The sequence below is a fragment of the Agelaius tricolor genome, unplaced genomic scaffold (genome assembly GCF_023055355.1).
Source record: "Agelaius tricolor isolate 1412-34295 unplaced genomic scaffold, bAgeTri1.0.p SCAF_29, whole genome shotgun sequence".
NCBI lineage: Eukaryota > Metazoa > Chordata > Aves > Passeriformes > Icteridae > Agelaius > Agelaius tricolor.
In genome coordinates, this window is record NW_027269289.1 from 7,689,172 (window position 1) to 7,811,067 (window position 121,896).

The window sequence follows — 121,896 nt, forward strand, 5'->3', positions numbered from 1 at the left end:
TGGCCACTCCAGGTCTGGTTTTCTGCCAGATGCTGCTGGATGCAGGGCAGCACCATGTCCTGGGTGTGCCTGAAACTGAGCCAGGCCAGGCTGGAAGTGGCCCTGCTGCCCATCCTGACCTGAGACTGGCTGAGTGATGTGACTGCAGCCCTGTGAGCCGGGCTCCCTGGCCTGGCATCCCTTTCCCAGCTCTCGGGAGGCAGCAGGACAGCAGGGGCTCTGTGCCGTGTTTGCAACCATCTGGGTGTGTTTTCTGAGCTCCCAGGCTGTTCCTGGCTCCCCCCACACCAGGAGCACAGCCCAGGGCAGAGTGCAGGCTGCTGGGCTGTGGGAAGGGAGGTTTCACAGCCAGCTGAGCGTTCCCCTCCACACCTGCACCCTGCAGTGACTTCTGTAGAGCCACTGAATGCTCCGGGCTGGAAGGGATCTTCGAGGCCATCAAGTTCGAAATCCCTGACACACCTTGCACCATCCCAGCTTGCTCCAAGCCCCATCCAACTTGGCCTTGGACACTTGCAGGGACGGGGCAGCCACAGCTCCTCTGAGCACCCTGTGCCAGAGCGTCACTGCCCACACAGGGAAGAATTTCCTCCCCATATCCCATTTAACCCTGTCCTCTGGCAGTGGAAGCCATTCCCTCTGTCTCTCCAATCCATTTCTTGTCCAAAGTCCCTCTCCAGCTCTCCCGGAGCCCCTTTAGGCGCTGGACGGGGCTCTGAGCTCTCCCTGGAGCTTCTCTCCTGCAGGCTGGACACCCCAGCAGTGTCCGGAGCAGAGGCGCCCCATCCCCCTGAGCATCCCCGTGCCTTCCTCTGGGGGGATCTGGGAGCCGCCGGGGGCCGGGCCGTGCTGGCCGCGCCCCCGCCGCTGCCCGCGCCCCCCGCCCCGCAGGCGCCGCCCCCGCCCCGCCCGCCCGCTCCCCTTTGTGCGGCAGCCCCGCTCCGCTCCGCGCTCCGCTCCGCTCCCCCGGCACCGCCCGGAGCCGCGGGGCCAGCCCGGCCCGGCCCGGCTCCGCCCGGCCCTGCTCAGGTGGGTGCGGCCGCCGAGGGGTCTGGGGGAGGTGGGGAGGGAACGGGGGGCTCGGGGTGCGCCCGGCAGCGCCGCTCGGGGTGCCCGCTCGGGGGTGCGAGCCCCGGTACCGGCGTGCGGGACCGAGCCCCAGCCCGCTGCCAGCGACCCCGCCCCGCTGCCCCGGGGCATCGCCCCTCGCCGCCCGCATCCTGGCCCCGGCGGCTGCCATGGCAACGCCGGGTACCGCGCTTTCCCTCATCCCACCGTTGCCCTGGTTACCAGCCCCCCGTGCTGGGGAGGGGATGCCCCGGCGGACCCCGCCCGCGACCACCGCGGGGAGAGCCGGGCACGGGCGGTGCTCCGCAGGGCTGGGGGGAACCGGGGATCCCGGGGAGATCCCGGGGAGCGGGGGGATCCCGGGGAGCCGGGGGATCCCGCTCTCGCAGCCCTTGGCAGCGCTCCGGCTCCTGTTGTTCCGTGTTGTAGTAACACCGTGCGTAAACAGCCGAGCGCTCAGCCCGGGGAGGCGTACGGAGGGAGGAAGGGAAGAGCAGCGTGGCGTGTCTCTCAGGGTGTGTAATTAATGCTTCCAAAGAAACGGATTTTGGAGTCCATGTGGTGGAACTTGGATCTTGCAGGGATATTTCTGTGGGAGGGAAAGTGACAGGTGGTTTGTGTGGATGTGAACGAGCAGCGTGAAGGAGCAGCCTCTCCTCTCGGGGAAAGCCGTGTGTGGATTGGAATGGAGCACCCATTTTGGCAAGCCCGCAGCGCTCCGAGACGCTGGTGGGTCCCGCTGGGATTTTCAGTCCAGCTGGGCGGTTTTGCTCCCAGTTTGAAACAAAGACGAACCTGGAGAATCCCTGCACAACCGGCCCACGGTTCCAAGGCGGAGTGAAGAGTTGAGCTGCCAGCATGGAGTGCCATGGCTGCCAAGCCAGGCCACCTGTGGAACCTGCTGGAGAATATCCTGTGAGTCTGCCTGCACCTGCCCCCCAGCAGCCTCATGGCTCACGCTCACCTGGAAATTTTATCTGCTTTGTCTCAACGTGCCCGTTCAGGTAAAACATGGTGGGGAGCCACAGCTGTGCTGGGTGTGGAGGGCACTCCCTGGCACAGCAAACCAGCAGCTCTGTGTCCAGCTGCTCCCCCGTGTTTGCCTTTCAGGCTGGTTGTGTGTTTGCAAGGTGTAACAAGGCTGCTGAGCTCTGCAGCTGTTGTGTCCCTGAGCATGGAGGTGTCCTGTCCTGTCCCAGCCAGGGGCTGTGCCAGCTGCCCACCACTCTGTGCTGGGGCAGTGCTGCTGGGCACTGCTGCCTGCCTTGTGCTCACGGTGGTGACAGCAGAGGAGAGAAGGGAGAAAATGTCTGCTCTGATGTGCTGCAGAGCGTGGCCCTGCTGTGGTACCCAGCACACCCAGGAGCCTCAGACAGCTTCTTGCTGCTCTGCTAGGCTGTTGTGATGGTCTGGGGCACTCCCACCACCAGGATCCTCCAGGGAATCCTTCCTTTGTCTCATCTGTGGGATTCTTGTGGCTGATGCCCCTGCAGAGCTGGGCTCATTCAGCTGGTGTGTGGCCAAACAAGGGTGTGGTGGGTCCAGGCAGGTGCACGGTCAGGTTTACAGCCCTTGGTTATCTGCAAATCAAATAAGGAGGGATCAGGAGTAGCAGACTCTTGTGGGAGGTGATGCTTTGTACCTGCTGGGTTCCCTGGCCAGGCAGCCTGGAGCTCAGCAGGGTTTGCCCCAGCGAAGGATTGGCCTCGCTGCCTCATTGGGGTGTCCTTGGGGGGCTGGGGACTGTGCTGAGCCCCACATGGCCAGGCAGCCTTGCCTGAGGCTCCTCAATGGTTTAGGGTCAGTTCCATGAGGCTGGAAGAAGCCCTGCAGGAGGCCAGAGGAGTTCTGGGGTACAGGTGAGGGTGGTGTGCTCAGAGGCACCCCAAACCAGCAGAAGAGACAATCAGACTGCAGTAAAGCGTGTCTCCCAGCCAGGCAGCCTCTGAATCAGCACCAGATTTGGGAAGGGCCATCCACACTGGAATGGCGAGGGCTGGAAATCTCCTCTCCTCTCTCATTTAGCAGCACGAGGCACAACAACAGGCACATTAATAGGCAGATTGATGCTGACGTGAAATGGCAGAAGAGCCCATCTATGCAGAGCTGGAAATGTCCATTCACACATGCACGCTCTTAAACGCCCCGGGCAACGGAGCGCTGCTGTCACGGTCTGGGGGGCTTTGCACAGAAACCAGAGATTTTAACTGGCTCTGATCTTCGGGAGATGCCCTGAGGACTCCTGACGGAAGGCGGAGGCTGTGCTGTGATGGCTGAGACTTGACAGGGCAGAGCCACGCAAAACAATGGAAAGGAAAAGGGGACTTGGAGATCCAACGGCGGCGTTACAAATTCACCTGCCTTGCTCTGGCAAGATTTGCTGCGCTGCAGAGAGCTGGGCCGGGCAGGAGAGACTGGGTCTGTCTGCCTGGATTTGCTGCTCCTCTCCCTGGCCCGGGCTCCGTGCACGCACACCCACCAAGCCAGCGGGGCTGGGACGGAGGGATCCTGCAGAGGAGGAGGCCGAGGAGGAGCCGTGGCTGTGCTCAGCACAGAGGGAGCGGTGGCTGTGCGTGTGGCAGGGCTGTGAATCATCCGCCGGCTCGCGTGGGCGCGGGCGGCTCCCTGCTCCTGGTGCCAGGGTGTCACCCTGCCCTGTCACCCTGCCCTGGTGCCACTGCTGGCTGACCTGGCAGGGGGAACTCACCCCTACCGTGGGGCAGGCCCAGCCCTGGCTGCCTCTGGCAGCACTGGGTTAATGCCCCAATGTGACGGTGTTCACAGGGGCGCCAGGATGAGGGAAGAGATGAGAATGTTGACTCCGTGTTTCAGAAGGCTGATTTATTATTTTATGATATATATTATATTAAAACTGTAGTAAAAGAATAAAAGAAATGATTTCATCTGAAGGCTGGCTAAGAATAGAAAAAGAAAGAATGAAAAACAAAGGTTTGTATCTCGGACAGAGTCCGAGCTAGCTGGACTGTGATTGGCCATTAATTAGAAACAACCACACGAGCCCAATCCCAGATGCACCTGTTGCATTCCACAGCAGCAGATAACCATTGTTTGCATTTCATTTCTGAGGCCTCTCAGCTTCTCAGGAGGAAAAATCCTAAGGAAAGGATTTTTCAGAAAATGTGTCTGTGACACCCCAACCCACCCTCACGCACATCCTCCGTGTACTTCCTCACTCTGTGGGGCTGCTTCCTGCCCCCTGAGCCTCCCACAAGTTCCTGCTGCCTCCTCCTGCCACCGGCCCTTGTGTGGGGATAAGGATGGTGGGAAGGTTTCTGGTATCCCTCAGGAAGCAGCAGGCTGAGCCGGGATGAGAGGGAAGGCGAGTTCTGGACGCTGCTGCTCGGCTCCGGCGCTGCTCCGCCTCTCTCCGTGTTTCACCGGATCTCGCAGTTTTAACAGGAAACCCCCTTGTTTTGGTTGAGTCACAGGCATTGCCACTGCCCGTGCTGACTCCAAACTTTGTGTCACCACTGGGGAGGAAACAAGGAGAGATCTGGGCTGTGGGACGTGGCAGCTGCTGTTTTCCTCTCCTTTCCTGTGCCAAGGCGCAGCTGGAGTCAGCATGAGGCGAGGCAGGAGCGGGGAGAGCGGCAAACCCTCGGCACTGCTCGCTCTTCTCACTTTATTTCAGCTTCAGGAAGAGGTGGGTGGGCCAGCTTGGAGCAACCCAAAAAACCTGTGGCTCTTTGCAAGGCATATGCTCCCTTGGAGGCGAGCTGGGCTCGTTTGCGCTGCGCGGCGCCGTGTTTGCCTTCGGAGCAGGGACACTGCCAACCCTGGCGGCTCCCTCGTGCAGAGATAAGGCTGAGCGCAGGCAAGTGTGTGAATTCTAGGAACTGAGAGGGAAAAACAAAGAACATATGTGTGCTGCGTGCTTGGCTCGGCCCCGCAGCGAACTCCGCCGCGCTGCGTGCGAGGAGCCAAACGCTGAGCAAAGGGCTGGGGAGGGTGTGCATGGCTGGGCAGGGCCCGGTGCCACGTGGAGGGGCTCAGGGCAGGAAATAACACAAAATTCCCCCAGTGCGTTCTTCAGGGAACGAGCCAGTAGCAGGCAAATAGCAGCAAAACAGTAAAAATCTGGTGAATGATTTGTTTGAGAAATACGGGAGCCAATTAATATTGATCACAGCACGAGAGCTGGGTCACAGCCCCTGTGCACACACAGAGCCCTCGTAGGGTAAAGTGAGTGATTTTGCAGCTTCCAACGCGAGAGAAGGGGCATGTGCAGCTCGCAGTGACTGTGTCACCAGCTGCGGGCTCTTTGTGTGCGTTCCTCAGAGCTGGTAATTACCCCGAAATCTGCATCTCAGCAAACGAGGGGGTTTGTCTGCCCCGCGCTCACAATGGCCCGGCAGCTGCAGCAGAGGGGGATGAAACCCTGCAGTGTTCGGGTAAACACTTCGCCTTGGGAATGCACAACGTGGGAGGGAGGGACGGGAGTTACCCTGGGCTGCCGCTGGCTCTGATGAGCACGGCGGGGTCTGGGGGGGTCGCTGGGACTCCCAGCCCTGCGGGCGCTCTGGGAGCTGCTGGGGCCGGCTCTGGTGGGCCCTGCCGAGCCTGCTCCGTGCCAGTGCGGGAGCGTGGAGCACAAACTGCGGGAAGGGGCCGTGGCAGGGTCTGGGGGACCCCGGCCGGGCTGGGCTGGGCTGGAGCTTGCAGCGGAATCAGGTCAGGCTCCGCAGGGGCTGCGAGGAGCGGGACTCTGCCTCGTCAGCGAGCTGAATTCCTGCCGTGCAGGGCCCCTTCCTTATCGGCACTAATCCAGCGCGGCAGCTGCGGCAGCTCCGGAGCACTCAGGGCTCCCGATAACCTCCCTGGCAGTCCCGAGCCCTTTCCGTGCTCCCGACCATGTATGGGCACCCAGCCCGGCACGGGGCACGGGGTGAGCGCCTGGCACCGCAGGCAGAGCCCCGGGGAGCCGTGGGGACACGGAGACAGCGGCCAGCCTGGCACCATCCCGCTCCGAGGGGCTGCATCACCCCAGCCCTCTCCTGCCGGGTGTCCCCCCGCAGAAAACCGGGTCTGCAGCGCCCCGTGCCAGCGGCAGGACCGGGAGCAGCTCTCCCCTGTCCCCTGGGGCTGCAGGAGGGATGCTGCGGCCGGCTGCGGGTAGCGATGCCCACCCTGCCCATCCCAGGTGCAGCTGGGGACATTGGGGACGTGTCCCCCTGCCCGAGCTGGCACGGAGCGTCACAGCCCGGCCACAGCGTCCTCAGAGCCTGGGAGAAAGGTCCGAGCTCCGGCCGGGTGTCCCCGGTGAAGGGACAGACACAGGAGGGGACACCGAGATTATTTAGATTATTTATGGCCTCTCCTTGCTGCTGCGGGGAGCCCGGGGGGCGAGCGTGTCTTTGAGCTCAGTCCCACCAGGGCCACTGGCCTCATTGCGGGGCTGTAATTGCTCTGCTAATTGGGACAGATCATCACCAGGGGCCGGCTCGGGGCTGACGGCCGGGTGCCGTGCCCAGAGGAGCCCTGGGATGCTCCAAAGCAATGAAGTTTTAAGAGCAGATGTAGGAAGAGCAAACTAAAATTGTTCTTCTTGCCTCTTCGTCCGTGGTGTCTCTTAAGTCTTCTTGAGAAAGTTTTTAATTGAAGCGAAAACCACATTAAAAAAATAATAATCCCAAGTGCGAATGGAGCCTGTCCCAGTTTAGAGGCTGGAAATATTCAGCAAACTGGTTAAGTGATGCCAACTTCTCCCAAAGACAGCGGGATTTAGGCTTGAGTGTTTCGGCAAACTAGGGTAACTGTAAATCCAGCCTCTTTTTTTTTAATATCTTTGTCTCTGCGGAGGTTTAGGTTGAATATTAGGAAAAGGTTCTTCCCCCAGAGGGTGCTGGCACTGCCCAGGCTCCCCAGGGAATGGGCACAAAGGCTGCCAGAACTCCAGGAGCATTTGGACAGTGCTGCCAGGGATGCCCAGGGGGGAATTGTTGGGCTGTTGGCCCCATTGCCTGCAGAGCAAACTTGAGACCGCACTGAGATTTATGCCAAGTGGAAATGGTCGAAAATGCATCCAAAAAAAGTCTGTCTGGCTGCTCGAGCCCTTCCCTGCCTGCCTTTGAACTGCTGGGCTGGCACGGCGCTGGCACCCTGGGTGTTTCCTAGCACCAGCCTGGCTCTCCCCATGGCACGGGCTGGCCCTGCCTGCCCACACAGCCAGCCTTGGGCCTTGGGCTGTCTGCAGCTCCCCCGTGCTCCCTGGCCTTGTCCCAGCGGCCTCCTGAGGCCTCTGGTGCTGACGCCCTCTCTCCCCTCTCTCGCAGCAGCCATGGAGGCAGTGCTCATCTTCCTGTGCTCCCTGCTGGTGCCCGCAGCCCTGGCGGACGGTAGGTGCCCGTGCTGCCCCCCACACCTCAGGAACGGGCTGGGGAAGCCCTGGAGCAGCATCCACACGGACCCAAGGGGCTGGAGGGGGTGTGGGCAGCAGCCATGGGAGCCCAGAGTTTGTGAGGAGCTGTCAGGGCTCAGCCAGGGGCTCACTCACCTCACCCCCCCTTGTCTGCTCATTTCCAGTGGCCACCCAGGAGAAGGAGGAGGAGGATCCCTTCAACTATGGTGAGTGAGTGTGGCTGAGCCTGGGGGTGGCTGTGGGTGTGCCGTGGGCAGCAGAGAGCTGTCCCCTCCCTGAAGGCAGCAGGAATGAGCCCTGTGTGTCCCCTCCAGACTACCAGAGCCTGAGGATCGGGGGGCTGGTGTTCGCCGTGGTCCTGTTCACCGTGGGCATTCTCCTCATCCTCAGTGAGTCGGGGAGGTGGTGGGTGCTGGGCTGGCAGGTGGGGCTGCAGGGGCTGTTCCTGTGGTGGGAAAGGCCCCATCCCATTCCCCCTTGGGCCACGCTCACCTGGCTTCTCTCCCCTTGCAGGCAGGAGGTGCAGGTGCAGTTTCAAGCAGAAGCCCAGGTGAGTGAGGGCAGCCTGGTGGGGAACACCTCCCTTGGAAAGCCCCTCTGGATCCTCCTGGGCTCTGTCTCACAGCTGGCAGAGGGGCTGCACTCTCTGGGTGTCCCTTTGGGGTGCCCAAACTGGGGGAGCAGCTCTGCCTGCTCCTCCTGCACCTTCCTGGCCACCCCAGCCCCGGGTGGGGCTCAGGTCCCAGCTGCCCTCATTGTGCTCCTCTCCTTGCAGGGCTCCAGGGGACGAGGAGGCTCAGGCAGAGAACCTGATCACCTCGAACGGTAAGGTCACTGTCCTGTGGTCACTGTGCCACCTCCCCCTGCCACAGCCTCCTCCCAGTGCTGGGCAGGCACCACAAACCCCTCTGCTCTTGCCCTTGCAGCAACGGCGGCACAGAAGGCAGAGAACTGAGCAGGAGCCAATGCTGTGAGTCCAGGCCAGGCTGGGTGGGGAGTCGGGATGGGAGGGACAGCTGGGGCTGCCTGTGGGGTGACTGTGGGGCTCTGAGCAGACCAGTGGGACTGGGCAGCTCTGCATCCCTGGGATGGGCTGGGGGTGAGCACTGGTGGGGTCCACAGCAGGGAAACTCAGTGCTGGTGAGGTCCTGAGAGTCCACAGGCAGCCCAGCAGGAAAAGGAAGCATCTGTCCGGATTTTCCCTTGTGTTACACTTCCTTTTCTGCTGCTTCTCCACCCCTGAGTGGTTTTGGTTTTAGGGTGTTGGGAAAGCTGGGTGTGAACTCCTCACCCTGAGCTCCCTGACCTCCTGGGCTGTGTCCTGCTGTGGAGAGGGGGGAGGCTGGAGCCTGACCATGGCAGCAGCGTGGGGAAAGCCTGACCATGGCAGCAGCGTGGGGAAAGCCTGACCCCTGCTCTGCTCCCCACGCAGAGCCAGAGACCCCAGGAGGGACACCCAGAGCGCAGATGCCCGCAGCCTGTGAGGAGACTGAAATCCCAGCAGCAGGAACCTCTCAGGAGACGCGGGGCTGCCGTGTCCGTGTCCCCCTCTGTGCTCCAGCACCGGCTCTCTGTCCCTAACCCCACTAAACTCTGCTCACCGTCCTCTCTGCCTCCCGTGGTGTGCAACGTTGCTGTGAGATGATCCTTACCTCTAGGGCTAGTTGTTGCTGGTGTTGTAATCGTGACTTTCTCCTCACCCTTCTCGTGCTGTGGTGTGGTTCAGGCTCTGTGGGACTGGCAGGTAGCTGCCCTTTGGGGTGCCCTCCACGCCTGGGGACAGGGAGCTGTGGCTCAGGGACCCCCGTTCCCTGCCCGGGGCCAGCAGCACAGCCCCCCTGGCTTCGGGCAGGGCCTGGGGACCTGCAGTGCCCTGGGGACCTGCCCAGCCATTTCAGGGCCACCCGTCCCCATTTCAGCAATAACCCCCTGCATGCCCCAGCCTAAAAACAGCCATGGTGGGGGCTGAGCCAGGCAGGGACCTCCCATGGCTCAGCCCTCCTCGCTGGGGTCACTGGGTGCTGGATTCAGGGCTGAAGGGAGCTCTCCTGCCTCTCCTGCTTGGCACTCCCTGCCAAGGTGTTGTTTCTGTCCCTGGTCAGACCTGTGGCACACTGATTTAAGTGTGAGGCAAGGCCATGAGGGCAGAGGAGCCCGGGAGGTCCCCAGCACGGTGACACCGTGGGTGAGGGCAGCAGCACAGCAGTGACCTCCCTGACCAGCACAAAGCAGCTCCTGCCCGTGAGCCAGGGCTGGGTGGGTGGCACAGTCTGAGGGCTAAAGGGAACCAGAGATCCTGTCTGTGCTTGTCCCTGGCACAGAAGGGGCAGTGGCGTCTCCTCCTGGTGCTCCCTGCCCCTGCTGGCGCCTTGTCACCCCCCGTGCCACCCGTGTCAGTGCTGTGTGTTGTCCCGTGGTGGTTCCGTGTCACCCCCGTGCCAGCTGTCCCCTCTCCCCATGGAGCAGCAGCGAGTGGCACTCAGTGATCCTCGGGGCTTTTGCACACCTGAGCTTGCACTGTGACAACGTGCTGAGCCCAGAGGTCATTGTCACCCTGTGTCCTCTCATGGGTCAGAGGCAAACCTGTGATTTTTGGCTCCTCCCCATGTCCATGGGCAGGTTAAACCTCGGCTGGGGCTGGGGACTGCCAGCTTGGGTGGGGCAGCAGTGGGGGGGTCCCCAGGGCCTCACTGAAACCCCTCAGGGTGCCATCCCCACACTGGGAAGGGGGTCCTGTCCCCCAGGACGGTTTTGGGAGGAGTTTCTGCTGTGCCCATCCCACTGTGGTGGCCCTGCCTCCAGCGTGCTCTGTGTCCCTGCATGCTTGGCATCACTTGGTGGCACCGGGAAGCTCTGTCCCATCTGTGCCAGGCAGAGGGGCCGTGTCTCTCGTGTTGTGTCCCTTCCCTCCGTCCTGGCTGTTGCAGAGAGCTCCCGGGCAGGGCAGACCCCGGCCCAGCCCCCGAGTGTCACGGTGTGTGTCCCGGTGCTGTCCCTAGTGTGCCGTCGGTGTTACCACGAAACAAAGAGCTCCCTGTGGTGTGTAAAATGGCCAAACCCTGACTGTTGTAAAATAAACTGAGCTATTGTGTCTCCTTTTAAATAGGCGAGTGTGCTGCTGTGCTGGAGGGCTGGTGTGCTCTGTGCTGTGACCTAAGGGGAAAGGAATAAAATATCGTTTCTATCGGTGCCTGCCTGCCTTGTCTCGAGGGCCGTGGCGTTCCCAGGGCAGCCTGGCAGCTTCCCACGCCGTCCCAGGGTCAGGGGAGCAGGGGCAGCGCCCTGGGCAGCACAGCCGGGCTTGGTGCCGGCCGAGCCCCCTCCTGCTCCCTCTGCGGCTCAGCAGAGCCGGAGCCCGTGGGAAGGGAGCGCGGGGGCGCGGCCGCGGACGCTTTTGTCCCTGGGCTTTTGGGAGCCGCCGTGTCCGGCTGCTGCTGGCGTGGCCACCGACACATTTGTCCCTCGGTTTTTTGGGAGCCGCCGTGTCGGGCTGCTAGAGGGGCAGCTACAGACACTTTTGTCCCTCGGTTTTTTGAGAGCCGCTGTGTCAGACTGCTGGGGTGCGGCTACGGACACTTTTGTCCCTCGGTTTTTTGGAGCCGCCGTGTCGGGCTGCTAGAGGGGCAGCTACAGACACATTTGTCCCTCGGTTTTTTGAGAGCCGCTGTGTTCAGCTGCTGGGGGCACGGCCGCGGACACTTTTGTCCCTCGGTTTTTTGGGAGCCGCCGTGTCCAGCTGCTGGGGGCACGGCCGTGGACACTTCGGCTGCGGACACTTTTGTCCCTCGGTTTTTGGGAGCCGCCGTGTCGCGCTGCTGGCGCGCCGCTCCGGCGGATGCTGAGCGCTGCCAGGGCACGGTGACAGCGGTGACAGCGGTGACAGCGGAGCCGCTGTGACGGCCCCACCTGGGCCAGCGCCCTCCTGGGGCTTGGCTGCGCCCCGTGGCACCGGGGCCGGGCTGCCGGGGGCTCCGGGGCTCTGCCAGCCCTGCCGAGGGGAGCGTCCCTCGGGGCCGGCTCCCCCCCGGCCGGGTTAATCGGCTTGTGCGCGTGACTCCCGCTCGCCGATGGCGAGATTAGAGCAAACTGGATTGCACAGCCCTGCTGGCAGCCGGCCACGCCGGGCCCGGGGCTGGCACCGCCCGGGGAGGGGCGCGGCATCCCGGTGCCCACCGCCCGCAGGGATGCGCCACGGCCATCGCGGGGCTGCGGTGCTGCCAGGCCCGGGAGGGCTCGGAGCTGGCACGGAGGGGCTGGCCCGGCCGAGGGGGGACACCCTCGGTGCCAGGCTGGCGAGACGGGCCGCGCTGCCCGCTCCTGCCCAGCAAAAGGCGGTCGCAGCCTGTGCTTGAGCCCATCCCTCGGCCGGTCCCCGCGGCAGGAGGTGAAGCCCGGCAGGGCGGACAATGGGAACGGGAGGCAGGGCCGCGACAAGGACGCGCAGCTCGGGGCGCCCAGCCCTCCCCACGGCTGGCACGGTGGGTGCTGCCCCTGCCCTTCCCTCCCCTCCCTCTTTGCCAAAGGCGGGCGGGAGCCCTGTGCCTCCCCTCGTGACTGCGATAAACATTACACCGAGGCCATTAATGTTTAATGAGGTTTGTCTCCCAATTAATGCGCGTTCCCGTGGGTGCCCACTCGCAGAGCGAGGCGCCCGCCGGAGCGACGACACGCCGAGGCCATGGGTGACGGTAAGGACAGCCACCTCCGCGGGGACACCTCCCTGCAGCAGCAGCAGCGCCCGTCCCTCCCACCGAGAGCGGGGGAAGCTCTCGGTGAGCATTTGGGGTGGGGTTGGATGCTCAGAGCTCCACAGCCCCGTGGCACATCAGGGACAGCCGGCGTTTGGCTTCTCCGGGGGTGATTTCTCCTTGCAGCTGCTCCCGGCAGAGGGCTGAGCAGTCAGGTAAGGCGGCAGGAGCGGTGACACGGTGACGAGCTCGGTGACACCGAGGGGTTGTTGGGGCGCATCTGGTGCGAGGTGTGAGCCCCAGGGCTTGTTCAGTCTGAGCTCTGAGGGGACAGAGCCGTGGCTGGAGTCCTGCAGGCAGCGGCACTTCCCGAGGGCAGTGGAGCTGGGTCCCTGCCTGCAGCTGCACCTGGAGCATCCTAAAAGTGCAGCCTGCAGTGCATCCCGTGAATCTGCCCAGGATCCTGCAATTTGTCCAGTATCCTGCAAGTGCAGCCTGCAGTGCATCCCGTGAATCTGCCCAGGATCCTGCAATTTGTCCAGTATCCTGCAAGTGCATCCCGTGAATTTGCCCAGGATGTGAAAGCTCCCGGGGTGAGACCCAGGCGTTTCCTGGCTCAGCTGCGTGCCAAGGAGGTCACAGCACTGTCACTTGCAGTCCTCGGTCCTGGTCTCTCCCATCTCCTCTCTGTGAGGACGTGGCTCTCACTGGAGTTTCTCCTCTTTTCAGAGCACGTGCCCGAGCAGGGCCAGGACAGGTTCAGCTACGGTGAGTGTGTGCCCGGGGCTGGGGCAGGGGCACGGGCAGCTCCTGCCGCTCCGCCGTGGGCTCTGCCAGAGGCTCAGGCTGGCCTGACACCTCCTGGCCGTGCTCCTCCCCAGACTATGACACCATCCGCAACGGGGGGCTCATCTTCGCCGTCGTGGCTTTTGTGATCGGGCTCCTCATCATCCTCAGTAAGTGCCTGGGCGGGTCGGACACCCCTGGGCTCTGCTCCGTGCTCCACTCAGCCCCTGCTGTGGCCGGGAGGGGGCTGGGGGTCACCAGCCCTGCCCCACAGCAGCAGGGTGGGCACAGCCTGCCCCCGGCGCTGCCTGGGAACTTTCCATCCAGGCACGCTCCCAGCACAGGGCGAGTTGGGAGGGAGACCACGTAAATATTTTGTGTTTCCCTGCCAGCACCCGGGCTTCAGAGGGAAGGTCACTCATTAAAAATAGCAGAGAAAACTCTGACATTTCCAGAGAGGGGAGCCAGCTTTCCCAGAGCCCTCCAACCTCAGCAGCTCCCAGACTGAGCCGGTGCTCAGTGTCAGCACTGTGGCCCTGCCAGGGTGCTCTGGCACCGCTTTGTGCAGGGCAGCCATGGTCACAGCTGCTGCAGGGATGGTACTCACTCATTTTAGGGCAAAAAACCATGGAAACCAGCAGCACTTGCAATCATGGGGCAGCCTGGGGAGCCTGTGGGCAGTGCCAGGGCTGCAGGGGTGGCTGTGATGGGTGGGGGGAGGCTCAGCCTCAGTCGCTCCTCTCACCCCCAGGCCAGCGGTTCCACTGCGGAGGGAGGAAGAAGAGGAGGTGGGTACTGGGGTTTCCTCTCTGCTGCCTGTTCCAGTCCTGCCAGCTGACAGGGCCGGGGTCCAGCCCCTGTTCCCCCCTCTCTCAGCCACGTTGCCCAGTGTAACACTTCTCCCTTTGGTTTTTGCTCCACAGACAAGGGAACGAGGACGAGCTGTAGGTGCAGGTAGGAGCTCCCTGTGCTGGGCAGCGATGCTCTGGGGTACTCGTGCTCCAGGGAGCTGCTCCTGGGGAGTCTGTCCCGGGAGGAGAGGGGCTGGGGCACGCTGGCCATGTCGCCCTCCCTCTCTCCAGCCCCAGAGCTGCAATGCCCCCATGGAAGCAGAGCTCCAGCCGAAGCCCAGCAGTCCTGGCCACCCCGCTCCAGTGGATCCATTACCCCGCAGGGCCAGAAGGCAAATTACCCTCGTGCTTCCCCCTCTCTTAGACCCAGCGAGAGTTTCTTGGCTAATAAAGTTCAAGCTCTGAGAGGTTCAACTGCGTGCCCGAGGCGTTTGAATCGCCCACTCTCCTGGCCCTGCTCCAATCCCTTTTCTGCCCTGCAGACACAGGAAAAGCTCCCGCAGCCCGAGGCACGGGGCAGCCGCCTCCGCCCTGGCTCTGCTCCCGATGTTTCTTCTCCCAGCTGCGGGTCCTGGATCCTGCGGCACCTCCCTTTCCCTTGGGATGCCCAGGCAGCAGCTGGCAGCACCGCGGGGCTCTTTGTGTGCTCCTGTCTGGCCGGGATGGGGTTAATCCTCTCCCTGGCAGCCCTGGCGGTGCTGGGCTCTGTGCTGGGAGCTGGGGAGGTGTTGGGAGCGCTCCAGTGCTGGCTCCTGCTGCTCCCACAGCAGCGCTGTCCCTGGGATGGGCAGGGTCCCGGCAGGGGCAGGGCCGCACAGCCCCAAAGTGACCAAAGGGACATTGCAGAGCAGGGATGTGACACCTGCGCAGGTGGAGAAGAAAAGGGAAAGGAGGAGGAAGGGGGATGCTCGGGAGTTACGTTTGCCTCACAGAACAATCCCGACTCCCCAGCAAGGGTTGGGCATCGCCTGCAGAGGGCAAGCGGAGAATTTCAGCTTCTGCGTTTCCTCTTTTTCCCTTTTCTCTGCTTTCACTTTATAAACTGCCTTTACCTTGACCCGCGCGTTTGGGGGATTTTCCCTGTTTTTAATCCCTGCCTGCCCTGCCGGGGAGGGGAGTGGTGGAGCAGCTCAGGGTGTCCAGGCAAGGTCAGCCCAGCCCAGCTGCACAGAGCGGGATCCTTCTGGGTCAGGAACGGGGCTCGCATGAACCACGGAGCTCTGTGGGAGCTCTCGGCCTCTCTCAGCTTCGGATTCAGCCAGAAACGCCTCTTTCAAAAAAAAAAAGGGAAAAAAAAAGAGCAAAACTCTCGCGCAATTGGGCGGCGAGTGAGGAGGAGGAGGGAGGTTCGCTCTGAGTGCCAGAGCTGGCCCGACACAGACACCTAGTGACAGCAGGGCACAGCACTGCCTGTCCCCAGCGCCCGCAGGCCTGGGGCAAAGGGGACCGGGGCACCCCGGACAGCAGAGAAGGAGGGAGCAGGGAGGGATGCAGCGGGGAGCGCACTCCCAGCCTGGGGCACTATTTATGGATATGCATTTGCCAGGAATAAAATATAGAGTGAAACCCCAACTCCCTCAGGAGGACTGAGAGAATAAGAAAAACCCACAAACGCAAAGACACCAAATATGTTTTAAACGTCATTTTAGCTGCAGCATATAAATAACAAGAATTACTAAAATTCAGCAAAATGACAGCTGCTTATTTGCAGCAAGTGGAATGCAGAAATATATGCATTTGACTCCTCCCCTGAAAACACCATCAGCCCTTTAAGAGCTTTTAGTAAGTAGTCATACATAATCCTAATATTTCACCTTGCTTTTCTTCTCTGTTCAGTCCCATCCCATTACTTTCTTACTGTGTGTTACTGAATCTTTGTCAGTCTGGGGGCTGCTTGACCAGGGAATGGTTTGGATGAGAAACCCCAGCTCAGGGGGTGTCCTCCCCTCACCTGGAGCCACTGTGGTTGTTCAGGTGTGCAAGGGGCCGCCCTCAGTGACCCCGACCGTCCCAGCACAACCGGGATGGGGAAATCAATCCCGGGGTTGGTGTGGGCTTCGCTGGAGGTCAGACATTGACAGAAAAATAGGATTAGCTGGGGGAAGGTTATTAGGCAAAATCCGTGCAATTTGTCTAATCTGAGGTGCTTATTTAACACAGTAAGGAGATTATTTTGGAATATAATTTTGACTTGACAGTGACCCACTAATAAAGACTCATTGCAGCTCTGCACAGCTCAAGCAGAACAGGAGTCCTTCGACCGAGGAAGAAAATGGTTAATGGTTAAACTCGATCCGTCTTAGAGGTGTTTGTATAACTAAACGATGCTGAGATTCTATGCAAAGTGCCTTTTTAACAGCACCGAAGGGTTTGGCCACACCAGAACTGCCCTGCCCGTGCCTGACCGGGCCTGGTGGTTTCTGTGCCCCCAAAAGCAGCAGCCGAGGCTCCCAGCAGGCAGGGAGGCAGCAGGGGGAGAAGCGAGCCCGTCCCCAGGCAGGGCTCCCCTCCTGCCCTTCCCTCGCCAGGACCCCGCAGACAGAACCCCCGTGGCTCTGGGGCCGCGGATTAGGGGAGGGAAAAGCCGTGTCTGGAGCTCTGTCTCGGCACCAGATGGCATTAATGGCATTATTCTGCACGGCTTGGGGACAGCCACGTGTGCCCGTACCTGCACGGCCCCACGCCCCAAACGGGGATGGGGTGTTGAGAGGTCTCTAGGGCGAGGTGAGAGATGAGAATTTGACTGCATGTTTCCAGAAGGCTGATTTATTATTTTGTGATATTATATTAAATTATATTATACATCTATATAATTTTATAATATATAATTATATAATATATTATATATTACTAATAATATATATTATATATAATTTTATAATATATAATTATATTACATTATACCACGTTATACTACATTATATTATATTATATTATATTATATTATATTATATTATATTATATTATATTATATTATATTATATTATATTATATTATATTATATTATATTATATTATATTATATTATATTATAGGAAGGATATATCAGAAGGTTAAACAAGAATGCTAATGAAAGCGCCTGCCTGACTCCTCAGAGTCCAACACAGCTGATGGTGATTGGTCACTAATTAAAAACAGTTCACATGGAACCAATCAAAGATGCACCTGTTGGTAAACGATCTCCAGACCACATTCTGAAGCAAACAGATAATTATTGATTTCATTGTTTTCTGAGGCCTCTCAGCTTCCTAGGAGAAGATCCTGGGCAAAGAGGATTGTTCAGAAAATGTTATGGGGACACTGACAGGGGACAGGGGCAGGGCAGGGCACACCCAGCACCCAAACCTGTGGGCAAGGCCAGGCCCTCGGGCCTTTCCCTGCTCTCCCTTGGTGAGGAGGTGTTGGCCTTCTCCCCTGAACCAGGCAATCTCGGGGGATTTCTCTCACAGCCCCCTGAGCCATTAATCTTCTCAGAGCAAATCTTTTCTGCGGCACAAAGGGGATTGGGTAAATAATACAGTGGACAACTGGAGTGCCCTTTTCCTCTGGGAAGGCTTCCAGAGCCCAACAGCTTCCCCTTGGAGCTGGTTATTTATTCCCTGTTTGCTCTGCTGGGCTCTGGGTGGACAGGTAGGAGGGAGAGGGGCTCTGGCAGGCTGTGGCCTGTGCTTCATCCCTGACTGGAAGCGAGGGGATGAGGCAGCAGGGCCAGACCTGGAGCAGCAGCAGCAGCCAGGGAGGAGCTGCCAGCCCTGCCCGTGGTGCCAGGGACGCATTTCGCCCGTGAGGAAACGCAAATGCAAAATGTCTCCTCGTTAGTTTAAAGAGGAGAGCAGCAAATGGTGACTCAGGGAGCCAGAGAGGAGCACTGGAGAGAGGAGAGATGGGCTGGGCTGGCGGGGAGCCAGCCACATGCCTCAGCCTCCCTCTGCTCTGCTCTGCTCCCGAAAAGGCAGCGCATCCAGCAGCAGCACCTCTGCAAGGACAGCAGCGCTGCAGGGGCTGGAATTACCCTCCAGTCCCAGGAAATGGGATTTCTGCCCCAGGAAAAGGCATTCCAGCCCCAGGAAAAGGCATTCCAGCCCCAGGAAATGGCATTCCAGCCCCAGGAAATGGCATTTCAGCCCCAGGAAAAGGCATTCCAGCCCCAGGAAAAGGCATTTCAGCCCCAGGAAATGGCATTACAGCCCCAGGAAATGGCATTTCAGCCCCAGGAAATGTCATTCCAGCCCCCATTTCCCTGTCACACTACCCCAAAGAGGAGGTGACTGGGAGTGAGTGCTCAAGGCAGCAGCGCTGTGGGAGTGCAGCCCAGGATGGGCAGGCTGGCTCGTCCCGGTGGGATTTGCAGTGGGATGCACTGCAGGACGTGGCTGGAAGCAAAGGAAGGTCCCCGTGAACCCAGCCCATGTCTCAGGACCGTGCCTTGCAATCACAGAGGTTGGAAAACCCCTCTAAGACCATCCAAGTCCATTAACCGATGCTGCCAGCACTAAACCAGAGGTTTAGTGGTCCCCAGAGGTCACATCTGTACACATCTGTCTTTTAAATCCCTGCATTAAATCCCTCCACGGCTGTCCTGGGCAGGCTGTTTAGCCCCTGGAGTTTGCTAAAACCGTGCAAAGCCCCTGGAGCCGGTGAGGACCCGGAGCCCGCTCTCCTCGAAGCCCCCCGGCCCTGTTCCCGCTGCCCCGGTCCCGCTCAGCCGCGGAGCTCGGCGACACTAGGGGGAACCAAATCCCAGCTTCTTGCCGGGAAAGAGCTTTTCCTCGGGAATCCGAGCATCCCGGCTGCCCGGCAAGGGATTCGGGCACGGGGACACGGAGCCCTTGGCAGAGAACAGAACCGCAGGATGGTTTGGGCTGGGAGTTTTAAACTGTTCCCCGTTTTCGTGGCGTTGTCTGCTCACAGTCACGAGTGCCAGGGTTCCTTATGGAAACGCAGCTGCTCCTGCAGTGCACACCCAAAGGGCTCAAGCAGGATGTCATTTCTGGGGGCACTGACCTGCTTGTGCACCTGTTTGTGCAGGGGTTTTACTGAGGCACAGCCCCTGGCCACCTTCAGGGTGTTTATCCCCCACCACTCCATGTGGCAGCCGCCTGCTCCCCTCTGCCACCGGGGAAACTGAGGCACGGGGGGGCTGCAGCGACAGCCCAGGGGGGTCCTTCCCCCCTCAGCATCCACACTGGGCCAGCCTTGGGGTTGGGGACGGCAGGGAAGGAGGGGCACGGCGTTCCAGGACAGGTTTGGCCGGAAGGAACCCTACCCAGGCGTGCCCAGCGCTCTTCCACACAGGTGTACCCAATAATCAGCTGAACCCCATCCTGCAATTACCCCACAGGCTGTCCACCTGTTCCTGGTGAGACTGGGCTGGCACGGGCTGTGCAGGACGCAGCTCTTTGTCCCTGAGGGGTCACAGCGGGCTGGCCCTGCCCGCAGAGGGGCGGCGAGGGTAAGCAGGGACGCGTGGGAAGCGCTTTGTGCCAATCGGCTCCAGACAGATAAGTAGCCCTGTTGTTTTAATGACCGCTTCCTCTGGGGATTTGGCTGCGAGGGCGGCCGAGGCCACGGGGCTGGGGCCGGAGGGAGGTGGGGTGTGCCCGGCCGGATGCAGGGTGTGCCCGGCCGGGGGATGCGGGGTGCCCAGCACGGGGCACAGCCTGCATCTGGGGCTGGCCCTGGGGGCTGAGGGGGTGCTGTGCCCACCCTCCTCTCGGCCGTTCTCCTCTGAGAGCGGGTTTTCTGAGTATTAGTGGAAGAATTGCCTTCAGGGGGAAATAGCTCACTGGCTAACAGGGACACTGCTGTAATCCCCAGAGCTCTGGGGCAGCCTGGAGCTGACTGCAATTCTGCCCAGAGGCAGAAGAAATGCCTGGCAAGGGGGAGATTGAAGGGAGGGCTGTTTTCAAAGGGCTGCAGCATGCCCCGTGCCCCCAGGAGAGGCAGCAGGACCCATCCTGTGCAATTCCTGCCGTGGTGAAGGAAGGGTCCCCCCTCCCCGATCCTGCTGGGGCATGGACTGTGTGTGGGCATGCGTTGCCATCGTTTCTCCTGTGCCTCGTGCAGAGTTTGGGCCAGGGAATGAATTCCTCAGTGGGAGCTTCACCTCTGAACCGTGCAGCTGGGCTGGCTGCTGGCTCTGGCAGGCTGCTGGCTGCCTGGGAGCAGGGCAGCGGCCACAGGGAGCCTGGGACGGGCTTCTCCTCACCAGCCACTGCTGGCCTGGCTGCCTGCGAGCCGCCTGCGCTGCCCAAATAATTACCCTGGAGATTTCCTGCCTTTCCTCATCACACCACACGAAGCACACGCTGCAGCTCTGCTTGCGAGCAGGACACCAGCTTTGCGGGCAAAGGCAGCACACAAACGCTTCCTGTGCACACCAAACACGGGGCTGTGGGCAGGCTGATGTCCCCAAATGGTGGCTGCCTGCTGGGCCAGAGCTGAGCCCCGGTGTGGGCTGGCAGGAGCTCCTGCTCCAGGAGCTCTGGCTGCCTGCCCAGTGCTGCCAGCCCTGCACGTGTGCCCGGGCTCAGCGAGCTGGCAGAGGGCCTGGGCTGAGCCATCCATGGAGGAGCAAACAGGGCTGGAGGGAACGGCACAGGCAGCTCAGGGACTCACCAGGGCTCCCCCACTATGAGCTGGGCTGAGCACTCGCCCTGCCAGCCTCAGGTTTGAACTCTGGTGCTGCTCCTGTCCTGGAGGAAGGAGCTCTTGCTGGGGCGGGTCAGGGTGCTGGGCTGATCCCCTGAGCTGGGCACGGTGAGGAAGCTCACGAGAGCTGCTGAGCAGCCACGGGAGCTAAAAATGAGCAGCGTTTACTCCCCCTGCTCACATGGCTCACACAGAGACGTGGGGCCCCGTGGGTGCTGTGCCAGTGAGTGCCCTGCCAGCCCACGCAGCCCCGTTCATCCACTCCCCAGTGGAGGAGGGTACCAATCCCACCTGAGGCCGAGGCGTTGTGTGCTGCTTTGCAGAGTGCTGAGGCAGGTTCCAGGCTGGCAGCTCGCTGTGAGCAGGCTGGGCCGGGCTGTGCTGCCATCCTGCAGCAGCTGCCGGCGAGGGAAGGGGGCAGATGCCTGGCATGTGCCTGGGGCTCCCCAGAGCCCGGGCTTTGCCGCTTGCCTGGGTATGGGCCTGCATACCAATTTCCCTGCCGAGCACCGGCGAACATCTGCACGGCCACGTAGGTGGCGATGGGAGCGCACCTCGGCTCCTGGGGCTGTGTGGGCACCGCGTGCGCATCAGCTGCTGCCTCGCCACCCCGGGGACGCCGGCCAGGGGTGCCAGCGTGGGGCTGGCACGTGCCCGCGTGGGAGGGCTGTGACACCCACGAGCCGCTGAGGTGGCCTGGGAACGGGCTGGGGAGGGGGTGGTGATGGCGCTGCCGAGCTCGGCAGCACCGTGGAGGAAGGGGAAGCACATCCTTGGGGAGGAGGAGGAGGAGGAGGAGGGAAGGCTGTGGTGTGGCAGCACGGGCACAGTGTTTGCCCCTGTTTCTGCTGCTGGCACTGATCCGGTGGCAGTGGCCTCGCTGTGCTCATCACTAAGATGACAGCAGGGAGGGGACAGGGGACACGGGGTGGGCACGGAGGACCCTGCGTCCTGGCAGCTTCTCCATGTCCTTTGGCAGCATCCCCGCTGTGAAATGGGAGCCTCCCACCCACAGGTACCCCCTCGGTGAGCTCTTCAGGAGACTTCTAGGTGTGAATGCTTGCAGTGAATCCACGAGGGCTGGAAATGGCCACGGAGCTGTTGTTTTCCCAATTTCCATGATCATAGTTGCATTTTCAATTAAATCTAAACAGCGCTTTTTAAAAAATCCGAACGTAATGTTTTTCCTGCTGGTTGTTTTGTTTGAAATCTGAATGCTTTAATCTTTCTTTCTGTTTATTTTCCAACAAATTGGGCTTGTAAAGGCTGTTTTGGAAAGCAAAGAAAACCTGCTATAATCACTTCAAGAAAAGACACTCTGAATGCTCTAACGGTCCAGACAAATTGGCTTTGGTGTGACTAAGTCTTGGGGAGTACAAGCTTCGGCTTGAGCTAAGCCTTGGATAAATACACCCCAAAGTAAAGCATTAGCTGGTATTTGTTTGTTATTTGCTGGCTGGAGGGATGAATGTGTAATGAATCTGCTGGCCCTGTCTCGCTTGTGTCCCCTCTCCTGGGAGCAGCACGGGCTGCCGGAGCCCTGCTCCCCCACCCTCACAAATGTCCAGACCACGCTGGACAAAGCTTGGAGCCACCTGAAAGGTGTCCCTGTGGTCTGCAAGGTCCCTTCCGACCCAAACCGCTGTATTGTTTTTGTCCTCCGGATGCTGGAGCAGCGGACGGGAGGCCCGGGGAGCAGGAGCAGTGGCGGTGCGAGGCCCCGGTGTCCCAGCCCTGCGGCCAGGACGGGGCTCACCTGGGGCAGGGCTGCAGGGCACGGGGCTCACCTGGGGCAGGGCTGCAGGGCACGGGGCTCACCTGTGCCGCTTTGCGGGGATGGGGCAGCGCCAACCGGGGCTGGCTGCCCGGGGGCGGCCGGGGCCTCTGCCAGCCCTGGCGCACGCCGAGGAGGAGGAGGAGGAAGGGGCTCGGCCGGCGGGGGCCGCGGCCGCCCCCAGCCCTGCGCGGCGCGGGGGGGGCGGGCGCGGGCGGGAGCCCGGCCCACGGGCGGGAGCGGAGCGGGGCGGAGCGGGAGCGGCGCTGGGCACCTCAGCCGGGCTGGCAGCGGCGGCAGGAGCGCGGCACGCCGGGGCACCGCACCTCCGCAATTGCGCCGCAGCCCGGGGCCAGAGCTGCTCTGTATGGCATGTGGCTGGTAACTTTTCTCCTGCTGTACTCTTTGCCGAAAGGTACGTGCGCACCGCGGCGGGGGCGGCGGGGGTCCCCGGCAGCGGCACCGGGCGGGTGGCACCGGCTGCTCCCTTCCCGGGGCTCTCGGGGCTCCGTTTCTTGGTCCCGCATCTCTCGGTGCGCCCTCCCCGGCGTCCCGGGGCTCTCGGTGCGCTTTCCTGCGCTCTCGGTGCGCTCTCCCCGGGGTCCCGAGGGTCTCGGTGAGCCCTGTTGGGATCTCGATGCGCCCTCCCCGGGGTCCCCGCGCGCTCGGTGAGAGGTCCTGGGGCTGTTGCTGCGCCTTCCTGAGCTCTCGGTGCGCCCTCCCCGGGGTTCCGCGGCTCTCGGTGCCGCGCTCTCGCTGCGCCCTCCCGAGTGCCCGGGATTGTCGGTGCGCTCTCCGGGAGCGCTCGGCCCGGACGGCGAGGCGGGGAGCGGGGCTCGGAGCGGGGCCGGTCGGTACCGGCGCTGCGCGGGGCTCGGAGCGCGGAGCTCGGGGCGCGGAGCGGGGCCGGTCGGTACCGGAGCATCCCGGAGCGGCTCCGAGGCGCAGCCCCCGGGGCGGCGGTGGCAGCCGCGGCCGGGACCCCGCACCGACGGGCGCAGCATCCTCCGGCGGGGCCTCGGCGGGACCGAGCGCTCCGCGTCTCCGGAGCGCTTCTCAGTGTGATCCCGTCAGCCGGCGAAAGCCAGCCGTGCCTTAAAATTCGCATCCTTCCCCCTAGGAATGCTGTGTGAAGTGTAACCCAACGGCTTGACATCAGTCAGATTATAGATAAATCATAAATGGGGGTGGGGGGGGATGGGGAGAACCGTGGAATAAGCGTGTCAAGGAGACACACGCTGCAAGATTACGGATTAATTTAAAGTTGGGCATTAAGTGGATGCTGCCCACATCCAGCGAGGTGATACTCTAAGCCAGTCTCTGCTCTAGATGCAATTAAAGAGAGGCAGGAGCTGCGTGGAGCACGGGCACTTAAATCCCACTGTGTTTGTTACAACAATCGATCCGTGTTACATAAAGGAATTGCCCATTTCCGGATCTGCGGGAATTTTTAATTATGTTTCTGTAATAAATTACCTCTTTGCCCACTACCCGACCTGCGGATGCGGGTGCTGGAAGCGCCCACCTCTTGGAAAATCGTCTGCTCGGAGGATGTCAAATGACATTTGCCCTAATTATCGTCTCTGACATTTGAGAACAGCGAGGGGGAAATTTTAGGAAATGAGGAAAGTGAAAGAAAGGGGACGGAGCTGCCTCCTTGCATGAGACCTCTCTTGCTGCCCATTACCCTGTTAGCTGAATGTTAATCCAATGAAAAATATTTACTGAGCTTTAATAGGGCACCCTCTCCAGTTGTGCGGTGATGATCAATTATTCCATCAATTATTAATTATGGAATAGCTGCTTTATTCGAGCTGGGGTGAAGCTGCTTTTGGGAGCTTTACCCAAAATCGCTATTGTGCTTCAGATCTGCTGAGCTGAACGTGCCAGCGTCTGCTTTGCTTACATTTGCATTTTTTACCGTGCTAAAAGGAAAAAAACAAACCTGGAAACAAATAACCGTCGAGGATGCCATGATTCCTTTCGACCCCCAGTAGTCAAAATAATAAAGAGCTGCACTGGTTTATTGCTTTTTGCATCTTTTCAGCCCCAGCTTCTTGGAAAAGGGATCCCTTCCCACAGAGCTATCTCTTCGGAGAGGAGCAAATTAAAAGCCTCCATTAGCACAACTCCTCGTGGCCTCATTTTACATTTTATTTCTTAAAAAAAAAAAAAAAATTAAAAAAAGGAGAAATCTTCAGCATTGAACAGTCCTGGTGATGCAAAGTGTTAACGTGAAGCGGTTCCAGAGAGAGGACAGCAATACAATGGAAGTTTCATTAGAATAATAGGATAAAAAAAATGAATTGCTTAATGCATGATAAACCTTTCAGATACTTAATATTTCTGGGCATCGAAGCACATCCTTTTAACGTGCTCCTGCTGTAGAACAAGAGCTCAAGTAGAAACCGAAAGCAGATAAACATTTGATCCGAGGGACCCCTGAAGTTTAGAAATCCCTTGATGGGCTGTAGCTGCTTATTTCTGCCCCTGTTTATGAAATAAACAGAAATGGGTGCTTGGCAAGCGGAGAGTTGAGCAGCGAGATGCTCTGGCAGGCAGAGGGGAGGCGAGTGGTGTGATGAGGAACGGACTGGCCACAACTGAGAGGCTGGGAGCCAGGGAAGCGTCTCCCTGCATGGTGTTGCTGGATGGCTCTGCCGCCTGATTTATATTGGCATTATATTTACATGATGTTCCCGCGCTGGGCGCAGCGAACGGTGCAGCTCGCGGCTTCTAATCTCTCCCATCTCGGCCCCCCAGTGTGGCACAGCGCTCGTTTGTCTCTGAAATGAAACATGGAAACCTCATTAAATGCACGGAGGAGAAGCCTGCAGTGCTCAGCTCCTCGCCGTGCCCGGCGCTTGTTTATCCTGCCAAAATTTCCCAGCACCAGGAGCTGCCGTGGCGGCTCGCCCGGAGCCTTCACCTGGCGTGGGCTTTGGGCAGCTCCTGCCTTGGCATGGGCAGTGGGCAAAGGCGCCCTGGTGCTCCTGGGTGTTTGTCCTCTGCAGGAGGAGGCCGTGCCTTGTGCGAGGGGCGAGTGCCAGGGGTGTGCTGTGGAACAGCCCCTGTGGAGCCGGGGCTGCCTGGGAGCTCGGGGCCCACCTCGGGGCAGCCGTGGCTCCAGCACCGCGGTGTTGGGGTGCCGGGATCTCTGCCGGATCTGTGCCCCGTGTGCCAGGGGGATGGATGGGCAGCGCTCCGTCCTCCTCTGGAGCAGCTGGCGAGCCGAGGGCGAGGATGGAGCTGGAAGTCTTTGTGGCAGGAATCCTGACATGGCAGCAGGCGAGGCTGAGCCGCGCCTCGGGTGGCACGGAGGCACCTCAGAGCCGAGCAGGCAGCAGCCACACGGTGCCACTTCCACGGTGGCACCAAGGACGAAGGCGTTGGGTCAGCGCAGCCGCTGCCATGCTGCTGCTCGGGGAGGATGTGCAGGGGCAGCTCGGGGTGCAGGGCGTTCCTTGCCTCTGGAATCTCGGTCACAGCCAGCTCTTGGTCTTTACATAACCACGGTTTGGGAGTCACCCTCTCCCTGCTCCTGGATCCCGCAGAAATATCCCCCAGCACGCGCAGGCTGCCGCCATCATCCGCCAGCAGAGCCCTACCCAACGCTCAGGAATTCCATTTCCAGGCTCCTGCTCCTGCTGCTCCCAGCTGCGCCTGGGAACGGCTGCAGCAGCAGCTCCTGGCCCTGACAGGGGAGCCAGCACGGCTTGGAGGGGATGGGGAGGAGGTGAGGGGCTGGCAGGGCTTGCCCAGGTGTGTTCTGCGTTGGCTGCCTGGTGGCAATCCTGGTCTCCACCTTGCAAAGCCACCGAGTGGGTCGTGATGCCCTGGGAGCGTGGCCTGGCCATTGTGGAGGGAGCCCAAGGCCAGGTGTGTGTGGCCTCTGCTGTGTCCCCTGCCCACCCCTCGTGCCCGCTCCTTTGACCTCCCTGGGGACACGGTGCTGCCCCTCTGGCTGGGCAATGTCACCAGATGTCCCCTTGGGACCTCAGGCGTTGTGCTCAGCATGGCCCAGGTGTGGAGGGGCTCTGGAAGGGGAGGGAGAGGCCCTCACCTGTGTCCCCTGGGCTGGGGATGTCCAGCTCTGGGTCAGCCCCTATGTGGACGGTGTGGTGGGGCTGGTGCCTCTCAGGAGCAGCCAGGGGAGGTTCTGGAAGCAGGAATCCGGCCAGGAGAGCTTTTTTTCCCAGGCAAGGGTTACAGCCTCAGCCTGGGTGCTGTCGTAATCGCTGGAGGTGGTTCAGGCCCTAATTTCCATGCAGATGCATTAAGGAGCAGGCGCTTGGAGCACGTTTGGGCCGTGCCCTTACCCACAGAGGACCAGAGGCAGGCTCTCCTTTGCTCCCTCTCTGCTTTGTCACCTCGGGAAGGACCGTGGTGCTCGAGCCAGAGGGGCTGTGCCACCACGATGGGACCCTGTGGTGGCCAAATTGAAGTGCCAGGGCAGGGAGGATGCTGTGGCAGGAACCTGCTGCTGTGCTGGGCACCAGCTGAACGCCCCAGGCCCTGCTTGGCATTTCCTGACACCATTTCCACCCCCTGTGCCGGTCCCTGAGTGCAGGGGTCACGGCTTTAACCCTGTGGGCTGGGACACGGTGGGGAGGTGACACCCCAGGAGGATGTGCTGCTCTCCTCTGAGCTCCCCTCGCAAGGGACCAGCCTCGGTGCTTCCCTCCTCATCCTTCCAGGAGCTTGGCAGTGCCACTTCTCCCTCCATCAACCCCAAGGTCGCTCCCTGGGTTGGCACAAAGGCTGTGAAGGTGTCCTGGGGGTGAGGGCTCGGAGGGAGCTCGTTCCAGGAGGCTCCTCCAGCGTTCCCCAAGTGCGGGCAGGGTGTGATGGAATCTCTGCCCTCGCTTCAGCACGGAGGGACCAGCAGGACTCACTGCCTACCTGCAATCCCCAGTGCAGTGCGTGCCAGGCCTTGGTTCGCTCTCTCCTTGAGCAGGGCAGGTGTCAACCACCCTTAATGAGGATAATGAATGAGCTGCGAGGTGGCCGTTAGCCTGCTGCTCTCCTCAGCATCCCTGCAGCCCGGCTCGGATCCCTGCTGGCCCCTTGGGAGCCCCACGGGTGGGGTTTATCCAGGGGGGAGCCCCGGCAGGTCCTCACCAGCCTCGGAGCAGGGCTGGGGTCACCACCAGGATCAGGAAACTGCTGCCAGTGGGGTAATGAGAGCTCCAGCCCAGTGCCTGCCCAGGAGATGGCATGAACCCCCCAAAACACCAATTCTCCAGCATTTCCCCAGCTCTGTCAGGTTTGCACCCAGCTGAAGCACCGTGCTCAGCTCTGAGGGGCTTTGGGTGGGCTCAGGGCTGGCTGTGTGCTGCCAGCACAGGTGATGGACGTGCATGGAGAGGAGGAAAAGCCTCTTATCTCGGGAGGAAGAGCCCTGGCTGGCACGGAGCCCATCCTTGTCTGAGGCTGCTCCTAAATCTGCCTCTTAGAGAAGGACGGGCTCTTCTGGGAGATTTTGTGCAGGACACACACCTGCACCTCTCCAGAGATGGTGACACATCCTGGGGACAGTTTGTGGCCCCTCTCTGGAGCAAACAGGTGCTTGCAGAGCTTTGCTGTGTCACTGAAGGTGCTGGAGCTTGGGAAGTCCAACCATCAAAACTGGTAAATATTCTGAAGGGATGATAGCAAAATGACTCGCTTCTCTCAGCTCAAATGGGGATATTAATATTTCAATAGCTCTAGGTTGTAATTTACCACAATTTAGGAGGATTGAGCTCTGATAACTTAAAGCACCTGCCTTTCAGAGCCAGCCCCAGTGTCCAGCCCTGTGCTGGGCTCGGTGCAGCTCCCAGCTGGAGCCAGGCTGGGCTCCAGGCTGCCTTCCCAGCAGAAACCCTTCCATCTCAGCTCTCCCAGCCTCCTCCCTTCAGGTTCATGTGAATTAATGCCCTCGATATGTAGGTTAGGGTCAGCACATCTGACCAGATGTGAGCAGTGATTTCTGGTTTAAAAATATTGCTGTGCTATTTCTAAATTTTTAATCTCTCCCAGTGATTTGGAGACAGTTTTATGAAACATGGAATTAGGATGGTGCTCAATGCTAAATGGTAAAGGAGATTATGAGGATTTAACTCTATACGTCTGTCACATAACTATTGCCAATCCCATAACCTCCATTTTCTATTAAAAATCCCTTTCCCCCTTTGACCCGAAAAAGCTTTATGGGTAATCTGAATTTCTCTGTTTATGAGGTATTTTTCCACTCCTCGCCCCAGCCCCTCACCCCTCCAGCTCTGAACCTTCCTGGTGCTGCTGAGGATGAAGACGTTTCCCTGGCAGGAAACATCTTCTGGATGCTCCAGGAGCCTTCCCAAGCTGTACTGTGGGATCTGGGGACAGATCCTGGATGGAGCACGGGGCACAGCTGGGTGTCCCTGGTCCAAAGCCAGGCTGAAGGTGGCTTCTGCTGTGCCCTGGCTCCAGCCATCTTCTGCTCAGCTCAGGCTCAGCCACAAATAGCTCTGTGCTGCTCGTGCAGCCTTTGTTTCCCTTCCTCTGCCTGCAAATGTGCGCCTCTTTCCCTTTCATGTATTTGGGAGAAGCACCGCGCTGCTGGGATGAAGGGAAATGCTGATTCATGACGACAAACCAGCCTGGAGATGTCACAAAATGACATCTGCAGGGCCCAGCGGTGGCCCCGTGGCTCTGCAAAGGCTCGGCTGGAGCTCTGCTCCTCCGTCCGTCCGTCTTTGGTGCTCCCCAGCCAGGGAGGGAAAAGCAAACGGCTTTGTCTCCTGGACACGGGGAATCCGTGCGTGGGGACACGAGGAGATGATTCTGTGACCTCTAAATTGGTTGTCTCGTGTGATGGCACAGCTGGAACTCACCACCAGCCCATCCCTCCTGTGGCACAGAGGGCTCTGAGGGGCACAGGAGGAGCCCTGGTTGTTTATGGGGACGATGCCGTGCAGCACACACGGAGAGCAGGGGTGGGATGCTGGAGGAGGCACGAGGTCGTACTTCCAGCTGGGAGAAGGATGGAGAAGGGCTGAGGTGTCTCGGGGTGTCCCATCCTGAGCTGCTGAGGCTGGTGTGGGCTGGGCTGCTGGCACAGCTCCCAGGCAGGACGGGCACCTGGCTGGAGAAGGCTGGCACGGGGATGGAGCAAGCACAGACGCTCAGCCGGCCCTTCCTGGGGCGAGCGGCCGCCTGCGGGCCCGGGCGTGCGGATGAGGCTTTTCCTTCTCCCCTCTGCTGCCGTCCCCTCCTCCCCAAGTTAAGGAATCGAGGTCAGGGAGGGTCCCCCGTGGCTCGTTCTGAACCGGGGCTGATCTGCTTATTGGCTCTGCGGCACCGCTCAGCCGCGCTATTAATACACCCGCCGAGGGCCCTTCCCAGATCCCTGTCCTTCCGCCCACTTGGAAAGAGTGCAGCTAAAAAAGGAAAGCGGATCCAAGTGACTGGGGGCCTCCTCTTCCTTATTTATAGCCAATTTCACTGCCTTGGGCTGGCAGGGGGGAGCTCGTGGTCCCGGAGAGTGGCAGGGGTTGGGGGCAGAGGTCCCTTCCCTACTTCCCAAGGAGGGAAGTGCTGCTCTCCAGCACTGAGAGCTGCTGCTGGGCAGGCAGGTGGCCACAAGCTCTGCCCAGACTGCACCCCTGAACCCACCTCAGTCCTCGTTTGGGTGGTGCAGGGGTGCCCAGGAGAAGCTCAGGCTGAGGGCAGGGTGGGTCTGAGCTTCCCTGTGGCTCTGGGAGAGGGGAGCAGCTCTGATCCCGGTTTTCCAGCCCTCTCCGGGTTTGGAAGTGGTGGTGGGGTGGCAGGGGAGGTGTCTGCCCTGCCTGGCAGAGGTGTGCACTGGGTGTGATGGCATTGCTGTGCTGGGCTGGGCTGGGGGGTCACAGCAATGTCAGGCTTGGCAGCAGGAGCAGCATTGGTGGCTGTGCTTGGCGTGTTGTGCTCGGGGCCCTGGGTGCTCAGAGCCAGCTGGGCACCCCTGGGGAAGCCTCAGGGGCTGCCCGGGGTGCCCATCCTGCCTGCACAGCCCCTGGCTGTCCTGCCGAGGTGCCTGTGATCCCTGATCCGTGCTGGCAGCAGGAGCGCTGGCCTGTGAAGGTGGCCTGTGTGCTTCCAGCCATGCACGGATGCTCTGCGCTGCCCTGCTCCACACGCAGGGCTCAGGGGCTGTGCCAGGGGGTGTCTGGGCTGGGGGGTTTCTGTGCCAGGGGTTTCTCTGTGCCAGGGGTTCTCTGTGCCAGGGGGGTCTCTGTGCTGGGGAGGGTTCTCTATGCCAGAGGGATCTCTGTACCAAGGGGGTCTCTGTACCAGGGGGGTCTCTTTACCAGGGGGTCTTTGTGCTGGATCTCTGTGCCTGGGGGTCTCTGTGCCTGGGGGTCTCTATGCCTGGGGGTTATCTCTGTTCCAGGGGGTCTCTGTGCTGGGGAGGGTTCTCTGTGCCAGGTGGGGCTCTGTGCCAGGTGGGTCTCTGTGCCTGGGGGTCTCAATGCCAGGGGGTCTCTATGCCAGGGGGTTATCTCTGTGCCTGGGGGTTATCTCTGTGCCAGGGGGTCTCTGTACCAGGGGGGTCTCTATGCCAGGGGGTTATCTCTATGCCTGGGGGTTATCTCTGTGCCTGGGGGTTATCTCTGTGCCAGGGGGTCTCTGTGCCACCAGCACTGGCCATCCCCGCAGTGACCCCGTGCCGTTGTGGCCTCTGCTTTGCCCACAGCACGCGCTGAAGATGTTGGAACCAGCCTCTACTTTGTGAACGACTCCCTGCAGCAGGTGACCTTCTCCAGCACAGTGGGGGTGGTGATCCCCTGCCCGGCAGCAGGGTCACCCAGCGCCGTCCTCCGCTGGTACCTGGCCACAGGTGACGACATCTATGATGTGCCCCACATCCGGCACGTCCATGCCAATGGGACTTTGCAGCTCTACCCCTTCTCGCCATCAGCCTTCAACAGCTTCATCCACGACAACGATTACTTCTGCACCGCAGAGAACTCGGCTGGCAAAATCAGGAGCCCCAACATCCGTGTTAAAGCAGGTGGGAGCTGCCTCTGGGTGCTGGGCTGGGCACGAGGGGCTGGATCCTCCCTGCTCTGCCCCATCAAGGGCACAGCCGGGGCTGCTGCCTTGGGTTCTTGCAGCAGGGTGGAGCAGGGAGAAGGGCAGAGCACGGGGTGGGATGTGCAGGGCGGGATGTGCAGCTCAGGTGGGATGTGCAGGGCGGGATGTGCAGCTCAGGTGGGATGTACAGGGTGGGATGTGCAGCTCAGGTGGGATGTGCAGCTCAGGTGGGATGTGCAGGGTGGGATGTGCAGCTCAGGTGGGATGTGCAGCTCAGGTGGGATGTGCAGGGTGGGATGTACAGGGTGGGATGTGCAGCTCAGGTGGGATGTGCAGGGTGGGATGTGCAGGGTGGGATGTGCAGGGGGAGCAGGGCTGGGGCTGGCAGGAGCAGCTGAAGGAGCAAAGTGCTTCACCTGCAGGGGGTGACCTGTTCTCCTGGGGGCTCTTGCTGGTGGGCTGTGCTCCCTGAGTGCAGCCAAGGTGCTGACCCAGCACAGCCCACGTGCCTGGAGGTGCCTGGGCAGGCACCCAGGGCACAGAGGGGCACCGTGCCCTTGCCAGCCTGTCTGTGGATGTGGAACACGAGGGGGATTGGAGGTGCCCAGAGAGTGTCTGGAGAACGTGGTGTGGCTGCAGCCTGGTGGCAGGAGAGCTCCTCTCCCTCTGAACCGGGATTGTCCAACCATTTACCAAGGCTTTTCCCAGCTGTGGGAGGGGCTGGGCCACATCTGTCCGTGCTGGGGGCCCCCTCAGTGTCCCACAGCCTGGTTCCCACTGCAGCACCCAGCCTCAGCTTGCCAAGGCTTATTAAGAACAAAAAAAAATTAAATAAATAAAAAAAAGGAGGAATATGGCAAAGAGCTGATTCCAAAAGCCATTATAGTAAATTATTGACCAGGCTGAGGAGGGCTAATAGCCCAGGAATGGCTTCATTATGTAACCTATTAAAAGTGGGGCTAGCAGAGGGAACGTGACAGAAGTGACTACAGGGTTTTTTATTTTAATACCTTGTACTGTGGAGTAAATTGGTATTAACCCCCTTCTGCAGAGTGAATTATTTACCAGCACTCTCAGGTTACCTATAAACCACAGCGTGGTGGAGGAGCAGATGGGGTGTAGTAAATGTGGAGCTGCTGCTCTCCTCGTGTGGGCACAGCAGGGTTGGCTCTGCTGGGATCCCTCGTGCCCAGAGCTGCCCTGGGATCACAGAGAGGGAATCCTGGCTCTCACCCCCCTCTCCATCCTGAATGGACCCTGCTGCTGGACTGGGAGCTCAGCCTCCCCCTGTTAGCAGGAGATGTCCAGTGGGGCCACCAGGATGGCTCCAGCTCCTGGAGCTGCTCTGCCTTTCTGGCAGGGGAAATGGCTGTGGAGCATTCCCAGCTGCTGCTGCCTCCTGGCCATGCCACATCCCAGTCACTCTCCAGTGCTTCCTAATGGCAGCGCAGCACAGGGAGCCAATTACAGCTGGAGAAAGCAAGCAATGAAACAAAACGCACTGGAAACTGAAATATGGAAATAATTCTGAAACTGAACTGAAAATATGAGGGAAAAGATCTCTGGAAGTCTTGGGCAAGCTGTTGGTGAGCACATGGAGCAAATTTCTCCAGCCAGGGGAGAGGTTTAGGTGGGCTGGTTGTGGCTGTGTGCTGCCTTCCTGGGGGTTACTCCTGCTGGTAGGAAAAGCCTGGAGCCCTGGCCTGGGGCTGGCACAGGTCGGGGATGCAGTGGGGCTATCCCCAGCTGGGTGCTCGTGGTGGCAGGGAATATTCAGGATGCTCCTCGTGGTCCCTGCTGGCCTTTAAAGCCTGTGAATAAACCTCAGCTCCAGGTGATTAAGGAAGCTTTTGCTGGTTAATCTGCTTTGGCTCTGCAGCCCCTTTCCATGGCAGCTTCTCCCCCTGCCCTTGTGGCACAGCCTGAGCAGGGACCCCAAAAGCCCAGAAACCAGGGTGGGAATGCTGCCACCCCCTCGCTGCTGTGGGAGGTGTGGGATGCAGTGTCCATGGGCACTTCCCACCCAGGGAAACACCTTCCTGCTGGGAAGGAGGGGTTTCCTCCCTGCTGGGGCTGCTGAGGGCTCTGCTGAGCTGCTCCTGCTCTGGCCAGCTGTTAGATGACAAAGTGAACATGTATTTGTCATGATGCCAATCGTCTCCATGTCCTACAGGGCACAGTTTTTGTCTGTAAAAAGGGAGTTTTTTCAGTTTTTGACTGTAAAAAGGGAGCTGCCCTCAACTGCATTTTGTACTTGAATTTCAGGAGTTTGTGGTGTCTGTGTTGCTGGGGTTTGTGGCATCTCTTTGTCTTGCTGGAGAGGCTGAGGTGGGTCCCTCTCCCCCATGGGGGCTCCTGAGCACTGCTGCTGGTCCAGGGAGCAGCACGGAGCTGTCCAAGGGATCTCCCTGAGAAACAGGGCACACGCTGGGAACATGGAAAATTGTCACTGCTTGCCTCAAATGTTCCTGCAGTGTCCTGAGGGGGGTCCCAGGCTCTGTGCCATGGGCTGTCCCTCCCAGGATGCATTTTCAGCACCCAGGGGTGAAATGCACATTACAACTACAAAATGTCATCGGTCCCCACGCTGGGTCTGGCACAGGTGACACTGGGGACAGTGGCAGGTCCCAGCAGCAGGGCCTGGCCAGGTGTGCCTCTGTCCCAAGGCCAGCAGCACCTTCCCCAGCAGAGAATCCCCTCCTTCCTTCCCCGGGAAGGTGCTTGGGATGGCAGCAGCGTGTGGCTGGGTGGGTTGGTTTGTTTGGGAAACGTGGGATTCTAGCAAAAGGAAGTGTGTTTTCCTCCAGCACTGTCATGCTACCAACCATCTGCTTTCCCCCACAGTTTTCAGGGAGCCGTACACCGTTCGGGTGGAGGACCAAAGGTCGATGCGTGGAAACGTGGCTGTTTTCAAGTGCCTCATCCCCTCCTCAGTGCAGGAATACGTTAGCGTTGTGTCCTGGGAGAAAGACACCGTTTCTATCATCCCAGGTAAGAGAGGAGCGCCTGTTCTCTGGGCAATCTGACCTGCTCTGCCCTGTGGGCTCTTTGCTGTCGTGGAGGGCCTGGTTTTTGGCTCATTGTCCGTGCCTGTGCTGCCCAACAAAGGCTTTCAGTGGTGATTGTGCAGCTCCAGGCTGGAAAGTGCTGCTGGTGGGAGCAGAGTGAGGTGCCCGGGCTCTCCTGGCTGCTCTGGCCGTGTGTCCCTGAGGTGAGGGATGCTCAGTGTGATTTTGGCAGCATTTGTGCCCTGTCCTGGTCTCTGCAGGGTGTGTTGGGTACCTGGCACTGGCACCTGGACTGCAGGGACAGAACCTGCCCATGCTGCCCACAGTCAGGGCTGCTGTTTGTCTTGTCAGGATGATGCTCCAGTCAAAATTCCACCTTTTCCTGTCAATTTTCACAACTGATTTGACCACAGGGAAAGGAACTTGGTCAAAATGCCCTCACCTCCCTGTTCCCTGTGATGGAAGCTGCTTGGCCTGCCTGTGCCATGTCCCTGCCTCGTGCCTGGGCCGTGTCCTGCTCCGAGCTGCCTTCCCTGTGTGGGGAAGGGGCTGTGGGAGGGACAGCACCCCCACCTCTGCTCGGGCACTCTGCAGGCCCAGCTGGTTTTCCCTGGGTGTTTCCCTGTGGTTTCTTGGCAGCTGTTCCTGCCTGGCTGTGGCAGGCTCTGGCCAGCTCCGTGTCCCCGTGCCCCGGGGTGACCTCGTGGCTCCTCCACGGAGCTGCCGTCGATGCCCAGCACAGCGTGTGCGAGCTGCTGGTAAAGCAATCAATCACTGCTTCCCCCGGGGCACCCACAGGGAATTAAAGGATTTGGCCCAACGTGAGTGCTCTGCGCTTGATATTTGCTCACAGGTCAGAAAGTCCCAGCGCTGCTCCACATCTCAGTTCTGCCACCAGGAGCGGGGCTGGGGCTGCAGGAGCAGCTGGAGGAGCAAAGTGCTTCACCTGCAGGGGTGACCCGTTCTCCTGGGGGCTCTTGCTGGTGGGCTCTGCCCCCTGAGTGCAGCCAAGGTGTCTGGAGGTGCCTGGGCTGGGGGTACCTGGGCAGGCACCCAGGGCACAGAGGGGCACCGTGCCCTTGCCAGCCTGTCTGTGGATGTGGAACACGAGGTGGATTTCTGTGTGTGGGTGGCAGTGAGGAGGAGTTGGCAGTGCCCATCCCCTGGCTGCATTTTGGGCAGTGCAGGTGATGCTCTGTGGGAACCCTGGATTTCTGTGTGCCCATCCCCTGGGGTGCTCTTGGTGCATTTTGGGCAGTGCAGGAGATGCTCTGCCCGCTGTGGGTGCTGCCCCTGGTGGGTGGGACTCCAGGCCCATCAGCAGGACAGCCTGGGCTGATGTTTGCTCCGTGGTTTGGGATCCTTTGCTCTGGGATTCCGGAGGTTGGAGCCCGTGTGGCCGGCGGGCTCCGTGGTGGATTTGCCAAGTGAGCATCCCCGCACTCGCGTGATCCCAACCAGACTTGTTCCCCGGTTTGCTGTGGCAGTGGATTTTTTAATATGATGATTTAATTAGGGTGGAACGATTTTAACATTCTAAAGCAATAATTACCCTAAAGACAGAACATATAAATTGTGTTACAGTGCAGAGTCAACACAAGCAAACATGTTTTGCCGTTGGATTACAAATATAGTATCTGCCTGAAGCTTTTTTTTGTTGTTGCTGGTGTGTTAGAGCTAAAACTGGCTTTGCTGTTACCAAAAATATGTTTTTCCCTGACCTCTGCTGAACCTCTGCATCTGCCCTGATTCTGAGTGAGGAGGATGAGGGGAGGGGACGGGGTGAAGGTGAGGAGGGCTGGGCTGTGCTGCTGAGGCCCTGCAGTCCCTGCTGCTCTCAGAGCTGGGTTCTGGTGGCGCCCTGGGTGTGCAAGGGCTGCAGCACCACACCTGAGCTCTGAGCTGTGCTCACAGCTGCCTCTGGAGCGTGCCAAACCTGCTGCTTTCCCCAAAACTTTGCTCTGGTGCTCCCCGTGGAAGGCTGGGCATCCTCCCAGCAGGGGAGGAACAGTCCTGATGTGCAGAGCAGGGAAAGTCTCCATCCACACTTCTTGGTGGCACAAAGCTCTTTTTAAGTGACTGCTGTCATAGTAAATGTCTTTTCCCCAAGCAAACCAAAACACCTGCAGCTGAGAAACAGGGGCAGCGAGCATTTCCCCCAGGGCTGCCCCTGTGAACTCCACCTCTGCCTCCACATGTGGCTGGGGGAACCTTTTGTGAGCTTTCTTTGGCTCTAGGAAGGAATTCTTCTGTGGCTCAGGTTGTCCAGAGCAGCTGTGGCCGCCCTGGATCCCTGGCAGGGCCCAAGGCCAGCTTGGAGCAGTCTGGGACAGTGGAAGGTGTCCCTGCCCACGGCAGGGGGAGGAACAAGGTGGACTTTAAGGTCTCTTGTAACACAAATTTTTCTTTAATTCTATGACTGAATCATCTTTTTATTTTGCCTTAATTGGGATTACAGGGCTCCCAAGCTCTGACGTTTTTTTAGCCAGACCTTGCTGCTCTTGTGGAGGGTGCAGAGCCTTGGTGGTGCCCTGCTGGTGAGATCCCAGCTGGAGAGCTGCTGCCCCCCTCCCCGGGCTGTGGGTGATGCTTTTGCTGTTTGGTTAACTTGGCAACGCCGTAACAGACCCTGAAATCAAAGATAAACTCTTTATGGCAGGTTATCCTGCACGTAAATCATCATTAGTGCAGCTCATTTTTGTTTAGTGCCCACCTGACTCTGCTGCTGTGTGTTTAGAGAAGTCAAGGGTTGCAGAGAAATTACAGGGTGTTCAAAAACCCATTTGCCTCGCCGGTGCTCACATCAGAATCAATCCTGCCTCGTGTTCCAGCCCTGCCACAGACACAGCCCCGCTGCCAGGGCTCTGCTGCTGTGCCTGGGAGGGCAGCACTGGTGACAGGGCAGGGCCTGGGGGGACGATCCCGCCTCACATCAGCTGCTCCCGCTGCGTCCTGGTGTGTGCTGGAGGGGCTGCACGGAGCACAGCAGCTGAGCAGGGAGTTTACACACCCCTCACCCTCTGCCATGGAGTGAGAGTGAGAAAACCCTGCTGCAAGCGGCTTTAGAACTCAGCCTTGTAAACAGCTTTTCTGCTGTTGTTTTGCTGTTATTTCGTGTGGCAGTGGCGGCAGTGTGGAGCCCAGGTGTGTGTGGGGGTGCCTGTCCAGCTGCACTTTGCCAAAACAACGCAGGGAGCTGCTGGTGACCCCACAAAGCGGGGGCTGAGCAATTCCAGCCCCTCCTCAGCTGTTCCAGGTGTTCATTTGGGCACTGCTCGGCTTTTACAGCCCTCTGAGCACACGCGTGCCCATGGACTCGCACCCAAACCGTCCCCAGCTGGCTCAGGGATGTCCCTGTGCCCAGCTTTGCCTTGCTGGGCACAAACGCCGCTTCTCCAGGCTGGGCCAGTGGGGAAAACACCTCTGGGGCCGGTGAGGGCAGTGGGGTTTGGAGCAATGAGCATTACCAGCCTGGCAAACCCCGAGCTGAGCTGTAATTTGCTGCTTCAGTGTTGTGTGCTTGATAGGCTGTGCTGGAAAAAATCTAAATAGAGCACTTGTCAAGGTACCAGCGTTTCTGAGGGTGCTGCCTTTGTCACCAGCCTAATACAAATCCTCTGAGGGCTGTGCAGATGAGGATGTACTTAGTCACTGGTTATCCACAAAGCCTTTTCTCTGGAAAGCAAAACGTAAAGCTTGCCAGAAGGAAGGAGCTGAAAAAAAATATTAAAAAAAAAAAAAATTGAGTTCTGTGAAGTTTGAGACGTGTTTTTGTGTGTGTTGTGGGCTGAGCCTTCCAGGAGTTTCCAAAATATCTCTGCCTGAGTGAAATCTGTTTGTGGTGCTGCAGCTGTGAGCTTCGCCTGCCCTTTCTGTGCCATCCTCAGATGTCCCCAGGGCTGGCTGGGGACACTTTCTGGGGTCCTGAAACTCCTCTGAGCAGCTCCTTGGTGGCTGGGCAATGAAAGGGCAGCAGCTCCTCACGGTTCCGTGCAGTCAATCCCCCCAGAATGTTCTCTGTCCTCTGCTGCACCTGGCCAGTGCTGCTCTGTTCTTCTGAAATTACAGAGGTGGAACTGCACAGAAATCCCACTGTAATCCATCCCAGCACTGGTGAGAATCCAGGGACGAGGCAGGAGGCTGGATTTCTGGGGATTCTGGGATAGATTTCTGGGATTTCTGGGATTTCTTGGATTTCTGAGATTTCTGGGATTTATTTCTGAAATTTCTGAAATTTCTGGAATTTCTGGGATTTCTGGGGTTGATTTCTGGGATTTCTGGGGTTGATTTCTGGGGTTGATTTCTGGGGTTGATTTCTGGGATTTCTGGGGTTGATTTCTGGGATTTCTGGGATTTCTGGGGTTGATTTCTGGGGTTTCTGGGCACAGCATTCCCCCTGGGCGGGCGCTGCGTGCCGAGGGGCACGGAGGGATGAGCCATGGGGATAATTCAGCATTGTCCTTGTGTCAATGGGCTCATTCTGGGGGACATCAGGCTCCCGTTCCTGCACAGAACAAACACGGCCGGGCTCAGGCTGCCCTTGTTTGTGCACGCAGGGAGCTCCGGGGCACAGGGGGCGTGCTGAGGGTCGCTGTTTGGGTTTGGCCACAAAGTGGGATGAGCTCAGCTGGGTTAAAGCAGGAGCTGCGAGCTGGAGCTGCCTGCCCCGCTGCCCTGTCCCTGCTGTCCCCTGCCCTGTCCCTGCTGTCCCCTGCCCTGTCCCTGCCAGGGTGTGCAGGCAGAAATCCCCCCATGGGCACTCCCTGGGCACCGCTGGGCACAGGGCTCAGCCTTTTCTGTCCCCTGTGCCCGGGCAGGACGGGCAGAGTGAGCGGCGCCCGGTCCTTCCCTGCCTGCGGGGACTGCAGAACCTTTCCCCTTCCAGAACCTTTCCCTGTCAGAACCTTTCCCTTCCAGAACCTTTCCCCTTCCAGAACCTTTCCCTGTCAGAACCTTTCCCCTTCCAGAACCTTTCCCTGTCAGAACCTTTCCCTGTCAGAACCTTTCCCCTGTCAGAACCTTTCCCCTTCCAGAACCTTTCCCTGTCAGAACCTTTCCCCTGTCAGAACCTTTCCTATTCCAGAACCTTTCCCCTTCCAGAACCTTTCCCCTTCCAGAACCTTTCCCCTTCCAGAACCTTTCCCTGTCAGAACCTTTCCCCTGTCAGAACCTTTCCTATTCCAGAACCTTTCCCCTTCCAGAACCTTTCCCCTTCCAGAACCTTTCCCCTTCCAGACCCTTTCCCCTGCCAGAACATTTCCCCTGCTGGCCTGGAGATCTCCAAAGGTGCCCTGGCTTCTCCCCCACCCCTTGCCACCCTCTCTGGCTGCGACATGTGCCCAGACCTGTTACAGAGGGAAGTAGCTCCAGGCGTTATTCTCACCAAGTGGGGTGAGATTCTGTCTGAAATCATTTCATCCTTCCCCAGAGACTTGGCGTGAATTTTATCTAATCGCCATGGCAACAGATAAAAAAAGGTGTGAGCACATCTCCTTTTGCTGTGATAATTCAGATTTATATATTCAGATCAGATTGGAGTTAGAGATTTTAAAAGGAGCAGATGCAGCAGAAGGTGTGACTGCAAATAATGTGGCGAGAACGTTTGATGATCCTGCCCTTTAAGAGGGGAGAGCGCTTTCCCGCAGGTTTTTTTGGAATATAATTATTCCATCAAATCCACTTTAACAAGGACTCATTATAGCCCTGATAATGCAGAGTCACGTTGGAGACAATCTCCACACGCATGCACACACGGCACACGCAGGGACCACAACAAGTAAACAGCAGCCTGGGCTCAGCCCAGAGCCCAGGGGGCTGTCCCGGTGTCCCTGCCACCTCCCGGTGTCCCTGCCACCTCCCGTGCCCCAGTCCCACAGCCCCAGCCTCGCCAGCCCTGCAGCAGGACCCAGGAGGGGATCTGGGGACACTGAGCTCCTCCTGCCCCAAAGCAGAGCTGCTGGCAGCTGTGGCAGTGTCTGCAGGAAAGGGGAGCTTCGGCTGAGAGCAGCAAAAGGAATCACACACTCGTGGGATGGTTTGGGCCAGGAGTGACCTCAGAGCAATCTCACCCCAGCCCTGCCATGGGCAGGGACATTTCCACTGTCCCAGGGGGCTCCAAGCCCCAGTGTCCATCCTGGCCTTGGGCACTGCCAGGACAGGGCAGCCACAGCTGCTCTGGGCACCTTTAGGGCACCTGCAGCCCCCCTGAGAGCAGCTGTGCCATAGGGAAGGGATGAGCAGCGAGCCCAGAGAGGCTGGGATGGGTGCCTGAGGGTCTGCAGATCCCACGGGAGGCAGGGAGGCTGTGATTCTCCTCCTGAAGTGCAGAGAGCAGGAGCAGGGAGAGATCAGCTGGAGGGGAGGTGTGCAGGAGGGATCTGCTGTTCTGCTGTTCCCCAGGGTCCCCTCTGTGCTGGGGTGCAGTGCCCCAGGCACACTGGAAGGCACCCAGGCCTTTCAGGCAATGGCCAGGAAGGTGGGGACACGAGGGAAGTCCCCTGGAGCACCCCAGTGGTGCCACGGGAGTGATGTGGGCAGGAGGGGCCTGGGGCTGGTGAGCCTTGGAGGTGCCTGGGCTCCCCTGGAGTCACTCAGGGACTCCTGGAGTGTGCCCTGCACATCCCTGTGAGAGGATTCTGTGCTCTGCACCAGCCTCAGAGAGGCTTGTGGGGCACAGCTCACAGTGGAGCTGAGCTCTGATGAAACCTGGAGCCTCACGTGCACCTTGCTGAGCTCAGCACCCTCCTGCCTGCCCCCAGAACCAAGCCTGGAGCATCTGAGTCCCTGCTGAACCACAGGGACCGTGCTCTTGTGTCCCTGTTCACAGGGCACTTGATAAATCCTAATGCTTTTGTGCATGTTAAAGACCTTTCTGCTGGTGGAGAGCTGAAATCCTCTGGGATGGGAGCTTCTGTAAGGCACTGGAGCAGCCCAGGCTGAGGCTGTGCTCAGCACTCCGTGCACTGGGCAGGACAATGTGGGTGCTGGGCACAGGGGACTGGGGGCTCTGCATGGGGGTGCAGCCCAGGATCAGCCATGGGAGTGACCCCTCTCTCTGCAGGCTGCTACCAGCTTGGAATGCTCCAAAATCCCCTTGAAAATCCTAGAAGAGAATGGAAACACAGAATATGGGGAGCCGGAGGGGACCCACTAAAATCCAGCTCATTGCTCTGCCCAGGACAGCCCTGAGCAGTGTCCCAATAAAACAGCAGAGCCAGCTCAGAGACTGGGGCTTGCTGGCATGTGCAGGTTGTCCAGGCAGCCCCAATCTGTCCTTTTCCACCTCTATTTAAATGTCATCTACGAGGGAGGAGCTGCTCCTGGCTCCTGTCCTGCTGCCCCAGGTCTCCCCCGGGAGCAGAGCCTACCCGGGCAGTGATTGCTGCAGCAAAGCCCAGTGATGTGAGAGATCACAGGTCAGAGCTGTCCCAAAGCACGTGTTTGTGTGAGCCTGAGCCCTTCCCTGGGGCCTGAGAGGGACAGGAGCTGCAGCAGAGCCAGAGCCAGCCCAGCATGAGGGACAGGAGCTGAGCACAGCCAGAGCCAGCCCAGCCCATGGGACAGGAGCTGAGCACAGCCAGAGCCACCCCAACCTAAGGGACAGGAGCTGAGCACAGCCAGAGCCAGCCCAGCATGAGGGACAGGAGCTGAGCACAGCCAGAGCCACCCCAACCCCAACCCAAGGGACAGGAGCTGAGCAGAGCCAGAGCCACCCCAACCTAAGGGACAGGAGCTGAGCACAGCCAGAGCCACCCCAACCTAAGGGACAGGAGCTGAGCACAGCCAGAGCCAGCCCAGCATGAGGGACAGGAGCTGAGCACAGCCAGAGCCACCTCAACCTAAGGGACAGGAGCTGAGCACAGCCAGAGCCACCCCAACCCCAACCCAAGGGACAGGAGCTGAGCAGAGCCAGAGCCAGCCCAGCCCTGGTGTGCAGGCAGCTCCATCCCACAGGGGCTGGGGGCTCATGGCAGGGCAGGGGGAGCTGTGCTGTGCATCTCCCTCCCCCTCCAGAGCCACACACATCCCCAGATGCAGAAACAATCCCGGTCATTATTCCTGCCATGGTGACAGTGACAGTGGCAGGGATGCCAGCTTCCTCACACAGACGGCTTTATTTCATCTCCTCTGCTTTTCAAAGCCTCTTTCATTTTGTATGAGGAGACAGATGTGAAGGGCTGCAGGCTGATAAATTCTGCTGTCTTATGAAAAGAGAGGGTGGGTTTTTGTTGTGGTTGCTGCTCTTCCTCCCTCCCTCCCTCCCTCCCCAGCTCCCTCCCAGCCACCTCCTGCTGTCGAGGGTGCTCCCTGCTCCAGACATGGGGACACGGGCTGGTGTCACCTCTGTGAGACAGGCAGGGCTGGTGTCACCTCTGTGGGACAGGCAGGGCTGGTGTCACCTCCCTGGGACAGGCAGGGCTGGTGTCACTTCTGTGGGACAGGCTGAGTGCCCATGGCTGGTGTCACCTCCCTGGGGCAGGCAGGGCTGGTGTCACCTCTGTGGGACAGGCAGGGCTGAGTGCCCAGGGCTGGGTTTTGGGTGCAGAACCTGGGTTGTGGTGATGGGCACCTGGTTGCTAAAACCCAAGCCCCAGTTGGGAAGGCAGGGAGCCCAGGGGTGCAGATGCCTCCCAAAACACCTCAGCCATGGGGTGGGGAGGAGCTGGGCCAGGCTGTGGAGCCAGGGCTGAGCTTTCCCAGCAGGTACAGCCCAAATCCTCATCCTCCTGTGCCAGCTCAGGGCTGTGAGCTCAGGGACACTCGGTGCCAGCAAGGAGCAGCTGTGGGATGGGGAGGGAGCAGCCAGCAGCCCCTTGTGGGCTCTTGGGAGTCTCTGCTCTGTCCCTCTGCCCTCCTTGGAACTGGGTGGCTGCAGTGGCACCAGGGGTCCCAGTGCAGCCCCCCCTCCTCCCCTCCTGCTCTGCTGACGATAGTTCAAGTTTAAAAATAAATTGCTCCATCTTTAATTGCGGTTTAAATAACTGCTTCATTTTTATTTAAATGTGGCTCTGCAAGGCTTGGAGAACAATTAGGAGAAAATACAGGGCATTGCTCTGGTGCATGTGTTCAAGCATATAATTAATTTTTTTTATTATACTGATGTTTGCCGAATCTGGAAAAAGATCTTATTGTTCCTCTTGATTCAGTCACGCAGAGGATCTACAAATACACCAGCCATTTCAGGCCTCCATTGCAGCAGCCATGGAGCCCTGCTGGTGCCACTGGGGAGGCTCCTGGGGCCCCTGCCCTGCTCTGGGACACCCACACAGCCCAGGCTGGGGAATGCAGCCCCGAGGAGGGGTGGGCTGCTCTGGCACAGGGTCTGCAGGGTGCCAGGCTGGTGGGCACAGCCCAGGCTGGGGCTGCTGGATGTGACCCTAGAGCCAGGCTGGGGCTGCTGGATGCTCCCTCAGTGCCAGGCTGGTGGGCACAGCCCAATCTGGGGCTGCTGGATGTGCCCCCAGCCCTTCTGAAGGATTTGGGTGCTGGTTTAGAGGCCAGCTGGGGCTCACCCTGTGATGGTTTGTGCCGTTTGTCAATGAGTGGTGGTGTCACAAGGCCGATCCTGGGCTGAGGGATGTGCAGTGGAACCTCGGTGCCCCAGGCACCTCTCCAGGGCGAGCTGGCCATTCAGGACCCTAAATCTCATTCACAGTCGATTGGGATTAGGTTCTAAGTGCCCGACATTGCTCAAGTGCTGCTCCAAGGGCTGGGGGAAGCTGCTGGAGCTGGCGGGCTCTAAGCTTATCAGTCAAAGGTGCTTTGCCTGGTGACAGAAGCCACTTGTGGTAAACAAGCTGCTGGCCCTTTGGACCCCTGACAATCTTTTAACCATTTATTAAAGCAGCTATGAGCTCTTCTTGGAAATGAAATCTTAATAGCGAGCGTGGCAGAGATTTTTCACAGATGGCAGCACTGCCAAAAGCAGGCATTCAAGAAAACATTCATCAAAAACATTCATTTCTTTCAAAAAGAAATTGACGTTTATAGCGTAGACAAATTTGGGACTCATTTGCTTTGCCTTTCAGTTTCTGGATTTTTAGAGGTCACGTTTTTCTGCACCTTCGAGGGTTAGAAACTGGTGTTATTTTTAACTGGAAACTGAGATTCTCGTGTAACATGGCACAGGAAATGGGGCATGTGCAGAGGCTGGGGCAAGGCAGGACCCGTGCAGCGCTGGGGGATCTGCAGGGGATCACAGCATTGTGGAATATTCTCATTTGGAAGGGACCCACAAGGACCATCAAAGGGCTGCTCCTGCACAGACACCCCAACCATCCCCCCCTGTGCCTGGAAATGTTGTCCAAACCCCCCTGGAGCTCTGGCAGCCTCGGGGCTGTGACCCTCCCGCCCTGGCTGTGCTCCAGGCTCTGCCCTGGCTCTGGTTTTGCATGCAGAGCCTCCCTGGGGTGGATGGTGCCCAGCTGGCTCTGCTGGTGATGCAGAGCATGGCGGGGCCCACTGGGAGCTGCATCCCTGGCGTGGTGAGGCAGGGAGCCTCCACACACACCCTGGAGAGCCCCTCTGGAGCCCACCCCAGCCTCACCCTTCGGGAAGGACGGGTGTGCCCTCCCTCCTTAAAAAGCCAGAAATTCCCCCAAGAGGGAGCAATTCATTCTCAGCTCATCTCCATTTCATCTGAAGGCTGCACCACGCTGGGTTTCAGCCTTGTTATGTTTTCTCTTGAGCAATACCTTTTATTTCTGCAGTGTTTAATATTCCTTTCCCGAGCCTCCCTTGCCTGTTCTGGGTCTTTCCACGGAAAGCAGCTTTAAAACTGTAATTTTTCGTGGCTGAGCATGTCACAACCAGCTGGGTCCTCTTTGCTTGAGTGCTGTCGCCCCTCCCCATCCTCCCCGTGCCAGGCATCCCTAGTGAGGGGTCCCCTCCACAGGCAGGCTCAGCCCGAGGAGAAGTGCTTGTTCTCACCCAAACCAGCCTGGAGATGGAGCTTGGCACTGCCAGGGGCTGTCAATGCTGCCACAGGGGTGGGGAAGCAAATGGTGGTGCAGACACAGAGATCATCCCTGTCCTGGTCAAGGGGAAGGGTGGGATGTGTTTGCCCATCCCTGGGATGTAGGGGGAAGGATGGAATGTGTTTCTCCATGCCTGGGGAGTAAGGGAAAGTGTAAGGTCTGTGTTTCCCCATCCCTGGGATGTAAGGGGAAGGACAGAGCTGTGTTTGCCCACCCGTGTGCTGGTCAAGGGGAAGGGTGGGATGTGTTTTCCCATCCCTGGGATGTAAGGGGAAGGATGGATGTGTTTCTCCATCCCTGGGTGTGTGGGGAATTGTAAGATCTGTGTTTGCCCATCCCTGGGGAGTGAGGGGAAGGACAGGTCTGTGTTTGCCCATCGCTCGGAGGCTTTGGTGGTGGCTGAGATGAAAACCCCGTGCTGGTCATGGCTCTGCACTCACCAGCCCCTGCTCCAGCCCCCAGCTGATGCCTTGGAGCTGCTTCTCCCCACAAACCGGGGCAGGAGCTGGGGCCAGCGCTGGGGCTGTCCCTGGTGTGCCGTTTGTGTCCCTGGTGTGCCATTTGTGTCCCTGGTGTGCCGTTTGTGTCCCTGTGACTCCCAGCCCGTGCTGTGCCTGCTGGGGGTGCCGGCTCCTGGCGCTGCTGTTTCTGCAGCTTGTTTCACACCCGGGAGCAGAGCTGTGCCACGCTGCCAGCAGCGGGGCTGGGGAAGCTCCTCCTGGCACTCAGGTGCCCGGCTCTGGCTGCCTGGGTGGGATTTCCCCCCGCCAGGCGAGGCTCAAGGCACGCTGCTCCTTCCAGGAGGGATTGCTGCCTTGCCCAGGTGAGAAACTCCCTCTGCACCTTGGACCACGGCCACGCGCTCAGCCCTGCTCCCTGTGCTCGCTGTTGTGTAATCCATCCCACAGATCCCACATCCTGGCACATCCCAGGGTCTGAGCAGGAGCTGTGGCTGCTGTGGCCATTGCAGACGCTGGGTGTACGACACACGCCTGGCCGTGTCAAGAATGAGCTCCATCATCATCCCCGTGATCTCTCTTGGCAGAGTTCTGGCATAACCTGTCGTGTCTCATCTGGGAATTGCCTGTGAGTTGCAGTTAGCCCAGGCCTGGCCCTGGGCTCAGCCAGGTTTTGGCTCTTCCAGGGCTCTGGTTTGCAGCTGCACAATCACAGCTGGAAATCTGGTGGGGAATCTCCTGCCTGAGGCTGGGGAAGGGAAGGGCACGGACCACGCCCCTGTGTGCCCCCATGGAGCATCATTTCTGCACCTCAGCTCTGCAGATCTGCTGGTCCCATTTCCCAAAGCTGTTAAAAACACACACGTGTTTCTCTTTCCTGCAGAGTTCTTTGGAGATTACATTCTTGTTCTATTCAAGAGCAGATTTAACCAAATGCCCATCTTGCAATGCCAGGCTCTATGAAATGGGAATGGCTGAGTTCCTTCTTCATTTATCCATATATACACAATGCCCAAAACGAGCTAAAAATGATGAATTGTGGCTAATGCTGCTGCGTGATGGAGATAAGACCGTAATTATTTGTTTGGGCAGCTTAAATCAACACCAAAAGCCAGATGGAAAACAAAGTGATAATTTGAATCTCTTTGTGTGGCTCTCGTGGGCTGTGTGACCAAGCATGACCTCGCAGCAGGGGCTGGGTGAGTTTGGCATCGGTGCGTGGTTAACGCAGGTTATTGTGGAGCCACACTTGATGTGCCACCCTCTGAATGTGCCAGGGGACACTCACACACCCTGGGCTCCTCCCTGGCAGGGTTTGGCACCTCTGTGCCGCCTCAGTTTTGGCAGTTTGATCTTATTTAGGAGTAGTATTGGTGCTGCAGGTAGGAGTGCAGCACATCCTGCCCGCTCCAGGGTCATTGTGGAGCCACGCTCCATGTGCCCCCCTCTGAGTGTGCCAGGGCCTGTGCCAGGGGACACACACACTCTGGGCTCCTTCCTGGCAGGGTTTAGCACCTCTGTGCCACCTCAGTTTTGGCAGCTTGCTCTAATTTAGGAGTGTTGTTAGTGCTGCAGGTAGGAGTGCAGCACATCCTGCCTGCTCCAGAGCAGGGTCTGGATCTCCCTCCAAGGCCCAGCCTGCCATGCCTTGTTAGGAGGGAAGATGGGTGGGTTGAGCTCCAGCTGCACCTGAACCCATGGCAGGGGCTGTAAATTTTGGAGTTCATTAGGTTTGTTTTGCCTGGGTTGAATTACCTGGTCAATGAAAGCCTATCGAGCTCTGACCTCTCCTGCAGCTGCCGTAAATCAGCTCTGGCCATGCTGGGCTGGGGTTTGTGCACAGGCCCAGCTCCTGAGCTGTGCTGTCCCATCCTCACAGCTGGAATGGCCTGGGTGAGGGCCAGCACAGTCCACAGGGACACCTTCCACTATCCCAGGCTGCTCCCAGCCTGTCCAGCCTGCCCTTGGGCACTGCCAGGGATCCAGGGGCACCACAGCTGCTCTGGGCACCCTGTGCCAGGGCCTGCCCACCCCACAGAGAAGGATTCTCTCTGTTTTGCTTTCCTGGTGACCCTGGGGACACATCATCCCCTTGGGAGGGAGATTTGGAAGCCCCAGTTCCTCTCTGCCCTGCCAAGCCTTGCCTCTCCAGCTGCCCATGCTCGTGTTCAGCTCGTTCTTTGTTGATCCTCTCTCCTTGGCTCAAACCCCTCCCAGCGAGCTGAGCCCAGCTGAGCTGAGATGTCCCCAGTGCTCCAAGGGTCATCCCTGGTGCTTTCCAGCTGGAAGTGGGAGGCAGTGGGACCCTGAGATGTGTCCCTGTCATTAGGCCCCTCCTCAGCACCGTGCCTCTGCCAGGGCCACCTCAGCCTGCCCTTGGGGCCTTCCTTCCCTGCTGAACCAGAGACTCAGCACCCATGCCCTGGGCCTTTCTCCTTCCTGAGAAATATTTTGCCAAAATCCAGGAAAATTGAGCTATTGTGTCCTCAGAGTTATTTCCTTTTGATCCCAGTTTTCATTACAATAACTTTTCCTGAAGGAAAGTGTTGGAGAGAGAGTCACTGAGGGCTAGATCAGAGGGTCTGTGCTGGATCACTGAGGAGGAGGAGGAGGAGGAGGAAGAGCTTTTGCATCTTGCATTACCTCCGTGTATTTATATTTCAGTGTAAAGGGGAAAAAACGCACTTATTATCGAATGATGCACTTTTTTATCTTCTTTATGGCTTCTAATGCTATAGCTGGTTTTTTCAAACCACTAAAAGCATAAGCATTAAAGCAATTTTCCGGAGTAATATAGCAAGAGGTCTGCAGCAGCTCTGCAACATTTGATAATAGTTGCCATCTTCAGCTGAAGATAATGATGTTAACAAATGTAATGGGAGTAATGAGTGGAGATTCAAAAAAGCAGCTTTTGTTTAATTTTTTTGTAATGCAAATGAGTTGGGGAATAAAGAAGGAGAGCAGAAAATAATGAAAACTTCATTGGAAATGAGTCTTAATCCTTGCAACCAAGCGCTGGAGGGTAGGAGGGAAGGAGAGGGATAGAAGTTGTGGATCCTCTTTACCTGGAGGGGTTGGGCAGGGCTTGGAGCAGCCTGGTCTAGTGGAAGGTGTCCCTGCCCATGGCAGGGGGTGGAACTGGAGGATTTTTAAGGCCCTTTCCAACCTGAAGCAGTCTCTGAGTCCCCGGGCTCTGTTTCAGAGTGGAATAAGGTGAAATGTGCTGTCCTGGCAGGGCTGGCTCAGGTGAGCAGGAGGAATCAGCCACGTGCCAGGCTCTGCTCTGCTCTGCTCTCACCCCTGGCACATGGACAGGGCTGTGGGCGAGGTTTGGAGTCCCCATCCCTGGAGGTGTCCAGGGAGGGACTGGATGTGGCACTCAGGGGGTGATAAGGTGGGCATGGGGCACAGCTTGGACTCTGCTCTCAGAGGGCTTTTCCAGCCTTGATGATCCTGTGATTCTGACTCCAGAGCCCAACTCCTCGCAGCCTGGGCCTGGGGCTGGTGGTTTCTCCTGGCTCAGCAGCTTTCAAGCCAAGCAAAGCTGCCTTCCTCTCCCTCCTGGGAGGCTGGAAACCCTCTGCTTCCTGCTCCTGCAGCACCTTCCACTTCAGAATGATGCCAGCTGAGCTCAACCTTGTGACAGCCCAGCGACTCCCTCTCCCCCTCAGAAGAAGTGAATTTGCTTTATTTAGATTGACTCCCAGCCCAAGTGATAGGTATGAGGCTGGCAAATGAGCATCCTTGTGATGAGGACTGGCACTTATGCATGTGCAGAAGATTCAGGTCTGTCAGCTTGTGTCAGCTCGCCGTCTACAGAGTGTTTAATCTCCTCACCCTTGGCCAAGAAATGCATTAAGGGATCTGCAGCGAGCGGGAGCTCGGCAGGGAGGGAGCTGCTGCTGTCTGCCCTGCTCCTGGGGCAGCCGGCACTGATGGGATGGGGCAGCAGGGGGAGAAGCAGCCAGAGCAGCCTGCAGGAGAGCTGGGGGCAGCTGGAACCGGGGGGAACCGGAGGAAACACCTCCTCAGGGTGGCCTCAGGGCTGTAAGGGGAGGTGTTGGGAGCGGGGCTGGCAGGAGCAGGGGCTGCCCCCGTGCCTGTGCTCGGGCGATGGAGGCCGCGCTGGCTCGGCTGCCAGCGAGCAGATGGTGGTCACGGCTGCCTGAGTGTCCTTGGGCACGGGCAGCAGCGTCCCCGGCCCGGGGGTGGCTCTGTCCCCACTCCGCAGCTGCGCGGGCAGCGGGGCGGGACCCGCTCCCAGCACGGCCCCAGGACAGCCGAGCTGGAATCGGGGGGCTGGGGGCTCCCCTCCTGCCCAGGGACCCTCCCCAGCATCCCTCATCCTCCTCTCCCTGCGCTCTGAGTGGTGGCAGCGGCACCGGCCCTGCTGGGTGGCACCTTGGTGACACCGGGTCACTCCCTGCCACCTGCCAGGTGTCACTGGGGCCCCTTGGTGGCAGCGCCGGCTGGGTCACAGTGAGGATGGAGGGACGTGGCTGAACCCATCTCAGGGAGCAGCCATGCTATAAACCAAGAGACTTTCACACTTGTCTCATTTTCCTGGTTTTCGGGTGGGTTTGGTTTGGTTTTTTGTTTGTTTTGTTGTGGTTTATTTTTTGTGGTTTTTTTGGTTTTTTGTTGCTTTGTTTTTTTTTTTTTTTTGGAAGGGTGAAGATGTGAGTTATCGCATCTGGCTTTGCAATTTACAGCTTTTAATTAATCTGAAATTTCAACATAGAGTTTTATGATGAGCAGAGGCATCTCTGCAAGCTGGGGAGGAACCTTAACGATGATCCGAGATGAATCTGCAGGATGAGCTATCAGTGCAATAAACAGGGCTATATAAAACAGAATTGTGAAGTAAAAAATGCTGAGATATCAAGGCAATGATCTACAAATGAGATTTCTTTTTGGAGTCTTTCCCTGTTTGAAGAGTGTTCCTTTCCTGCCAGCTTTTGTCAGCTGTCCTTTGGTTGTTCCAGCCCCTGTTGGTGATAAGTGGGCACTGAGTCCATCACCAGGGCACCTTCAGGCCAAGGGAGGAGTGAGGATGGTCTGGCATGGCTTGGGTGAGGTGTTCCAGCCTGGAGAAGCATCCAGCTGGAGCATCCTGGTGTTTTGGGCCAGCCCAGGTGTCCGTGGCTGTGACACTGCTGTCCTGTCTTGGCACAAAGGGCCACAATTGCTCTCCTGCCCTGGATGCAGGAGCTGTGCTGGGTCTGCATGGGCAGTGAGTGCCCAGCTGGTGCCCCTGGGTTGTTTGGGCTTGCCTCTCTCCCAGTTTAACTTCCTGCAGCTTTCTGAGTGGTGCATTATCCTGTGTTTTCCTTCTCCAGCCACCTAAAGCCTGGAAAATTGCAATAATGAAGGGTAATGATACGGTATGGGGAGCAGGCTTCCATTTGAAGTCTCTCAAAGTTGGATAAACACAAACAGGAAGCATTTGTTTACAAATATTTTCTCGTGAACGAGTGAGGGGGAGAGCAAGCTCCTTTTGTCTCTGCCAGACACATCCTTTCATTCCCTGAGCTTCCTCCCTGCTCCTGCAGCGGGGCTGAATCCCTCAGCAGTGGGATGGGTTGTTCCCCATCCCCGGGCGCTTCTTACCCCACCCTGAAGTGCAGAGCCCAGCCCCAGCGCCAGCAGACCTGTGGTGGCATGGAGGTCCCTCCATGTGTCCCTTCCCCCAGTGGTTTCTCAGCAATGTGGGTCCTTCTGGCGTGAAAATCCCCTCGGAGGTGCAGGCGAGGGGCAAGCCGGGAATTTGCTTTTAACATCAATATTCAGAAATAGTGTGTGTGAATAATTGATGGTCCTGCAAGCTGGGGCTTGTCTGTCTGTCACAGCGAAGCAGAGGTGACAGAGTGACAGCCTGGGGTGGGGGGGGGCTCCCATCCCTCCTGGGGCACCACCAGAGCGGCTGCACAGGCTGGGATGTGCCTGGGTCTTGGCAGAGGCTGCTGGGCTGCTGTGGCTGTGTTGGTGTGAGGGGGACCCCAGCGTGGGGCAGGGGGTCCTGGGCAGGGACAGGGACAGGGCTGTCCTGCTCCCCAGCCTGGCCCACAGCACTTCCAGCAGCTCCTCCAGCTGCTCCCCAGGTCCTGCTGCGCTGCGGTGGCTGAGCCACCGATCTGAACGTTTTAGGTGAAAAATAATCTGTCAGCAGGATTTGCCTGACCTTAAATTAGCTCTCACAAGAAGAGCTTAACCCTCATTGCTGGGTCAGTGTCTTCTCCCTCCCCAAGTCAACCTGGCTGCGTGCTGCTGTCCCCTCTCTGGTTTAATGTCACTTCTTACTCTTTCTTCGGGGTATCCTTTGTCTTTAGCGTGATTCCCCATTCTGCTGCGAGCACAGGCTGCCATGTTTGCAGTGAACCACTGGCAATTAGAGCAGAGTAGCTGTCTCCCTAACGATGTGCAGCATGGCTGCGCTGCCTGCCGCAGCAGGGACAGCGTGCCCGGGAAATTTGGGTGCTGCAGGCCTGGGTCTGCAGGGCTGCTGCTCCAGATGGTGGCCCTGGCATGGTCAGTGTGGTGTTGGAAGCAATCTGGGCTGCTCAAGGGCTGTGCTGCTGGGGCAGGAGGCTGTACCTGCCCCTGAGCAGGTGGAACAGGCAGGTCACCCCTGGGACTCTGCCTCCTGCCATCAAAGCCGCGCAGTTCCCCCTTCAAAGCCTCCAGCACTCAGTGCATGGAGCAGGGGAGGAAGAGCAGACCTCCCCCAGCCAGAACTGCAAAGGAAATCCAGAGCCAGAGCCTTTGCAGCCGGAACCCTGAGTGGGAGGGAGGAGCAGGGCTGAGCTCCCGCCGCTGCCTCTGAGCCGCTCTACAAAGCAGCTCCCAGCTTGGCGAGCGAGATACAGAGAGAGGTTGGCGAGTTGTGACCTCAGCAAATGTATCAGACGGGAGAAAAGAGCTTTTTTCCTTCCCCCTGTTCTGGTGTCAGCGTAGCCGTGCCTTTTAAACCACATTATACAGGCTTGTCATCCAAGATAAAATGTTATTAAGATAAAATGCTACACAGGGAGCAGTAGGGGACTTCCCAGTGCCGTATTTCAGCGCTGCCGTAGGACCACGCTCTGCCGCTGGCACCGAGCCCTGGCCCGGAGCTGGGGCTGCCGGGGAGAGAGCAGCATGGGATGTGGCGTCCCCCATGTGTCTCCAGGCCAGTGGGCACGGGGAGGTGCTCCCCAGAGTGTGCCACTGCGCCCGAGCATCGCCCTCCATGCCCGGCGGGCAGCCTGGTGAGGGGGAGGCGAAGGCATCAGGGCTGCGGCCTGTGCGGAGCTGACAGCGAGCATGTGGGTGGCCCAGGGGCCTTCCCGGGGCTGCTCCTTCACGGGTCAGGGCACTCGCAGGCTGCCTCCCTCTCCCCGGGCCCCTGAGCCCCCACAGCCCCACTCCCACTGGCTTTGTGTGCTGCCACCGCTGCCCTCCTGCCCAGCACCCACAGTGCCCAGCCACGGGCAGTGCACTCGCTGTTGGGTGTCCCCACGCCAATGTCCTGTGTCCTCATCCCACTGTTGTGTGCCCCCACCCCACTGTTGTGTGTCCCCACCCCACTATGGTGTGTCCCCACCCCACTATCATGTGTCCCCACCCCATTATTTTGTGTCCCCATCCCACTGTTGTGTGTCTCTACCCCACTATTTTGTGTCCCCACACTGCTGTTGTGTGTCCCTACACCACTGTCATGTGTCCCCACCCCACTATCCTGTGTCCCCACACTGCTGTCTTGTGTGCCTACCCCACTCTTTTGTGTCCCCATCACACTGTCATGTGTCCCCACCCCACTGTCCTGTGTCCCCATGTCACTGTCCTGTGTCCCCACCCCACTATCATGTGTACTCCCCACGCCGCTGCGGTGCCTCCATCCGCAGCTCGGGGCTGGCACAGCCTCTTTAGCCTCACTGACAGCCCGTCGATGATATTAATGTACTCCAGGCTCTGTTAATGTCCGTGCAGTCTCCTCCTGCCCTTTGCCATCACTTTTCCATCAGCAGACGTTTGTGCAGCGTGGTGGTGACATTAATCTGCTGAGCCGTGCTGGCAGCGAGTGGCTCTGGAGAGCAGGTGCAGAATTTCTGGGGAGCTTTCCTGTCCTACCCAGCAGTGACAGAAATGTTTGGGTGAATCCTTTAAAAGGACTTGCAAACAGCTGTGGTGTGTGCCCTGCTCCTCAGCAGCTACAAAAGGAGAGGGCAGGGACGTCTCACCTGGGGCAGGTGTGATCTGCAGGCAGAGCACACGCCAGCCATGGAGAGGGAAGAGCTGCTTGACCTGACACCGAGGCAGAACAGAGGGAGGGAAGAAAGGGGAGAGCAGTGAGCTGTAGCTACAAGGCTGGGTAATCCCTCGGTTGAGCCCGGCGAGTGCTGCAGCTGGAACATGAACTTGTCCTGGGCATGTTCAGCTTGTAAGAGGGATGAATGTAAAAGCAATGCTGTTAGCTGCCTTATTAAAGGCTCGGGTCTGAGTCAATACACACGTGTCCCAGGTGGCTCAGGGCTGTAATTCCTAAAGCTTCACACTTCTCTGCCAGCACTGTGCGCTTGGAGCTTCTCCCTGTCAGTAAAACCCCCCAAGCCCTCTGGAATCCTGGCTTTGCATCCCCTGTGTGGGGACAGGACTGACCTGGGGCTGGAGAGAGCCTGAGAAACCCCCTGAGGTGCCAGCACGTCTGGCCCTTGCCCTGAGACTCACCCAGCCCCAGGTGCTGCTGGAGGGGGCAGTGCCAGGTGCCCTGTGCTGTCACACCTGGTGGGACACCTCGAGGTCCTGCCTGCAGTGCCAGTGTCATTTCCAGCAGCACTCCCTCCTGCTGTGCCCCTGGGTGGGAAATGGGGCTGGGGCTCGTGGTGCTGGCCACAGGCAGGTGCCACAACCTCTGGCCTCACAGGGCTCCTGGTGCTGCTGGAGTGTGTGTGATCAAACGAGCAGGGCTGAGAGTCTGAGCATCTGCTGTGTCTGCTCTGCTGAGCTAATGTGTGCAGGCAGCAGGACACAGTCCCTGCTGGTACAGGTATTTCCCCACCCTGTGCAGCTCCTCTCTGCCTCCCCGAGTGCCAGCCTGAGCAGGGACCCAGGCAGGGCCTGTGCCCATGCTGCCAAGGAGGTGCCCAGACAAGGAGTCTCAGGGCTGCCACACTCTGGGTGTTTCCCACACAGTTCTTCCCTCTCCTGTCCTCTTCACCCCATTCCTCCACACACTGGCACAGGTTGCCCAGAGCAGCTGTGGCTGCCCCATCTCAGGAATTGTTCCAGGCCAGGTTGGACAGGGCTTGGAGCACCCTGGGATAGTGGAAGGTGTTCCTGCCCATGACAGGGAGTGGAACTGGATGATATTTAAGGTCCAGACCATTCTGGGGTGACTCTGTGATGCTCTGTGTGGGTCTGCTCCACCTCTCTGAGCTCTGGAGACCCAACACTGGGGTCTAAGGGGACAGATGAGCCTTGTTCTGGGACAGGTTGCCCCATTGATACCTCTGGGCACTCACAACACCAGCAGTCAGAACCAGACACGCTGTTCTCCTCAGTAATGGGATTTGGTTGTAACCCAGGGGCATCCCCTAAAGCTGATGAAAGCCTGTGCTGGTGGAGGTGCTTCCTTCTCAGTGTCCTGTGCTTGTCCTTGTGCCCGACGTAGGCGTGGGTGTCACAGCCCCAGAGCCCAGCCCTGGAGCTCTGGGGGCTGCTGGGGCAGCTGGGGCGGATGCAGCCCGATGGCTCTCGGGGCTGATTGCACACAGGCACAGCTGGTGCCAGGGAGCTGAACAATAAAGTAGCCACTCTGGCCTGATTGGGCTAATCCGTGCTGCAGACCAGGGCCTGTTTTCATTAGTTTTTCCTCGATCAAATTAGATTGCCAGACGACAGATCCTATTAAAGCAGGGGAGACCTCCAGCACGGCGTGTCCTGCTGGTCCTGGGACGCCGGCCATGGCTGGCACCTGGCAAGGAGAGGCTGCTGAGGATGCTGAGGATGCTGAGGATGCTGGCAGTGCAGCTCCTGGGCACAGGGACACCTTTGCCCTTGTCCTGGTGGTGCAGTGGGCACTGTCACTCGAGGGCACATGGCCCTGGTGCTGCCTGGCAGCACAGCCCAGCCCCGTGCCCTTCAGGAGAGAGCTGTCCCCTCTCACAGGTGCATCACTCCCCACATCCCTCATTTCCAGCACCCTCCCCGAGCTGGCTCCTGGCCTGTGCTAATTTAATTTTGTTTTAACTCTGCTCCTCGCAGGCAGGGCAGGCCCAGCTGTGAGCTCTGGCATGGGGCTGTGTGCCCCAAAAAGCAGATTACACTGCCCCTAATCCTGCCCCACCTCTGGGACCCAGCCCTGGGGGCTGACCCAGGCACGAGTAATGGGATTTGGGCCTCCTTGGGGCACAGTTCCCAGCAGAGGTGACTGATTGCCCTATTGATGGCCTGCTATTGATCAGCCTTACTCTGAGACAGCCCAGCTCCAGCCTGCCCATAACCCAGCAGTAATTACTTCATCCTGCCCTGAAATCCGTGGCCACAGAAAGATGTTTATGGGCCAGGGGTGCAGCTGTTTGTAGTGACACGAACATGGCAGTGCCACCAGGCTTTGCCAGGAGCCACTGGCAGCTTTGCCTGCTCTTTGAGATGGGGTGGATGAGGCTCAGTGTCTTTGGAAAGGGTTTGGAATGGGAAAAATCTTGGTTGTGAGGGATCTCCTGTCCCTGTGAACCAACTCCACACCGTGGCCCTACAAGTGCTGAGGGTCTGGGACTGGCTGCTTTGGGTTGTGAACTTCTGGAACCCCAGGGCTTTGACTTTGACACTGATTTCTTGCCAGTGCTCAGGATGGGGTTTATTTTATGCAGCCATCGTTTCTTCTCCTTGATTGAAGAAAGAGGCAGGGCTGGGGCAGGCCAGATTTCCCAGCAAGCATAATTAATAGCAATTTGCTGCCCTGCTTATTGATTGGCTGTGCAGTTAGCTCTTCCAGGAGGATTTCCATGGAGTTACCTCTTCCAGGAGGGTTTCCACCGTTACCTTTCCCAGCACGCCGGGTAGTTCTGTGTAGGAATAAATGTTTCAGTTGCCCTATAAATAATGGAGCGAGTAAAGATGTTGTGTAAGCGGCGCTCTGGGTTTTGCCAGGAGGGACGCGGTTTGTTGTGAGGGTTTTTTGGTTTGTTTTGTTGTGGGATTTTCCGTGCTTGTCTTTTACCTTTTTCTCTCCCCGTTTTTTTGGTTTTTATTTTTAATCCCTGGAGTCCAGCACAGGAAGCTTCACGGGGGGACTTGAGGGAAGAGGAGGAGATGAAGCAGTGGAAAGTGAGGAATTCCTGTGGGTGTGCTGTGCAGAGCTGTGAGAGCCCCGGTGGTGCTGGGGAGCAGCCAGTGAAGGCTGGGGCAGCTGGGCTGCCCGGGGAGCTGTGCCTGGCCACAGGGAACGGCCACGGACTCAGGGAATATCAGCTTTACTCTCTGCAAGTGTAAAAGCTGTAAAGCTGTGTTTGAATCGTGGATTTCAGGAAGGAGCAGAGGCAGCAGGTCTGGAGCTCGTGAGCCCATGGCTCGTGCAGAAATCCAGGCTTCCAGACTGAGCCTCAAACCCTGGCACGTTGAGGTCCCCACTCTCACCATGCCCAGGTGCAGGGCTGGCTGTGGCACCTCCAGGCTGGCACTGTGTCATTCTGTGTCTTTTTGTTCTGCTTTCTGTCCTGCTCAAGAGCAGGAATGAGGGACAGGATGCCCTGCAGGGTGATGTGTGTGCCCTGTTTGGGATGTGGAAGCCAAAGGCACCCCAGTGCCCTGAGCTCAGCGCTGCTGTGAGCAGCAGCTGCTCTGCAGGAGCCCAGGGAAACTGGGCAGGGGGGTCTTCATTTGCTGTGCCTGAGGAGAGCCAGCAAGCTCCACCTGAGGTTTGATTTCTCACTCACCTGCATCTCTGTTTCTCCTGCTCTGGCAGCAGTGATGAACAGTCCTGGGTACCACAGGGGGGTCACGTTGGCAGCCTGTGGTGCCAGGGGCTGAGCAGGGCTGGTTCTGTGCCCGTGGTGCCTGGCCTGACCCACTCAGCACTTTGTGATGCTCTGAGCAGCACCCAGACAGGGCAAGGTGCTGCTGGGTAGGAGCTGGCTGGGGGCAGAGGATGTTCAGGGCAGCTGGGGGACCGCAGGTCTCAGGGGAATCCCAGCTGGACAAGGGGGGCTCCCAGCAGCTCCCACTGCTCCTCCTCCTCCTCTTCCCGGGGCCAGCAGGCTCTCCTCTACCTCCTGGGGGCCAGAGCTTTGCAGCCCCACGTTCAGCAGGAGAGTGGATTAGGAAGGGGCTTTACTCCTCTGGTGGATGAGTGCTTTAAGCACTCGGTGTTGTTGTGTGTCCTGCTGAGAAGAAGCCAAATGTTCCGACAGCTGGCCAGACCCTGGATCAGGGGGACTTGAGCTGTAGGTGTTGCAAACAAGGTCTTAATTGATTTATCTGGACAACTTTTAGTTTTATGGTGGAGTTAAGAGCTTTGCCCCAGATCAGGGGGAAGGGGAGAGAAATGAGCTGACGCAGTGTCTGCATTCAGGGTTTGTGGGGGAGTGTGCATGGCAGGAATGCCCCGAATCCCCTGCTCATCTGGGGTTTCCACTCTGCTTAGAGTGGAGCTGAGAAGCCTGGAAGGACCTGGGGCAGCAGGTGGCACCTGGCTGCAGAGGGCACAGAGATGGCAGAGCTCCCTCCCTCCTTCCCCCTGACTCTGCCCCGAGATGCTGCAGAGAGAGGGGAGGCACTGAGGGCACCTTCTCCTGTGGTGGCAGAACCACGAATATCCCACAGCTCCCGTGGATGTGGGGAGATCATTTTGCTCGACAAGTGCCGCGATCCCGGCGCCTCCCGCTCCCGGCTGCCCTTCCTGAAAAGCCCGGGGAGGGAGAGCTGTGTCCCCGGGCATCCCCTGGCAGCTGCTGGGCTTTTCCAAGTGTCCTTTCCGGGCTTTTCCCAGTCCCTGTGCCGGGCTTTTCCAGTCCCTGTACCGGGCTTTTCCAGTCCCTGTGCCGGGTTTTTCCAAGTGTCCTTTCCGGGCGTTTCCCAGTGCCTTTTCTGGGCTTTTCCAAGTGTCCTTTCCGGGCTTCTCCCGGTGCCTGTACCGGGCTTTTTCAGTCCTTGTAGCGGGCTTTTCCAGTTGTACCGGGCTTTTTCCAGTCCCTGTGCCGGGCTTTTCCAAATGTCCTTTCTGGGCTTTTCCCAGTGTCCTTTCCGGGCTTTCCCAGTCCCTGTGCCAGGCTTTTCCCAGTGCCCAGTGAAGGATGCTCAGGGGGATGCTCAGTGGGTTCTGTTGTGATGCAGGATGGAGTTTGGAAGGGGGACCGCAGGGAAAGCACAGAGGAAAGCACGGAGCCCTGGTTCCTGTTAGTTTGGACGAAACTTTCTCGAGTGTTGTCCCGGGAGCTCGGGGGGCTGTGGCATCTCCCTGTGGCACCTTGCCCTGCCCGGGCGCAGGGCGCTGGCCCCGCTGGCGCCTCGGGTGCTGTGGTGGCACAGCGGGCACGGGGCGGGCTCGGGGGCTCGTCAGGCGGAGGCGGCCGCGGCCCCGACTCGGGTCTGGCCTCCATCAGTTCCTGTAGGAAATCACTTCGCTTAGGCAGATGTGAGCGTACAGCCGCGCTGCCCGCGGGCTGCCCCGCTCTCCCCCGCCAAGCCCCAGCCTCTTACGCAAATCGCTTTTCACGCTTCCTTAATTGAAACTGTCAGATGGGCTTTACCTTTTTTTTTTTTCTTTTTTTTTTTTTTTTTTTGTGGTGATACAGACATATTAATTCCACCGTGGATATCCCGGCAGCTAGGCGAGATCAATAAAATGAGGTTGCATCTGTGACATATATATTACAGGAGCAGCACCAGCAATATTTCATCGGGAAAGCCGAGCCAAACACACGCGTGCAGAGCCCTGGAGAGCTCATTTGGCTGTGCAGAAGGCAGAGCTGTCGCCTGCCTGCAGTGGCACTGGATTTCTATGCCCTCTTGCCACCCACCTGGCACGGGAAGGGGGTGAGGAGCACCCCAGCCCTCATTTTGCTCGTGTCTCTGCACATCTCCTCTCCGGGGTTGTTTTCTGGTGTGCTCTGAGTTGCTGTCAGCCCGCACCTGTGGGTGCCCTGGCACAGCGTCCTGGTGCAGCTCCTGCCACCTCCCGCCCCCCGCTCACCTCCCTGCAGAAATCCCCACGGCGGGGATTTGCGCTTTGATTATTTTCAAATACTGGTTTGTGTAAAATTTGATTTGAGGAAACATTTTTCTCCCACATGCTGTAGGATTGAGGGCGTGTAATCCCTCCTAAATCGCCGGGACGAGGTTTGTATTGCAATGCCAGTATCAGAGCTAACAAAAGGGGATTAGACGGGAAAATTCCGCGTGAAAACCTGCCGCTCTTCCAGGGCTTTTAGTACAAAGAAGATAAGATAGGTAGAGCAGAGCCATTTTTAACCCAGATTTTAATGCACTCAGTGCCTCTCCTTCCAAGGCAAAGGAGAGGGGAGATGGCATTCCTTTTAACCCTTTCCCTTCCTCTGGTTCTGAGGGGCACCTGATGCTCCCTTGTAGGCACAGGGCGAGTGCCCCGAGAGGTGCTGGGCAGGAAAAGCTGCCAGGGAGTGCCCAGGGCAGGGCTTTATTCCCTTTTTGAGCAGATGGTGGGGAAGTGGGGAGCTCCATGGAGCCCCCAGCACTGGGCTGCACTGCTGGCTGTGGGCTGAGCTGCAAATCCTCACTGTGCTGCTCTGCTGGGGAGCAAAACATGCTCCCACCTCACCTGCCCCGAGGTGAGACACACGGTGGACACACGGTGTCTGTGTGTCCCAGGGACTGCTGTCCCATCAGGGATGTGTAACTGTCCCATCAGGGGTGTGTAACTGTCCCATCAGGGTATGATAACTGTCCCATAAGGGATGTGTAACTGTCCCATCAGGGTATGATAACTGTCCCATCAGGGCTGTGTAACTGTCCCATCTGGGATGTGTAACTGTCCCATCAGGGGATGATAACTGCCCCATCAGGGATGTGTAACTGTCCCATCAGGGATGTGTCACTGCCCTGTCAGGGATGTGTAACTGCCCCATCAGGGATGTGTAACTGTCCCATCAGGGGATGATAACTGTCCCATCAGGGGATGATAACTGCCCCATCAGGGATGTGTAATTGTCCCATCAGGGGATGATAACTGCCCCATCAGGGGATGATAACTGCCCCATCAGGGTATGATAACTGTCCCATCAGGGCTGTGTAACTGTCCCATCAGGGGATGATAACTGTCCCATCAGGGCTGTGTAACTGTCCCATCAGGGTATGATAACTGCCCCATCAGGGCTGTGTAACTGTCCCATCAGGGTATGATAACTGCCCCATCAGGGGATGATAACTGCCCCATCAGGGCTGTGTAACTGTCCCATCAGGGTATGATAACTGCCCCATCAGGGGATGGTAACTGCCCCATCAGGGCTGTGTAGCTGCCCTGCCGGGCTGTGTCACGCCGCCTGTCACATTGGTGTCAGTCAGGAGGCAGCATCAGAACGCTGACAGCTGTCAACCTTTGCGGCGTCCCTCCGCCCGCCAGTGTCTTCCAGGAGCTCAGCAAGTGCCAAGGCGCATCAGGCCAGGGGAAGAGATGCTCCAGGGGGAGATGAAAGGATCCCTTCAGTGGAAATCATGTGGAATAAGCTTTCCACGGGAGATATTTCCCGCTAATCCTCCTTAGCGCTCAGCTGATGCCTTGAAGCATCAGGGGTTTATGTGCCTTTTAAAAATTCATTCTCTCTGCTCTAACAGCAGGTGTGTGTGTTATCAGCTGCCCCGCCGAGGCCCCTCCGGTGCCGGGCTGTGTCCTCAGACCTGCTCGGTGTCCTGTGACATGAGCTCCCGTGTCACCTGAGCCAGGTGGAGGCAGCCTCCCCCTCTGCCGGCTCCCCCGGCAGGGCCCTGGGTGTCAGGTTGCTCCAGCCACGGGGCGTTGATGGTGAATTCATGGGGGGGAGCAAATGGAAAAGCATCGTGGGCGCTGAGCAGCTGGTGGGATGGGAAAACACCCGGACTGCTGCCTTAGCCCCCATCCATCTGCCCCTGCTAATTGCAGCTGCACTGATAATATTCCACTTATCTGGCCAAGGGATCCATGTTAGTTATTACAATTGATTATCACTAAAACCCGTCTGATACCCAGATTTACAGCGTGGCTGGAGGGCCAGGCAGCTCCAGCGCTGAGCAGCCAGGGTCTGGCACTCTCCTCCAGCCAGAGCTGTCTCTGCACAGGTGTTTGGCCAGGGAGAAGCTGCTTTTCCCTTGCCACTGCTGGGGAGCAGATCCCACAGCTCCAGCACCTTGGAGTGTTTTACTGCTGTGTTTTATGGTCCTGGGCAGGCTGAGGGTGATGAAGCTGTGAGAGCTGCTGGTGCCAGGTTGTTTTTATTGTGCTGTGTGTGTCTGGGAGGTGCTGGCTGCCCCTACACGGAGCCCTGTGGTGCAGTGAGGTCCTGCAGATGTTCTGCTCCCAGGCTGAGCTGGGTAATGAGCGCTGCCCTGGGAGAACCATCATCAATCTGCTGCAGATTAATCACCACCAGCAGCTTGGGCTCTTGGAGGGGACTTTTCCAAGCAACTGAACAGAGTTTTCCTGCTGTCGATGAGGTTGTGCCCTCCTTGGCTGTGGGAAGTCCCAAAGGCTCTGGGAGCTGTGTGGCCTCTCCTGCATCCAGCACGTGCCTGGAGCTGCAGGAAGGGTGTGTGGTCTTGCTGGGATCCTCCTGTCCTGGCCAAGGAGTGTTGCTGAGGCCTGTTTGAGGCAGAGAGGAGGTTCTGCAGCACCCCCAGAGCTCTCGTGGTCGCTGTGGTGGGGTGGGAGGCAGAGAGGAGCCCCTGCGCCTCCTCAGCTTCACAACAGCTCCGTGGCTGCATGATAAACAACTTGACAAAGTGTTGAAATCCTGAAGGCGGGGCTGGCAGGGGAAGGAGAGGGAGGTCATAATTGCACGGCAAAATAATGAACAGCACTCTTCTTGGAATATGCAGCGGCCTAACAAGAATCGGAAAATTAATTATCTTCTGTAATTAGTGTAATGACCTACACTATTAGAGGTTATTTACAGCAGGAATAAAATTTCCCCCTGTAAATGTCAGGCTGTGCTGTTGGAGCACAAGGGCTGGATCAAACCTGTGCTGGGTGCAGCGGGGCTCTGGAGCAGGGCAGAGTGCTGGCCACCTCTGCTCCCAGCCCCTGAGCCTCACAGGGCCCACCTGCACCTGGCACAGGACCTGCTGGCAGTGTCCCTGCAGCCCTGGTGCTGGTTCTGTCACCCCCCTTGCTCTGTGTCACCCGGGCTTGGCTGCTGCTCTGCTGCCTCACCCCTGAGCTGGATCAGAGCCTGTCCCAGGCGGGCTCTCCCACCTGGGCTGCCCCTGCCAGTGGTGCCCACCTCCCTCTGCAGTGCTGCCCATGCCCAGATCTCTGCTGTTCCCTGTGTGAGCACCTCCTGCTCCCATGGAATCCCTCCCCATGCTCCTCTGGAGAGGCCCTTTCCCTCCCGGAGGCAGGCGCCAGCTGCGTGTGCACAGCTCAAAATGGAGACATTAGCCAGCTATTGTTCCTCAGCCTGCAGCCTCGGTGGCTCTGAACCTGTCCCTTTTGGTGGCCAGGGTGTGTGGAATGGCTCTGTTTGCAGCGTGGGGCACAGGGAGGACGCGTGCCCTCCTCAGTGGGTGTTTGGGGTTGTTTTTGGAGTGCCAAGCTCTGCTCATCCCTCCTCTCACCTGGCCACCCTCCTGCTGTCTCTGCCGCCAGCCAGGCTCCTGGTCAGGTGGGGACAGGTCCCACAGGGAGGGCAGCACGCCCAGGAGCATTTGGGGGCTGGTGCTGAGCCCCTGGAGGGAGAGCAGGGTGGGGAAACATCAGTGGCGTGGCGGGGGCAAGCTGAGAACTGCCTGACATTTGAGCACAGAGGATCATGACTCCTGCATTATTAAAGGCACGGTGATAAAATGCCTTACCTGTCACTGAGAACCGACATCAATAATTTAGTTTGGCACCTGGTGATTAAAATGAAATAAGCACTGGCCCAAGTCCCTTCCCAGAGCAGAGTCCGTGGCTGTGCTGAAAGGCAAGGGGAGCTTTCCCTGAGCCCTGGGCCTCAGCACCCAGAGGAAGCAGGGCTGCTGAGCAGGGTTATCCGTGTGGGATCTGTGCTGCCCGAGCTCTGAATGAGGATGGGGACAGGGCTGCTGCTGCAACATCTGATGTAAGCTCATTGTATAAACAGAACAGAGTGGGGCTCTTGAAACTTGAGAGTGTATTCCTTCCAACAGACCCTTAATGTAATTTGAATGTACAATTGAGGGTTTTTATAGCTTAATATTCCAGTGTTTGTGGTGCATCCTGGAATTTAAGTGTCTTAAACGTAATTATTGTTAATTGCTCGCACGATTCTATAAACTCATCCAATTAAAAAAAAGTTATTAACTTTATAAAATATCGCAGGCATCCCACAGCGCAATATATTTGCAGGAAATAACTGCTGCAGCAGGCAGAGCTGAGATGCAGCAAGGTAAATGGGTGACACCTCGTATCCCTCCCTCTGCTGTGAGCCCTTGGGGAATTGTTGTTTCCTTGGCTGGTGTTTGTGCAGGGATGTGAGCACAAGGCCAGAGGACACCCCAGGAGCTCTGGGGACGGAAAGGGAATTCAGTCTCTTTACTGTGGGGCTGAGCAGAATTGTGCTGAAACCACCCCAGGGATCACCTGGGGACGTTTGGGGGTCTCTGAGTGGGGCCCACAGGGAGCAGCAGCCCCTGGGGAGGGTGAGTGGGGCTGGGGGATCTCAGTGGGGCAGACACTCCTCCCTCCTGGCCTGCTCCCCGAGCCAGGACCAGTGGCCGGCCAGGGATGGTGATATTCATCTCAGTCTAGTGCCAGAATTTATAACCAGGGATTTATTGTCCCCTGATTGCTCTGTGCTGCCATTTAACTCATGCCCTGGAAGAGTTATTTAACACAGAGTGAGTGGAGTTGTGCTAACAGTGCCTTCTGCACATACATCTTCTCCAGCCTCCTCTTCCTGTTTTCCTTGTGGGATTGGAATCCTGGTGTGGCTACCAGCTCAGTCTGGCTCAGCAGGATTTCAGCTGGAGCTGCCTGGCTTTGGGAGCATTGACCAGCTCCATTTCTGGGTGACCCCTGCATCTCCCATTGGCTCTGCCCAAAATATTGCTCCGGTGGGAGCTGATGGAGTCCTCCTGGGAAAGGAGAAGCTGCAGGTGTGCATTAGGCAGGATCCACCTGAGCCCAGTGTCTTTTTCCCTTTCCATCTCACTGCTTTTCCAGTAGAGAAACAAACAGTCTGTGGGCAGGGGAGATTTGAAGAAAGGAAACTTTCTCTCAGATGGAGACAAAATTGAATTCAGTGCGTGACTGAAATGAGAAGTTTCCACAAAAGCTTCATTTTGGCAAAGAAGCGTTTCCTATGGGATTGCTTCTGTACAAAAGCCTTGGTAAGGAGCTGTTACAGCTGGTCAAATGCTTTCTCTGAGAGCTGTTTGTGATCCTCGCCTTCCCCATCGCCGTCCCCATCCCTCGTGGGGTCGCTGTCCCCCGTGCAGGGGTGGCAGCCCTGGGCCAGGAGCAGCAGCCACGGCCCAGGACAGCCCCAGCTGCCCCGTGAGTACCTGCAGCAATGAATCCATCCTCCAAGCAGCAGGGGCTGCAGGTACATTTTCCATCTGAAGTAGCTGCTGATCGAGTGGCTTCTGGGACAGTGACGGGCTGACGGGGAGCACGCATGAAGCGGCATTTGTCAAATTAATGAGGCATTATAAATTATATCCACAATTTTCTCTTCCATTTCCCGCCACCCCCTCCTGTCGCTGGCAGGGAGAGGGGACCTTGAGGAGCCACTCCCAAGGTCTGTGGGGGCCTGGGCTCTCTGGCAGAGCTCCCACCTGGCTCTGGGACGCAGGCTCAGCCCACCTGGCTGGATCAGGAGGAGAAAAATGCCAGCAGTTCCTGTTTTCAGGAGGAAACTCGATGTAACTAGTATTGATCTCTCTATTACCTCTGTGAAGGGCAGCTCCATTTTTCAAGTAAAACAACCTTTGTATCTGAAATATAGAAATTGATTTTGAGCGGGGGCTGCTGGAACTGGCAGGAGGGGTTGGGCAGGGGCAGGGATGATGAGGATGAGGAGCAGATGGAGGAGAGAGTCCCTCCAAAGTCAGGAGACACGTCAGGCTTGTCTGACCGTGTTACCTCGATCCAGTGTGGAAATAAAGGGGTTTGAAAGTCAGCAAATAAACTTTGCTGAAGCTGCTGGAAAGAGAGCAAGGAGGCAAGGGGCTGGCAGGAAGGGGGACGGGTTTGGGGAGAGCCTCATCCCTGGCAGGGAGCTGGGAAGAGGCTCCTGGCCCATAGCTCGGGCAGTGGTGTCGTGTTCTGGGATGGACTGGGGCGGCTCAGGGAGCACCTGGGGAGCTGTGGGGAGAGCACCCACACCAGCTCTGGCAATCCTTGGAACCCAACGAGGCACGGCTTCGTTTTAGGGTTGTTACAGTCCTGCTTAATTGGCTCTCGGGCTCCCTGTGCAAGGCGTCCAGTGCATCTTAATGAGGGATTCTCAAAGACTGGCTTTTTTTTTCCCTGGGACTAGAACGCGGTGGTGTTTAATATTCATGTGTAGCTCTGCTCATTTGAAAGGTAACAAGGGAGTTGGATTCCCTGCTGGCAATGAATCGTAATGGGATCTGGGCTCCTAAATCACCTGCGCATGGCGGAGCTGCCTCCTCGCGGAGTGGGCTGGGCTGGGGACGGACAGGGCTCCCCCGGTGGGGCAGCACGGGGCTCGGCACGGACAGGGGCGGTCCCAGGCCAGCCCTGGCACCGGGAAATGCTTTTCCACAGTACTTGTGGTGGGGATCTGGAGTGTCTCGCCACAAGCAGTCACGGAGGTCGAGTTGTTAGCCAAAAGCAATTGGATGTTGACATGACAGGGAGACGCTGCGGAGCGAGAACAGTTCCTGACAGACGTTCTGACAGAGCTGTTAAAGCCTTGGCTACAGGCAGGGCTTGAGCTGATCTTTGACCATTCGGGCTGGTCCACGTCTGCCAAGGCTGGGATTTTTTGTGCTTTTGTGCCTGGTGTCGGGTGCTGGATCGGGGAGGGGAGGGAGGTGTTGAGAGGCTGGGTGCTGGCACCGTCCGGAACACAGATGGCCACAAATATCAGCATACGTGGGGGGGTCTGGAGTGCCTGCTGATGAAGGGGCTGGGGCTGGAGCTGCCTGGCAGTGTCCCCCACTGTCCCCCAGGCCTCTCCAGGGTGTCAGCCGTTCCATCCCTGTTCCCTGGCAGCCCTTCCCTCGGCAAAGGAGGGCAGGCTGCAGCAGCGTGGCCTCAGAGAGGAAGCATTTGTGATCCCTGAGTGTTGGGAAGAGACAGGAAATGGCCATGGGGAGCAGAGCTTTCAAGGGGTTTTTGCTTTCCATCTGCTCCCCTGCCCTGTCTGCCACCCCCATCTCTGTGTGCTCGGAGACATCGGGGGGAGGCTGTGCTGGGCACATGTCAGGGGGGACCCCTGGGCACCTCCTGCTTGGCCAGAGGGTGTTGTACAGCAAAATGGTGGCTCCTGGAGCCTTCCTGGGGATAGTCCCGCTGAGGAGATTGCGGCTGTGCAGAGGGGACCATACCAATGTCACCTGCATGCCCTGGCACTGGGGGAGCCCCTCACTTCCAACCGGGCCAGGATCATCCCTGGACAAACCTTTGGAGCTCTGCTTGCGGTACCCATGCCTGGCTTGTCGGAGAATCGCTCCTGTTTGTGGAAACGATGCTTTCCCCACTCCCATCTTCCTCCCTCCCTCCCTCCTGCTTTTCCTCATTGTCATTTTAGCCTAGATTAAAGAAAATAGGGTGCAGCGCTGTGCGCATGTTCCGCACGGTGTCTTTTCACAGCACTGTACTGATGCCAAGCAATAATGACAGGTTCAAGCTTTTCTGCATCACAAATGAACTGCATGCAAATGGCTAGTCCTGAATGGAGAATAATTGTCAGCACAGAGTCCTGCCTCCGCCGAGGCAGCTCCACCTTGCTTCGAGGGGAGAAGGCTTCAAACAGTTAACGGGGATGGAGACGTGGAAATAGCGGGGAGCTGCCGTTTCCACTCTGCTAGAGCCTAACCTGTTAGTGCAGAGCTGTGTGAAGAATGTCAGGGATTTGTTCCAAGCGTTATCGAGATGTGGCTTTACATCTGTAAATCCTTTTACGCATCGCAGCTCAGCCGTGAGGCCGCCCCACGTGACGGGCAGCGCTGCCTGCCTGGCCCTGCCACGCCGGCCGGGGGCCGTGCCAGTGCTGGCCATGGCACAGCTTCCAGGGCCTGTTTTGGTCGAAACACCCACAAAATGTTGTGGTGTTCACCTCATTCTGGCTGCAGATTGGCCACGATTTCCTTGTTCTCCCGTGCAGAACCGTCTCTGTCTCTCTGAGCCTCTTCAGCGTTCTCACACTGCCCATTTGTGCTGTTGCTCTGTCTCGCGCACCTTGATTATCCTCAGGATGCTGTCTGTGAAAAGCCAAGGGTGAAAACCACTCAGCTGCTTTTGGCTGACCCTTGGGGAGCTTTTCCAGCTCATGCCAGCTGAGGATTTGACTTAGTGCCACTTTGCTCTCCTGCCACAGTGTTACCGGCAGAACCGGATTTAGCAAATGATTGTGACAATCCCCAGCACCATCAGGAAAACATGCTCCATCATTCACTGTGATGTGCGCTGATGAGGGGAAAAAAAAGGCTTGTTCATCCATCAGGAATTCACTGATGCTGTCTCTAGGTGAGCAATTTGCCAGCGTTACCTGGTGTCACTCATTAGACACAAGATGTAACAGTCTCATTTACTCTTCGGGCTTCCTGTCACTTACTTACTTTTGCATTTGACTTTGCACATGAAACTTAAGCTCGTTTTTAGCCTCTGTCGAAGTCGGCTTTCAAATTCCTGCTCATTAAGCCCAGTCCCAGTGTGTGGGCTGCATGCACAGGAGAGGGGTTTTGGAAGCCAGAGAAGTCCCCTGGTGCCTGTTGCCATTAGGCTTTGCAGAACAGTGTGTGTGTGTTTCAAAAAGCCAGCAGAGGAAGCAGTTTCTGCCCTCCCATCACTAGGTCTGAACTTCCCAAAATGCCTGGGCTTTGGCTGCATTTTAGTTGTATATTTTTTACAGACTTGTGGGCTGTAACTTTTTAAGACATCTACATTTTTACATTGGATGTGATTGATGCTTGTAGCCTGCTTAGGGTTTTTTGTACTCAGACATAAAAGCAGGGCAGAAAGGGACAGAATTTTGTTTCCTCTGAGGAAGCAGAACCAGGGCTTGAGCAGGTGTTTCATTGCCAGAGCTTTGCTGGTGTCTGGAGCGGAGACACCAGAAGATGCAGGTGGGAGATGTTTCAGGACTGAACCAGAGTGTTTCCCTTCTCTCTGTGTCTCTTCTGCTGGATTTACTCAGTTTTAGCCTCTCCTCTTGCTGGACAGGTGTGAGAGCAGGGGGAAGGTGAAGCTGTGGGTGCTGCTGACTCAGGGACTCAGGACACGCAGGGATGGGGCGGCTGCTGCCTTTCCCTGAGTTCCCAGAATTTCCTGCAGCCACCCAGGCCCCCTGTGCAGCTGTGGTGGGCACAGGAGCAGCCATCCCTCGCAGCAGAGCTCGTTGGTGTCTGTCTCTTTCCATCCTGTTTCTGTGGACAGAAATGGCCCTCTTTGTTTTTAAGAGAGTCCCTCCCATTCGTCTGTCCCTCGCTGCGTCATCCAAACTTCATCCTATCCTCGTGGTTTGCACGCACTGGATGAATTTAGGATGAATTTCAGCCTTGACACAGGCAAAGGACCAAGGAAATCGAGTGATGCTGAACTGAATTGTGGTGTGTAGAAGCAAAGCATTGGGGGTGATTCTGCAAGATGCAGAAAACTGGGAAACTGGCATTTGAGAGGGCTTGGTTTTGTGCTGAGACAAAAAGCCCTGTTAGAAGCAGTGTTTATTTCTCTGCACCGTTGCTTTGGTTGTCACAGCTCAGCTCTTCGGGAGGCAGAGGGTGAGGAGCAGTTGTCTACAGCCTGATGGGAGGGAAGGTGGTAATCCCTGGGATGTCTCTGCAAGTGTGCTGGAAAATCATTGTCCCAGGCACCATGGAAGGGGCTGATTTCTTTACTGGTGGTGTTTAATGTGGTGTAGAGCTTGTAAGAACCACAGTGGAGGGACTGGTGTTGAGATATGCACTACAGTGATAATGCTGCAAATTCCAGAGCTTTAGTGTTATTAAAATGTCAGGCTGATATCTTCCTCAGCATTAAAAGTCTTAATGTACTTTATCCTTTCAAACTCACGGTGCTCCAAGTGAAAGCGTGAGGGAAAAAAAGGTGGTTACAGAGCAGAGGATTAACAAGAAAGAAAAGGGGGATGCCCTGATGCAAGGCTGCTGTGCAAATTGCTTCTTTGAGCACTTGTGCCTTTCAGTCGGGCTCAGATTCAGCAAGACATGTTCACTTTTGTGACAACAGCCTGGAACTTGCTTGTGTTGCCCAAAGGGAGCATTAGCAGCAGTGCTGAGCTTTTAATGTTGTTGGAAAGGAGCTGATGTGGTCACAGTGGGCAGGCAATCCCAGGTGCCAGCACAAACTCTGGAGTGACAGGAGGGAAGGTCCCCTGTGCCTGCAGAGCTGGCCTGGGGCTCGTGGCCATTGCTGGGCTTTTGGACTCATGGAATTGTTTCATCTGGAAGAGACATTTAAAGGCCATTCAGTCCAGCCCACCACAGTGAGCAGGGACACCTTCAACTAGGCCAGGCTGCTCGGAGCCCTGTCCAATCTGACCTTAAACATTTCCATGGATGGGGCATCTGCCACCTCTCCCTGGCCAACCTGTGCCCGTGTTTCACCACCTCATACAAAAATCTCTTCCTTACATCTACTCTCAATTGACCCTGTTCTGGTTTCAAAGCGTTTCGCCTCATCCTTTTGTGTCCATCCTGCTGATGCATCAGGGGAGAAGGTGTGTGGGGGAAATGGGAATTCTGGATCGCGTCCCCTTGCATCCACGTGCGCATTCCGGGTGGTTGTACGCTTCCCCGGGCCACCCTGGATGGCTCTGCCTACTCCTCGGAGCTTCCCGGGGAAGTCACCAGATCTGGGGGTGGCAACACACGCTGCCAGCTGAAAGGCTTCAGCAGGAGGAGGGGATGAGGAGCCCAATCCTGCCTGCGCTGTGCTGTGCTGTGCTGTGCTGTGCTGTGCTGTGCCGACACGCTCGGTGCCAAGAGTGTGGGGCACGGAGCGCCCGCTGCTCGCCCTCCTGGGAATAAATAAACACAAATTCATTAAATTAATAAGGCAAAAACCCGGCTTTTGAGGGATGCGGAGAGGAGGGGGAGTCCCTGCGCCGGGCCGGGCGCTGTCCGCGGTCCTGAACGCTCTGCGGTGCTGACCAGTCCACAGTGCTAACCAGTCCATGGTGCTAACCAGTCCAGGTGCTAACCAGTCCATGGTGCTGACCAGTCCATGGTGCTGACCAGTCCGGGTGCTGACCAGTCCACTGTGCTGACCAGTCCATAGTGCTAACCAGTCCACACTGCTGACCAGTCCAGGTGCTAACCAGTCCAGGTGCTAACCAGTCCATGGTGCTGACCAGTCCACACTGCTGACCAGTCCATGGCGCTGACCAGTCTGCAGTGCTGACCACCCCAAGAGGAACCTCCTCACTCCGCACAACTCCCGACAGGAGGGTGCAGCCACAAGGGGTCAGGGACAAGAGGAAACGGCCCTGAAGTTGTGCCAGAAGAGGTTTAGATGGGGTATTAGGGGACATTTCCTCAGCAGGAAAGTTGTCAGGCACTGGCACATCTGCCCAGGGCAGTGTTGGGGTCACCATCTCCGGGAGTGTGTAAAAGATGTGGCACTTGGGGACGTGGTTTGGGCTGGGCTTGGCAGTGCTGGGTAATTCCAGGTGGTTTTAGATGGATTTTCCAACCTTTACAACTCTATGATTCTACACTCTAAGCACAGTGCTGGGCTTTCTGCTGCCCTCTGTATATGCCCTTTACACCAGGTTACAATTTTCCCCCTATTTTCCCCCCATTTTTCCAGAATGGAACAGGCTCTTCCCCAGTATAACTCATTTCCTGTTCAATGCTGCTTCCAGTGCCTCTCCTCAAATGGCAGCGGAGAGGAATCCAGTCCCCAGGCAGTGAATTAGGAGGTGGTAGCTGCTCATTTTTCATCTCTGTGATGATAAAAAAAAAAAAAAATCTAATGCAATCATCAAAAAATAAAGCTGCGTTTTTCATGTCTTCACCATTAGGAATGTCTCTTGCTACTGCTCTCTTTTCCCTCCTACTCCCAAATTATTGAGGTCTCAGCAGTGTTTAAAATCTCGTGGAAATTTACTTTTGGATGCCAGCAAAGGGGTGGGAGTTTGAGTAATCTCTAGGGCAATAACATTCCAGAAGTGTTGTGTTCTCTTAATAAAAACACTTCTGATTCAGAAACATAAATGTTATTTTTCCAAAGGCACCCTCCCGAACGGGGCTATTCTTTCTTACCCTCTCACTTAAGGCATTACCACTCTTGGGTGACATTCTGCTGCTTCAGTAGCCATAACCTTACATTTATTGCACGCGTGGCCACAGCAGCCCCGTCTGATAATTCTGTTTAGGGCTGTGAAATTTGCCTTCAGCTCCAAAATCGAATCCATTCTCTGCCCTCAGCTCCGTGATGGGCTCATGCATGTCTCTCTCTGCCAAGGATGTTTGTGGTTATTGATGCTGAGTGCGGCTATTTATCACAGACAATACAGAACAAAGAAGAATTTATTAATAAGTCTCCTGGTCCCATATGCTTCCCCGAGGAACCTGAAGCGTGCTATTTTCTCCTTGCCCCATTTATATCTACATGGTTTCGCTGCTGTCCACTCAGATTAAATGCTGAGGAGAAGGAGCAGCTCCGCAGCTCACGGCCGGGTCACAGCGAGGGTTCAGCGAGGGCTCCTGGGTTATCGGGTGGCAACAAACAGGGAAATAATGTGGAATTCTGTGAGAATGACACCAGGATGTCACCCAGGGGTGGGGTGAGGATGCTGCTGGCCCCAGGCAGCTCCAGGGCTGTCGAGGGTTGCTCTACTCAGCTTTTGGTGTGGGTCAGTTTGTGTCAAACAGGGCCAATATCCACAGGCAGGAGCTGTGCTGTGTCCTGCTGGGTGACAGGGGCCACGTGGGGGCAAGCAGCCCCTGCTGGGGGCCTGTGGCCTTTCTCTTGCCTCACTTAAACAGGAGCACAGAATCACAGAATCATTTTGTTCGGAAAAGACCTCCAAGACTGAGTCCAACCTGCGACCAATCCTGAGCACTGAGTGCCACATCTTATCATTCCTTGGGCACCTCTGGGGATTGGGACTCAAACCTCCCTGGGCAGCCCCTCCCAATGTTTAACAACCCTTTCATTCTTCTTGATGTCCACCCTGAACCACCCCAGTGCAGCTTGAGGCTGTCAGTGCAGCTCCTGTCCTGTCAGAAGCTGACAGGGAGAAGAGGCAACCCCAGGTTCCTGCAGACACCCCTGGTGGGAGCCTGGGGCCTCTGTTTGTCCATCCCTCACCCTCCTCTTGGCCCTGCTGGGACACTGGAGCAGGCAGAGAGGGGGAGGATGTTCTGTGGGAGCTCCTGCCTGGAAAATCAGAGTCACTGCTGTGGGGACGCAGTGATTCCTGCTGTGCTCGAGAAAGGGAAGGTGCCTAGGGAAGTTCTGGCTTTCCCCCATCTTGTGCCTCCTTATGCACTAATTAAAGGTCAGTCCCATTTGCATTCAGCGCATTTCTCTCCTTCCCTGGGCATTTGCATTGGTAGAGTTGTTTTCCATTTGACCAAGCCGTGGCTGGAGCCATCGCCCGGGGGTGAAAGTCTCTGCTCCCACCTTTGGAAAGCCAGCAGAGCCCATGGTGGCTCAGGCAGCATCTGCAGGAGAGAGGAGCAGAGCCCCTCTCGTGCTGCTCCCCCTCCCCAGCCCCACAAGACGAGCATTAGGCATTTATAGGTTTTTCTCCATGGATACATAGCTGGGCACGTTGGTAAAAATATACCCGTGCACGAGTATATTTATGTGTAGTGCAGCCAGGCAGCACAGGCTGAGCTGATTCCCTCGGGTGGAACACCAGCCTTCCCTCCGAGCGCTTTCAAAGGGGAGCTCTGCTGATAATTAGTGCAAATATTTTGAATACAGAACTCATCACGGGCCTTTGTCGCAGTGACAGGCAGTGACCTGAGATACATTTCTCCTTTCTTAATGCACCCGGAATATGTAATTAAGAGGTGACTAAAAGATTCTTTATCACTCTTTGTTTTCTAACGTGGCAGGCTGTTATGAAATGCTGCCCCCTCCTTCCGTGGCGTTCGGTTCCCCGTGACAAATGCAGGGATGGAGGTTTGTTCTGCTCTTCAAATCACTCCGAGCTCCTCCACTTCCAAGGTGCTGTGCCTGCCTTCTGCCTGGCCCAGGGCTTTGAGAGTCAGAATCTGGAGGCAAGGGCAGTTGGCAGAGTAGGAACTTGCCCAAGAGGTGCTGCTGGAAGGGCACAGTGAGGGTGGGCACGGTGCTGCCATCACATGTGCCCAGCAGCTGTGGTGCTGCTGAAGGAAATTTGTGGAAATACACCTGACAGCAGGATGGAGAACACCCTGAGTGCAATGTCTGCAGGCCCTGAGCTGAGGCTGTGAGGCCCAGGGCTGGCCCCACGTTGCACAGCACTGGGCTGTGACGCGCTGCAGTAAATGCGGCGTGGCAGCACCTGAGCAGGCTACGTGCAGAGCAGATGTGCCCTGGCTGGGCTGGGCCCTGGCACAGCCTCACCCTGTCCATTGTAGATCACCTCCCTCGCCACCAGCAGCGCCCAGAACGGGACTGCTGAAGGAGACGTTAAAGGGTTGGGAGCAGAGGAGGAACTCGAGAGGGGAGAGTTTGATCTCTGGGCTTGTTCCCCATCTGGGAGATGGTGGAGTGTTGGCAGGGCCTTCCCTGGCTCCTTGGCCAGCTCTGCTGTGCTCATCACCTCTGTGTCCTCAGAAACCACAGCACCTTCCCTGCTGGGACCCTCAGCCCTCCCATGGGTGATGGGAAGGGACCCAGGCTGCTCCTTCCTCTCCTCCTCCTCCTCTCTGGGGAACTCCACCTGTGGGGCTGCATCCTGGGATGGCTGCAGCAGCCTGGAACCTCCCAGCCCCACCAGCTTTCACTCTCCTGTTGACTTATTTGTTTGTTTAATTGTTCCAGCTCGCCGCCCTTACCTGGCAATCCCGCCTCATTACAGGAAACACGGGGCTTTTATTAGGACTGTGGAGTGTCATCCAGTGTTTTCACTGAACGTATAATTTGCCATGTATGAAAACCATTTCCCGAATTAATTTACCTACTGCAAACAGTTTGTATTAATGAAAATGCATTTTTCATGTGGGTTTGCTGGCAAAGCTGGCTGGAGCTCAAGAGCTCACTTTATCCATCCGGCGTGAGTAGGAGATGGAATTTGTTTAAAAATTAAATAAATAACACACCCACCCCCCATTTTTTAATACAATATGGCCCAGCAATAATCTCCGAGGCAGACTGCAAAGGCTGCAGAAAGCTCCATCTGTGGCATTTTAATATGCAGCATTGTCTCCCGTTTTAATATCCCCCCTTGCCCGGCTCGTGTTTGTGTAAGTGAGAGGCGAGATGCTGTCATCTTCCCGGGTCACATTTTGCTGCTCAGAATGAACAGAAGTGGAGATGGATGCAGCCATGGAGCCCTTCCCATATTAACACGCATATTTTAGAATAATTGATGCTGAATTCATTTTGCAGCCTCGTTTCTCCTCAGCCTTCCCCCACCCCCTCTTTCATATTTGCATGGAAAAAAATCCTGTGATCCGTCCAGATGGCAGCTGGAGGCTCTCAGCTGAGCTGGGCCGTGCGCTGGCTTTGGGAGGCTCCTCGTGGCCAGGCTGGGATCAGGGGCTGGAGGTGGGATGCTGATGGCTCTGGCGCTGTCTGGAGGGCAGGAGGAGGCTCTTGCTTGGATGTCACCCCAACGATGCTCAGCTGCATTTGGGGTGTCCTTCTCTGCTCCTTGGCCAGAGCTGCTGAAGCCAGGCTTTGTGCATGGCCAGGCCTGAGGGGACATCAGGAAATAAAACCTGGGGCAGCACCCAGGGAGCGGCATCATTCTCTGTAGAAATGTGTTCATCAAACCTCTGGGATGGGCAAGAATGAGGGTTCTACTGATGCTTTAAAATAAGAAGGTTTGAAATGGATTGTAAGGCTAGATTAGGAAAACTTGCTCCTGTTTGGGGATTGTCTTCAGTTACTGCATGCTAGCAGAAAACCCACACCAAGCTCTTTTCTGTAAGTGGAAATTAATACAGGCCTGTGGAATTTCCCCTAAGAGAATCAAGGAAAAGGTTTGAAAACGTGCAGGTGTGTTTGAGTAGATGTTCTGCAGTGCCCACAGTGTTCTTGGCCTTTGTAAGGAGCCCTGCACCAGCTCAGTGTCCAACCTTTGTCCCCGTGAGCTGGCTGGGCACCCCCTGTCATTTCACAGCCCCTTTGCAGGGTTTGTCTCTGCCCTTGGTCCCAGGAGGTGACGCTGAGCACCCCAGCCTGCTCAGCCCCTGGTGTGTGCAGCTGAGCCCAGGAATAATCCTTTGGACATAAGTGGACATTTCATGTGCTTAAAGTTAAGCCTGTGCTTAAGCCCAAGCAGGACTCAGGCTGGCGAGCTGGGCACCCTTGGGTGGTGGTGGGCACCAGGAAAGGGGGCACAGCCCGGGCAGGGGGGTGAGGCTGGAGCAGTGGGCCCTCAGCAGGGGCTGCAGAGCCCATCCTGGGTGTGCACTGCTGCCCTGAGCCTTGCAGGGTGCAGCTCTGCAGGCGTTTCCTGCTGCTCTCCCGCGTTTGGGGACTCCCTAATCAAGGACATTCCTGAGCACATGTGTCACCTGCCACTCAGCACACAGCTTAACCTCATGCCATGTGTTTATCTCATTCCAGGACTACTGTCAGCAATGCCACTCTAAGCATAAACTTAATTATATCTCCTCGGGTAGCAGCAGGGAAGTGATTTATTGCTGCTTTTTGTTCCCTCCCTCCCCTCACCTCTCTGTGATTATGCTCCTGCTTGCTGCTGTGGAGATGCTGATGCTTGACTGCAACTCTGCTGCAGTTGCAGAGCCCGTGTCTAAAGGCAGTGCTGGCCAAAGGAGCCTCTCAGTGGCCACAGAGCTCCCTCTTGGTGGCCCTGTCTGTACACCCACCAAACCAGCAGGGTGGCACAGTGCACTGGCATTTCTGGGTGGGCAAGTGGGAACTTCCAGGGCTAATGCTCAATCATGCCTTTTCAGAGGATCCTTTTATTTTAAAATAATTGCTGTGCCGAGGCAGGAGTCCCCTGGCTGAAGTGGCTCCTTGGGAGCAGATGTGCTGGCTCCTCAGTGCTCCTTCAGCTCAGAGGCTGAGGTTCCCCATCCAGCTCTGTGCTGCTGGCTGCTTTTCCCTGGCTCCATCCCCACTTCTGGGGGTGCTGACGGGAGCATCCCCGCAGGAGGCTCCTGGCTGCTCTGCCCTGCTGCCAGGCTCGGCTCCTGGGGAAGCAGAGAACTTTGGGAATGGTTTCTCTTCCCTGTGCCATCCACCAAGGCTGCTACTCTCGCTCTCCAGGGAAAGGGAAGGTGCTTTAATTATTCCTGCCTTCTGGAAAGCCGTGGTAATTAGCAGCGCTGCGGAGAGCAAGGCCTGGCTGGGCTCCCGAGCACTTTGAGGAGGGAGAAGCTGTTCAGTGCTCTTTAAAGACATTTCCCCTCTGAGCTGCAGCTGTGACAGCCCTGGAGCACCTGGAAGTGGCCCTGGCTGTGTGGGACAGAGTGGGATTTGAGGTGCACTGCTTACCTTGGGGTCCCTTTGGTGAGTGCCCCAGGTTTTTTTACAGCTTCAAATCAGCCCCAGGTTTCAGCATGCAGAGCACAGCCCTGCCACAACGCACTCGGAATTTCTCCATGTGGTTTTGAACAAATTGCTGATTATTTTTCCCCTCATTATTCACCTGACAGAGGAGCAGGTTGAGTAATTAGTGAAGGCACGTGAACTTTGCGGTGTTTTTATGAATAAAACATGTGTGAACTGGCTGGGTGCTGGCCCTGCTGCTCCAGCCTGTGCACCCACCCATGTCTGTCAGTGAGGACATCCCTGGCCTGGCCTGTGCCACTGTCCCCGTGTCACCCTCCCTGGGACAGCTCAGCCTTTTGCAGTGAAAGCTCCTGCAGGAAAGCTGGGCTGCCTTCCTCACGCTGCTGATGAGGAGTTTCTTTGTGTGCCTGTGCTGGATGCTGCAGTGGCCCCTCCTGGCTCCCAAAATCACCCCGGTCCCGCCCTTCCCGCGTGTGCGAGGCAGCAGCAGCTGCTCGGAGCGGAGCGGCGGCCAGCGAGGCTTCAATAGCAGCTGAAAGGGAGGAATCATTTCCATCCAGTCACTTTGGAGAGGCACTCGGAGGCGGGACCTGGCTGCAGCGCTGCAGGGACAGAGGGACCGGGCTGGGGAGAAGTGCTGAGCGTTCCCAGGCTGCTGATGGGGGAGATCTGGGGGCCTGCCCTGGACAGAAGGGCTGTGCCATGGGATTCTGTCACCTCTGGAGCTGGGCATGGGAGGCTGGGGCTGTACCCAGGGGATTCTGTCACCTTTGGAGCTGGGCATGTGAGGCTGTGCCCATGGGGTCTGTCACCTTTGGAGCTGGGCATGTGAGGCTGGGGCTGTGCCCATGGGGTTCTGTCACCTCTGGAGCTGGGCACAGGAGGCTGGATGCTGTGTGCCAGCCAGGGAGGCACTCCCCAGCCCATGCCACCCTGTCCCTTTGTACCTCCATGTCCCCTGCTCCCTCCTGTGCCTGCCCTCCGAGGGGACCCAGCCGTGGTGGCTCCCTGGGCTGGGCTGCCTGTCCCCGAGCCCAGCCGCGCCTGCTGGAGCTGGCACTGAGGCCTGGGGCTGTCCTGGCACAGCCAGTGCTGTAAAGGCACCACTGGAGCGTGCAGAGCAGGAGGGAGCCCTGGGCAGGAGGCCAGGGGCTGAGGAGGTGTCCCCCAGGCCGGCAGTGGCAGTGTCCCCTCTGTCCCCGTGTCCCTTGCCCTGAGCCCTGCTCCGACCTGGCAGCTCTGGGGCACCCCCAGAGCCTTCAGAGCTTGCACGAGATGAGGGGAATTCATCCTGAATGGCACTGCAGGGAGGCAGAGGAGGCAGGAGCAGCACACAGCGAGCTCGAGTCTCACATAAACCGTGACACAGGGAGTGAGATGCAGGTCACCCTTCTGAGGCACAGGACAGTTACAGGGTCCCAGCTCTCCCTGATCACCCCAAACTGAGAGAATTACAGCAGGAGGGCTGTGTGCATGTCTGTGCCACCGTAGTGACAAATGGATATTCCCCCTCCAAAACCAATGATCATCCTGCTGACAATACCCAAGGGTGCCAAGCCCTCATGTTCTGCTCCGTGTTTTCTCCAGACTAGCCCTGAACAGGCCAGGAGCAGTGCAGGGAGCCAGGGCAGCCCCTGTGTCCCCTGAACTCCTGGGAGGCAGGTGACAGCATGGTGTGACAGGATCTCACCTCATTTGAGGGCTTGGAGTCATGCAGAGGCCGCTGCTCTCCTGGTGAGCTGCCCCAGCCCCGCGCTGCTCGTTGCTAGGAAATCACACCTGACTGCAGGGCTGGATTGCCAAAGTCGAGCTCAGGGATGTTGTGTCAGGGTCAGGAGGACACAGGATCTCTGTTCCCTGTGCCTGTGGTGTCCAAGGAGCTGCTCAGAGCTGGTCCAGGGGGTTGTGCTGCATCCCACAGCACCTCACCAATTCTTCTGGCCCAGAATGGTTTTGAGGTCACGTTGTGAACTCTCTGAGTGCTTCCCTGCTGGCTTTGAAGCCTCAACTGTTCCTCACAATGCCCAGAGGCTCCCTGATGCCAGGAGGGAATTATTTTGATGGGAAGGGTCTGTGCCAGGCCTGCCTCCATCAGGACTGCCAGGTTGCTAAACAAAGCCACCGGGGCTGCTTTTCTTCTTGAACATCTAACTAGGTCAGCATCCATTTGCCTTGTCTTAATAATTATTGATAAGCTGCAGGGGATCATGTGTGGTGCAGAGGGGGCTGCTCCTGCTGCCAGCTGCCCGTGCAGCCCCTGCCCTGGCAGATGCTCTGCAGGGATTTGTGCCCTGGCTCTGGTGGAACACCAGGGTTGTTTCCCCCCGGGAACCTGTGCAGCTCCCCAGCTCCCTCTGAACCTTTGCAGGTCTGGAGAATGGGAGGGAATGGAGGAGGGCTTGTGGCGGCATGCTGGTGGCTTTTGTGGCTGCAGGGACCTCGCTCCCTTCTGGCCCTTTCCAAAGGGATGCTCACACACACTTCAGTCAGTGTTTGCTGCTCGCTGGTGGGAGGTGAGAGCAGGGATGTCCCCGTCCCACCCCACACTGCCACCAGCCCCGTGAGCGCTCCTGGCTGCAGGGAACACAAGGAGAAGTGGTTTTCTTCTGGAATCGCCCCCTTTGGAGGGTGGGAGACAGGGAGGAAGGAGCAGAGTGTCCCAGGGGCTGGGGAGGGTCACTGTGAGCTGTGCCAAGCTGCCTCCAGCCTCCAAGGCAGCAGCTGCTGGGGGAATCGCTGATATCTATAAAGTGGCAGGAATCTGTGGCTGTGCAGAGCCAGGTGAGTGGGTCTGGGGTCCCCTCCTCGGCGTGGGCTCCTCTCTGAGCCTCCACAATCAAAGCGTGCAGGCTGACTCCAGCAAGGTGAAAGGCAAAGGATAAATCCAACCACCCTCTCCAAGCCGCTCAGACTTCAGAGCTGAAGAGGAGGTTATGTCCTGGGGATTTTTTTTCTGTTGCTTTTCCAGCACTAATGAGCAGGGAGGAAGTTCTACTCTTTGTTCCAGTCGCGCTCGCTGAATTTTTTTCCCCAGCGAGCAGCAGGGAGGGGAGGAGGGGATGGGAGGCACCGTGCCCGGACACGTGGGACCAGCAGCGAACGGCACCGTCCCGCTTCACCCCCGAGCTTCAGGTGACACAGCTGCTTTTGGGAGGCTTTTGGGTTCTCTCATCAGATCAAAACAAGGCCTCGGCTTCGGCAGGATTCTTTCAGAGCCGGTGCAGGGCAGTGATGCGCAGCTCTCTTGCAGTTTTCCACATTGCACAGAGAGTTTCTGACCTTGACTCCTTCCAGCAGTCTCTGGATAGCTTTTTTCTGGGGAGCCTGCACCAGTCCTGCCCTTTACAGAGCTCTGTGTGCTGTCCTTGCCCAGCCAGGCACACTTCTGGCTGTAGGAACACAGAGTGTGTGAGGATGTGGGCTCTGCTCTCCCTTCCTCCCAATCCAGTGGTTTTAAAAACCAGTTCAGAGCACCCTGCGTGTGAGAGCTGCTGGGAGGGCAGGGGCTCACTGGGTGCACTCGTTCAGGCAGGGTCTGGTAAAACTTCACCCAACTCTGGCCTTCCTCTAGGCCAGGGCTGGGATGTGGCCAGCCCAGGCTCAGCCCTGAGCACAGGGACACTGTGCCCAGGGGTGACAGGGCCACTGTGCCTGGGGGTGACAGGGCTGCTGTGACTGGGGGTGACAGGGTCACTGTGCCTGGGGGTGACAGGGCCGCTGTGCCTGGGGGTGACAGGGCCACTGTGCCTGGGGGTGACAGGGCCACTGTGCCCGGGGGTGACAGGGTCACTGTGCCTGGGGGTGACAGGGCCACTGTGCCTGGGGGTGACAGGCTCTGCCACCTGCCCTCACCCACCCCAGTGCCCACTGCCCCTCCACGAGGGCTGGGCACGACTTTATCATAATGCAGCATGAATTTCATTAGCTCATTTGCCTCTGAGCCCAGGGATAATTTAATCCAGGAGTGGTTTAGGAGGTGAAGCGCGGTTTAGTCTGCGGAGCCCCTGCCAGCCGAGCTGGGCTCAGGTTCAGGCTCAGGGCTCAGGCTCAGGGCTCAGGCTCAGGGCTCAGGGCTCAGGCTCCGGCTCAGGCTCAGGATCAGGCTCAGGCTCAGGGCTCAGGCTCAGGCTCAGGCCCAGGGCTCAGGATCAGGCTCAGGCCCAGGGCTCAGGATCAGGCTCAGGCCCAGGGCTCAGGATCAGGCTCAGGGCTCAGGCTCAGGGCTCAGGCTCAGGCTCAGGCCCAGGGCTCAGGCTCACGCTCAGGATCAGGGCTCAGGGCTCAGGCTCAGGGCTGGCTGGGCACTGTTGGGCTGCACACAGGCAGGGGGATGTGGCACTGCACACCCTTCCCATCTCGTTAGCCAGATTTTATAGCGTGAAATAACAGCGGCGCGAGGGCTGCGCTGACCGCGGCACACAGAGAGGGGGTCCCTCTCACGTGCCTCTCATTTCCCTTCCCTCTCATCACGGGAGGGTTTACTTAGCAAGCTGAAAAAAATCATTACATATGCTGCTAGTGGCCTGGTTAATTAAGATCTACAGTTCTCTGGGTAGGAAAAGACGACCTATATTTACTGTATGTAGGAAGACATCTGTCAGCTCCAAGCGCTAGATATCCCAGCACAGGTTTGTCCTGCTTTTGCAGGCTCTGAATTGCAACTGTTTTAAGCTCTGATGCAGACCAAGTTAATTTTAAGATGACTGTTACTATTCTAAACATAAGGAAGGGCATATTTAGCCTCTCAGTACTCAAGAAGGCAAAACCCCCTGCATGTTTCTAGTAATTTTTCCCTAACAGTTTGCACAAAACAACAACAACAAATCCTATTTGGTTTCTGCAAAAGAATATGTTCGAGGGTGATCGTAAAATAGATTATTTTTAAATCTGCAGATGGTTTCCACATATTCCTCCTCAGCTCACTGCAGCTTTCCACCTCAGTAAACTGGTTTGTAATTTAGCCGAGGGCTGTGGAGCAAGCGTTCTGTCGTCTTGTTTTTCTTGTTCGCCTCCTTTACCCCCCCACGCCCCCCTCTGCTTTCTGTCCCCTTTCTCTCCTCTCTCCTTGCTTCTCCCCTGCCCGGGGGCTGTCGGTGTTGGGATGGGTGTGAAGGGATGCTGAGCCACGGCTGGCTTGGCCACGGCAGCCCCTGCACCCCGTGGGCAGCACTGAGGGGAGCTCCTGGCAGGGCTGGGGCTGGCACTGGGGCTGGGGGGAGCCCACACCATGCTCCCCCTTCTCTCCTCAGTGGGGAAGCTCTGCCGCACTGGGCTGCTCCCATCCACACAGGCCCCTCCAGCTGAGGGAGTTACGGGGGGCTCAGGCCGTGGGGAAAGGGTGAGGGATGCAGAGCCCTGGAAAGGATAATTAGAGGAAGGATGCACTCTGAGTTCTGCAATGGCGGCTCCCCCCTCCCCCCGCTCCCTGGAAGAAAACACTGCTTTTTTTATTTCTTTGTTCTTTCACGGTTCGGCATTATAATTATTGAGATTTCACTGCAGGGCAAAATGATCATTTGACAATGTAAGTGGGGAAAATAATTCTCATGTTATCCAGCAGCCTCACTCTTATTATAATTATGGCGAAACTCCTGCAGACTGAAGTGGGGGCAAAGAATTTCCGCCTATGTGGTGTTTGGCTTTTCAAGATTTCTCAAGATTTGATTGCAGATGGGAGAATTTTTTCCCCCTCCCATCAATAATCCAAGGTTGGTGATGGATGGCGGAGGACCAGGGTACCTGTTGTTTTCCCCTTTGTTTTCATTAGGCATTTTCCATTTCTGTCATTCTCAGCGCCGGTGATGGATTTTTATGAGCAAATATCTTGGTTCGAGCCACTCAGAATTGTTTGCACAGTAATGTCTGCAGCGGCAGCAAAACCCAATTAAAAAAACAGAGGAAAATTGATGCAAAACTGCAAATCAGCCCCTCTCAAGATGGGGGACAGCGACGGCTCATTGTGTGCTGAGGCAGGCGGTGGGGCTGGGTTCACCTGGCTGGGGCTGGGCACCTGGGGCTGGGTTCACCTGGCTGGGGCTGGGCACCTGGGGCTGGGTTCTCCTGCCTTGGGCTGGGCACCTGGGGCTGGGCTCACCTGGATGGGGCTGGGCATATGGGGCTGGGGTCGTGGGGGTTTCTCCCTTTGGCTGTGGGCAGTGCCATGGCCTTGGAGGTGCTGTCAGAGAATCTCCAGATTCTTTGTGAGCCATCCTGCCCAGGGCACTGTGGCCACCACACTCCCTGTTCCGTGCTCGATTCCATGACATCCTGCATCCTGTGCCATCCATCCCACACCATCCTCCATCCCTGCCATCTTCCATCCTGTGCCATCCTCCATCCCATCCCATCCTCCATCCCATCCCATCCTCCATCCCATCCCATTCTCCCTCCCATCCCATCCTCCTTCCCGTGCCATCCTCGATCCCATCCCATCCTCCATCCCATCCCATCCTCGATCCCATCCCATCCTCCCTCCCGTGCCATCCTCCATCCCATCCCATTCTCCCTCCCATCCCATCCTCCCTCCCATGCCATCCTCCCTCCCGTGCCATCCTCCCTCCCGTGCCATCCTCCGTCCCGCAGTGCCAGCCTGGTGCCCAGCATCCCTCCGCATCCCTCTCGGGGCTGGCAGCCGTGGCAGGGAACACGGCGTGGTGGCAGGGAGGTCTGCTGTCCCCTGCCAGCCCGGGGCTGATGGAAGCGAGCTGACAGAACACAGGCAGCATTAGCCTAATTATGGCCATACCCGCTACCTCTGCGTGGAATTTCCTTTCTTAGCGACTTCCTGTTTTCCTCTTTGAGATGCAAATTTTTGCACAGTCCTCGATCCAGATTTTCTCCTCATTAGCATGAAATCTGACTAGTTCCGCGGTTTTTTAAATAGCAAATGAAAAAATGAAAAAAAAAATAAAAAAAAGAAAATTAAATGCTGCGCACAAAGTAGCGGCGAAGCCCCCACTCCCCCCCTTGATTCTCGGGGGCAGGGGATGGAGGGGCTGGCGAGGATTTTTGGGAATCACTCAGCCACAGCCGCGTTTTTCCACGCCAGGCTGCTCAGCTGTGCTGGTGCGTGGCTGAGCGGGATGCGGGATGCGGGATGCGGGATGCGGGATGCGGGATGAGGGAATGAGCACGGAGGGGCCGCGGGCACAGCCCCTGCCCAGCTCCCCGGCACCCTGGGCTGGGCACACAGGTCCAGCCTGGGGACCGCAGCGTTTACTTTGGCTTCCTCCAGGAAAACGAGACTCGTCGTAACAGGAGGTTTAAAAAAATAAAAAAAAAAAAAAAGAAAGAAAAAAGAAAAAAACGGCGCTCCAAAAATCCCGTTTTGAATTGAATGTTCTCTTGGTGGATTTTATACGTTTTTATGCCTGCCGTAATCCCAGCTCGCTGCAGCTCAGCGCTGGGAGAGGGCTGCTGAAGGAGCCGGAGCAGACGGCACTGTTTTGTGCTAAATGTCACTCTAGCAATGCTCAGCTCCGCTCGGAAATAGAAATACAACCCTGGCTGTGGTGCAGCGGGGTGAGCCGGGCTCGGAGCTGCCCCGCTCCGCTGCCGGTGTCCCGATGCTCCGGGAATGCCTTTTCCCTTTTGCCTTTTGCCTTTTGCCTTTTGCCTTTTGCCTTTTGCCTTTGCCTGGCATCGCCTCCCCCTCCCCAGCTTCCCTGCCCAGCCCCTCCCTCCCCGCTGCTTTCCACCACATAATGAGTTTGATAAGAAATTGTCTCGTTAACAGGATTAGCCATGGAAATCTCTAGTCCCCTCCTATTCATTTTGTAATGCTCTTCATCCTGTTCTGTAATTTTCTGCCGGTATTAGGCGGCTCCGGACCACCTCGGGAGATTAATTCCTCCTCCTTTGGCACTGCCAGCGTGGCTGGTGACAGGGGCTGCTCCATGGGCAAGCCCCGGCACCGTGGTCCCCACCAGGGGATTCCTCCTCCTCCTCCTCCTCCTCTTCCTCCTCCTCCTGCTGCTCTGGTTCGGTGAAAGTGTGCCACTCCCAAAGTCGCTTACGCAAACAAACCCAAGTGTCCCCAAACACTGCTGGGTTTCGCTGCCAAGCGCTCCGGTGACTCAGAGGTGGATCAAAACCCGGAGAGGCAAACTGTGCTCTCCCTCACACCCGTGTGAATCCATTTCCGTGGGCAGCATAATTCCGGATTTACTTCTAGGAACATGACTCGCAAGACTGGCCCTTGGGTAAATAATGACTCCTGATTTAATAACTCCTGCCAGCCCTGCAGGATACCTCACTTCCGAGGCAGCTAATAGAGAGAGATCTTTCCTAACATCTGTTTGCCCAATTTTGCCGACTCGTGAGCCTGGATCTGGGAGGCAGCAGAGGCTGCCCGCTGCCAGTGAGTCCGGTGAGGATGGAAAACATCAGGGAAAAACGGTGTGGAAAACATCAGGGAAACACGGTGTGGAAAACATCAGGGAAACGCGGTGTGGAAAGCATCAGGGAAACACGGTGTGGAAACATCAGGGAAACGCGGTGTGAGAAACATCAGGGAAACACGGTGTGGAAAGCATCAGGGAAACACGGTGTGGAAAACATCAGGGAAACACGGTGTGGAAAACATCAGGGAAACACGGTGTGGAAAGCATCAGGGAAACACGGTGTGGAAACATCAGGGAAACGCGGTGTGGAAAGCATCAGGGAAACGCGGTGCTCACGGTGCTCCACTGCAGCCACGTGCTGGCTGCTCAGGATGCAGGATTGGCAGTGCCAGCTCCTGATGATGCCCATCATTTGTTCTGGTGTGTGTTTTCCTACGGCCTGAGAAGAAAATCCCTGGTTTTGCTGGAAAACCTCTCCACTAGCACAGCAGCCGCTGTGCAGTGTCCTGGGCACCCCCAGGGCAGGGTGGCAGTGGTCAGTGACACATGTCCCTGGTTGCCATCCTGTTGCAAAAACTGGATGCTCAGAAATCCCCTCCAGTGTTTCCTCTTGGATTTTTTGGTTTGTCAGAGCCCCAGAGCCCCAGGAGCGGGGCACAAACAGCTGCTGGACAGCAGTGTGACACGGAGGTGACAGTGACACCCTCCTCGTAAACCTTTCCTGCTTTTTCTTCTCCTGTTTCACGTCTCCCTCTCAGAAAAGCCATTTAAATGTAATTCTGTTCTTAAGCCCTCTCCCTCATGCATGCCTAATGAGCAGCCGGCAGAGGTGCCGGAAACGGCCCGAGTAGGATTCAATCTCGCCGAGTGTCGACAAGTCATTTGGAAGGAGCCCTGGGAGCGCGCCCAGTTTTATTACAGCGTAATTAGAAATAAAATCTTGTTGCGGGAGGAGAATGAGAGATGGGTGTTAATCCTGGAACGGGAGGAGATGGAGCCACGCTTATTAAGGAGATTAGGGAGGGGAGGTGGAGAGACCGTCACGACTGCCCGATTTCCACCCCTCCTCTGCTGTTCCCTCTGCCCTGACTCCCGCAGAAACCATCGGGAAAAGGGAAAAGGGGCACTGCCCCTGGGGGAGGATGAGGAGGAGAGGAGGATGAGGAGGAGCCCGAGCTGCGGGCTCAGCTGGCGCCACTCGCGTTACAAATGCCCGGGACTCCTCCAGGTGGGAACCTTTGGCTGAGCTCCCAGCTCTGCTGCCCCGGCTCTGCCGGAGAGCTCCTCTGCCTTTGGCAGGGCTGGGAACAGCGACGGCCCTGCAGCTCCCGTGGCATCCCCACGGCAGGCAAACACGTAAATAAATCTGTCAGATTTGTGCAGGTCCTATGAAATTTGCATCGGGCTCAGCTCACATCGGGCTCAGCTCTTTAACATCTCCGCCGGGGAGGGATGCAGGGAGCTTTAATCTCAGTGCCCGGCCCAGGCCCCCTCTGCTCTCAGCATTTGCTGTGGCACGAGCTGGGCTCAGCCTGCTGAGATGAAAGGCAGCTCTGGTGCATGGGCACCGATGCCAGCCCCCTCCTGTGCCCGTGTCCCCTGCCCTGCTGGGCGCTGGTCCCAGGGCTGGGCTGTCCCCGGGAGGGAGGCGGTGATCACGGGCGGGCAGGAGTTCCCATCCTGGCTGGGTTTGCTGTGGATGTTCCTTGTCCCCAGGCGAGCTCCATGCCGGGCAAACGGCATCCTGGAGCAGCAGCCACAGCAGAAAAGTGCCACTGTGGCAGCGCTGGAAAATTACAGGCTTTGCTCTTTGGGGCTTCCCCCTCCATGCCTTCCCCCCGGGAGGCGTTTGTCACTTTAAACGTGGCCGCAAATAGCAGCAAACACTTATTGGATTTGTTTGGGATGCCTTGAGATGCTCATGCTCCGAGTATGGCTAATTCATAAACGCTGGCACCTATTGATTCTGCAGCAGTACCAGGGGAAAGTTATCTCATTAGTCTTATGAACTCTGAACGTGCTCCCTCCTGCAGCCCTGACCCCGTTGTTTTGATAAATCTATATTGGATTGAGCAGGAGCTGGTAACCTGCACTGGCTGTAATCTTTCTCTTGGAATTGGGAGCCCCTTGGGAATGATGCTGGGGTTTCAGGGCCACCACTGGCAGCTGGGTGTGGGAGAGGTGTGTGTGTACTCAGTGAGACCACGCAGGAGAGCCCCCCTCTCACCCTAATGCTTTCCCCAGGTGAGGGGCCAGGTCCTGGGAATTTAGGTGGAATTCAGCTCGTGCTGGGATCTTGGTTTGATCCAAGGGCTTTGGTATCTCCAAAGGTAGCAGCTCAGGTCTAGCTGGAAGAGTAATTAGAGGTGCATCAGCCTGACCACAGACGCGCTTAATCCTCTGCTTCCTGTAAAGCCTTTCCACCTCCTGGCGGGCAGAGAGATCTGATTTTGTTTGGAGCCCTGCGACGTTAATCTGCCTGGCAAACTCAGCAATAAGTCACTTGGGTGAGGTCTGTTGGAGCTGTCACATCAGTTACAGCCCCCCGAGCATCTCCCCTGAGCCAGCAGAACGTTCCTCGACAGAGGCACTTGTCCCCTCCCAGGAAAAAAAAAAAAAAAAAAAGAGAAAAGGCAAAGGAAGCTGTGGAAGGAAGCTGTGCTGTCAGCTTGGGTGGATCTCACACGTGATGGAACAGTGTCACCACACCGTGCGAGAGGCAGATGCCTCCTGTCGCTCCACGGTGGGGATGTGGATGCTAAACCCGCCGGGTTTCTGCCCGTTCCTGTCCCCGGGGAAGTTGCTGTGGCTGGAGCCCCATGCAGAGCCTGGATCCCGGGCACCAGGCTTTGTTCCCAGCCCGGAGCACGGCAGCGCAGGGCTGTGGATCCCCAGGCACGGCCGCGTGTGAGGGTGTGGGCTGGGGCTGCCAGCACTTCGCAAAATACAGCCCCGTTTCCATGGAAACCGGCTCCCCCCATCTCAAACTCCAGTGCAGCCGATGCTCTCCGCTTACTGGTTTGATGGGAGATGAAAAATTAATGTTTGATTTGCATCTTATTGCGCTGCTGTGGGACCACTCCCCCGGCCCTTCCGCGGGGGTCGCACAGAGCCCGGGGCGGCTCCCGCTGGCGGTGGAGCCCAAATCCCCGAGTCCTGCACCGCCGGTGCCAGCCTGCGGGGCATGTGCTGCCATGCTGGGGCCGACAGCCACGGCACGGAGCTTTGGGCTGAGCGTTGGGCTGGTGAAGGGATGGAGTCCCAGGGGTGCTGCTGCGGGTGTGGGGATGGCAGCTCCTGGGGCTGGGGCTGCTGCTCGTGCTCCCAGGGAGCATCAGCACGGGGTGCCAGCCTGGCAGCGCCTGTGCCTCTGTTAGCCACAGCTGACTGGCATTGTGATTAATTGTTTGCTGTTTCTGTGCTGTTTGGAGTCCCTCACTGCCTTGTGTGGAGCAGTTGGAGTCAAACACTCGCATCTGGCTGAGCCACGGCTGCAATGGTGATGCCAATGCCAGCACAGCCCGGCACTGCCATTGCCTTGGCTTGTGCCAGGGACACTCCCTGGTTCCCTGGGTGAGGATCCCTGCTTTCTGCTGCTCTGTCACCTGCAGAATTTGCAGGGAATTGGGCCTGGGGTCCTGCCCAGGCTGTGGGAGCCAGAGTGCTCTGGGAGCATTTGCCTCTCATCCTCTGTCACTCGTGCTTACTCTGCACTCCTGAGTTTGACCATGGAGCTTTCTTCTTGCCTAAATTGAGACTACCCAGGTGCTTCCAAAAGGTGCTGGAAGTAGAAACAGTTGTTTGGCCTCATCAGCTAGATCCTGGCTTAGCAGGCGTTGTGCAGGGCTTGAGGGAGCCGTTTGCAGATGTTGCTGATTTACAGGCTGGGTTTAAAGGTTTTCACTCTGAGCATTCAGCTGCACTAAATTACCTTCTGCAGCCGTGGGGTTTGGTAGGGGGTGGTTTGGCTGGCAGCACGGTGCAGCCGAGCAGATGGAGCATCCCATCCCAGCTGAGACTGGCGCTGGAATAAACCCCAGAGCCCCACAGAGCTGGGGGTGAAAGCCTTGCTTGGCACGGAGGGGCAGGGCAAAGTGTTTCCAGGTAGGCAGGGAGCCTCTCCAGAGCCTCAGCTTATCCTGCTCTCCATGTAGCCACTACACAGGCCTTTCTATTGGTGTTAATTACTGTTATAATTCATGATGAATTACAGGGGTCAGGAGCCAGCCAAAGACTCCTTCCCCCTGTGCCAGGCTCCAAAACCAGCTGGCCTGAGGGGGCTGCTCTCCCGCCACCCTCCTCCGGGGCTCCAACATCAGCTCAAGCCCTTATTTGTTTTCACACGATTCTAAGTAAGTTAAGCTAATTATTAACTCAGCGGGACGGATTCACTTTTAATTGCCGCGTTGCCATGGAGCGCGTGGCACGGCGGCGGAGCAGCGTGTGCCGGGGCTGTGCCACCCGCCCCGCTCCCCCTCTGCAGCCACGGCCCGCCCGAGCCCGAGCCCTGCGGGCCCAGGGGCGTGTGGAGACACCCAGAGCCACCTTTACACCCGGGCGGGTGTGTGTACTTACACCTGGGTGTGTGTGTGTGTGCTTACACCCGGGTGTGTGTACTTACACCTGGGTGTGTGTGCTTACACCTGGGTATGTGTGCTTACACCCGGGCGGGTGTGTGTGCTTACACCTGTGTGTGTGTCCTTACACCCGGGCGGGTGTGTGTGCTTACACCTGGGTGTGTGTGCTTACACCCGGGTGTGTGTGTGTGCTTACACCTGGGTGTGTGTGCTTACACCGGGGCAGGTGTGTGTGCTTACACCTGGGTGTGTGTGCTTACACCCGGGTGTGTGTGTGTGCTTACACCCGGGTGTGTGTGTGTGCTTACACCTGGGTGTGTGTGCTTACACCGGGGCAGGTGTGTGTGCTTACACCTGGGTGTGTGTGCTTACACCTGGGTGTGTGTTTGTGTGTGCTTACACCTGGGTGTGTGTGCTTACACCTGGGTGTGTGTGCTTACACCTGGGTGTGTGTGTGTGCTCGCCCAGGGGGAGTGATGAAGGGAGGCGGTGCCCACAAACGCCGGGGCTGCTGTTGCACACACGAGGTTCCTGTGGCTCACCAAACTTCAGCAGCCTGCCCGAAACTTCAGCCAGAGCTGCACCCCGATGTGGTGAGGGTGCAGGGAGGTGGAGCAGGGTCCGTCTTTCTCTGCCACAGCTCCGGTGCCGGCTCGGAGTGCAGGGGCTCTGCCTGACCCGGGTGCTTAGTCTGGGGCCAGGGGAGGCTCGCTCACTCTTCTCCTCCCTTTGTGTCTCCAGAAAATAGGTTTTTTATTACTTCTTATGGAGGTTTGTACATATCGGACGTGCAGAAGGAAGATGCCTTGTCCACCTACAGGTGTATCACCAAGCACAAGTACAGCGGGGAGACGCGGCAGAGCAACGGCGCCCGCCTCTCCGTCTCAGGTGAGCCCGTGCGGCTGCCGGCGTGGGCGGGGGGCGGGCCCCGTGCCCGGAGGGGGCCCAGCCCTGCCCGCTGCCCCCTCCCCTTCTTGCCGCCCCGCACAGGGAGCGCTGGCATCGCCGCCTCGGGTCCCCGCAGCCCGGGGACGTCCCGGTGCGGGGCGGGAGGGGCCGTGGGGGCAGCGCGGGGCTCCGGCAGTGGCCGGGCCGTGCCCCCAGCCCGCAGCCCCCAGGCTGGCCGGGCGCGGCGGTGGCGGTGCCGCGCGTCACCCCGAGCGGGAGGCGACGGGGCGGGCGGCGATGCGATGTGACAGCCCGCGATGTGAGCAGCCTGACGCGATGTGACGAACATGCAAGCGATACTGCGGCGGAGGCAGTGCAGTCCGGAGTGCCGGGTGTCTCGGGGCGCTCCCGGCTCCGCTCACTGCCCAAATTACTCCGCTCGGCAGGGAGGGAGGGAGGGAGGGAGTTCGCCCGGCTGCAGCCGCTCGGCGCGGCGCGCCCGCTCCCTGCCATATGCTGCTCCCATCCTCGGGTGCTCCCGCACCGGCTCCTCGAATTAACCCCCGGAGGGCACGGAAGAGATGCGGGCCTTGCCGAATCTCGCCTCTCGGGGAGCCGGGCTCCAGCCGTGCCCGTCCTGCCGCGCGTCCCGGCGGTGCCTGGGCGTCCCGGGGGGATCACCCCAATCCGAGCGCTCCGATCTGGCCCGGTCCCCTCCCGGTCGCTGTCATTATTTACACGTCACGGCGTTTTACTTCTGCTTGGGAGTAATGAAAGAGGTTTCTTTCCCCTGGAATTTAATTTCACGCCTGAGACTTAGTGATTAATTTTCTACTTTCCCAGCTGCCTGATGGGCCCTTTTGCTTGTAAATTTTGAAATGTGCCACAAAATTTGTGTATTTTGCACCAATTAGGTGTCACCTTGAGTAATTCCTCCGATGCTGAGTTTATTCCTCCCATCAGCTATTTAGGATGTGGTTTTCCTCCCACCTCAGCCTGCTGTCCTGGCTGCCAAGGGCTGCGCTGGCCGGGTGGGACAGGGCACCCCGTGCTCAGCAAGGATAACGGGGTGCATCCTGCACTCCTCTGTGGCAGAGCCAGCAGCTCGGGGGAGTGGGGAGAGCCAGTCTCTCGTGGATGGTGCTGGCTGGGCGCGGTGTCACCATCCCAGTGTCCCTGAGACACCTCCCTTCCTCCTCTTCCCCGGGTGAGCCCAGTTCCTCTCCCAACCCAGACCCGGCGGAGTCCATCCCCACCATGTTAGACAGCTTCCAGTCCCGGGAGGTGAAGGCGGGCCGGCTGGTGGAGCTGCCCTGCATCGCCTCGGGCTACCCCAACCCGGCCGTGCGGTGGATCAAGGACGGGCGGCCGCTCCCCGCCGACAGCCGCTGGAGCAAGCGCATCACGGGGCTGACCATCAGCGACCTGCGCGTGGAGGACAGCGGCACCTACATCTGCGAGGTGACCAACACCTTCGGCTCCGCAGAGGTCACGGGGACCCTCACGGTCATAGGTGAGAGCCGGCGGGAGGAGCGGTGGGGGGCTCAGTCCTGCTGCCTTCTGACACGCAAAGCCTTGATCAGTATTCAGCTTTAGAGGTTTATACAGCTGTATAAACAACAGCCTTGTGTTTTGGCACAGTGTTTGGCTCGCTGGAAGCCACTGTCTTGCACATGTCCGATGTGTTGGGTGCTTCTGTGCTTTGCTTTGTTGATTTACATAAAATTTATGTCGATTTACATAAAATAAGCTCTAGCCAAACAGTAAATACCATCTGGGCAGGCCAAGTATTCATCACGTGCTGTTTTCCTGGGGGTTCCTCCTGTCACCGGGATCCTGGCAGTACCAGAGGCACTGTGCCTGCCTTACCTGGAGCACGGTGCCAGCCGGGCATCATCAGCCTGCTGAGAGCCAGCCTGGTGTGTCCCCAGCCCAGCACTGTGCCTGTCACACGGACCACGTCCTCTTCCAGCCATTCTGCCACCTCCCCAGCGTACCCCTGCTGGGGGCCTGGAGCTGCTGTTGAAAGCAGGGGCTGCCAGCAGCGGGGACAGTGGCAGGGCCACCTGCCTCATTGTGCAGTGACATTTACAGCGCAGCCGGGCTGGCGCTGCCGGGGCAGGAGGAGCGGAGAGCGCTCAGCGGGGATGAGCCGCCTCCCGCGGCACTGCCAACGCCTCTCCCTCTCTCACAGACCCTCTGCGTGTGACCCTCACACCAAAGAAGCTCAAAACGGGCATCGGCAGCACCGTCATCCTCTCTTGTGCCCTCAGCGGGTCCCCCGAGTACGTCATCCGCTGGTACCGCAACACGGACCTGGTGGCGGTGGATGACTACATCTCCATCCGGGGCATCAGCAACGAGACCCTCCTCATCACGGCCGCCCAGAAGAGCCACTCCGGCGCCTACCAGTGCTTTGCCACCCGCAAGTCCCAGACGGCACAGGACTTCTCCATCATCACGCTGGAGGGTGAGCTGGCTTCCCGGGCTGGGGACTCCTTCCTCTGCCCCTCTCTGAGGGGATGCTTTGTGCATGGCTGGGGGGCAGGGAGACCCACGGGGGTGGGGGTCCTGAGGCTGCTGCCAGCCTGTTCCTGGGCCCTGTGTGCTGTCTGCAGGGGCACGGCATGGCTGGGATGGGGAAGGACCAAAAGAATTGTTGACTTGCCATCCCCAGCCCCTGGGCACCCCATTCGCTAGGCAGCCCTCCCTGATCCAGCCCACCGAGCGTTTGGATAAGGGATGGGCTCTGCTGAGGGAGGTGTCCCCTCAAGCTGGCATCCGTGTCCCCTCGCCCCTGTCTGCATCTCCGTGCCACAGGGACACCAGCACAGCCATGCACGTGTCACCAGCGGGGCTCCTGTCCCGGCTGAACCTGGGGTGGGAGCTCAGTGCCATCCTGCTGGCGGGTGACTGCTGCTGCCCGTGGCTGCCGCTCCCTGACCCCCGTCCCGCTGGGTGCCCCCCAGATGGGACCCCCCGCATCGTCTCCTCCTTCAGCGAGAAGGTGGTCAACCCCGGGGAGCAGTTCTCCCTGATGTGTGCCGCCAAGGGGGCCCCGCCACCCACCGTCACCTGGGCGCTGGACGACGAGCCCATCCCGCGGGACAGCGGGCACCGCTCCAACCAGTACACCATGTCTGATGGCACCACCGTCAGCCACATGAACGTCAGCAGCCCGCAGATCAAGGACGGCGGCGTGTACCGGTGCACCGCGCGGAACTCGGTGGGCAGCGCCGAATACCAAGCGCGAATAAACGTAAGAGGTGCCTGTCTACTTTTAAATATCAGAATAGGACTTTTACTGGGCTTTTTTTTTGGTTTTGGTTCTTCTGTTCCCCAGCTGATCGCTCCTCCTCGCCTCTCCCTCTTCTTCCCCTGGCTACCCCAGCCTCACCCCCTGAGCCCTGTCACACTCCTCGCACGCCTGCAGGGTTGAGCTTCTCTGATGCCTAAAGCAGGGAGTTTAACAAAGTGGGAAGCAATTCCAGAGGCTTGGAGAGCTGAAGCTTGGCTTTGCAGAGTCAAAGGGCAGCACCGTCCACATTGGGGTCCACTCTCACTCTGCCAAACCCTGCCTTGGGGTCTGCACAGGGCGGGCAGGCACCCCTTGAGGGACCCCACCATGGAGAAGGAGGTGGCAGGCCCAGAAGTGTCCCAGGTCCCCTGTGCTGCCCCCATTCCCTACTGGAGCCCCACTCCTTGGCAGCCACCGCGCCCGGTGGCACCAGGATCTCCATGACAAACGATGATGAGGCAGCACGTGAAATCGTGGAAAATGAGCTTTGATTTGTCATGTCTGTATTTTCTTTGTCTGCTAAAAGCCATGGCCGCGTTAATCACCGTGTTATTACGGCTGCAGCGCGCTGCTCGGTGTGTTCCAGGGAGTGCTCTCAGGCACGGGGTATGCTGTAAGCCCCTGCCCATTAATAATCCCCAATTAAAGCTCCCAGGCTTACAGGTGGGAGCGAGACAAGATAAGGGAGCGTTTATTTGTCTGCTGAGAATGAGGGTTGAAGGGCTGTGTTTGTCTGTGTCTCAGGTTTGAAATGGATCTAGTGGCTTTTTGGCTGGGATCCCAGGAGAGTCGGAATTTTGCTGCCGTTTACTGCTGAATTTGGAGGAAGTTCTTCTCTCAGCCAGGAGAAGCCAGAGCAGCGTTTTCAATGAGGATGTTCCCTTGTCTCCCTTTTTCCCCTCTCTCAGCTCTTGATGGGCTGTCAGTAGATAAGATTCGGGTTTCTTTTTCAGTGGCACAGAGCATGTCCCTCAAACAGGCCCAAGACATGGCTACAGAGCCAGATGCTAATTTCTTTCTTCCTGCTCCTTCTCTTAACGCGTCCTAGAATGAAAAACACTGTCCATCAGCTGATCCTGAGTGCCTGTTAAGCTGTTATCTTGCTACACCCTCAGGATGAGGAGTCAAGACAGGGTTAATCTTTAGATTACTTCGCTATTTTATGCAGCGACTGGGAGAACAATGTAATTATTGATGCATGAAACCTCTCGTTTAAAGGCTCACCTGCAGCATTCTCCCAGTCCTCAGGCAGCTCCAAAGCCAGACAGAGACTGGTGGCTGTCTGGCTTTTCAGTGACACGCAGGTTGGCAGTGGGGGGCACAGAAAGGCGGGGTTCAAGGAGGTGAAGTGTTTTTGCCAGTGGAAGTCAGGTTCCCACGGCAGCTCTTGCCAAGGATGTTTGGCACAATGCAGGCAGCTTCCTCTGGGAGAGGCAGAGAGAGGCTGTGATGGTGGGGGAGCTCTCCCCATCTCTCCCATATCTCTGGTGCTCAGAGGAGCCAGGTGGAGGCACCCTGGGCAGGCACAGTGCCCAGAGCAGAGAACAGACACCACCCACAGTGGGCAGCAGTGGTGTGTGTGGGCTCAGCTCCCCCAGCACTGCGGTGGCATTGCTGTTTGAAGCGTGGCTGTGTCCCAGGAGCACAGCCCTGTTGGTGGTGAGGGAGAGCAGCTGGAGCTGGAGGCTGCAGCCAAGAGCAGCTGTCCCCACAGAAGCTGAGAGGAGCCTGTGCCGCCTCCTCACCCAAACCAGGGCGCCCTGGTCACCTCCTCTGCCTGTGGAGCTCGCTCTGGAATAGCAGCAGATGTGCATGCAAGCAAATGGCCCTTCGGAATTAACCTAGCCTGCCTCTTCCTTCCTCCCCAATATGTAGGTCCCCCGAGCATCCGTGCCATGAAGAACATAACAGCGGTCGCGGGTAGGGACACTTTCATCAACTGCAGGGTCATCGGGTACCCCTATTACTCCATCAAGTGGTACAAGGACTCCCTGCTGCTGCCCGATAACCACCGCCAAGTGGTCTTTGAGAACGGCACGCTGAAGCTGATGGATGTGCAGAAAGGCATGGATGAAGGAGAGTATCTGTGCAGCGTGCTGATCCAGCCCCAGCTCTCCATCAGCCAGAGCGTCCACGTCACCGTCAAAGGTGAGAGAGAGGCAGGGGATGCTTCCCCTGGTGGCAGGGAGAGCTCATCCAGGTTGGTTTTGGGGTCTCCCACAGTGGGATGGAGGCAGAGGAACGCCTGCATGGCGAGGTGGCGGCTGTGCTCTGTGGTCACCAGGTGTGGCAGCTCAGTCCTCGGGAGCTGGCTGGGCTACCTGGTCCTGCCAGCTGCCAGCAGCTGCCCCGAGCCACGCCGTATCCATTTCCCCTTACAAGTGATGGAGCAAGGATTTATGGTGTAAACACAACGTATTAAAACATCTAACCTTTGCTTGGATCACCTTCACCGATGTTTTTCTGTGTGTGCTAGCTTTTAAAAAAATCATACTCTTCGGTCTTCCGAGCGCACAGAACATCTTAAAAGCTTCTCCAGGCCATCAATTATTCAGCCCCATTGAGGGAGCTATCAGTCCTAATGAATTGAGCCGGATGCATTCCCTCCCAGTGACTGGCTGAGATTGTGCTGGGAGCTCCCGGATCTCCCCTCCTCGGGAGTTGCGGGGTCGGCTCCGCCCGTCGCCAGCCCGGTGTTGGCAGTAAATCATTCAGACAAACACGGCGGCGCTGGGGACAGAGCCGGCCAATTGTCATCCTGCCTCTCACCCAGCGGGGGATTCGTGCGCTGGATTTACTCTGATCCCCCTCCCTCCCCTCCCAGCCACCATTTTCTTATTAGGAATCAGGTTAGCGAGAGAGAGCATCAAGCTGATTAGAGATGCTACCACTTGATTAGCTAATGCTCTTCTCGCAGGCTTCCAAAGGGGAGAGGAGGCTGTGGGTAACCTGTCTGAGGGGGTGCAGGGAGGTCTTCTTGCCCCTGGGGTCTGCAGGGCTTGGCCAGCCCTGCTTTTCTCACCTCACATAAATCCCTGCCCATGTGGAGCCCCAGGGCTTGGAAAGAGGCCAGAGATGTTGGTTTTGTCTTGGGACAGGCAGGGCTGATGTGGGGACATCACCTCACGGTGTTTGTGAGCTCTTAAATAACGGCATTTGCTGGGAGGTGCCCTCAGAGGGTGCAGGATGCTGAAGTTCAGCTGAGGATTTGTGTATCCTGGGAAGGAACTGCTGCTGAACCCTTCCCAGAGTGGATTTACTGCCTCGATTAGTGGCTGGTGACGGGCTGAGGAAGGTGAGCAGGCTGCAGCACGGGCCAGACGTCTTCATTCCCCTGCGGGAGATTTACACCCAGCCCTGCTGGCTGAATTCCTCATTTCCTCTGGCCCCTGGATAAAAGGCCTGTGGAATAGAATAGCAAAGGCCCTAGCAGAGAGTCAGGGAGTGAATAAACATAACTGTGTAGCACAAGGAGCACCATAAAGCTTTTACAGCCCCAAGTGCCTGGTGACCACGTGAAATGCCACCAGTGAGTTGTGCAGCTCCTTCCAATCTCACAGGAAAAGCTCTGCAGTTCCCTCTGGCTCTGCTCCCCCCAGGAACGGGGATGTGCAGCCCTGCTCATGAGGCCCCATCCCCACCTCGTGCTGAGGGAAGCTCCTGCCCAGGTGTAGCTGCTGCTGCTGCTTGGCCAGGGACCCCCAGGATCCCAGTTTCAAACCTCCCTGCTCCACAGGGCTTTGCTGATCGGGGGCTCTTCCCTGCACTTCCCCAGCAGCACAATCCAAAATCCAGCCTCCTCCAAGGTACCCCGACAGCTCCTTCTTCCTGCAGACATCCTTGAAGGTTTGAATTAATCCCCTGTGTGTTGGTGCTGTCCTGGGGCTCCCACACAGCGCTGCTCAGGTGGCTGCAGTTTTGGGGAGCGCAGGGCTGACACAGTGCCAGGGCACTGTGGGGTGATGCTTTGCCCTACAGGAAGGCAGAGGCTGCTCACGGGGCCACCTCTGCACTGGAGCTGCTGGGATGGGCTCTGTGGTGGCACCGTGGGCAGGGTGCTCCAGGCTGTGGCAAGCGAGAGCCTGGAAGCTCTGGAGAAAGGAGAATGGCAGTGGGAAGAGGTCTGGGAAGGACAGGGGAGTTGTGAGCTCTGTTTGCGGGAAGCTGGAGCAGGGAGAGCGGCTGGAGGGGCGTGTTTGGGGAGGCGTGGTCCACAAGCCCATCCCCGCTCTGCAATAGACTGCAGTGCACTCCCAATTAATTATTCATTAATTATGGAAAACAGGCAGCACCGGCTCCATGGCTCCGGCAGCTCGAGCCACGTTGCTGTCACAGGCAGAGGGACAGGCCAGCCCTGCCTGTACCTGCCTGCCCCATGGCAGTGGCTCCCACCTGGGGGACACTGACAGCCCCTGCTTGCCGTGCTCTGGACCAGGCAGCGCTACCTGAGTGCCAGGACGGGCACAGGGGGGAGGTGGGAGCCCAGGGAAGAACACGGGGGTCCAGGGAACTGCCCCTGTGCCTGCACGGGAGGGCAGCTCCCTGCTGCCGAAGGGACAATTGGCAGGCTGCTAATTTAATTATGGAGACTGCAGAACGAGGATCTCATCTACCAGGTGCTGAGCCTTGTTAAGCTAATTGTCTCCCTCTCTCCTCTTTCTTCCCCCTCCCACATTGCCAGAGATGCTGCTGCAGTTGCCTAATTAAGTTATCAGAAAGATAATGGCTGGTTCTGAATCCAGCACCTTTAAGAAAAGCATCCATCTAATAAAGGCTTTTCTGGGAGTGGATAAATGCTGAGGTGGAATTTCGGGTGGCACGTGCTGGGGGTGGCTGGGGCTTTCCCCAGTGCAGGGTCAGCGTTTCTCCATCCCACTCTCAGCAGGGTGGCCCTGCCAGGTGGGGGAAATCTTCCTGCTGTTCTCTGCTGGACGGCACCGCCCGCTGTCCCCTGGCCTTGTTCTGGTGGAATCAAAGCCTGTCTTAGTTTCTGAGCTGCTTCTCCTCCCGGGACAGCATCTTCCCCAAGCCCCACTGCAGCCCATCCCCACTCAAGGAAGGCTTTCCTGGGATGGGCTCTCCAGCATCCTCCTCCTCTCCCCTCGACAGTCCCTCCTCTGATCCAGCCCTTCGAGTTCCCGCCAGCCTCCATCGGACAGCTCCTCTACATCCCCTGCGTGGTGTCCTCCGGGGACATGCCCATCCACATCACCTGGAGGAAGGACGGGCACGTCATCCTCTCTGGCTCTGGGGTCACCATCGAGAGCAAGGAGTTCATGAGCTCCCTGCAGATCTCCAGCGTGTCCCTCAAGCACAACGGGAACTACACCTGCATCGCCAGCAACGACGCTGCCACCGTCAGCCGGGAGCGGCAGCTGATCGTGAGGGGTGAGCCTGGAGCCCCCACATCCCACCTGCTGCTGCTGGGAAAGGGAGGGAGGGAGGGCAGCAGGGGGGATTTGGCAGGGTGAGGAGCAAGGCTGAGCCACAGCCCCCCCGTGCTCACAGGCAGTGGGGAGCTGTAGGGATCTGATGGGATTTTCCTGCAGTGACCCTCCTTCCTCCCAAACTCCGCAGTGCCTCCTCGCTTTGTGGTCCAACCCAACAACCAAGATGGCATCTATGGAAAAGCTGGGGTGCTGAACTGCTCCGTTGATGGGTACCCCCCTCCCAAAGTCATGTGGAAGCACGCTAAAGGTAGGGATGGGTCACAGCATGTGTGGGGATGTCAGTGCACACTGGGGAGAGTCCCTTGGGCATGGCCACCCCAGCTCCAAGCCTGGTGAGAACTGCTGTGGCTCAGCTGAGCTCTGTGCCTCTGTGTCCCCTCCCAGGAAGTGGCAACCCCCAGCAGTACCACCCCATCCCCCTGACGGGCCGCATCCAGATCCTGCCCAACAGCTCCCTGCTCATCCGCCACGTGCTGGAGGAGGACATCGGCTACTACCTCTGCCAGGCCAGCAACGGCGTGGGCACAGACATCAGCAAGTCCATGTTCCTCACCGTCAAGAGTAGGTACCCAGGGCTGTGCCGGGGGCATCGTCAGGGGCACAGGGACCTGCTCCTGGCAGGGTCACAGCCATGACCTGGGGAGCAGAGCTGGGCACCGTGAGGGTGGCTGTGGGACACGGGGTCACCAGCAGAGCCTGGTGTGGCACAGCCTCCCTCTCTGTTCTGAGGGCTCCAACCACACCAGCCGTGCTCCAGCCCCGGCCCCACGCATCCCCACGATCAATGCAGGGCACGGGAGGGCATCGATTCCTCCCCTCCAGGGACCCGCTTCCCTTTTGCTATTAAACACACTTTGTCTTTAATAAAACCAGGCAATCAATCTACATCATCCAGGAGGAAAGGAAATAGCTGGGCTGCTTTGACAGGGACGGGCTGGGAAGTGTTGTTAGACACCGTGTTTGAACTGTGTGTGTTATTGGATTGCTCTCCCGTTGCTATCAGCAGAATGTATAATTGCCAGCTCCCTGTTAGTTATTGGGCTCGTTGCTGCAGGGAGCATTCAAACCTCCACAAGGAGATGGTGGAGGGGGTCCAGAGCAATTACCCTCACTCCTGGTGTCTCCAGGAGGGGCTGGGGTCAGGATTGGGTTCAGGAGGACTAAACTCTGCCTTGACCATGCTGGGAATGAGGCAGTGAGCACACTGTGCCAGAGGGGATGGAGGCTGCTGGTGAAGCCATGGGAGCCAGCATCCCCCTGCTTGCCCACTCAGGCTGCTGTGGGCAGAGGGGACGTGCAGCCTACTCTGGTCACCACCAAGCCCTGCCTCCCCTCCCCAGGCTGCTGCTTTCTTCCCTGACACCAGCAGCTGTTTCTCTCAGGGGCTTCTCCCCTCCCCACGCAGCCTCTGCCTTCCCAGGTTCCCACTCCCCTCGCTGTCAGCTGTTTAATTTATCCCTGCACTGATGAATCAAACCCAGCCACTTCAAACAAGGCACTTCAATGAGTGCAGGTACAAAGTCGAGGCGATTAATCCCGAGTGAGCATGCCAAGTCTGGGAGCCCGGGCTGGTGCCGTGTCCCTGCTAGCTCCTGTAATTGCATCCCAGGACAGGTTGCTTGCTGACTTGAATAGCACATAACCTTATTATGCAAGTGCTTTTGCATCTCCTGGAGCCCTCGGAGCCCTCGCTGCCTTTGAAAAGGTTTGGATGAATAGGTACACCAAGCGCCACAGCCAATTAGGCATTAGATGGGCTCTTTGTTTTGTTTCATTTTGGGGTTTTTGTTTGTTTAGTGAAATGTCAGCCCAATTAAAGGGAGATCAGCACTGGCTTTCCCTGAAAGTCAGGCCACTGCGGACTGAGTTAAATGAGAGTTAATCAGAGCCCAAACAAAGCGTGCTGGCGGTCAGCAGGGGAGAGGGCAGTGCCACAGCCAGCTGGTGTCACACGTGCCCTGCCCTGGCACCACGGCCAGGGGTGAGCTGGGACAGCCAGGTGACACACTGGGCACTGTGTGCCTGAGTTCCCTGGGCTGGGCAGAGCCAGCAGCACCTGGGTGATGCTTTTGTCGGGGGGTGGTGGGTGTGAAAAGCCACCAGATTTGCTTGGGAATGTCACCCACGGGGTTGAGGCTTTCCTGTCCCTGGGTGCCACGGCCCCTGGGCTCCCACAGCATGGCAGCCTGTCCTTCCCTGCTTTGGGAAGGAACTCACCAGCACGCAGAAGGTGAGGAGTGAAAGGTGGGGAGTGCTGGAGTATCCGAGTGTGTGCCCGGGGGCACGGCAGGCTGGGCTGGGCGCAGGTGAGGGGCCCAGCAGTGCGTGATAAATGCCATTTAGCACATGGCTGCACACCTGCCCAGGTGTCAGGAGCGTGTGGGATGGGGACAGTCACATCCCCCGGGCTCCTGCCCGCTGTGCCAGAGCGGCAGCACCCTGGGCACTGGGGAGGGGGCTCCTCTGCCTGCCCCGTGCCAGGGGTCCAGCCAGGGGGCAGGAGAGGGGTCTCTGTCCGTGGTCGTGGCACAGCCCTCCTTGGAAGTTCTCTGCCACACAGCGCGAGCATAACTGATTGCTTCCATGCAATTTGAATTAATCTCATGCTTCAGGTGAAACTCAGCTAATCAGTGTAGAAAGGAAGCTGAGACGGGTGCAATCAAATTAACATCACAGAGCCAGCTCCAAACAAGAAAGAGGGGGGCGAGGGAGGCAGGCACAGCCCTTGTCACCCTTGTCACTGTTCCCATTCAGTTGTCACCAGCGCTCTGCCAGGCGGCTCGTGCCCCAGCCGGGAGTGGGACGGCAGCGTGCTCTGGCTGTTGGCTCCCTTTGTTCCCAGCCTTGTCTCTGCCCAGAGAGGGGGACCAGCTCTGGTTGTGGCCTTGTTGACAAGGCTGTGGGCACCAGGAGAGGCTGGGTGGATGGGGTGTGCTCTGGTGGGCACAGAATGGAGGGCACAGGAGGTGTTGGAGGCGAGCTCTCCTCGAAGGAAGCCTGTCTGCCCAGAATGAGCTGTGGCTGATGCCACGTTATTGATGCCCCCACAGCCAGGAAGGGATCACAGACTGGCTGGGAGCAGCCCCCAGCCACCCGTGGAGGTCCCTGCAGCTAGTCCCAAGCAATGTGGATCCTCTGCAAGCTGCAGAGCTGCTGCAGGGCAGGTGTTAGGCACCAGTGCCCAATCTGTGCTATCCTCACAGCTGCTTGGGGTTTTCTGGGGGTTTGTTGTGCTCTTTTCCTGCTCTGGACTACGTGCAGCTCCCATGGGACCCTGGCAATTGAGAGAAGTTGATATGTTTACATCCAAGGAGCTGCTTTTAATCAAACATCAATAAGTGCATTTCAGTGAAGCAGAGCCTGAAACAGAGCTCCTCTCCCGGGGCCTCTGCTCTCTGCTGGGAAGGGGCCAGTGCAGCCAAGGCTGCTGCAGCCCTGGGGGGCTGTCCTGCCCCTTTGGCCCCATAGCCACACAGCCTCTGCTGCTGCACTGTGCTCCAGCCTGGGCTGATGAGGGCTGAGTGACACATCCCCAGTGTCCCTGTTTGACAAATAGCAGGGTGACCCCTCCATGCTTTTCCATGGCAGGGGACAGTGGGCAGGAGCCTGGCAGGAGCCAGGACTGGGTGCTGAGCCCCTCCTCCAGCTGTGTGTGCCCTTGTGCTGTGCTGGGCAGTCAGCCCTGCCCTGGGGAAAGTGCAAGAGCCCCTGGCTGTCCCTGTGCTCTGTCCTCACCCCATGGAACTGGGACAGGCCTAACCCTAACCCTTCCCAGGCCTGCCTCTGTCCTGGTGCATCCCTGACCTGGGGCTAAGGCAGGCAGAGGTGTCAGAGCACTGGGGATGGGACAGGGCAGAGTTTGGAGAAGTCTCAGGCTGCTTCTTGTGACCCTTGGTGGCCCAGGCTGCACTGCCACAACCTCCCTGCTCTTTGCCATCCCCTGCCAGCTCAGGGGTGCCGTGCTCCCCTTGGCACAGGATTGTCACACGGGCACCAAGCTGGGCACTGCAGTGTCCTGCACCCCACAAACTCCAGCAGCTCAGGAGGAAAGGTTTCCTTTGCTGTTAATTGAATTACATTGCCACAGAAAGCCGAGGAGTCGTAGCTCATTAGAGCCTCTTGTGTCCCATTAGAACAGTGTGTGTTGCCTTTGCGGATTGTCATTATCATACATTACTGCAGGACTCAGCACTGCTGTTTGTTTATGCATTACATTTTTTTCTGCTTCCCCAGCCTGCCCTCGGTCCCCCAGCCCGTTCCTCCTGTGTGCTGCCTGCCACAGCCAGCCCACTGCATGGCACTGGGGTGGCACAAAGAGCTTGGCTCTTGCAGCAGGGAAGAGCCAGGCCAGGGATCAGTACAGCATCCTCACAGCACTGCTCAGCCATCCCCATCTGTGCTGCACCCACTGCTCGAGCACCTCTGGGTTCTGCACCCCTGCCAGGTGGTGACCACGGCACAGGGTGTCCCCACTGGCCCCGTTTGTGTATTGGGGTGGCTATGGAAAAAACTCATCTCTGGCATCTGCAATGCAAAGGCGGCCTTGCTGGTGGGAAATCACACTCTGTATTCTGCCCAGGTTTATACGAGTGAATTATGCAAATCCGTGATGGAAAACATTCTTCCTCTCATCCTCGGGAGTGTAAAACCTTAGTCAATAATTCATACCCGCACGTCTCAGACTGGAGGCTTTCTCTTCATTATAGTGTGCACTTGGTTATTTGTCTTTCACGTTTTATTGTCTACCCCGGTGTAATGCTATGCATTATAAAATTTATCTGCTTCATTATTTTATGATCCTGAGCTGTATAATGCAGCGCGACGGTTCCGCTCCGGGCTGCGCGGCCGCTCGGTGAGAGCCGCGTCCCCGCCGGCTCCGTGGGCTCTGCGGGGCCCCGCAGCCACAGGTGGCACCTGCCCGTCCCCAGGGCACGCGGGTGACACTTTCCCTCCCCGCAGTCCCAGCCATGATCACCTCCCACCCCAACACCACCATCGCCATCAAGGGCCAGACCAAGGAGCTGAACTGCACAGCGCGGGGCGAGCGGCCCATCATCATCCGCTGGGAGAAGGGGGACACCGTCATCGACCCCGACCGCAACATGCGCTACGCCATCACCACCAAGGACAACGGCGACGAGGTCATCTCCACCCTCAAGGTGAGGGCTGCGCGTCCTGCACCTGCCTGGGCTCCCAGGGGTCTCGCTGGGTGTGGGAGAGAAGCAGAGAAGGTGCAGGGAGGGTGTGGTGGTCCCCAGGGGATGTCACGGAGCCAGGCACTGTGCTGGGCTCCCTGAGTAGCAAAGCTGAGCCCAGAGGGGTGTTAGGAGTGCAGCTCCAGGGAGTGGCACTGTGGTGGGAGCAGGCAGGGGAAGGCAGGGCACAGTGCTGGGGCAGCTCAGTCTGAATTGGCTCCTCTCCCTGGAACACTGGCAGCTGAAACCAGCCGACCGTGGGGACTCCGTCTTCTTCTCTTGTCATGCCATCAACTCCTACGGCGAGGACAGAGGCCTGATCCAGCTCACTGTCCAAGGTAATCCATCCCCCCTGCCTGAGCCCTGCGGTGCACAGCCTTGCTGAGAGGGTCCCCCTGCTCCTGGGGCCTCCTCTGCCTGTGTCCCTAACCTGCCTGCATGTCCCCAAGAGCCCCCTGACCCGCCGGAGCTGGAGATCCGTGAGGTGAAAGCCCGGAGTATGAATTTGCGGTGGACGCAGCGGTTCGATGGCAACAGCATCATCACTGGCTTTGATATCGAGTACAAGAACAAGTCAGGTAGGTGACAGTGATGTCCCCTCCCCGTGGCACAGTGGGGCTGGGGGCTGGCCTGCACAGGCAGGTGTGGGACTGCCCCAGCGGTGCCTCCAAGGGAATATTCTGCATCCCGGTTCCTTTGATGAAGAAAGGAGAGAGCAGCATTAATGAAATATGGTAATTTCTGTTGGATGGGAGCATTTGAAAGGGAATATTAAAAGAGACAATATTTGCAAAAAGTTGAACCCCAGCGCACAACAGCGAAAGAGAGAAGCAGCACCTCTCCAGGGGTACAAGAGCTGGAGGTGCCTGGGGAGCTCACCGGCTTGATCATGGCCCCCTCAGCACTGCAGGCCCTGCATGGGATTCTGGCTCTGACCCTTCTGCCTCACTCTTCCAGATTCCTGGGATTTCAAGCAGTCTACACGCAACATCTCCCCGACCATCAACCAGGCGAACATCGTGGACCTGCACCCCGCCTCGGTGTACAGCATCCGCATGTACTCCTTCAACAAGATCGGGCGCAGTGAGCCCAGCAAGGAGCTCACCATCAGCACCGAGGAAGCAGGTGCCTCCCTGGGCTCCTGGTGGGGCTGCTGGGGATGCTGGGCAGGGGGAGCATGGGGGCTGAAGCTGGCTGAGGTGCAGCTCTCCTGAAGCCAGGGATTTCCTGGTGAGGAGCTCCTGAACCTTCTCAATGTGCTGGTTTGTGTTTGTCTCTCTCAGCTCCCGATGGCCCTCCAATGGATGTCACCTTGCAGCCCATCACATCCCAGAGCATCCAGGTCACCTGGAAGGTGAGTGAGGCTGGGATGCTGTGTGGGATTTTTTTGGCTATGGGGGCTTGGCAAAATGCTGCCCCAGCTTGTCCTGAGATCCAGCATGTCATCAATGTCACAAGAATCAGGAAGAGTTCTCCAGGAAAAAGAAAAACCTGCAGGCTGGGCAAGCAACTCACCTTATTGCTCAGGGCTCTTATCAATCATGTTTTACAACAAGGTCATTATCTCATAGGGTGTCCGTGGGGGACCATGGGGCAGAGAGGATAAATATGTAAAAACTCAGGTGCTGGGTTGCAAAGTGTTTGAGCAGAGATCAATAAAACTTAGAATCAGATTTATTTTTCCAAAGCTGCCTAATGAAAAATAAAATTGATTATAAAGTTAGGACTTGGGAATGAACTGCTAAGTCAATAAATTTAGGGTTCCAGCTTCTCTCCCCACCTCCCCTTAAGCATTGAAAAACAGATTAATGAAAAGTAAGATTCACTTGAAAGATAAGTCACTTCGTTTTAGGAGTATTTCAGCAAGATGGATCGCCCAGGCATTGTAACATAAATTTGCAATCAACCCTATTGATTTGTTAATGCTTCAGAGAAATATTGTTAAGATTGATCTCAATCTGGCCTCTCAGGCTGACAGAATTGGGATTTCTCCTGCTCCAGCTGGGGACTGGTGCTGTCCAGGCAGCACTTCCCTCTCTGGCGGCTCTGAGGACCCGCTGGACCTTTTTTATCACTATTTTGCCACTCAGGGAAAAGTGGGGAGGGAAAACAACTTGAAAGCCTTGAGAAAAGCCCCTGGGGAGAGGTGGTTGGGGCACGGAGCCCTGTGAGCCTCCCAGCCCTGTGACACTGCTCCGTCCTGCCCTCGCTGTCCCTCAGGCCCCGAAGAAGGAGCTGCAGAACGGGGTGATCCGTGGCTACCAGATCGGCTACCGGGAGAACAGCCCGGGCAGCAACGGGCAGTACAGCATCGTGGAGATGAAGGCCACGGGGGACAGCGAGGTCTACACGCTGGACAACCTCAAGAAGTTTGCGCAGTACGGGGTGGTGGTGCAGGCGTTCAACCGCGCGGGCACGGGGCCCTCGTCCAGCGAGATCAACGCCACCACGCTGGAGGACGGTAAGGATGGCCCAGTGACCAAACCAGGTCCAGGTCCCACCCAGGGCACCCTCAGTTGGTGCCCATCCCATCACACAGGTCTGGGGTGGTGGCTGTGTGTCCCCACAACTCCCTGGGAAGGGACCAGGAGCACAGCACTGTCCGGACACCCGTGGCGCTGAGTTTGTGGCACAGCTAAAGGGTGCAAGGTGGATTTGGGCACTGCTGAAGTGCCAGGCAGGTTTCCACCTGGGACACAGTCACTGATGGCCTCGGTCGTTTTAAAAACAATGAGGAAAAAGTTTTGCAGTGTGTTTGCTCAGCAGTTTTTCATACTTAATTAAGGCTCTCGTTAGCCTGTCAAACCGCGATCGTTTCCTGGCTGCATTAGCACTCCTCCCGGGGTATTCAAGGGCCCCTGTTTTAGCAATAGTGTCTTTTCCATAATTATATTACCTTCATTTTGTTCAAACGGACTATCTGTATTAGTTTATTATACTCCGTCCCTAATTACATGGTGCTTATATTTTTGCACCTAAGTAATATGAAACAATAATCATTTTCAAAGAGGATCGTTACGGTGATGTATTATCATTTAAATGCTCATAAAAATTAGAGTTACCTCTTGCGGGGCAATGGGATCTAATTACCTTGCATCCACTCAGCTCTCCCACTCTCCCCTCGCTGGAAGCATCCTCCCTGTCACCACCAGCACAGGGTTCACACCCACCTCACTGGCCTAGAAGGAAAACTGCATGTTGGAGGCAGAGCCCTGCTGGGCAGGACTGGCTGAGGGCTTCCAGCAGCACAGCGGGGTCCGTGTGGGTGCAGTCAGGGTGGCTGTGTGGGACACGGCTCCTTCAGCCTGGCGTCTCCATCCTCCTGCTGATTGTCCTCCTCATCCCTCCCCAGTTCCCAGCCAGCCCCCCGAGAACGTGCGAGCCATCTCCATCACCTCGGACGTGGCCGTGATCTCCTGGTCGGAGCCCCCGCGCAGCACCCTCAACGGGGTGCTCAAGGGCTACCGCGTCATCTTCTGGTCCCTCTACATGGACGGAGGTGAGCACACCTAGGGGGCAGGTGACATGGGGGACCTGGGGGGCACAGGGGCTGACAGGCCCTGTCTCCTGCAGAGTGGGGTGAGATGCAGAACATCACGACCACGCGGGAGCGAGTGGAGCTGCGGGGCATGGAGAAATTCACCAACTACAGCGTGCAGGTGCTGGCCTACACCCAGGCAGGTGATGGCGTCCGCAGCAGCGTGCTCTACATCCAGACCAAGGAGGACAGTAAGTGGCTCTGCCACCCGCTCGTGCCAGGGCTGGAGAGGCTGCTGGGGCACAGGGGAAACCCCCCGTGTACAGCCATGGGCAGGGCATTTCCCTTTCCCTTTCTTTCCTTTTCCTTAAGTGCTGATATTTAAATATTTACACCCCGCGTGCCCTACTTTAATGCCATTAGCTCGCTAGCAGAGCATCCCTGGGCCTGTGTCCTAGGAAGTGCCAGATGCTGGGAGGGAGGCGCAGCTGGGCAGGGTACGGCTGACAGATTAAGGAGATGGCCATTAAAAGCCAATCATGATTTCTAAAGCAGAGCTTGGGCTGCAATTAACCCTCCTGCCTCTGGCTCACGTGGGGACCAGAGCCACCCGTGGAGAGGTGTCCTGCAGGCAGACCTGTCCCTGCCTGTGTGTGACACCACCATGGCAGCTGCTTCCCCGGGTGTGGCTGGGATGCCAGCCCCACAGCAGGGTGCTGTCACATCTCCCGGCTGGGCAGAGACCTTGGAGACCTCCTGGCACCAGCTCTGCCACGCTCTCCCCCCTCAGTTCCAGGTCCCCCGGCTGGGATCAAGGCTGTGCCGTCCTCTGCCAGCAGCGTGGTGGTGTCCTGGCTGCCGCCGGCCAAGCCCAACGGCATCATTCGGAAGTACACCATCTTCTGCTCCAGCCCCGGCTCGGGGCAGCCGGTACGGGGGGGCAGCGGGGCTGGGAATCGCCACAGTGTGCCAGGGAATGCTGGGCTGGCCAAGCAGCAACGGGAGGGAGAGCTGATGCCAGGCAGCAGCCGCAGCAAAGACCTCTTGGGGTGCACTGCGGAATTGTCCAAGGGCATGCATGGGCACTGTGCGGCAGGGATTGGTCCCGTTGTCTCTCCTGTTCCCATTCTCTGGCATCTGCCCTGCTCAGCGCCTGCTCCAGAGGGGGAAACATGCCAGCAGCTGACCAAAAATGAAATAGAAATCCAACCTGGCCCCATCCCTCCTTGCTGAGGGAGAGGTTGATGGGAGGTCTGCAGACTAGTGCTTATCAAAAGCTCCTTCTCAAACTCATTTCACTATCTGAGCCTCTGGTTTCCAGGGCAACATAATCTTTTCATCAAAGCAACTGGTAAAACCGCTGGGATCCGATATTGTTTTCTTGGCATCTTGTCAAAACTGTCATTTGGGTAAAAAAAAAATTATGTATACTATACAATATTCATATAGGTGTGTCTGCTTTGGGGTACACTCACATCCGTGTCCCTGCAAGGGCACACGTGTGCTGACAGTGAGCACACAGGCACCTGCCAAGTCATGTTTTAAGAGCCCTATCCTGTGCCAAGGGGGTCGTGGAGCCCATCCCTGCCTGCTGCTGGCATGGTGGCACAGCTGGGTGGCAGTCCTTGCCCTCGTGGCATTTGTGGGGCAGGGTGACTTTGTCCCCGCTGTGATGGGGACAGGCCCTGGTGCTTGCACACAGCCAGCCCTGTCCTCAGGGCCACTGCAGGGCTGGGCCAGGTGATGCAGTGACCCCACATGGGTTTTGGGGACCCCCTTTGCCTCTCGTGGGTTTGGGCCATCCCAGCTGGGGTTGGCTCCAGGCTGGCGCTGCTGCAGCTCGGCGGTGCCAGGACAGAATCCTTTCCCGGGAACAGGGATGCTCAGCCATCTGCTCCTGGGCTGCAGCCCGGCTCCCTGGAGGAATCACGACACCAGCCGGCTCTCCCCGGCATTGAGGGGTGTGAGCGGAGCCGCTGTGCTCGGGATAAACCCGCGAGGGGCTGTGGGGTCTGGGATAAACCCGCGAGGGGCTGTTGGATCTGGGGTAAACCCGCGAGGGGCTGTGGGGTCTGTGCCGAGGCCATGGGCTGAGGGTCTCACAGAAGCTTCCCCTTCTCCCGTGTTCCCCCTGCCCGCAGGCTCCCAGCGAGTACGAGACCAGCCCGGACCAGCTCTTTTACCGCATCGCCCACCTGAACCGGGGCCAGCAGTACCTGCTCTGGGTGGCCGCCGTCACCTCCGCCGGCCGCGGCAACATCAGCGAGAAGGTCACCATCGAGCCTGCGGGCAAAGGTACAGCCTGGGGGGCTGCCAGCCTGGGGGACACCCCCGCTGCTGTGCCCTGCCCTGTGGCCTGCAGGGAGTGATGGCTGGGTGACCCCAGGCAGAGGAGGGGCAGCACTGGGGTCCCGGGTTTCCTTACACCTTGGGGGGGTCTGTACATCTCAGGGGGTCTGTGCACGGGGCCAGCCCCCCAGGCTGACCTCCTCCTTTTCCCCAAGCCCCTGCCAAGATCATCTCCTTCGGAGGCACCGTCACCACGCCGTGGATGAAGGACGTGAGGCTGCCGTGCAACTCCGTCGGGGAGCCTGTGCCCGCCATCAAGTGGACCAAGGACAGGTATGGAGGGGGCTGCCAGCCGTGCTGGGGGCTGGTGCCAGCCCTGACTGTGCCACCCAGGGCTGACGTGCCCCCTGTCCCCCTGGCAGCGAGGACTCTGCCATCCCGGTGACGGTGGACGGGCACCGCCTGATCCAGGCCAACGGGACGCTGGTGCTGCGCTCGGTGAAGGCCGAGGACTCCGGCTACTACACCTGCACTGCCACCAACACCTGGGGCTTCGACACCATCATCATCAACCTGCTGGTGCAAGGTGAGGGCTCCACCTCCGTGCTGCCCTGCACGGACACACCATCCCCAGTGCCCAGTGCCCAGGCTCTGTCCTGCACCAGGCGCTCCTGCTGGCCCAGGCACGAGTGCAAGGCCTCCTTGCCAGTTCTGGGGGCACAGTGCGGGGCACTCTGCGTGTGTGAGGTGCTCATGGGCTTTCCCTCCTCCCTAGTGCCCCCAGACCAGCCCCGCCTGACCGTCTCCAAGACCTCGGCATCGTCCATCACGCTGGCCTGGATCCCCGGGGACAATGGGGGCAGCTCCATCCGAGGTAGGGCTGCTGTGGGTGATGGGGCTGCTCATCCCAGGACCATGACTGGTTCCATTCTCATGGAACATGTTTGCAGGCACTCTGTGCCACGTTTTTGTATCTGCACCTCAGTTTGCCCCTCTCCAAAATGCCTCAGAAATGCTTCAGAGTAAGGCTGATGCCTCTGAGCTCTTAGCAGGGGCTGCCAGCCCTGATGAGGGGTTTGTCAGGTGTTTTGGACAAGCTGCAGGGACTGATGTAGCTAAAGAAGGGCACATCCCTGGGTGCTAAGGTGGTGGTGGCCAGGGCCAGCCCCAGAGCTGCTCCGAGTCTCCTGGCATTGGTGCCACTTTGAACCCACCAGAGCAGGAGTTGTCCCACATCCCTGACAGGCTGGGGGCTTTGGGAGGGCTCCAGGAGCATCCCAGCTTTCCCAAGTCTCCTTTCTGCTCTGATTCATCTCATGAATTATAGGTTGAAACAGCTGCGTGCGGAGGGGGGAGCGGGGAGTGAGGAAGGAGACCTCACTTACAATTAATTAAAAGCATGAAAGTAATTACAAGCAAATCTCCCCAGCCAGCAGCCTTTCACTCCAGCGGACTCTGTTGATAAATTTGGTTATAATTGGATTAGAAATATTAAAAACACACCGCATGTACAAAATAAATAAATAAGCAGTGGCAGGCACCAGGGTGGGTGGTGTGGGGGTGTCAGGGCTGGTGTTGCCACTGCTGGGAATCACATGCCCATGGCTTTGGGAAGCTCCTGGTGTCACCATCCACAGGGAATCCTTGGTGGTGGGAAGGTGTGAGCAGTGTCCCCACTGCTCTGCCTGAGCTGGGTGTTCACAGAGCTCCTTCACCTGACCCCTCTGGCATTGCCACGGTGGTACCTGGGTGGTGTTGGCACCGGGGCCATCCTGCCAGCCCTGCCTTGTGCAGCTCATCATGCACACAGCAAGGCAGGAAGCCTACTCTTGCCTGCTATTTTTATCTGAGAATTGGCCAAATATCCTGCAGAAATAGCCAAACCTATCAGTGCAGCAGGAAAGTTTGGTCAGCACAGCCGGGGCAGCAGGGATGTGCTGTCCCAAGATGCCCCAATGCCCTTGGGGCTGTCCCTGTGTCCCCTGCTCTCCCGGGAAGCCCAGACCAGCCATCTCCAGGTGCCTTGTTGATGGCAGCGTAACAGGTTTGCTCATCTAGGACACAGTGTGCTTCCTAATACTCCTCATCACGGGAGAGGGGGCGGTCTGCAGTGACAGAAGCAACTTCCCTGCAGCCTCCCGAGGGAGCTGCTTAATTCCGGCTTTCCCTTTATAGCCTCGCACCAGTCAATCACAGCGTGTGCTCCCTTGTGGAAATGAGCAGTGGGGTTATCCTGGGCATGCTGGGGGCAGGCAAGGTGTGACCAGGGCTGCTGGCAGAGCTCTCAGGAGGTTCTGGGTGTGCCCACGCTGCTCCTGTCCGTGGCTCCTGCCTGGCTCTGTGTGGCAGGCACAGCAGGCAGGTTCCACCACTGCTCGTGAGTGCAGAATAGTGCAGGAATTGGTGTGTGATGGGTGCCCTGGCACTGCAAAGCTGTGCTGGACGTGGGCACAGGCCTTGTGCCAGCCATAACCCCTTCCCCTCACCCATGTGCCCAGACGTGACCCCCTCCTTGCTCCCTCAGGCTTTGTGCTCCAGTACTCGGTGGACAACAGCGAGGAGTGGAAGGACGTGTTCATCAGCTCCTCGGAGCGCTCCTTCAAGCTGGAGAGCCTCAAGTGTGGCACGTGGTACAAGGTGAAGCTGGCGGCCAAGAACAGCGTTGGCGCCGGCCGCATCAGCGAGATCATCGAGGCCAAGACCCACGGCAGAGGTGAGCCTGGCCCCTGGTGTCCCTGCCCCACCACGGGGGTCCCCTCCCCACCCTCCTGACAGCTCCTGTCCCGCAGAGCCTATCGCTGGCCGGGGTCTGTGTACAAATCACAAACAGGACAGGGCTGCTGTGGAACGTGCCTTGAGCTGTTTTATTTTTCAGCATCAGTCTCATTACATGGTTATGACAATGGGAAGATGCCACCAGCTCACATCACAGGCAGCAGACTAAGAATTTAATGTTACAACTCACTTTATAAGTTTTTTGACCAATCACACAAAGCAAAAGCATATTGACAGTAGTTCTATCCAATCACCATAAGCACAGGTACCTTTGGTTAAACAATGCTTGCTTATTTCGAATACAATACCTACTTGTAAGCCTTAAAACACAATGCACAGAGCTCCATTATTAAGCTTCAAACTTCCTAATATATTGCTAGATAAACTTTTCTGTAGCTTAGAGAGTTATTCTAGACAAGCGTTAATACACAGACCATTGTTCTATTTGTCCTTGCTTTTCTACTTTTTAAATAATTTTTCTGCTGACAAATCTTATGGCTGCTGCTTAGCTCTAATCACAGTTCTGCTGTCTCTGGGGCCTGCCTTTTGCAGCTTTCCCAAAACCCTCTGATTTTGTGGATTCCCACAGAGCCCTCCTTCAGCAAGGACCAGCACCTCTTCACCCACATCAACTCCACGCACGCCAGGCTGAACCTGCAGGGCTGGAGCAGCGGGGGCTGCCCCATCACCGCCATCGTCCTGGAGTACCGGCCCAAGGGCAACTGGGTGTGGCAGAGCCTCCGCACCAACAGCTCCAGCGAGGTGTTCCTGACCGAGCTGCGCGAGGCCACCTGGTACGAGCTGCGCATGAAGGCCTGCAACAGCGCCGGCTGCGGCAACGAGACCGCGCAGTTCGCCACGCTGGACTACGACGGCAGTGAGTGGGGACACGGGCTGGGGGATTGGCACCAGAGAGAGGGGTCCTGGCATGCTGAGCGCCCACCTGCCCCTGCTCTGCCCTAGGCACCATCCCCCCGATCAAGTCTGCCCAAGGGGAAGGGGATGATGTGAAGAAGCTCTTCACCATCGCCTGCCCCGTGATCCTGGCCACGCTGGGAGTGGCCCTGCTCTTCATCATCCGCAAGAAGAGGAAGGAGAAGCGGCTGAAGAGGCTTCGAGGTGAGATGGGATTCAGAAGCACAGCACATGGGACCCCAGGTTGTGTTCCTGTGCGGCCTCATTGTGCCCTAAACTGCTCCCTTACAAAAAATGTCTTGGTTTTTGTGTCTCCTGCACAGATGCAAAGAGTTTGGCAGAAATGCTGATCAGGTGAGTCTCACATCTGCCTGTGGCTGGGACTGGGTGGGCAGGCAGGGAATAGGTGGTGCTGGGGGTGGTCATGGCTGCTTTAAAGCCCAAGTACAGCCCTCACTCAGTTTCAGACCTTCTCACGCTCACAGCAGTGAAGGTTGTGGCAGTGACTCTGTGGCACAGCAGCCCCGTCCTGCCTGCCCGAGGGTCCACACTGGAGCTTGCCTGGGCAGAGCTGAGCCCCGGGTGGGCTGGCTGGTGGCAATCCCCAGCCCGTGGCAGGCTGGAGCCACCGGGGCTCTGTCCGGTAATGGGCGGGCCTGCGTCCCCTCTCACCTCACAGCAAGAATAACCGCAGCTTTGACACGCCGGTGAAGGGGCCCCCGCAGGGCCCCCGCCTGCACATCGACATCCCGCGGGTGCAGCTCCTCATCGAGGACAAGGAGGGCATCAAGCAGCTGGGTAAGCACAGGCAAAGCTCCCATCCCCTGCTGCCCCAGAGTGCTGGGGCCCCATGGATGGACTGTGGGCCGGGGAGAGGTCTGAGCTCCAGCTCTCCCCACAGGGGATGACAAAGCCACAATCCCGGTGACCGACACGGAGTTCAGCCAGGCAGTGAACCCCCAGAGCTTCTGCACGGGCGTCTCTCTGCATCACCCAGCCCTGATCCAGAACACAGGGCCCCTCATCGACATGTCTGACATCCGCCCTGGCACCAGTGAGTGTGTGCGGCCGGGCTGGCTGTGCTGGGGCTGTACACACGGGGCAGGGCTGGGGGAATGTCCTCCAGCACTGACTGTGCCCAAAAGCAGCTGCTGGGGAGGCAGAAGGGGCAGGCTGTGCTCCAGGGAGAGGGAAGGGTGTGAGTGGAAGGGACTCACCGTGACTCTGCCACCTTTGTGCCATAGACCCCGTGTCGAGGAAGAGTGTGAAGTCTGCGCACAGCACCCGTAACCGGTACTCCAGCCAGTGGACACTCACCAAGTGCCAGGCGTCCACCCCTGCACGGACCCTCACCTCGGACTGGAGGACAGTGGGCTCCCAGCATGGCATCACGGTCACTGAGAGTGACAGCTACAGTGCCAGCCTCTCGCAGGACACGGGTATGCAGGGCCACTGCCTCCCTGGCAGCAATCTGCTGCTTTGGGGCGCACAGAGAGCCCAAACTGTGAGCTCAGGGTGACTGCATGTCGTGGTTTGAGAGGAAGTTTTCTGGGATGTGAAGTGGTCAGGCCTTCTTCTCATGGAGGCACGGGCATTGTGCCAGCATCAAACCATGACACTGCAGAACTCATCAGTGGGATTGTGGAGCCATGACTCAGTGGCTCTGAGCAGCCAGGGCCTTGCCAAGCTGTGGGGACAGACAGAGTCATTAAAAACCAAAGTGGTTTGGGTTGGAAGGGACCTCATTGCTCATCTTGTTTCACCCTTCCACTAGACCAGGTTGCTCCGTGTCCCATCCACCCTGCCCTTGAAGGTGGCCAGGTGTATCCCAGCAGGGACAGCCTGGGCATTCCCATGAGGTGGACAAAGCCGTTCCCGTGCCAGGGAGAGCTCTCAGGTGGGTGACGCATCCTCTCCCCACAGACAAGGGGCGGAACAGCATGGTGTCCACGGAGAGCGCCTCGTCCACCTACGAGGAGCTGGCGCGCGCCTACGAGCACGCCAAGCTGGAGGAGCAGCTGCAGCACGCCAAGTTCGAGATCACCGAGTGCTTCATCTCCGACAGCTCCTCGGACCAGATGACCACGGGCACCACAGACAACGCCGACAGCATGACCTCCATGAGCACCCCGTCCGAGCCCGGCATCTGCCGCTTCACCGCCTCCCCGCCCAAGCCCCAGGACAGCGAGCGGGGCAAGGGCGTGGCCGTGCCCATCCCGCACCGCGCCAGCAAGAGTAGGTTCCCAGGGGCTCTCTGGGGGTCCTGCCCTTCCTCAGCACCCCAGAGCTTCCCAAAATCCTTAGGAGACCTTCCCAGTCCTGTATTCCTTTGCATTCTTGGTATTGCTCCCCAGGCTGTAATGTTCTTTCTCTGCTGATTGATGTTGTTCCCCGTTTCTTGGTATTTCACCCTTTCCTTGGCATTCCATCCGTTCCTTGGTATTCCACCCAATCTTTGGTATTTTATTGCCCAGCTCCTTGGTATTTCTCCCCATTCTTTAGTATTCCTTCCCATACCTTAGTATTTTCCTCCTGTATTTCACTGTTCCTTCCCATTTTTCAGTATTCCTTCCTATTTCGTAGCATTCCTTACTGTTCTTTCCACATCCATCAATGTTTCCCCATGTTCTTTTTTAATTATTCCTTCCCATTTTTAGTATCCCTGGCTATTCTTTACTGTTCCTTCCCATTCTTTAGGATTCCTTCCTGTTTGTTGGCATCTTACTGTTCTTTCCTCATTCATTGATATTTTAATGGGGGTTTTTTTTGTTGTTTTTTAGAGTTGTTTTCCATTCTTTAGTGTTCCATCCCATTTTTCAGTATCCCTGGCTATTCTTTACTCTTCCTTCCCCCTCCTTAATATTCATTACCATTTTTTAATATTCATCAGTATTCCTTGTTATTCCCCCCCCATTTTTCAGCACTGTCCCAGACCCTCAGTACATGCCCAATTTTTTTTGTGTTCTCAGTATTTCCCTGCCTTGTTTTTAGTATTTTTCAGTGTGTATCAGTATTTTCCCCCTTGCTTTAGTGTTCATCAGTATTCCTTTGTATTCCTCAGTATTTCTCCCCTATCCTTAGTGCTAGAACCCTGACAATCTCCCACCCCCATGAGTTTTATTACCTCAAAATAGAACAACACCTGGAAGATGTATAAAAAATACATTGGTAGGAATTGATAGTTAATTTATTTACTGATTATATAACACACAATATAATGGGATCATCTTTCTCCTCAAATTAGACCACATATTTTATGGCATAGTTTAAGTAGCATAGAGTGTATTAGGTATAACACTGTTGTAACCTTAAAGAAAAGGAATTTACAGAAGCTATAATAAAGCATACAAGTTTTAAGGCAATAGTGCTATAATAAAACCAATATGACACCTGCAAGAGACAATATAATAATGCAGGGCTTCATATATATAAAAAGATATATAATATATTTTTATATATTTAATTATATTTTTATATGTTTATTTCCAAATACATACATTTATATAAAATAAATTTATGCATAAATTTTTATATTCTTAGTATAGATTTTCTATATTGATATATAAATTTCTATATTTCATATAACAATTTCTATATTTCCATACAAAAATTTATACATTTATATATAGGTTTATGTATACTTATATGTAAGTTTTTTATATATTTATATATAGATTAATGTACATATTTATATAGAAAAGTTTTTCTATTTTATTATAGAAATTTATATGTATTTATATAGAGATTTATGTACATTTCATATAAATAATATTTATTATATATTTTATTTATAATATTTATTTTATTATATATAATATTTATTTTTATATAAATAATGTTTCTATTTTAATATAAAATTTTTATACGTACACATAACCATAACTCCTAAAATTAAGGTACTAATACATATAATCCCATATCTATATGTGCTGTATCCTATATTAACACTACAGATCCTGCAATCCATTCTCTCCACATCCTGTGATGAGAGGAACGTGCCCTTGCAGCACACACTGCACAATATATACAATTAAAGGAGTAATGCTCTATGCCTAGAGGTGTTATATATTGCAAATATAAAAGGCAAACTAATAACAGGCCTTTATATCTATGGACATATAAATCCTTAAATTAAGGCCCTACAGCTGGAGGTGATGCTGTAGAACACAAAGGGAGCAGTAATAGAACAGAAATAAAACCCTCTAACACTGATAACAGCCAATATAACAACACAGGTTATCCATACATGGACATAAAACCCCTAAATTAGGGCACTAACTATAGATGATGCCATTACACAGCACAGCAGCGGCTGTGGTTTATGGCAGCACAGCCCCTCACCTTGGCAGAGTAAAGCCGGGTGTGGGACACACCACATCCCTCTGCTGGGTGCTGGTGCAGGTGGGACACAGAGCACAAGGAGCATTTCTGTCCTTTACAGAACGGGGACTGTGCCTGTCCTGTGTCAGAACTTCAGCATCACGTTGTTATTATTATTATAATAATGTGCTACACTGTACATTCAGCATTACTCACATTTTAACATCTATCACTGTACATTCAGCATTATAATTAGCACTGTTACATCATGATACATTACAGGACACTGTGTACAGCATTGAGCACTAGAGCTTGACACATCCCAGGCGTTGCATTGCATGGAGTGGGACAATTTTGGGATGATGATGTGACACATTCTTTATAGCACAGCGCGTTCTCTATGGCACAACACATTCTCCCTCTACAGCAGGACCTGTTCTGTGTAGCACAACACATTCTCGGTAGAACAACACTTTCTCTAGCCCAAGGCATTCTCTGTAGCACAGAGGTTTTCCATAGCACAGGTTCTCCGTGGCCCAACCTGTTCTCTGTAGCACAACACATTTTCAATAGAACACGCTCTTTGTAGCCTAACACATTCTCTGTAGCGCAGGTTCTCCATAGAACATGTTCTCCATAGCCCAACTCATTCTCTGTACCCCAACATGTTCTCCATAGCCCAACGCATTCCCTGTAGCCCAACGTGTTCTCCACAGCACAGGTTCTCCGTAGTCCAATGTGTTCTCCATAGCCCAACTCATTCTCCATAGCCCAACGCATTCCCTGTTGCCCAACGTGTTCTCCACAGCACAGGTTCTCCATAGTCCAACGTGTTCTCCTTAGTCCAATGCCCAATTTTTGTGTTCTCCGTAGCCCAACGTGTTCTCCATAGTCCAATGTGTTCTCCATAGCCCAGCTCATTCTCCACAGCACATGTTCTCCGTACCCAACGCCAACACATCCAGAGGGTGGGGGCAATAGGGTCCCTCCAGAGCCTTACCTTGCCCGCTCTTCCCTCGGCAGGTGACTACTGCAACCTCCCGCTGTACGTCAAGTCGGAGGCCTTCTTCCGCAAGCCCGACGCGCACGAGCCGTGCCCGGTGGTGCCGCCGCGGGAAGCCTCCATCCGCAACCTGGCGCGGGCGTACCACGCGCAGGCCCGGCACATGACGCTGGAGCCCGGCGCCAAGCCCCTGGGGCTGCCTCCCCCGGCCTCCGCCGCAACCACCTTACCTCAGAGGACTCTCCCCATGCCCGGCCCGGCCGGCCCCGCGCCCGCGCCCGCTGCCAGCGCCGCCCCGGCTCCCCCCGTGCCCGCCGAGCCCCCCGTGCCCGCCGGTGCCGCCGCCGAGGCGCGGGTGCCCACGCACTCCAAAGTGGGGGGCTCCAGGGACTCGCTGCTGGAGATGAGCACGTCGGGGGTAGGCAGGTCTCAAAAACAGGGCGCCGGAGCCTACTCCAAGTCCTACACGCTGGTGTAGGGCCAACGCCGGATGCTGCTCGTTTCCCCGCGCCGTTTATATTTAATTAACAAACTTGTACATAACGGACTCTTTTGTATAAATGAAGCTATTTTCTTCTTCTCCGAACAGAAAAAGAAACCAGGGCACAAAGAATTTGATGTTACAGATTTAAAAATATAATATATATGTAAACATATATATATATTTCACATCATTTTGAAAGGGGCACAAGGAAAGACTCAGCGACTTTTTTTTTTTCTTTCCCTGATCTTGTCGGTGGTTTTAAAAAAGGAACGTCTCCGAGACATTGCATGCTATTTTACTGTTCTGAAAACAGCAGGAGTTGCTTCAATTTGCAAATGCTTATGTGTTAATACCTTTTTCTATGAAAAAAAACCCAGCGCTGTGTGCAATAAAGGTTATGTTTATATGTGGGGCGTTTGTGAAGTGAGCAGGGAATCAGGCAGAGCAGGGCTGGGGCAGGACAGGGCAGGAAGATGGAGAGGGACAGCTCAGGGCAGCCAAAGTACGGAAATACCAAGAGAAGGGGTTGAATATTAAAGAATAATAAGGCAATTATCCACCTGCAGAGCTGTGGGGCAGCAGGAGGGTCAGGAACTGCAGCAAAGTCCTGGGAATGGTTCCATGGAGCAGGACAGACCAGAGTGTGCCACAGCACTGAGAGAGCAGTACCAAGTCCAGCTCCAGCTCAGGACAAAGCATGGTGCCAAACAGGAATCCTGGCCCAGCTGCAGAGGGGTGAACGGCTGCCCAGCCCTCGGGAGCCACAGCACAGCCCTGGCAACTCACGGTAAGTGCAGGGTGGCTCCAGCACGGGATCCAGCGTGCAGGGAGGCACAGCAGCTCCTCCAGGCAGGGTCTTGCTCCCTGGGGTGTGTCCCAGCCCCGCTGTCCTTGGTCACTCTGGAACGTGTCGTGGTGGATCCAGCACAGCCTGGAGCCCAGGGAATGCAGCACAGAGCCCTGGCCCTGGTGTCCCTGCCTCCCTGAATCATGGTGAGTCCTGGCTCAGGGCAGCACAGGTGCCCCAGGACACAGGGCAGCACCACCCAGCACCGCCTCACCCCGTAATTTGTTCTTATTTTCCCTTTAGTTTTCACCACCAGCCACACCAATATCAGACCAAAGAAATGCTGGAGCTACTTCCCCCCCTTTCATACAAGGTTGTGAAAACACGAGCACTTGGAACCCCAGGGCTGCCAGCACTCCTTACCTGCTCCAAAGGCAAAAAGCAGCTCAGGCCATTAT

At 57.4% G+C, this 121,896-nt stretch overlaps 3 protein-coding genes across 7 annotated transcripts; all 3 read left to right on the top strand.

The window, feature by feature from the left end:
* The first annotated feature begins 910 nt into the window (after window positions 1-910).
* Window positions 911-10,550, top strand: FXYD6 (FXYD domain containing ion transport regulator 6). Of its 2 annotated transcripts, none has more exons than XM_071449531.1 (8): window positions 911-1,029; window positions 7,362-7,424; window positions 7,612-7,653; window positions 7,762-7,836; window positions 7,961-7,997; window positions 8,223-8,272; window positions 8,374-8,417; window positions 8,880-10,550. In XM_071449531.1, the coding sequence occupies exons 2-7, from the start codon at window positions 7,367-7,369 to the stop codon at window positions 8,400-8,402; spliced, it is 291 nt and encodes a 96-aa protein (XP_071305632.1). In that variant the 5' UTR covers window positions 911-1,029; window positions 7,362-7,366; the 3' UTR covers window positions 8,403-8,417; window positions 8,880-10,550. The 2 variants fall into 2 exon arrangements, with proteins under 2 accessions (XP_071305632.1, XP_071305631.1); XM_071449530.1 differs by having other exon boundaries at window positions 7,365-7,424.
* Window positions 10,551-12,022: 1,472 nt separating this feature from the next.
* On the top strand, window positions 12,023-14,186 carry FXYD2 (FXYD domain containing ion transport regulator 2). Its single transcript, XM_071449532.1, is given in 7 exon segments — window positions 12,023-12,106; window positions 12,108-12,135; window positions 12,865-12,903; window positions 13,017-13,091; window positions 13,673-13,709; window positions 13,845-13,875; window positions 14,004-14,186. Coding segments are annotated over 6 exon segments (273 nt in total). The 5' UTR covers window positions 12,023-12,037; the 3' UTR covers window positions 13,870-13,875; window positions 14,004-14,186.
* Window positions 14,187-22,435: 8,249 nt separating this feature from the next.
* DSCAML1 (DS cell adhesion molecule like 1) lies at window positions 22,436-121,057 on the top strand. 4 transcript variants are annotated; one of them, XM_071449494.1, is made up of 33 exons: window positions 22,444-22,611; window positions 30,895-31,212; window positions 34,080-34,226; window positions 91,298-91,444; window positions 92,679-92,957; window positions 93,639-93,914; window positions 94,414-94,710; window positions 96,618-96,890; window positions 99,852-100,130; window positions 100,320-100,439; window positions 100,577-100,753; window positions 105,152-105,351; window positions 105,629-105,725; window positions 105,837-105,965; window positions 106,345-106,512; window positions 106,671-106,741; window positions 107,608-107,848; window positions 108,740-108,886; window positions 108,961-109,116; window positions 109,656-109,795; window positions 111,007-111,160; window positions 111,370-111,487; window positions 111,577-111,740; window positions 111,930-112,028; window positions 113,679-113,867; window positions 114,519-114,806; window positions 114,893-115,048; window positions 115,168-115,198; window positions 115,524-115,642; window positions 115,746-115,898; window positions 116,089-116,283; window positions 116,768-117,079; window positions 120,188-121,057. In XM_071449494.1, exons 1-33 carry the CDS (start codon window positions 22,569-22,571, stop codon window positions 120,643-120,645), a joined length of 6,141 nt encoding a protein of 2,046 aa, XP_071305595.1. In that variant the 5' UTR covers window positions 22,444-22,568; the 3' UTR covers window positions 120,646-121,057. The 4 variants fall into 4 exon arrangements, with proteins under 4 accessions (XP_071305598.1, XP_071305595.1, XP_071305596.1 ...); XM_071449495.1 differs by having other exon boundaries at window positions 115,539-115,642; XM_071449496.1 differs by lacking the exons at window positions 22,444-22,611; window positions 30,895-31,212; window positions 34,080-34,226; window positions 91,298-91,444; window positions 92,679-92,957 and having other exon boundaries at window positions 93,779-93,914; window positions 94,445-94,710.
* The last annotated feature ends 839 nt before the right edge of the window (window positions 121,058-121,896 follow it).

Bases quoted from the DNA above. Each gene is read 5' to 3' on its own strand.
- FXYD6 (XM_071449531.1), top strand. From the start codon at position 7,367: ATGGAGGCAGTGCTCATCTTCCTGTGCTCCCTGCTGGTGCCCGCAGCC. The intron at 7,654-7,761 runs GTGAGTGAGTGT...TGTCCCCTCCAG, and splicing joins GGAGGATCCCTTCAACTATG to ACTACCAGAGCCTGAGGATC. The intron at 7,837-7,960 runs GTGAGTCGGGGA...CTCCCCTTGCAG, and splicing joins GGGCATTCTCCTCATCCTCA to GCAGGAGGTGCAGGTGCAGT.
- DSCAML1 (XM_071449494.1), top strand. From the start codon at position 22,569: ATGTGGCTGGTAACTTTTCTCCTGCTGTACTCTTTGCCGAAAG. The intron at 105,352-105,628 runs GTGAGGGCTGCG...GAACACTGGCAG, and splicing joins AGGTCATCTCCACCCTCAAG to CTGAAACCAGCCGACCGTGG. The intron at 111,741-111,929 runs GTGAGGGCTCCA...CCTCCTCCCTAG, and splicing joins CATCAACCTGCTGGTGCAAG to TGCCCCCAGACCAGCCCCGC.